The 137579-nt window shown below is 53.2% G+C and overlaps 5 protein-coding genes and 2 long non-coding RNA genes across 38 annotated transcripts in view; 4 read left to right on the top strand and 3 right to left on the bottom strand.

The window, feature by feature from the left end:
• Positions 1 to 18084: 18084 nt before the first annotated feature.
• Positions 18085 to 31077, bottom strand: C2H3orf18 (chromosome 2 C3orf18 homolog). 7 transcript variants are annotated; one of them, XR_010139203.1, is made up of 6 exons: positions 30953 to 31075; positions 25511 to 25906; positions 21761 to 21786; positions 20972 to 21119; positions 19453 to 19792; positions 18085 to 18824 (listed from the first exon to the last, which is right to left on the bottom strand). XR_010139203.1 is itself a non-coding variant. In XM_054550687.2 (5 exons), exons 2-5 carry the CDS (start codon positions 25742 to 25744, stop codon positions 19712 to 19714), a joined length of 489 nt encoding a protein of 162 aa, XP_054406662.1. In that variant the 5' UTR covers positions 25745 to 25906; positions 30953 to 31077; the 3' UTR covers positions 18085 to 19711. The 7 variants fall into 7 exon arrangements, 4 of the variants coding, with proteins under 4 accessions (XP_054406662.1, XP_024100720.1, XP_054406663.1 ...); XR_010139204.1 differs by lacking the exon at positions 30953 to 31075 and adding an exon at positions 27307 to 27948; XR_010139202.1 differs by lacking the exon at positions 30953 to 31075 and adding an exon at positions 27498 to 27796.
• Positions 31054 to 66772, top strand: HEMK1 (HemK methyltransferase family member 1). Of its 12 annotated transcripts, XR_008523288.2 has the most exons (13): positions 31054 to 31382; positions 31757 to 31848; positions 32162 to 32255; positions 37105 to 37239; positions 37562 to 37626; positions 37879 to 37928; positions 38879 to 38984; positions 39903 to 39998; positions 40175 to 40288; positions 40440 to 40553; positions 42134 to 44779; positions 46884 to 46987; positions 66654 to 66772. XR_008523288.2 is itself a non-coding variant. In XM_054550680.2 (10 exons), exons 1-10 carry the CDS (start codon positions 31155 to 31157, stop codon positions 40474 to 40476), a joined length of 1017 nt encoding a protein of 338 aa, XP_054406655.1. In that variant the 5' UTR covers positions 31054 to 31154; the 3' UTR covers positions 40477 to 44871. The 12 variants fall into 12 exon arrangements, 5 of the variants coding, with proteins under 5 accessions (XP_054406655.1, XP_063578157.1, XP_054406657.1 ...); XR_010139200.1 differs by lacking the exons at positions 46884 to 46987; positions 66654 to 66772 and adding an exon at positions 41713 to 41774 and having other exon boundaries at positions 44094 to 44871; XR_010139198.1 differs by lacking the exons at positions 46884 to 46987; positions 66654 to 66772 and adding an exon at positions 41713 to 41774 and having other exon boundaries at positions 42134 to 44871.
• On the bottom strand, positions 66483 to 71878 carry CISH (cytokine inducible SH2 containing protein). Of its 2 annotated transcripts, none has more exons than XM_002813706.4 (3): positions 71632 to 71878; positions 68358 to 68578; positions 66483 to 68127 (listed from the first exon to the last, which is right to left on the bottom strand). In XM_002813706.4, exons 1-3 carry the CDS (start codon positions 71649 to 71651, stop codon positions 67592 to 67594), a joined length of 777 nt encoding a protein of 258 aa, XP_002813752.3. In that variant the 5' UTR covers positions 71652 to 71878; the 3' UTR covers positions 66483 to 67591. The 2 variants fall into 2 exon arrangements, with proteins under 2 accessions (XP_002813752.3, XP_054406660.2); XM_054550685.2 differs by having other exon boundaries at positions 70372 to 71841.
• A 4-nt stretch (positions 71879 to 71882) lies between these two features.
• LOC129058250 (uncharacterized) lies at positions 71883 to 74950 on the top strand. Its single transcript, XR_008523289.2, has 3 exons — positions 71883 to 72059; positions 72854 to 72948; positions 73756 to 74950. It is a non-coding gene; the product is annotated as an uncharacterized LOC129058250 (long non-coding RNA).
• A 2061-nt stretch (positions 74951 to 77011) lies between these two features.
• On the top strand, positions 77012 to 109259 carry MAPKAPK3 (MAPK activated protein kinase 3). 5 transcript variants are annotated; one of them, XM_002813704.6, is made up of 11 exons: positions 77012 to 77179; positions 77467 to 77737; positions 100271 to 100410; positions 101663 to 101727; positions 102216 to 102295; positions 104364 to 104487; positions 105665 to 105740; positions 106095 to 106219; positions 106695 to 106780; positions 107078 to 107158; positions 107846 to 109259. In XM_002813704.6, the coding sequence occupies exons 2-11, from the start codon at positions 77519 to 77521 to the stop codon at positions 107996 to 107998; spliced, it is 1149 nt and encodes a 382-aa protein (XP_002813750.1). In that variant the 5' UTR covers positions 77012 to 77179; positions 77467 to 77518; the 3' UTR covers positions 107999 to 109259. The 5 variants fall into 5 exon arrangements, with proteins under 5 accessions (XP_002813750.1, XP_009237243.1, XP_054406651.1 ...); XM_009238968.3 differs by having other exon boundaries at positions 77039 to 77194; XM_054550677.2 differs by lacking the exons at positions 77012 to 77179; positions 77467 to 77737 and adding exons at positions 90367 to 91003; positions 91553 to 91676.
• On the bottom strand, positions 80029 to 90400 carry LOC129058249 (uncharacterized). Its single transcript, XR_008523285.2, has 3 exons — positions 89356 to 90400; positions 83196 to 83286; positions 80029 to 82136 (listed from the first exon to the last, which is right to left on the bottom strand). It is a non-coding gene; the product is annotated as an uncharacterized LOC129058249 (long non-coding RNA).
• A 25163-nt stretch (positions 109260 to 134422) lies between the features above and the next one.
• Positions 134423 to 137579, top strand: part of DOCK3 (dedicator of cytokinesis 3) — a 735525-nt gene continuing 732368 nt past the window's right edge. For 9 of the 10 annotated variants that reach the window (XR_008523281.1, XR_008523280.2, XM_054550669.1 and 6 more), the window contains exon 1: positions 134431 to 134796. Coding sequence is in view for 8 of the 10 variants with exons in the window: in XM_054550669.1 (XP_054406644.1) it covers positions 134760 to 134796 (37 nt within the window). In the remaining 2 variants the exon portion in view is untranslated. Of the gene's footprint in view, positions 134797 to 137579 lie in introns of all 10 variants that reach the window. The other variant, XM_024244830.2, reaches the window with a different exon arrangement.

Genomic DNA, 137579 nt, shown 5'->3' with positions numbered 1-137579 from the left:
TCCGATGCACAGTGAGCTGTTTAAGCAGACCCAGGCCTCTGGACCTGGGCAGGGCCAGGAGGGACAAGACAGATTCCCTGAGCTCAGGGCTCTCCTCCAATCAAAGAAGACAAGTCACAACCCATCCTCCACGAGCCTGGAATGATCACACCTCGACAGGCATGCATGTCAGCTTACGGAGGCAACAGGGACTATCCCTGCCCTGCTGGAGCCTGGCCCATTGCGCACGTGTGTCCTTTGCAGCCGTGTCTTCACACGCACTTGGCCACACGTGGTCTCTCAGATTCCCACACTCGGCTTGGTGCCTGTAGCCTCTCACCTGGGGCAGGTAAAGACAGGCCCATACCAGCCTGTGTGGCATGCTGTCATTCTCAGAGGCAGATTTTGAGGACACCCCCATTCTCCCCCTCCAGGGCAGGACAGTGGCCTCTCACGGAGGCCCATGGCCCTTGGGCCTTGGGCTTGAGACAGGCCTGAGGCTCCCTGAGCCTGCACTGGTCATGTGGCTGGGCCTGGGGAACCAAGTCTGTCCTGGCCAGGAGAATATAGCTCTGTGTGGGTGGGGGTGGAACCCTGGCCTTGTTCACCATGCTGAGCCCAGTGCCCAACACATGGTGGGCCTGCAGTGGGCACTCGCAGATGTCTGGGGTGGATTAACCCTGAGGTGTTAGAAGTTGGGTCTTCTGGGGGCTTGGAGGGAAGGGGTCGCTCCTCTAAGCCCCTGCAGACTGTGCAGGGGCTGCCTGATTTTGCCTCCTCCTGGGGAGTCCAGCTGATGAGACTGAGAGTGGAGGAAAGGCTGCCCGGTGTCAGCCTCATGGAATGGAGATAGGACCTGCTGGCCAAGGGCCTGGCTGCTGGGAGCAGTTGATGGAGATAGATGGTTCCTGTCTGGGTTGGAGGTCAGGGCCTGGCAAGGCAGCCTTGGGCCTGAGGGATGGCTCTGGGCTGGGCCAGGAAGTCAAGGAGACCTCTTGCAGTGGATCTTCCTGGGCAGCTGGGACCCAACTCTCTGTAGCCTATGGGGGCCATTCCCGCCCCCCACCCTCCCCGACGCAGGGGCTGAGAGTATCAGCAGAGGTCGGCTGGCTCCGCCCTGTCTCAGGTTGGAAAGCTGAGCCCTGCCAGGCCCTCAATTGCACTGTGGGTCAAGCCTCCGCCAGAGCAAGGAGTGGTGGGTTTTCCCCATTTGCCAAGTGGACCAAGGAAGACCTCAGGGCAAGGACTAGGCTGCTGGAAAGGCCTGGTCCCAGACCTTGTTCATTTCTTCATTCATTCATTCCCACATCTGCCCCTGCTGTCCTTTCTGGCCTCTCCACCAAGTAAGGCCAGGCCCTCCCCTCTGCCCTGGCATTTCCTTGCCCATGCCACTCCCCTCCTGCCACGTTGACTTCCTGCTGTTTCCCCAAGAAGCTTCTGGACCTTTGCTTTTGCTGTTTTTTTCCCCCTCATCTGGAACCCTTCTGTCCCAGATCCCTGCATGGCCAGCAACTCTTGACATTCGGGTCTCAGTCAGTGCTGAAGGTGCCCTCCCTCCTTGATCGCCAAGAGAAGCTGCCCCCCTCCATTTTTATTCCCATGCAGTCCTGGTTTGTTTCCTCCAGAGCCTGAAAATGCCTTGTTTATTGACACACCTGTTTATTATCTATCTCCCCTTAGCACTGGGGAGCCCCAAAGAGGAGGCACCTCACCAAGCCTTGCATGGGAACCAAGGTCCCAGCCACTTTCCCCACCCGTCCATGAGTGCCTGAGTCCCCAGGGTCATTCAGGTCAGCATAAGGCAGGCCCTAGTCATGGACAGGAAGCAAGAGGAGTGTTTTCAGGGCAACAGGCTGCCCATCTCTGAGGGACTCCGTGTAAAGGCTTATGGGTTTGGATCTAGGCTCTCAGAGGGGGTTCAGATGGCCAGGACCCAACGACCTTGCACACCCAGAAAGCAGGTTCCTTGAGCCCTGCCTGGGCTGGCCCCTGTGGCTGGAACCCAGAGTGGGGTGCATGTGGATATTAGCAAGTCAGGGCACCTCCACCCCCAATGATGGAGACAAATGAGAGGGGTGTGGAGCTGTAGTGGACTATGAGGAGGTTGGTGCAGCCTTATTGATGCAGGGGTTGTGGAGGGGGACAAGATGGGGCAGAGGAGGGCACAATATGTTGAGAGAATCCATAAACCCTCCTGGACACCGCCCTCTATGGGGAGGAGGGGAGGTGTGCTCCACAGGTGTGTGTGGGGTGGGGGGTAGCTCTGGGGCCCAGCTCAGCTCAACCCATGGGAGGCCAGTGCCAGAGCCTTCAACACCACCCTGGTGCTGAGCCCTGGGTGGGTAACCAGGCAGGGGCAGTGGAGGAGCCAGCCAGGTCCTGGCTCCTCTTCTCTCCCTCTACACTCCCTGCCTCTTTGGGCTCCAGGAAGGGTCCTCTCTGGTTGACATCTGAGAATTAGTGGGCCTGGTCAGTGTGGGCATCTCAGGGGGCCTAGACCCTGAGGCTCACCCTAGTAGCATCCAGTCTGTTCCTCCAGCCCAGCTACTGCCCCAGCAGCTTCTACAGGGGTGGGGCTACGAAGGGAGCCAGGGCCTCAGGCCCCTTATTCCTCTGAGATGGAAGGGGTTCCTGTGCTTGGGGGAGTGGGGGGCATGACCCCATCTTTCCTCAATTCTTGCAGGTTCAGGGCCACTAGATAACCTCAGAGTCTCTTTGGAGGTTAAATCCACAGCTCCAAGGAGGGGATGGAGTGAGGCAGAGTAGGGCTTGCACTGCTGCCACCTGGTGGCTAAAAGACATAAAGCACCTAAAACACCTGCTATTGCAATTCCCAGAAGGAATTGGAGAAGGCGGTGGAGGGAAGGATGCTCCTGAGGGAGCAGAGGCACAGGGAGGTAGAATATGCACTCCTTGCTCCAGTCAGCATCCTGGCCTGCAACCTTTGCCCTCACTTAGCTTGGTTCAGAGCTTCCTCAGGTGCCATCAGACATTTGCCCACCAGAGCCTTCCAGAATGCTAGCAAGGCCAATCTAGCATCAGGGATGCCTGTCTGGCCTCTACTATACTGAGGGGAACAGAGGGCCCAAATGACATCCAGGGGCACACACAATGGGTCTTGGTGTACAGAAGAGAGGGAAGAGTGGGATCTGGGAGGCAGGAAGGGAGAAGGTGGAGCTGGGAGGTGGGTGCAGCCTAGCTGGGCCCTGCCTGCCCTGTCCTCGCCTTATTCACAAATGCTGCTGGTCCTCTTCTTGCAGGACCTGGAGTGAGTCCCATGAGGCTCTCCTCCACACCCCATTGTCACCTACTTGTGTCATAATACACCGCCCCCAGTTCCAGGGCAGGGGCAGGGGTGGGGGGGAAGAGGGGAGGCTTGCTCAGGAACCCCCAGCAGAGGCCCCTCAGGAAGGAACATAGTTCCTTTCTCACCTCAAGCTCAAGATTATGTCAAGGGGCCAGGCACGGTGGCTCACACCTGTAATCCCAACACTTAGGGAGACCAAGGCAGGTGGGTTGCTTAAGCCTACGAGTTGGAGACTAGCCTGGGAAACATGACAAGACCCCATCTCTCCAAATGAATTTTTTAAATATTAGCCAGGCATGGTGTTGCATGCCTGTAGCTCCAGCTGCTCAGGAGGCTGAGATGGGAGGATCGCTTGAGCAGGGGAGGTCAAAACTGTAGTAAGCCAAGACTGCGCCACTGCACTCCAACCTGGGGTGATAAAGTGAAACCCTGTCTAAAAAAAAAAGAAAAGAAAAGAAAAAAAGGATTATGTCAAAGTCACAAAGTCTACTGAAGGAATTGTGATGTGGCAGGCAAAGTTAAAATTGGGTACAAAAATGGACTGTTCCTGGAATCCAAGGAAAAAGTCAAATGCAATTCCTCCCATGGACCTTTACCTCTTTTTCCTCAACCTCCAGGAGGTAAATCCCACCCAGCTTACCCTGTCCTACTGGGGATGGTGTCCTGACAAGGTTTGCCCCTTTCCACCCACCAGGCGACAGGATGTGCTATTTCCCCTGTCATACACTTCCTAAAGTCTCAACAACTCAGTCAAGCATAACCTCTGGGAAAATATGGTGTTGAAATCACTGTATGACAATCTGGGGGCAGAAATCCACTTGGAACCCTACCTCACACCTTAAAACAAAAACCAGTTCCAGCTGGATCAAAGGTAGGGGGACTAAAGAATGAAGAAAAAATCCCTAGGCAAAAACAAAGGTTTGATTTGGTCTAGCCTTTTCTAAATATAACAAAAAACACAAAAGCCATAAGAGAAAACATGGATACACCTGACTCCACAAAAACCAAACATTTCTACACGGAAAAAAATAATAGCCAGGCGCGGTGGCTCACACTTGTAATCCCAGCACTTTAGGAGGCCGAGGTGGGTGGATCACGAGGTCAGGAGTTCGAGACCAGCCTGGCCAACACAGTGAAACCCCGTCTCTACTAAAAATACAAAAATTAGCTGGGCGTGGTGGTGAGCGCCTGTAATCCCAGCTACTCAGGAGGCTGAAGCAAGAGAATTGCTTGAACCCGGGAGGCAGAGGTTGCAGTGAGCTGCGATCGTGCCATTGCACTCCAGCATGGGCGACAGAGCCAGATTCCATCTCAAAAAAAAAATCAAAGTTTAAAGACAAACAACAAGTTAAGGAAAAGAATGCAAATTTCATAATATATAAAGGGTCCTTATAAATTGATAAGGAGAGGACCAAGAATCCCATTGAGAAATGGGGCAAACAAGATGAACATACAGTTCACACAAAAGGAAATCCAAAAGTCTCAACCACTGAACCTAAGCTTACCCTCATTTCTTTAAGAGAAATGCAAATTATATAGGCAAAGCCATGAAAGATTGATGCACTTGCTGGTGACCATGGGGAAAATCAGAAACTTAGAGTTGGTTGCTCATTGGAATGTAATCTGTGCAGCCTTCATGAAAGCAATTTGGCAATATCTGTCAAAATTAAAAATGCATAGACCCTTTGACCTAGCATTGCTCACTTCTAGGAATTTATTTTACAAACTGACACGCATGTGAAATTATGCCCAAGGTGTTCACTGCATGATGTTTCTAAGAGTAATCGATTGGAAACAGCCTACTCCAGGAAGGCTGGCTGAGTGGATAGGGAGCTTCCTCACCATATATACTCTGCAATTACTGGAACCAATAAGGGGGAGGCAGAGCCACATGTAGGGCCATAAGGACAAGGCAAAGTATATGTATAGGATGGTGACCTCATGTTTTTTAAAAGGAAGAAGGGTAAGTGTTCCCAAACACTGCCGATGTCCCCAAGACCTCTCGGCCCCATCTCCCAGGAAGCTGAGCTGCACAGGTGGCATTCGTCTGGCTCTGCCCTCTGGCATCCAGTTGGATCTGGACAATGGAGTCCCCCAGAAGTTTAGCAGGCAGGATGGGGAGGTTGTGTTTATTCCCTTGGCCCTTTCCAGTCCACCCTCCACTTGATTTTTCTGACCCAGAGATCTGGTCACATCTCTCCCTGTTCAAAACATTCTGTGACTCCCCATTGCCCTCTGGATGGAGGTCAGGAGGTCAGATCCCCACCAGTGCTTTTTTTTTTTTTGAGGCACAGTCTCGCGCTTTCACCCAGGCTGGAGTGCAGTGGCGTGATCTTGGCTTACTGCAACCTCTGCCTCCCAGGTTCAAGCTATACTTATGCCTCAGCCTCTCAAGTAGCTGTGACCACAGGCATGTGCCATCACGCCCTGCTAACTTTTTTGTATTTTTAGTAGAGATAGGGTTTCGCCATGTTGGCGAGGTTGGTCTCGAACTCCTGACCTTAAGTGATCCGCCCACCTCGGCCTCCCAAAGTGCTGGGATTACAGGCGTGAGCTGCTGCACCTGATCCCCACCGCTGCTTTTGAGGGTCTGCTTCTGTTGGCCACCCATCCTGTAGACTCCCTAACCTGTCCCAGGTTCCTGGTCTCAGCCCAGTTCCCGCCATCTGCAACCCTCCTCCTGCCCCCTTTGAGGGGACAGTCTCAAAGGACCTCCTTGTCCTTCCCTGGCTGCTGTGCTCCTGCCCTCAGTGTCAGCCCCTAGTGTGGTGCCTGTCCTGAGACTGGGCTCTACCAGGGTGCTGAAAGCAGGAAGCCAGTCCCCCACCCCACCCAGGTGCTCCTGGAATGCAGAGGTTGGCTAAATGCACAGAGGTTCCCCAGGGCTCTTGGCCCTGAAGCCTTCTGGGTTTGTGCTGTTTTGCACAGCCCAGCTCTGGCCCTTCCAGACTTTGGGAAGAAGGTGCCCTGCTTGACTCACCTCTGGGAGCCTGGACCCAAAGAATCAGGGAGGACCCAGGACACTGGCTCCTGGCCCATCAGAAAGCAAGGCTCAGGGCGCTGGCAGGAACAGCTGTTGGTCGAGGCAGGGTAGGAAGGGGACTGTATGTAATCAGTAAGAAACCATGTTTTTAAAAAATAACTCTGCTGTCAGTAGTGGTGAAACAATATAATAAATATGAGAAATAAATCTCATTACCATGTAATGAGCTGCCTTATTAATGTGTTAAACTTGTAAGAAATGCTTAAGTGTTTAATTGGCAACTAATGAGGGTGCCAATTAGGGATCATTATACATTTCTTTAAAACTCCTAATTGGCAGGGGGGCATTTCAATCAATGCCATAGGGCTGACTCCACAGGGACCCTGTCCTGGCAGTGCATCTGGTGGTTGTACCTGTAGGGCTACATATCTGGTGGCTAGCCCCATTGGAGCCCACAACAAGGCCAGGGCCACCTGGGTTGGACCCGGCCCCAAACCCCACTGGGTACCAGGACTCAGTTTCTCCTCTGCCACTAAATCCTGCTGTCGATCAAAGCCCTCCTGAAATGGTGCCTGTCAGGAGGCTGCACAGTCCCTCTCACCAGGTGGAAGGACTTGACCTGTTCCAAGGCATCAGGAGGCTGTGAACTCACTTAGGACCAGGACGGTGGTTCTCCACCAGTGCCCAGCTCCCCCAGGAGCCTGGAGGAAAAGTCACCAGGAGGCTGAGCAGAGGCTGAGCTGGGGCTGGGGCCACAGTGTGGGTAGTGAGTTCCTGCAGCTAGAGACACGCTGAGAAACAATGCTAAGGTGCATCCTGGGGCACCCTTGGGGCCTCCCCAGAGGTGGGACTTGGGTCTCTATCTCAGCTAAATCCTGGGCTCCTTTGCATGTGGCCCCTGGCCCAAGGCTGCTGCAGGGCCAGGCAATGGGACTCAGAGTGGACTGCCTCTCCTGCCTCCAGGGCTCAACCTCCTTCCCAGGGAAAGTCAAGCCAAGTAGATCTCTATTCCAGGCCTGGCTGGCAGAAAGGGAGCATCATAAGCAGCAGAAGCATGATTAATTACCAAATTAATTGCCAAATTAATCACCTGGGTAATTGCCAGAGAGCTGGAAAGATGGCAGGGAGGCGAGGCCCAGCCAGGGGCAGGGTGGGAAGTAACCCTGGCACAGGCATGGGCGGAGAGTGCAGAGGCAGGAGACTGGCTGCTGTCTGAGCAGATGGCCTGGGCACGATGGGAGGCAGCAGGTTGAGGGCCTTGGAGGCCAGACTGGGGCGTTCCATAGTTCAGAAGAAGCCTTGCAGGCCCGAGTAGGAGGATAGAAGGGCATTGGCAAATAGGGTGTGTCTGGGAGCTCGGTAGGGGTGGGTGGGAGGCCCAGGAAAATCTGGCCGGGTGGTACTTATATCATGCATATGAGTCTTGTGGGGAGGAGAGCGACTAACCTTGGGGGCTGGGGGCTGGGAGAAGACCCTGGTTTGTGGCCTGGGGACTGGGAAGGCAGTGAGCATTGCTGAGCCAGACAGAGAACTGGTTGGGGAAAGGAGCCAGCCTCTTCCCTGCAGCCTGTGGACCCCCAGCCCTTCTAGGCCCTGAGCCCTTCTGTGGCTCTTGTATTAGGAGTGATTGGGGAAGCGGCCAAGTAGCCTCAGCCACCCACCAGTTTTCAGGAATTTTCAGGACCCAGAGGGCTCACCCCATCCTCCCTGGTGGAAAAATACTCCATGACCTTGTGGCCCAAGGCTGCTGCTTAGAGCCAGGTCAGAGGGTTCTCTGGCCCCAGAGCTCAGGCCCTGTCCCATCCTTCTCACCTGCCCCAGCTGCCCCTACTCACCTCTCCCAGGCTGGATCTGAGTCTGGGCTGTGTCTTCAGGAGGCTCCAGGTCAAGCCAGGTGTAGAGCAGGGGATTGCCCCATGACCCTGGCCCACCTGGCAGTGGGGGACTTGGTGAGGGTATATGCACTGCTAGGTAGAGGCAACTTTAGCACTTGGGGCCACTCTAAGGTTTAGACCTTCCAGACTATGGAGCCAGGAAGTGTAATCTAGAACTGGGTGGCCCTGCAGACCCTGTGGACCTCAGGGCTGCCCGAGGGCTGAGCCTGTGTGCGGCTCAGAGGCCCTACCCCTGCAAAAGCTCTGTTCCCCGTGGGCCACCTTTCAGACCTTTAGCGTGTCATTTACTAAGCAAATATTTACCTAGTGTTCCTACATGTCAGGCACTGTTCTAGACCCTCTACAAATATGAACTATTTTATTTTATTTTATTTTTATTTTTAGAGACAGGGTCTTTAAAGTGGAGAATGTGACCCAGGCTGGCCTTGACCTCCCATGCTCAAGCAATCCTCCCACCTCAGCCTCCTTAACAGCTGAGACTACAGGCACATGCCACCATGCCTGGCTAATTAAAAAAAGGTTTTTTTGTTTGTTTGTTTGTTTGTTTGTACGTAGAGATGGGGGTCTTGCCGTGTTGCCAGGCTGGTCTCAAACCTAGGGCTTGAACTCTTTTTATACTTTTTTTTTCATATCTTGGTACTCACTGGCATTGAACTCTTGATTGTATCAAGTAGGAGGACCTGCCCCATTTTACAGATGGAGAAACTGAGGCAAGAGGTTCAGGGACTTGCCTGGAGTTGCATGGTGGCTGAGCTGGGATTCAGATAAGCTCATTCATGTAGCAAGGGGCACTCAGAAGAATGCAGTTACCCCAGGGCCCTTGGACAGGGGTGTCTGGGACACCTGGCACCAGGACCCATGGTATTCTAGAAGGCAGAGCTGACTCGCCATGAGGCATGCCTCCTCTGGAAGCCCAAAGAGGTGTGGGGCCAGTCGCAGCTCCTCCCTGGAGTCCAGCTGCCTGCTGCACTGGATCACCGGGAGTCCTGGTGCAGGAGCGGCTTGTTTCCTGCTGTCTGCCTTGCTGGAAATGATATATGGGGAAGAGGTGGTACAGTTCCTACCCTCTCTGCCAGTCACAGCCAGGTTGCTGGAGGTGGTAAATGTCCCCATCTCACTTGTTCATGTTGGGGGATGCAGGAGACAAAAGGAGGGGGACCTTGGTGACACACTCAGGAACCCACCATGAGGGATGCAGAGGTAACCCAGGCCTGTTCAAGCCTGCTGTAGGAGTTCAACAGAGCTGGGTGCAAATCCTGTGTGACCTAGGACAAGTCACTCAACCTTACTGAGACTCTGAGTCAGATGGGGTGGCAGATGGAGCTCATGAGAGCTCTGTGGGGAGGAGCTGGGGGAGAGAGGTTGGCATCTGGGAGCGGCTTTCTGCACAATGCCTTGGGTGGGCAGGGAAGGTAGCCGGGATTTGAAGTAAGAATGAGACAGGCATTTACAGTGGAGGTCTCAGGGAAGGCAAAGGTGTGCAGTGAGAAAAGTCTGGGAGGGAATGATCAGACGATTCTGAGAGCCTGGGCCCTGACCACTGAGGGGCATGCCCCAACCTCATCCTCCCTAACCTCTGGCTACCTAACCCTGCCAGTGGCCCAGTCCTGACAGCACTTATGGGACAGTAGCAGGTTGGCTCTCCCTCTGCTATGGAAGCTGTGTGGTGAGGCCTAGGGGCCTGACCCCTGTGTCATCCTCAGTGCTTACGACAGGCCCCTTCTGTCCCCCAACTGCCCACAGGGCTGCTGCATCAAGTGGTAAGGCCTTGGGGTTCAGTCTTTATCCCGTGCTGGTGGAGGCTGTCCAAATCCCAGGGCAGGGCCCACAGTTTAGATGCACTGAGCCCAGATAGGTGGGCCCTGATGAGAAGAACCACCCTCCGTAATACAAGTACAAATAGCTGCACACTTTCATTGATGGCTCTCCATGTGCTTTTAATATATTAACTCATTTAATTCCCATGAGGCAAGAACCACTTATTCAATTCTCCATTTGATAAATAGCCCTGAGCACCCACTATGTGGCAGGCTCAGGATACAGTGGTGACAGACAGTGTCCTAACCCCAGTCCAGACCTGCTTCTGGCAGCGAGGAAGCAAACAGCTCCAATGCAGCAGCCTCCCAGACCCCAGGCCCCTAAAAAAAGCCTCAAGGCCAAATTTCAGGCAAGCCCCCGCCTACTCCCACCTAATAATCTGGGTCTGCACCGCCACCTGGTGTTCACACTCAGAATGGCTCCAAACAGTGTGCCCTTGCCTCCTCCACCAAGGAAACTTGCACCCACCCCAACCACTCAGGTTTGGGATGGTCACCATCTGGGCGATGGGAACGGGCCTCCTGGGCCCCTTTGGAGGGTGTGGAGGCAGGTGCGGTTTCTCTGGGGCAGTCATTCAGCAGCACCTGTTGTCCCAGTGGCTCTTACAGAGCAGCGTCCAACAGATCCACTCCCCACCCAACACCATCGTCGGCGACAAGGGCCTCAGCAGAGCAGGCACGATGAGTATCGCACGTCGTGCCGGCTCAGCACCATGCGGGCGCTCCATGTCCGCAGGACTCACCTGGTGAGGTCACCATCTTAGTGTCCTGGCTGTGGGGAAGTTCATGTCCTTCACCCCTTGCCCCCTGCCCAGCCTGAAACATCCACTGCTACCTTTTATCAAACCCAGCACGAGGCCCAGCAGATGAAAGCCTTGCCTGGCCCCCAGGCAGAGGTGTCAGCTCCTCTGGAGTCCCCTGTCCTCAGCTGCCTCTCTGGTCACTTCCTCCTGAGGGAGCTGTCGTTGCTGTCAATGCTGCCATCCTGGCTCTCCTGCTGGTGGGTCTCTTCCAACTCCAGAACCGACTGGGTGCCCCTCAGCACCAGAGCCCAGCAGAGGGCCTGCTGTAGAAGAGCTAGGAATGTGTGAAAAGAATAAATGAGTGGTGTCAGGAGAAGCCAGCTCTGTCTTCAGAGAATATTCTTTCCTTCTTCGGGGGTGTGAACTCAGGTTCACCCACCTGGGACCAAATTCAGGCCCTGTCTTGTGCTCAGCAACCCTACTGCCCTGTGCCTCAGTTTCCCCATCTGTAATGTGGGGGCACGAGGGGTGCCCACTCTGTGGGTTGCTGGGGAGTTAAATGGGCTCGGATTCTGTCCGTGAGTGCCCCAGGAGGTCCACACGCACACAGACTCTGGGCCTGATTCATCTGCGGGGATTTATAGCAGGAATCTTCCTGCCTCCTTCACCTGGAGTTTCAGAGTGTCATTTTTATTGACCCATTATCGAGCCTCTGAGAAATCCCTTAAATCTCTCATAATCTGGTGTTCTCAGGCTCCTCTGGGTAAAGAGCTTCCTGATGAGCTTCAGCTGGGGCAGGGTTTGGCCCACACTCTCATTGCTTGGACCTCTGGGGCCTCCAGCCTGCTAGCAGGATGTGGGAGGAGGGTAGGGGTTTAATATTAGCCTGCTGGGCCTCAGCTGGGGAGGGGCCTGAGATTCCGGTGAGTGAGGTATCCAGGGCATGAGATTTAAGGAAGCACACACATTAATGTTGGTGAAAGTGCAGTGTCAGTACCCGAAAGTGAGTGGCTCCTTAAATTTTGAAGCCTAGGCCCTTCATTCACTTGACCTAGTCCTGGCCCTGCCAGTTGATCCCCACATCAGGGCCTGCAGTCTGGGGGCTGCTCTCCATGCCACATGTGGGAGAGGCCAAGTGCAGAGAAGAGATCTGAGGGTGGGACCACAGAACCCCTGGGCCACCAGACAGGTGAACTGCCTGAGGGTGGCAGTGCCTGGAACTGCAAGCAGGTGGCAGAACAGGTTGGCATGGAAGGCTGTCGGGCAGACTGGGGAGTGAATTGGATAGTGCCTGCTGGGTGCCCTGTCAGGCCCCTGCACCTCCAGTCTCTGAGGCTTATCTGAGGCTCCTTTCTAGAATGGTGTGGGAGAAGGGCCAGGTCCCTGGCTCTGAGTCTGATGCCCTCAGTCTCTGGGTGCTGGGTCTCCTCCCCTGCAATAGGGGTGACCGTATACCCTCCCAGGGGCTACTGAGAATAAAATGAGATGGTGCCAGATGGCGCCAATCAAGGGTAACTTATTAGGACCAGATTCTGGCCCTCGAGGTAGCCCAAGGCCCACTACCAAGGCCCTTCTGGCAGCTCTCCGGAGTTGTTGGCTGGAGCCCCTGGAAGTGCATGTATGGAATTGTTATACATGCCTGGCAGCGCTCCTGGCTGGGGATACAGGGGCCTGTGTGCAAAACCACCTTACAGGGCTCTCAGTCCAGCACACAAGAGATGTCCTGGGCGAGGTAGATAGAATTGGACTGAACTCTCAAACCAGCCCCCATCCCACTAGCGTCCAGAAAGGTGCCATGGCCAGGAAGAAACCTCAAGGTGGGCAGTAAACCAAGAGGGAGCTCTAGGGTCCCAGGATCAGCCAAGAGGTGATCAGGATGAGGCTTCCTGGGGTGAGGGGCTCTGCTGCTCTTTGAGGAGCCCAGGTTTGGGGAGTCCCATTTGCCAAGTGCCTCGCCCTCCCCACCTGGACCAAAGTTAGGGGTCCTGTCTCTTTGACAGGGATCTCCATGAGCAAGACCACTTAGTTAGAAAATGGCCTGGAGGATTGTGAAATTGGCAACATTCCTGGGTGCCAGCTATGTGCAGGGAGCTGGCCCTGTGCTCAGGTTCTCCCCGAGCTCTGCCCTTGTGACCTGCCATCCCTGCCTCGTGGCTGCACGGCCCTGGACCAGTCTCACTGCTTCTCTGAGCCCCCCTGTGCTTTCTCTGTAAGAGGGGGCTAGTGTTTGTCACAGGGATTAAATGAGATGACGGGAGCGGGTACACAGCAGGCAGTAGGTACCGTGTGGTGGGGTAGGAGTAGAGATCCCCGTGGACAACCCCTCTCAGGGTACCAGGCTCAAGACAGGCATGGGCTCAAGTCCAAGTGGGGACTAGGGACTCAGACAGGGCTTAGACCAGCCCAGGCACTTGCCTTCTTTTAGAGTAAAGAGAGAACATTGGCCAGGACAAAATTCAAAGAAGAGGTGAAGATGAAGGGGCCAAGGCTGAGGACCCTGAGGGATCAGGGAGAGCCACAGGTGAGGGACGTCCCAGGGAAAGTCCCCATGAAGGTAGCCTGAAGCCAGGGGCTTTGTGTGTTCTCCGTGCCTTCCCTGCCGATGGCTCTGGCACAAGGGAGAGCCCCCCACCTGCCTTGGCCTCCAGCAAGGGTGTACCCCTGGTAGGAGGGCGTACCAGGCCCCTGCCCTGCCAGCCCCTCCAGCTGGACTGCAGGCTTTACCCAAGCTCCAGCCACTGGCTGAACTGTGTCTTCTTCTGTCACTAGGACAGACAGGCAGAGGTGGTGCCCAGGAGCATCAGGCAGGCCTCCTTCTCATACCCACCACCCTCTGCCCTCTCCAAAATCAAAGATGTGAGGTCCCCAAGGAGACTTCATCCAAATCCCCCTCCAAAGACCCCTCCTGAGAGACAATCCTTGCCCTCTACTTTAGACCTGAGAGACTTCAGGGCCTGGGAAGCAGTTATATTTGGTGTGGCTGGAGAAGCTCTGAATTGTTGTCTTTTTCCCAGGTTGTCTCTCCAAGACTCCCAGTGAAGGGGAAGCACCTAGTGACTCTGAGCCTTGTTGGAGCTTGGCCAGGCTGAAGGTGGGCCCAGATGACAGCCCCTAACCCCTTCCCCTCTCCACCTAGGCCTTCCCTTTTCAAACCCTATCCGAGCAATTCCTGCCTCCCACCTCCCCGTGCCTGAGCAGAAAAAGGGGCAGGATTGCTTTGCCCACTTTACAAATGAGTCAGCGGAGGGCCAGGGGAAGGAACAGATCCTCCCTCCTGGTTTGGTCAGTTCATGCCAAATTCAGGACTGGGACCTGAACCTTGAGACTCCCGAAGAACAACCCCCTCACCCCCATTTCTTGCTCCCTCTATGGCCCAGGACCTGCTCTTTCTCAAGCTTCCACCCCAGCTCCCCTCCCCATCACTCTGCCCGCTCACCCAGGCTGGAACCATGGAGCCATCTTCTTCTGCAGCCCTCAAAGTCCTCAGGCAGGGCAAGCCTGAAGTTGGTACCAAGAACTGTGGGAAGGGGCCAAGTGGCTGCCAACTTCACTTTCTCCCTTGGTGTTGTAGGAAGAGCAGATAGCACGGGGCTCCAAAGCCCCACACAGTGGGGCAATCATGGACACTTCATTCAGCCCCTCGGACCACCCAGTTCCTCATGGGTAAATGGGGCTGGGCAGCTCTTGCAGGTCTGGCCCACTGGGGCCATCCAGCAGCCCAGGCCTGGTGGCTTCTAACTGGTGACCTGCCCTCTTAACACCCCTTGGTGGGACTGGCTTTTATGTTATTGCGTTCCCCAGGCTGGGAATGAGGGGCTGCTCCGCTGGGCCACGAGCTGAACCCAGAGAAGGGAAGCTGGTGTTGCTGCCACAGGAGGATCAGCCAGGAGTGTGGCACCTCCTGGATGCCACTGTGCCTGCTGGGAGAGAGAGCAGCACTCCACTGGGTTTCTTGGGAAATGCCACGGGTAGAGAATGTTTCTCACTGGGTTCTGTTGTTCTGTTCCACTGCTAGACAGCCTGTGCCACATCTGTCACAGCCACGGCTACACCCACAGAATGGGCAGCAGAGGCTGCCACATCCTGGCCTGCAACCCAAGTCCCCGTGAGTCAGGCAGAAAGTGAAGGCGGCTGGTGCCTGCTCCTCTGCCTCCTCCAGACAGGCTTCCCTGAATGCAACTCTTGGAGACTGGGAGCAACTCAGTCAGCAGACTTTCTCTGACCCAGCAGACTTGGCTCTCAAGGGCAGCAAGCCCTCACTCACTTCCAAGCACACGGTTGAGCATACAGAAACTGCTTGATTCCTCCTGTGGACTCGGCATGAGGGAGACACCAGGGAGGCCCCTGTGTGATTTTTCACTTTGCTTGCGAGTTAAATGGTGTGATGGGCTACCTGAGATTTTGCTCAAAATGTGAACATCTGGCTCAGGCTGTGATCGACTGATCAGAGCTGACCTGGCTTACTGAAGGCCTTGGTATCCCCTGGGTGAGGCCAGGGAGGGGGCCCCCTGGCCTCAGAGTAAAGACTGTCTAGACCTCCCTCCCCTGTCTGCAGATTTGAGTTCAGGGTAACATCTCCAGACAGAAAACTTGGCCCCAGGCTCCCAGAGGATCACCTTCCCAGCAGAACCCTGAGGGAGAGGGGGATCCTTCAAAGCTGAGGGCAGACCTGAGAAGCAGGTCCTCCTCCTCCACCCAGCAGAAGGTCTCTTTGACACAGACTGCTTCCCCCAGGCCAGGGGCTGGGAAAAGGAAACCCCCTTCCCAGATGGGTCTCAGCTCCACCTCCCTCTCTGCTTTCCCGACAGACCCTCTCCTGGGCTGAAGGCTGTAGCCCTAGAGTTTTCTCTGGGATGGGGGAGGGGACACCCACTTCTTGTTCCTCCCTATATGCCTGCTGCCATTCCCTTAGCTCCCTTGGGTTGGGGGAGAGGGGCAGGGAGTTTTTCCTGGGGAGCACTGACACCTGCCCTGATCTTCCACTTGCAGGACCAAAGCACCTAGGGTGAGGGGGGAAGGGACTGCTGCCAAGGAGCTCTGATGGCTGAGGGGAGGTGAGAGAAGGTGCCACGGGCAGACTCAGGCCCAGGTGGGATGGTATCCTAGTCCCACCCCACCTAAGGGGTCTCCATGCTCTCCCCCTCCCTTCCTCCTTTCCCTGCAGCTGATGTCTACACACTTCTTGTTCTTTTCTTAGCAACTCTGGCCTTTTAGAGTGTCCCCTGGTTGACTAAGGCCCCCTGTCCTGAGCCCTCAGAGGACAAGGTGTGTGGGGATGTCAAAACAGCATCTCCTAGGGTTCCCCCAGATATCATTGACCACGGCTCTCCACACTGAGGCCTGCTGAGGGGTGCAGCTGGGCAGGATGGGGTGGGGGTGTCTGCCCTCAGCCTATAAAATCCCTAGGCACACCCTGCCCCCACCCCACCTTCTTTTTCCTACATATGTAGATATAGAGATATATAGACCTACACAATGTGTGTTATGTGTGTACACACACACACACACATGCACCTTTTTTCCTATTTGATATCTGTCTCCTCCATCTAGAATGGAAATGCAGAGTCTAGTTTGGTTCCCCTCAGGACCGTGGTGCCAGGCTCATGATAGACGCTTAGCAATGTTTCTGGAAGGAATCCACAGCAAGGTCAAGCTGCTCTACTGGAGTTTCTGGGCCCTCCCCCACAAGAACTTTCCTTTACATTCTGTAAGCGTCCCCAGTGTCTGCCTGCAGCCAGGCAATGGGATTATTTCATTCACTTTGGCTTGAAGGTGACGTTTCACTTTATTAAACAAGAAGATGGCCTCTGAAGGCGCCAAGCCGCGTCCACCCAGATACCACCTACCACGAACTGCCCAGCTTCTGAGCCCAAGCCCTGGTTGCTACTCCCAAGGAAGGGTTTTACTTATGGAAGAGTGTGTGTGTGTGTGTGTGTGTGTGTGTGTGTGTGTGTGTTGTCGGGCAGGGGGCATTTCTCAAAGAGCCCCATTTAATAGTCAATTTCAGGAGCAGTGAGGCAGGCAGGCGACTCCATCTCATTCCACTGCCTGGCTGAGGGTGGTGACCACACCAGCCTCAAGGCCTCAAGGAGGACACACCAACTAGAACCTTTCACCCCGATATTTATTGACCCCACACTCTGAAAGACCTGGGAACTTGCTGGGAACTTGGTTTTCCCACAGGACTGGGAATAAGAGCTAGAGAGCAGAAGGTGGGTGGAAGGGGGAGAAAGTGCCTGTGAGGGCACAAGAGGTGTGAACATGTGCCCTGGCACCCACAGAGACAGCTGCCCTGTGCACATCATCTAGCCAAGCCCACCCCACAGGAAAGGGGCATAGGGCAGGCAGCAGGAGCGGGTGGGCACTGGGGTCCTCCTGGAGCCACTGTCCAGGTCCTGGTCCCTGGGAGCCAGCCTTACTCCACAGGCCCTTTTCTTCAGGATCCCCCAGACGCTGGATCTTCTGCAGCTCCCACATCCCTGGGCTGAAGGCCCACCCAACAGGGTGGGAGGACACAGCCCACCACTGCCTTTCCTCTCACTCCATGTCCCTCCAGAATCCTGCCAATCTGCTGAGGGAAGGAGACCTCTTCCAAAGATCAAGGCCATCACCGACAGGCTGAGCTGTGACCCCAGTGTGGTTGGCTCATGGGCACGTGGCCCTCCCCTCACCTAAGGCCCTGTCCCCCAGCCCCTTCCTCTAGCTCAGCCCTCCATCGTGGAACTGGGGGAGCGGGGGCTCGCGTGCCCCTTATTTCCATGACTCTGGCCTGAAGGCTCAGCTCTCTGGAGAGAGCCTGGATGTCACTTAGAGTCCTGGTTTGTGGGACTTCCAGGGCTAAAACTGGAATAGGCCTGGGAAAACCAGGATGGCTGGTCACCCTAGTGTCATTCTCCCCCAAACCCTTCTGAACCCTGCAGGTGGGTTCCACACAGATGACCCTAATGGTTTCCCACCCCCCACCCTTCCCCTGCACCCTTGTGCTCCAGAAAAAGCCACACTATTTTGCTTCCTTTCGTGTTTCAGACCCAGCTCCTATGGGTCCTGAGGTGCCATACCTCCCCCGGTGCCCTTGGGGCCCAAGCCTCCTTCCTCCCCCGGTCCCACAAGGTCCTGTCCAGTTGACCTTTCCACCCTAGTGGGTGGCAGGCCTTGGGACCCCAATCCACAGTTGAGAAATGAAACCCCAGGGCAACCTCAAAGTCAGGGCCAGAGGCATTTCCTCAGACGGCTCAAGAGAAACCTGGGCTGCCACCTCATAGCTGTGATTCAAGCAACTATCCCCAGGCCCCCCACAGCCCCTCACCCATCCTGCCCCTCCTAGGGTTCCACACCCCAAGTGTCACAGGCTCACATGCTCTCCATGTAAACATCTTCATTACATCTTTAATGCTCTCACATGGAGCTGCTCTGGGTTAAATTACAGCTGTATGCATCCTGAATTCCTGGCAGCCTCCAGTCGACTCAAGTGCTAACGTATTTATAGCATTTAGAGGAGGGAATAAATCCAGAACCTTCCCCATGGGGGCTTCCTAGGCCCTTCCCTCCTGACACATGGCATTTGCTCAATGGAAGGTCTGCATACACTACCCCTGCATCCCCTCCAGCCAGCGGCGGACAGTGACGGTGAAGAGGCTGGGCACAGGACGTGCCTCTGTGGATGCTTGTGTGCATATGTATGCCCAGCGTAAAAAATGCCCCGCTCTTGGGGTCTGTCTCTGCCCAATGCCTTGCCAGGACCCCTGGTATCAGCCCTGACCCTCCAAGGCTTATGGAGAGGCCAAGTGCAGGGACCCATCTCCCCACTCTCTAAACACTGAATGGCTCTTCCCATAGATGGGATGGAGGTGGGGAATTCAAACATAGACTAAGTTTTTTAGATGTTTTTCTGAGGTGCAATCCCTCACCTGCTTTCAGGCAGTCATAACTGCCCCCTCTAGCCCGTAGCCTGTGATTACTGCCCTCAGACCAACAGCCTCTTCCAACCCCAGATCCTCAGTAGAGCCCAAGACAGGGAGCCGTTTTCAGCAGGTGAGCCCAGTGAAGCAATGCAGTGGAGAGAGGAACCGTGCTGTGTGTGCTTCCCTCTTCCCTGCAGTCCTGAAGATTGAAGGCAGAGAAGATAGCCTACCCTGATGCTCCACTACATACCATGGGGTAGAGGTCGACTTGGATGGTGGGGCCAGTGTGGACAATCTCATCCTGCCCGCTGTGCTGGGACAGACACATGTCTGTCCATGGGCACACTCATGCACATGCATGAGGCCTCTTGGCAGGTCTGGGGGGGCTGCATCCTTCCACTTCCATTCCCCTACTTCCTTCCCCCTCAGCTCCCATCCTAGCTTGGCCCCAGTAACATCTGGTTGCCAAGGATGGGTGGCTGGGAGACCTCCTGGACCCTCTGTAGTACGGATGGACCCTGGGTGTGAATTGCCCTTCTCCTGGCATCCTTGCATACTGGACAGTTTCAGCTCCATCTCTGGGCTTCTCAGGGCCCATAACAGATGCTACCCTACCCTGTCCCTATAACTTGGGTGGTTTCCTCTCCCCACCCCGGAGGAGGCTCCAAATTCCAAAAAACAGGTCTCTCCCTAACAGAGGGAAACCTCCCCTTTCCTCCCCCAATCCCTCCCACTCCGTATCTCCCCCATTTCCTCCACATTAGCGGGGCAGACCCTGATGTGAGGGATCTGGACAGGGGATGAGGAAGCCAGCAGAGGCTCTTGACCTTCTCAGCATGAGGGATGCCCTCTGTGCCAGGGCCCTCAGGTCAGGAGAAGTCAGTGGTCAGAAGTCCAGCCTGGCTAGGGCCCTCTCTTAGAGTCTAGAGTCAGCAGGTGGATCTGGAGAACAGCTGGGGCCTGGCTCAGCCCTCTCGTGTCTTGGCAGGGCAGATCTTCAGAGTAGGTCTTGACAATCAGGGAGTGGGGAGCTCCGTGGGCACCGTGGCGGGTCTCTATCAGAAGTCCAGGCTTGTCCCAGGCCACTCACGCATGGATGGCATTGGCCACATCGGTAAACACCAGCCGGCTGGGCCTCTGCAGTGGGCCCTGGGAGGGCAGAGTAGTCTGCAGGAAGACAGGCAGGGGCATCAGAGAACATGGGCAAGGCCATGCACTCACTGGCCCGGTCAACTCCACCCTCACTTCCTGGTGCCTGCTTACGCTTGGCACTAGCAATGGCTTCTGCCTGGAATGCCCTCCCTGCAAGCTCAGCCTAGAAATACGACTTGGCTCAGATGACTCCTCCCCAGCTTGCCCTGTCACCTTGGAGGCGCTTACTGTGTTGATTTAATTATGCATGCATTGCCTTTTCCCAGCGGGGGATCAGAGGGCTGGACTCTGTACCCCTAGGCCCTAGCACAGGGGCTGGTACAAGGAGGAACATGGGAAACAAGTATCAAGTGGCCAGCAGTCCCAGCGGCTGGGTGGACCAAGGTTCTCAGTTCGAGTTTCTGAATATCCCAAGGGGGCAATATATCCTGACCCAGGTGATGCAGAACTGGTGGCAAAACCAAAGGGTCTTCAGACTCCCAGCCTGGATTCTTTCTGAGCCCAAGAAGACGCAAAGAGGCTGGATGAGTCAGGGGCAGGCCAGGGCTGCTCATGGTGCTCTGGCCCTTGGGGATTTGGGGAAATGGTGGCAAGTGGTCAGGCAGCCCAGTGGCTACAACAGGATGGCCACACAGGTACCCATCCCTTTGGACACAGGAGGCAAGTTTGGCTGGGATCTTCACACGCCTGGGTCTGTCAGCCACTGGGAATCCACCAGCCTACTCAGAGGTACTGCTGCCCAAGAGTCTGACCCCATCCACAACCCACTCAGGACCACGGACCCTCAGGAAGCAGAGGAACCTGGGGTCCTAACCGCCAACAATCTCCCCCATTAGTCCTTTCCTACTTTCCTAACCAGTACGTGGGGGCACATGGGGCAAGAATTAGGATTTTCAATTGTAGATGAGAACACTGAGGCTCAGAGATGCCAGTGGGGCTCCCAAGATCAGCAGGCTATGGGGCAGAGCCAGGCTGTATCCCAGGACTGCCTCGGCCTGGCCTTGCGCTGTGAGTTTGTGGGTGGCCCCAGAGCAATATGACCACTTTCTGAACAAATCTGGAAAAAGCCATGTACCCAATACCTGCCATCTGACCACAAGGCAGGTGCTAGAAAGCTGCATGAGAAAGGAGGGAGGGTGAGGGTGGAGGACAGAGGATGCTGCAGGCGGGGTGGGGAGCCTGGTCAGTGCCCACCTTGCCCTGCATGGCCTGCACAGAAGTAGCAGCCTGTACGGAGGCGGCGTCCCGCCCATGCTCCAGCAGCTCCTGCTCCAACTCATCTTGTTCCTCCGTGGGGTCGAAGTTGTACATGGGCATGAGCTGGTGGCGTAGCTTCTCCAGCCTGGGGATGGGGGCAAAGGCTGCTGGGGACAGGGCAGGCCCTTCCCCTCCCAGCAGCCCTCCAGGCCCTGCCTCCTGACTAGCTGAGCCACAGCACACAACCATGCTTAGGGCCTTAAGATTTCCCTTGAAATGGGAACAAATGACAGACATTTTTGCACCTATAGTACCAGCTTAATCCCTTAAATGGGTAGCCAGGGAGGCAGCAGTTACCCACTCCAGGGTAAGGCCATATGCCAAGTAGCTGTCATCCATGGGCCCCACAGGGATCACCTAGGCTAGGGCCTTGCTGTAATCCACAGCGTCTGAGTCTCAGGTGGAACTGGGGAGCCAGTAGCCGTTAGCTCAGAGCAACAGGGCAAGGGTGGCTGGGCAGTTGGATGGGAGTAATCCCAGCCTTCCCCCTCCCTGCCTATCCCCAGTCCCAGGGTTATACCCAGTTATCTAGAATCCTCACACCTGCCTGCCCTGTGTGTGAGATCCTTGTGCAAGGGGGGCCCTCAACCCTCCCCAAAGGGAAGTGGTCACCCCCAACCATGAATGGGCAGGACAGGCCTTGACTCCCACTTCCTTCGGAGCCCAGCCCAGCACTGCCCATGGCCTCAAGTTTTGGGTGGGATTTGGGTTTGGGTGGGGAATTACCTCTTCTTCTTCCTGATGTACAAAACCTGCAAGAGAAGGAGCAGCATCAAATGGCAAGGAGAGGAGGCCCTGAGGAACCCAGCAGCCCTTCTGGATGGGGACATGCTGAGGCTGACGAACAAGAGACCCATGGGTCCCCATCCTAACGACACATATACCACCCCCGCTTCACCTTCATGCCTCCTCTTTTTTTTTTTTTGAGACAGAGTCTTGCTCTGTCACCCAGGCTGGAGTGCAGTGGCACAATCTCGGCTCACTGCAACCTCCGCCTCCAAGGTTCAAGTGATTCTCCTGCCTAAGCCTCCCGAGTAGCTGGGATTACAGGTGTGCACCACCACACCTGGCTAATTTTTGTATTTTTAGTAGAGATGGGGTTTTACCATGTTGGCCAGGCTGGTCTTGAACTCCTGGCCTTGTGATCCACCCACCTCGGCCTCCCAAAGTGCTGGGATTACAGGCGTGAGCCACCACACCGGCCCCATGACTCCTTTTGACATTGTTAGCTGCAGACCGTGCCTAGACTGAGTTTGGGGACTCAGAGGCTCCCTCCAGCCTGGGAGCCCACGCAGTTAGGCCCAGCCTGGGGACTGGTGGGCCCCACCTATTGGCTGGGCTGCCAATACTAACTGTAGCTCCAGCCACTCAGCACCTGCCTGTGGCTCCCCAGGGCTGAAGAAGAAAGGGAAAACTTCAGCACATCCCCCCACCTCAACTCTTCCCAGGCCCAAAGCCACATGCAGGCAAAAAGTAAAGGGAACAAGTGAGGCAGCACATGCCTGTAGTCCCAGTTACTCAAGACGCTGAGGCAGGAGGATCTCTTGAGCCCAGGAGTTCGAGTCCAGCCTGGGCAACATACTGACATCCCATCTCTATAACATGTAAAAAGAACCAGGGACAGGCAGTGGCCAGACTCTGCAGCGTGTAGAGCACTGGCTCTAGGCAAGGCCCTGAGCTGGTGGTCTCCAGAGTTCCTATGGGAGGCTGACGGCCCCCAGTGGACTAAGGTAGGGGTTGGGGACTGGAGCTCCTAGGCATCAGCCCAGGTCAACCCCCAAAAACTCTGATGTAAGAGGAACCTAACAAGGCCCCTAGGTCTGGTCCCCCATTGTACAACCTTGAAGATGAGGGCCTAGGCAGCCTGAGAAAACATCTAGGACCTCTAGGCCAGAGTAAGAAACCCTGTACAATGCGCTGAGGAGAGGGAGGAAGTGGGTAAGACTTGGGGGACCACCTTGGGTGGGGAATCCGGGGACCTCTGCCATTATCCTGCTCTTCCCTAAACTGGCAGTTTCTGACTACCAGGAGCATGACTACCTCTGCCTGGGGGAAAGCACAGCCCTGTGGTTTACCCCAAATCCTCCCACATTCTTTGTGCCCCATTCACAGCTTGAATCTGGTTTGATTTCCAGCCTGGCCCAGAGCTCCTCCTGCAGGACCCCCAAAACCTGCAAAGAAACTAGGGTATCGATCCTCACTCTCCCCTCCTGTCCAGGGTCTCATGTAGGGGTGCTCCCTTGCTCTCCTGTGGGTAGGCTGTGACAGGAACTCTGGGGTCTTCTGGCCCAGCCCCTGCCACCCTTAGCAAGTGGATCCAGCCCCAGCCCCAGCCCCTGTGGTCCCTACCTCTCAGCCCCTGCCCCAAGCCCTCCTCCCTCCCCTGAGACCCTGGGATTCAGAAGGATCTACAGAAAAGGCCAGAACCTTTACCCAATTTCCATGCCTTTTCCCCTCTTCTTCAGCTAACAGCCACCCACACACCCTCCTTTCCAAATCTTCCCTACCCCTCACTGTCCAGGAGGTGCAGCCCCGCCTCCTCCAGGAACCTCCCCCACCACTGATCCTGGTCTGCCCATACCAAGCACTTTTCCTTCCTGGGTAAGGCAGAAAGCCTGGTGCAGATTTGCTCCTCCTTGTACCCACAGCCCTGCTTGAGGCTGGCATCGGGGAGAGGAAGCAGCACTCAGTCAGCACCTCTGGGCCTGTCTCCGGTCCCCAGGAGCTATCTTCTGCCCTCCGCTGCCTTTGTCCTATGAGCTTCCTACCTCTGATTTTGGCAAGAGGGGCATCCACCCAGGCCTTCTGAATGTTCCTCTAGAACAAAGAGTAAGAGAGCATTCTCAAGTTCCAAGGACAAAACCTTTCACTGAAAGTAACGAGGGCAGTTTCTAGGCCCCATTCTGCCCTTAAGGGTGCCTCCATCTGCTTACCCACTGCATGGGTGCCAAGGGAAAACATTGGCATCCTGCCTTACCTCCACCCAGGAGACCTCTCAGGCCTTGGCCTCATTCTGCCTGTGCTGCACCCTGGGCCTGCTTGCTGGCTGGCAGTTGCTCCCTGGCAGCAATCTGGAGCCTGCGGGGCCCATATGGCAACCCTGGTTTAACAGCAGCTCCAACCAGGCCATGATGGGCCATCCACAGCCCTACTTGTCAGAGCAACATGCTCCTGAGCCCAAGGCCAGCCATCAGAGCCTGCGAGGAGCAGTGGGCAGAATCCTACCATTGCCAGGCATACTGGGGAACCTCAGGGGCACCCCATCCTCCCTAGTCTTAGCCTGCATGATCTCCAGTGGTCCCTCAGTGACATTCTGAGTGTCCATGTATCATCTTAGGGGGACAGCCCATATCCTTAGGGACTGATACCAGATCAAGAGGCATCACACTCACTACTGAAGGATACCTGCAGCCCTCTCCCCAGCCCCCTTCCTTCCTGATGGCTGCCACCTCCACCCCTTCTCATGACATGGAGGCCAGGCTTCCACTTTGAGGTCTCAGCTCTAATTTTGCTTCTCAGCTGTCCCTAACCACCTAGCCTGGAAAGCACTCCTGCTTTCCTGCTTGAGTCCCCAAGTCAGTCCCTGCAGGCTTCCCTTCGAACCCTTGGTTTTTATCTGTTTCCCACTCCCTGTAAGAACCACAGGGCAGGACCTTGTCTTCCCAGCCTCTATTGGGTCCCAAAGTCCTGGTCCAGGGCAGGTACTCAGTAAATAATTGCCAAGTGAATAAATGAATGTTCACTGCCAACAGCCTCCCATGCACAGATCGTCTTACCCAGACTCTGCAGCCCACGGTCCACGTCAACCACCTTTAAGCCTTTTCTTCTATTGCAACCCCACATCCACTGCCCTAACTGTCCTGCTGGCTGCTCACAGAACCCTCTGTCTGCCTCCAAACTTTTGCCCATCAGGACCCTCCACTTGGAACTCCCTGACTACTATGTGGCCTTCCCGACCCAGCTCAAGACACCATGTATTCCCGAGAACCTTTTCTGTTGTTTCCAGTTGGAAGCATAGCCTCTCTGGTCTCTGGGCCCCAGTGGACAAATCTCTGTGGGAGAGGAGGACCGCACTCTCATTAATAGATTGTTGGCCAGGCACAGAGGCTCATGCCTGTAATCCCAGCACTTTGGGAGGCCAACGGGGACAGATCACTTGAGGCCAGGAGTTCAAGACCAGCCTGGCTAACACAGCGAAACCCCATCTCTACTAAAAATACAAAAATTAGCCGGGCGTGGCAGCTTATGCCTGTAATCCCAGCTACTTGGGAGTCTGAGGCAGGAGACTCGCTTAAGCCCCGGAGGTGGAGGTTGCAGTGAGCTGAGGTCGAGCCATTGCACTCCAGCCTGCACGACGGAGCAAGACTCTGTCTCAAAAATAACAACAACAACAACAACCAGATTGTCTTCTGATTGATTAGGCTCTCTATAAATCTAAACACTGATTATCCTCCCCCAGCCTACCCCAGCTCTCACCATGGCCACAGCCAGGCCTATCACCGTGATGATCCCAAAGGACAGAAGCATGGTACCCACGCCGGCCGTGCCACCAGCCGCATCAGGGATTCTGGTGTCATTAAAGGTGGTGGCCTCTGGGCTGAGGGTAGTGGTCTCGGAGGCTGGCCCATCTGTGGCAGGTTCCAGGTCAGACTCAGAGGTGGGTGGGCGGCTGCTGAACCAGCCCCTAGCAGATGCAGTCCTGGAGTTCATGCTGACGCGGAGAGGGCCCTGGCTGAGAGGCTGCCTGATGCCAGTCAACCTGCCCACTCACTCCTGACTCCGGAGTGCCCCAGCCTGTGGTTCCTGCCACCTGTGGTGGCCACCTGCACAGCCACCTCCTTGGATAAAGGGAGCCCCCTGCCTTCCTGGGTGCTAGAAAGGAAAGAATAAGAAACATGAGGCTAAGGACAGGGGCTCAGTAGTGAGATGAAGTCTCTCTAGGTTCTGAAAGCACTGGGGAGGTAAAGGTTTGAGGGCAAGGATGAGGGCAAGTTCAGGAGACATTAGGACACATACTTTACGTATCTACGGTGCCCCTGTTTTTAGGAACAAAAATGAAGCCCTGCATCCTCTGTCTGTGGGTAAGATGATCCTAGTGATCAAACCTGGAAGATATGAAAGGCAGCAGGGATGTTTGAAAGAAAAAGTCTCCCTCCCCTGATCAAAAACTCCCCACAACCTGCGTCCCCATATCCCCCACCTCCCCATATCCACCTCCTCATTCCCTGCCTCCCACATCCCTCATCCTGCTTGAGGAAAAAAATACCACAGCTTTTTCCTTTCCTGGAAGGAAACACTTGCCCAAGAGTCAGACAGGCCTGTCTTTGAAACCTAGCTCAGCCGCTTAACTAGTGATCCCTAGAAAGTCACTCCACCTCTCTGTGTCTCCGTTTTCCTGAGTCTAAGGTGGGGATATTGAGAACATCCCCACAGGGTCATGGGGTTACAGAAATGGCAGAACAAACAGGTCTCGAAGAAAGACTTAGCTCAGCACAACCCCCATCCACAGTAAGCATCCACTACATGTTAGATTTTCTCCCCATGGCCAACCCAGTCACAAAGGGGAGCCATGGCAGCCCCTGGACCCAGTCCACTGTGTGGTCCAGACTATGCTTGGAGTGTGGGTCGAGGCTGATGTGGAAAGACCGGAAGACAAGAAGGAGAGAGAGGCTCTGGTTCTCTGGCGGGGCTTCTCCTTAGGCTCTCGGGGACATTGGACTGCCCTCCCCACCCACCAACAATAGAGGGGCTGCTAGGGTCAAGGAGAAAGGTGAGGCAGGAATGGAGCTCCCAGTTTGGGTGCCTTCTCTTCCTTTACCCTCCTCCCCTGGAAGCAGAGGGTGAGAGATTTGCCCAGTGCAGAGGGCCCTGGTTAAGGTGGGGTGGGAAGAGGTCCCAGCCAAGCTGCAGATGGGGCGGCCTAGGGAGAGGAGGGATACCTAGCTCGTGGGTGCACACATCCCCCTTTGCTGGTTCATGGGCATTAGTGGGGTTGCCTCCCTGTGCAGATGCATGGGCGTGTGTGAGGTGTGTACACACCTCTGATGGTCCCTGAGGAAGGGGCAAGGCTGGCAGAGGGTTATGGGGTAGAAAGGCTCATCCCTCTTTGCCTTCTCCCTCCAGCTAGGCTGGGCACATAGAAAGTCCCGGGTTCTTTTCTTGGCTTTGCAACTGATCCCGGGCGTGACCTTGGGCCAAACCCTTAACTCGTGCCCTGGGGCTCTGTTTACATCGCCTCCCAAAGGAGAGAAGGGGCCCTACTGACCACTTACCAGGCCTGCCTCAGGGTCCAAAGGGGAAGGGAAGGAAACCGGGGTAAAAGGGGTCGGCACCGCGATCTTCGAGAACCCGCATGCAGTTCTCCACCAGGTCTCTCAGTCCTCCCTGCCTCAATCCCCATGCCCGCCTCCGCGACCCTGTGATGCCTGCCTTTTTGCACAGGAGCAGCGACCTCAGCACTTACTTAATCCTCTCCCGGCGCCGAGCTCAGTTGGAGAGGCTAGGGGTGGTAGTGACTGGCAGGAGGCCGGGGCGGGGGGAACCCCAAGGCCCGGCGTCAGGGGCTGCGGGTCCGACCCGAGATCCGCCCTCCCTGCAAGCTCCGAGCCGCTGGCCAGGCCCGCTACTGCGCACCAGCCGCATCCGCGAGCGCTGGCTCTGCCGGCCTGAGCTAGGGTGGGTAGGGCCGGGACCCACGGCGGAGGTGGGGCCGGGCCGAGCAGCCTCGGGGAATCCCCGAAGCTACAGCGCCTTGCCTCCCTGCACGCTCCGCTCCCCCGGCCCCCGATTGGCTGTCGGGCCTAGAGCCCGCCCACAATTGGACCGTTCGCTTGTCGCTCGGGTCTGGCTCCACCCCCAGAGGGAGCCTGGAGCCTGGTCGCAGTTTTTAGAGACTACCCCTCACCCCGTGGCCTGCGCTGAAGTTGGGCGGGGGACCGTGGGTGGCCAGGCCCTTCCGGGCCAGAACTCGGGACCCCTGCCAGCTACCCGTGCCAGGACAGACTCACGCCCCCAAAACGCGGATGGATGTACAGAGGAGACTTGGGGAGAGCACTGGACTGGGAGTCCTTGGGCCTGCACTGAACTCTGGCAGACTTTGTGACCTTGAAGAAACTGCTTTTCCCTTCCTGAACCTTGGCTTTCTACTCAGACGGGTCCTCTGGTGTGAGGGTTCTTGGCAAATGACTCCAACCCCGGGCTAGAAATGGGGAATCTTCGTCTAGAGAAGTTGAGAGTGGGGTGGATTTATTATTGGGCACCCCGACCCAGGCAAGTCTACATATACCCTCACAATAGCTTCCATCCACGGCATGATCAGCTCAGGGAAGGACCCCTCAGATACTCCTGATCCGCCGGTTTTCAAAGGAGTTTTTGGGAGTCACAGCGTAGCCTGGTACAAATGCAAACGCCCCTGTGTCTCCCGGTCTGGGAAGGAGGTAGGGAAACAGCATGTTTAATAGTAGTTTAAGGCCGGGCATGGTGGCTTACTCCTGTAATCCCAGCACTTTGAGAGGCCAAGGCGATGGATCACCTGAAGTCAGGAGTTCGAGACCAGCCTGATCAACATGGTGAAACCCCGTCTCTATTAAAAATACAGAATTAGCGGGTCGTGTTGGCTCACGCCTGTAATCCCAGCTACTTGGGAGGCTGAGGCAGGAGAATAGCTTGAACCCGGAGGCCGAGGTTGCAGTGAGCAGAGATCGCGCCATTGTACTTCAGCCTGGACAACAAAAGCAAAACTCCGTCTCAAAAAAAAAAAAAAAAAAAACTAGTTAACAGTGTTCTAGTTAACAGTACTTTCTGGTGGGGGGATGTTGACAAGATACACTTTGCGAGACGCTGCTGTGTATTTTATAGAAGGTGCAACTGAGGTCCAGAGGGGTCCCAACACCTGGAGAAGTTGCCAATAGAGTCAAGATTCGAATCAGTAAAAGAGCGGCCCCTGGGGTCTGGCCGCCAGTCGGCCGGCCCCCTGGTGGGCTTGGGCCGCTGACCTCGGTAGGGTCACGACACTGGGACTGGACCCCAAAGTTGGACCAGCCTTCAACACTGGAACCCGCCCACGCACATCTCCACCCCGCCCACAGGCTAAGATAGACCACGCCCCCGGACATCTGGTCCCCGCCCGAACACCCGGGCCCTCTGGTGACACGCCCCCGTTCCGGCAGGCTACTGGGCTCCGCCCACACACCTCCCCGGCCTGGTTGCTAAACGCCAGCTCGGAGCAATCCCCTTAGGCTGGAGCCAAATCCCTGCTGTGATTTTAAGGAAGACCGGCAGGTCCGGGCCCCCAGGGGTCAACCCCACACACATCCCTGCACTTTCCTGCATGCAGGCCTGCGGGCGTAGAGGGAGTGGAATTCACAGCCTCCCCACCCTTCCGCAGGGGTCTCCTGGGAGGAACCCACCAGCGATGGGAACCCTGAAGCTGGGCTACGGCGTCCGCCCGAGCCTTTTCTTAAACGCGCCGACCCCGGAAGCGGGGCGTCCGAGGGAGCGCGCGACGGGCCACGCACGTCCGGGCGTCCAGTTCGGGGCAGCTTCTCCGGCTGGTGGGCGGGTGGGGCAGCCTTTCAGGCAGGTATGCATGGGAGGTGGGGATCGGAACGGGGTGTTTCTACTGCAACCGCCTGGAGACCTGGCCGGTACCATTCTCCATAGTGCAGATGGGGAAACAGGGTTGGAGAGAGGGGACCTCGTCTGGGTCGTTAACAATGCGGTGCGTAGCTGTGAGGGAGTTTACACCTCTGACTTCGGGCCTTGGCTCCTGGGACGGCGCACTGGTGCACAGAGCCGCTTCTGGAGTCTGGTGGACTCGGGTTCGTGTCTTGCCTGGGACAGTTTCTTTTCTTTTCTTTTTTTTTTTTTTTTTTTGAGACGGAGTCTCTCTCTGGCACCCAGGCTGGAGTGCAGTGGCGTGACCTCGGCTCGCTGCAACCTCCGTCTGCTGGGTTCAAGCAGTTCTCCTGCCTCAGCCTCCCGAGTAGCTGGGACTACAGGTGCGCGTCACTATGCCCGGCTAATTTTTTGTATTTTTAGTAGAGACAGGGTTTCACCATGCTGGCCAGGCTGGTCTCGAACTCCTGACCTCGTGATCCGCGCACCTCGGCCTCCCAAAGTGCTGGGATTACAGGCGTGAGCCACCGTGCCCAGCTTGCCTGGGACAGTTTCTACCTGAGTGACGTTGGGCAAGTCGCTTCCCTTCTCTGACCCTACTTGTATCTGAAGATGTGGCACTTAGCAGGTGCTCAATAAATGCTAGTTTGGACTTTTATCTGGAAGCAAAGGGGACCGCTGATTTAAACCTTCAGTTAAACTTGCTTGTGACCTCTTTAAATATAAAATTGTAAATTTTTTAGTTGGTGGTTTACGCTGATGTCCTGGATTATAGGTTAAATTAGGAGGAAATTTTCAGCATGTAAATCCATGACAGTACACACACAATGTCAGATTCAAAGCTCCCAATCAAAGGCAATCATCTGCTCCTTGTAACATCAGTTAAGATCATGTAACATCTGGTCCTTGCTGTGTGTTGAGCTGCCTCCCAGGCCTTGGATATTCGTAGACTAATGCACTGCTTGCCATGGGTTTGGTGTGATTTTCCCCCATCTTATGGATTAAGAAAGTGAAATTCAGAAATAATGACTTGCTCAAGATCACACACGCTAGGTTAGACACAGATCTGTCCTGTCCCCACATATGTGCCCTAACCTACCACCAACCCATTTATTAGCAGAGACTGAGCTATGGGCTCAGCCCACTCCAGCTAAAAATGTGAGGAAAACGTTAAGTGGCCAAGACAAGAATGATCAAATAGGTGGGTAAGGCTCTAAATGGAGTCAAGGGGGTGTCAGAGCAAGAGCAAAACTATTCTCAGGCAATGTATTGGTAGAAGCGGGGGTGTCATACAAGGCTCACCTGCTTTCCTGGTTCCTCTCACTCCCAGGGTGGCAACCAACTATATCTGAGGACCAGAGCCATTTTGAGGCACCAGAGCTTGTGACCTCTCCATCTCCACCCAGCTGGGTCCAGGGGCCACTCTCAGCACCCACCCCAGCAGCTGACATCATAAAGCAGACTTGGGAACCTGGAAGCACTCTGGAGAACCTTTTCCTGAGACATGCAGCTTTGGGGTCGAATGCTGTGGGCCCTCCTGTCCGGCCCAGGGAGGAGGGGAAGTACCCGGGGCTGGGCCTTCAGCTCATGGCAACCCCAACCACCTCTGGCTGGGTTATCCAGTGCCACAGAACTGGTCAGCCACTGGACTCGGGTCTTTGAGAAGAGGGGTATCCCTGAGGCCCGGGAATCCAGTGAGTACATCGTGGCTCATGTCCTTGGAGCCAAAACAGTTAAGTTTAGTGTTGTCAAGAGGACAGGAAGAGGGAGGAGGGAGGACTTGGGGAGGGGATATCCAGGTTTTCTGTTCACTAAGAGTGCTTAGCTGAGACTGATGGGATTTTTCTGAAGGAATGTCTTAGCGCCTGGCACACACTGTAACAGTTTGTTGAATGAATGAATATATCTCTGCCTAAGTGTTCTGGGATAGACACCTGGAAGCCTGGTGTTAGCTGTGTAACCTTAGGCAGGCTGCCCCCTCTGGGCTCAGATGATGAGAGGGTTGGGCCTCCAGACCAGTGCTGGGCAGGCATTATCCACATAAGACACCTGGGTTGGAGCCCTTGGGCCCAGTGAGCCAGCCACTTACATTCTCTGTGGGGACAGTTTCAGAGCCTGAGGCCGGCACTTTGGACCCAGCCCTTGACCTCTCAGCAACTACAATGTATCCAGGAGCTGAGTAGCCGTCGATTGCAGAGGTGAGCACCCATGGATCAGACCTGAAGGATGTGTTTGGGGAGCAGCAGTCCAGCCTCCCCCATCCCCACCAAGTTCAGGGAGGAGGAGAATGTCCAAGGACTAGGGAGGTGTTGGGGTGCAGGAGTGGCAAGAATGGGGCTGGGGTAGTGAATAGGAAGAAGTGAGGGAGGGAAGGTTTTGCCTCAGGAGTCCCAAGGCCCTGGAGACATGGTCTTGCCTGATACCTTTGGCCACAAGTGGTATCTCAATCCAGGCATGGTCCTGTTGGTCCTAGCTCTGTCACTGATGACCACCCAGCTGCCCCCTCTGCAGGATGCCGGTGCAGTACATCCTTGGAGAGTGGGACTTTCAGGGGCTCAGCCTGAGGATGGTGCCCCCAGTGTTTATTCCTCGGCCAGAAACAGAGGTAGGTGTGCCACCAGGGCAAGGCAGGATCAGGATGATGGTGGAGTTCAGGGCACCAGTCTTACCGCAGGCTTCCTCCAGGGGGCACCGGGGCCCCATGACTTCAGGGACAGTGCCTTTCTAGACATGTATCTCCTCTCTGACTGTGTTGGCAGAGCCCAGAGGACAGAGGATTCCTGTTGGTCCCCTTGACTGTTATGTTCCAAGCTATCACCCCAGCCTCTAGGTCTGGCAATGGCCCAGAGTGCCTCAAATAGTGCTGCCCAAGTACTTAGCCTGTTATGCCATTTCTCTGGGAGCCATCCCATGGCTCACCCAACCCATAGGGAACAAATGTCCTCCAGCAGCTTCTCAGGAGGCATGGAGGAAGTGGAGAGGGCTCCAGCCGGACACCTGGAGACCTGGTATCAGCTGTGCAACCTCGGGCAGGTCACTGCCCTCCTGCCATCTCTGGGCCCAGATGATGACAGGGTTAGGCCTCCAGACCAGAGAATCTGGTGGCCCTCTTAGGTCTACTGACTGGTCTGGTAATCACCTGTGTTGTCCCTCAAATTACTAGGACTAGGGATGTGCAGCGCAAGTGTGTTATCCCTTGGTAAGGCACCCTGGTCCTGGAAGAGACATTTTCTATGGCCCTTCTTGGACTCCCCTCTGACCTTGTAGATGACAGAGCTGGGAGCCAGAGGGCGCAGATCAGGGAGTAGAGCTGGGTGAGAGCTGATGGGCAAGCCAGAGGGCGCCAGGTTCTGAGAAGGAGTGTTTCTAGAAAGACCTAGGCACACAAACATTTCTGGGAAAGGTTAGTTCTCATTCCCCTGCTGTGGCCAGGGGGCCCCAAACCCTTCTTTCACTTTCTCAGCTTCTGTCCCCTAGCCAAGAAACTCTCTGACCCCTCTCCCCTCCATATCATGTGGTTGGGAGGCCGGGTCCTTGCTTCACTGCCCAGTGTCAGGGCAGGGACAGTAGGGAATCTGAGGCCTTGCTTAAGTCACAGGGCTGTCAAAGAAGGGAGCATGGGGGCAGCACTTGGAATTCCTGATTCCCAGGTCAGAGCCCCATCCCTCACATGGGGCTGCCCCATCTGGGACTGGCATGACCTAGGACACAGTATGGAGACCCAGAGCAGGGTGTGGCCTGCCACCTGCAGGCTTTGGGAGGCTTACCTGTGGCTCCTGAAAACACGTGATCTCTGGCGAAGAGATCATTTGCTGTCTCCGGCTGCCCAGGGTCAGGGCATGGTGACCTTTGAGTTCCTTCAGAGCTGACCTGGCACCAGCCATATGTGCCAGGGTTCTGAGTATCAAGTGTGGACTTCGGCTCCCATGTGGCCCCCTGATTCTTGGATGGGTCTGGGCTAAGAGAGCAGCTCTACTGCAAGGGGTGGGGTGAGGGGAGATGCTGCAATTGGGAGGCCAGGTGCTCACCTTGCTGTGCAGACATTTCTGAGAACTCACCAGGTTCACCCCAATGTAAAGCCACATCGGGGGATGCCTTACCAAGAACTCAAGAGGACGTGGCCTGTGGCAGGGAGTAGTGAGAATGGGTGCACGGGATGGTTTCTGATGAAGGGGGAGTCTGAAGTGCAAACTTGCAGGAGGCATGTGACCCAGTGAGTTGCATTTTCCCTAAGGGTGAGAAGGTGGTTCAGCCCCTGGCCTGGCAGTGAATACAGTAGGAAACTCAGGGCTGGGGGTGTGAACCATTCTCACCCAGCCTGCTGTGAGGCTGTACAGGTTGTGGAAGGTTCAGTGTTTTGTCTGTGATTGGCTTGAAGGAGGCAATGCCACCTCCCTGGGTCTGTCCCACCAGGCATGCCATCCTAATAGAGGGTACTCGTGTGAACTCAGGTTCTGCCCAGGCCTTGGGCCAACCTCTTGGTGGGGTATGGAGTCCATGTTGGGGCAGCAGTTCTAGGCAGAGCCAACAACTGCCTGCCCCTCACCTCCTTCCCGCATGCGTCTGTGCCCCACCCTGTTCTTGGATTCTTCCCATATTCACCTGGAGGGGGTGCCGTGAGCCTGTGACCAGCATGGCTTTTAGTCTCCCCGAAAGAGCCACCAGCGTTAGGCTGAGGGAGGCTCTTCACTAGGCGGAGAAGAGAAAGTTTCTGGACTCCTTGGGCTGTTGTCTGCCCCTGCCCCAGGTGGCTCTACAACCAAGATGAGTTTCCTGTGCTCTGGAGTGTTATGGCAAGCAAGAGGCCACTAGCGGTGGCAGGGGCTCAGTTTCTTAGCTTCTCACCCTCCCCAAGGTGGCCATCCACATACGTGGTGTGTGTCTTTGAGGTCTTTGAGTATCTCTGTGAGGTGGCTGGCCAGTGTGGCTGGCTGAGGGGTCATTCTCCAGCCAGAGTAGGTCTGTCTATGGCCAGGAAACCAAGAGAGGCTTACACACCTGACAACTCCTGGTCACCCTGCCAACCTCTCAGCGTGTGGCCTCACCACTGAGACCACAGCCTCTCAGCCACAGCCCTATACTGCTCACTCTGTACCTGTCCCAACCTTGCAGGCTCAGCTTGCCACAAGTACCTTAGTGGTCTCCAATAGTGCCTGGCACAGGGCTGGTGAGAGCTAGTGAATACACACCCTCTCCTGCTGGAGCTGGGCCCCATCACCCACAGGCAATCATTTGTTTGGTGCAGAAGAGGCTTGGAACAGGGAGGGTTGGACCTGCTGGCCAAGTTCTGCCTGCTTTGGACTTGCCACCCTCAGGGTGGGTGAACATTGTTGCTGGGGTTGGGGGCCTGGAAGGGTGAGATGCTTTTTGGAACCCAGCACTGGGGAACTTATGTGGAAAATGGATGTGAGTGATCTGGAGCCCTCTGCTCCATTGGGCCTGGCTGATGGCATTGGGGTGTGGGGGAGACCTGGGGGTGTGAGACTCAGAGGGTGGTGCCACAGAGAGCTTGCTCAGCACTTAGAAAGTAGCCAAGAGGGCCGGGTGCTGTGGCTTACACCTGTAATCCCAGCACTTTGGGAGGCTGAGGCGGGTGGATCACCTGAGGTCGGGAGTTCAAGACCAGCCTGACCAACATGGAGAAACCCTGTCTCTACTAAAAATACAAAATTAGCCAGGCACAGTGGTGCATGCCTGTAATCCCAGCTACTCGGGAAGGCTGAGACAGGAGAATCGCTTGAACCTGGGAGGCGGAGGTTGCGGTGAGCCAAGATCGCGCCATTGTACTCCAGCCTGGGCAACAAGAGCGAAACTCTGTCTCAAAAAAAAAAAAAAAAAAAAGAAAGAAAGTAGCCAAGAGGTTTGTCTGTGGGCCAAGCCCTGCCAGTGTGGGACACACTGCGATGAGTCAGACCTCAGGTCTTCCTATTATGGCATCTGGTGGGAGAGGCACACCCCATCCTTAGGCTAGACCTTAGGCTCAGGGTGGGGAAAGCCGTGGTAGAGCCTGGCCCAGGCTTGAGGAAGGCTTTCTGGAAAAGGTGGTCCTCTTTTCAGATCAGGGAAGCACCTACTTGCTGCCTACCATCCCCAGCTCCCTGAGCCAGTCTTTCCTGAGACCTGGGGTCCCAGGAGTCCTGACCCTCTGGGGGGCTTCTCTGCCCACATCCAAAGGGATGCCTTTGAGAAGGGGCTACACTGCCCTTTCCTTGTCCCATGCCTGGCTACTCAGGTGTCCCACTCCACTGCTGGTTAGAAAAATTTTGGCCATTGGACGGCAGGAGCCTTCCACCCTTTACCCCTATCGTATGTTGGTTTACAGGCATAGTCCTTGCAGGCAGTGGCTGGGTAGGCAAGGCTTGAAACCCTCTTGTTTCCAAAGTGACAGTGTCTGAAAATGTCCTCCTGCTGCCAGGGCAGGTACAGTGCAGTCAGGCACCTCCCTCTGCACCCATGCCTGTTGACCTATGCCTGTGTATGCCACAGCCCTCAGGTCCTTAGTCAGGACCATGTCCCCCCATGGCCCATCTCCTCCAAAGGAGGGAATTCCCTGTCCCTTTGGCCTAGGAGCCTCCCTGGGGGCCTCTCAAGCCCAGCTCTGTGAGGAGGCTGGGGATACACCAGCTCCTGATTCTTGGCCACCATGAACCACAGGCCAGGCTCAGGTGGGGCCTTGACCCCAGGCCTCAGTTTCCTCATGGGACACTTGTGAGGATTTAACAGATTAATACAGGAAAGGTTCTGGGAGCAGGGTCAGGCCAGAGGGAGTGGCCAGGAACTATCAGATATGGTTCTTAGCTTTTTTTTTTTTTTTTTTTTTGAGATGGAGTGTTGCTCTGTCTCCCAGGCTGGAGTGCAGTGGCGCGATCCTGATCCACTGCAACCTCTACCTGCCAGGCTCAAGCAATTCTCCCTCCCACCTCAGCCTCCTGAGTAGCTGGGACTAGAGACATCTGCCACCATGCCCATGCCTGGCAAATTTTCACACTTTTAGCAGAGACGGGGTTTCACCATGTTGGCCAGGCTGGTCTCAAACTCTGAACTCAAGTGATCTGCCCACCTCAGCCTCACAAAGTGTTGGGATTACAGGCGTGAACCACCGTGCCCGGCCAGTTCTTAGCATTTCTGTAAGCACAGAAGGGGAGGATGTCTGCAAAGGGCTTAGCTGGGGTTGATTGAACACTTAACATCAAACAGGTGTGGATTAGTGCATTTAATCCCCACCACATCCCCACGAGGTAGGCTAACCTCAACTGGGCTCAGGTGTACAGATGGGGAAGCTAAGGCCTGGAGGGGCAGGGTGACTTGGCCATGGCCCAGCTGACATGAAGGTCAGTCTGGCTTTGGCTACCTCCCCTTCCTACGTTCACAAGGATAACTGCTTAGGCCTCTATACCAAGACCCCCAGGAGCCATGTTGGCATCAACTCTGATCCAGATCCCTCTGCTTCACAGGAACTGGTTGAGTGGGTGCTGGAAGAGGTGGCCCAGAGGTCCCATGCTGTGGGATCCCCAGGCAGCCCCCTCATTCTGGAGGTGGGCTGCGGATCAGGAGCCATCTCCCTCAGCCTGCTGAGCCAGCTCCCCCAGGTGAGCCCCTCCACCCACTCTGGATAGACTGTGACTGACGCTCACTGTCCCTCCCATTAGTGCTTCCCCCACATCCCTCTGCTAAGAGCGCTTGAGGGGAAGCAGCTAGATGAGGGAGGACAGGGCTGCCCCTAGCCCACTGTGGTTCACAGACTCTAACGCCTACCACATCTATCTGGCTAGACTTTGGCCAAGAAGAAAAGGCTGTTGGGTATTTCCCTTCTCTTCTGGTGGGGGGTTAGAGGAGGGTCCCCCAGGCCCAGTATACCCCAGCATCTCTCAGCATTGCCTTCCACATATCCTCTGTTTGTTCTTGGGACAGAGCCGAGTCATTGCTGTGGATAAGGGGGAAGCTGCTATCTCTCTGACCCATGAGAATGCTCAGAGGTAGGTGGGGGAGTTGCACTTTGGGGCCTGATCTTGACTCCTTTTCAGGTTTCAAACTCACCAATGTCTGATTTCTACTCCCAAGAAGGAGGAAGCAGTAGGGTAGCCTGGCATGGGTCCTATGGGGTTTTGAATGGGTAGTGGGCAGTGAGTATCTTGCCAGTCCAAGAAGGGTTGACTACAAGACCTCATTCTTGTAGCGAAGGGTAGGGGTCTGCCCCCGTGCCTACCCCTTTCTCCCTGTCTGTCTAGGCTTCGGTTGCAGGACAGGATTTGGATCATCCACCTCGATATGACCTCAGGTACCCTCCCCTGCATGTTCCTTGAGATAGGGAGACGAGATACAGGTGCTGCTGGGTGGGTGAGGCACTCCGCGGAGATGGAGGGAGAGCTTCCCCCAAAAGCCACATAGCCACACACAACACACACACATACACGTGTGTGTGTGCACGTTTGTGGCGGCTCAAACGAAGCCTTGGCTGAGGACAGACAAGTTGCTTTTGCCTCCTAGGCTGACCTGACCCATAAGGGACCAGCCACAGAGAACTTCTGAATTCCTCATAACCAATGAGTTAAGGGCTTGCTTGTTGGCAACAGATAAGCAAAAGCTTAAAATAATGCCTTCAGGACCAAAATACTTGAGTGCCCCTTTCCCCCTGCCTGGCAGGGGAAGAAGTGGTCCAGGCACTGCACAGCTCAGCCATAGCCTTTACAGTGTCTCCAGGCCTCCAACTCCAGTTCTGGCTCCATTGCCTTACCCGTGGGATCCTTGAGCCTTGTGTGCCCCCTCCATGGAGTGTGATATACTTGGTGTAGCACCTGGCACAGGGTGAAACCAGTAGTCAGAGCCATCAGGAATTGGCTGATGAGGCCAGGCCTACCCTCCACGTACTCTCAGTCCATGTTGGCTATAAGGCTAGTGGAGCTACAGAAGAGAAAGGCTCTTTTCTGCCTAGGCAATCAGGGAGGACGCCCTGGAAGTGGCACTTGAACAGAGTCTTGCATAATGAGGAGGATTTTTGGCAAGGACACTCTATGTCTTGAAATGAAGGGCTGCCATGTTAAAGCATGCACATTCCCCACCAGGCTGCCAGCTGGGGACCCTGGGCACTAATTTGCAAGTCTGGCTTATCAGATCCAGAGGCAGGCCCAAGGTGTGGCATGATGAGAGGGACATGGTGGCAGGTGGAGCTACCATCCTTTACCTCCCAATGGGTTAGTCCCTACTGTGTGTCCTCTTCTTTGACGACAGAAAGGAGCTGGACACACCTGCCCTGGGGCCCTGTGGACCTGGTCGTCAGCAACCCTCCCTACGTCTTCCACCAGGACATGGAGCAGCTGGCCCCTGAGATCCGCAGGTGCTAAGCAGGGTGGGCCAGGGAGGCCAGGCCTGAAAAGGCCTAATGGGATTAGTCTGCCCTCGAGGACCACACCATCTGGAGGGACAGGGGGGTTGATGCTGAAATGGCCAGTGGTGTTAAGTGGACGCACTCGAGAGCCCACAGTCCTACCTAGATTCAGCTTCTACCTTCCTACTTCCTTACTTCCTACTAAAACTGCTGGACAGCCACCGAACCTCTCTGGGCCTGTTTCCTGCCTCTGGAAAAAGAGAGGTAGTGCTCTACAGGACCATGGGAGGACTCAGTGACGACTTGAAAGCATCAAACACAGTGGAGGGCTCATACGGGGTGCTCAGTAGATGGGCGCATCATTTTATAGAATACTGAGGCCCAGAGAGGGTAGGTGTCTTTTCTGTGGTCGCATGGGGGCTCAGTGGGAAAGCCGGGACTAAAAGCTGGCCCCAGGCTAGCTTTGTGCCAGGCCATCCTGCTCTTACACAGGGGCTGAGAACCAGGGGCAGCCCAGGAGTCCTGGATGGGGCAGCAGTCATGTTGGATGGGGTTGGGGTGTTGGCTCTCCCTTTCTGGGCTCTCAGGAGTGGTTAGGGCTAGCCCCAGATCTCCCAGACCAAGAAGAGAAGCAGCCTTGTGGGGAGACACTCATGCCCTGATATGAGTCAGTGCATCAAGAGAGGCCATCAGCCAGTGGGATTCAGCAAGCATGCCTGGTGCTGCCTAGTAGGGTGCTGCCCATGGGAGGAAGGGAAGAGGAGCTGCCACCCATTTGGGACCCTCCTTCTCTGGGTCCTCAGATTTGCCCTTCAGCCCAGAGTGTAAGTTCCACAGGGCCCCATTCATAGAGGCCCTGCCCATGCCCTCCATGCATTTCAGATACCCCTTCCTCAGGCTGTCACCTCCCACTGCTTTGCCTTTCAGCTATGAAGACCCCGCGGCCCTGGATGGTGGGGAGGAGGGCATGGACATCATTACCCACATTCTGGCCCTGGCACCCCGGCTCCTGAAGGACTCTGGGTATGAATGGGATGGGTCTCCTAGGTCTGTCCCCAGCAGGCTCCTCTGCTCCTAATGTGTACTGGGCAGGCCCTGGCAGAGGTGCGCACAGGACCGTCACCTTGCCAGCCCAAGCAGCCCAGAAGGGCAGGCCCCAGACCTGTCCTGCTGAGCCCACCCATTTCTCCCCCATGTAGTAGTATCTTCTTAGAAGTGGACCCAAGGCACCCGGAGCTTATCAGCAGCTGGCTTCAGAGCCGGCCTGACCTGTACCTTAATCTTGTGGCTGTGCGCAGGGACTTCTGTGGGAGGTAAGATCCTAGCCCCCTTTAGCCCTGTAGCATGCTGGTCTTTCCACTGGGGCCATCCTCAGCCCTGGCTGTCAGGAGAGTGTGCTGTTCCCACTCCCTGTTCATTCCCCGAGGCCCAGGCGGTAACCAGCCCCTGTCTCTGTCTCCTCAGGCCCCGGTTCCTGCATATCCGGAGGTCTGGGCCATAGCGTGGCTGCCCTGTGGATGCCTTGTCAGTGCCGCCAGCCTGACCAGAGGGAGGTGGATGGCACTTTCCAGAGCCCAGGTGCTTATGGCATTTCCCAAGGTTCTGTGATTTCCCCATGCTCTGCATTTCTAGGATATTCTAGGACACCTGGATTGGCTCCATCACATCAGAGTGGCTGAGGGCAGTTGCTCTGTGTTGGTGAAATTGCTATGGGGGTATCGGGGGATATGGCCAGTAAAGTATTGAGAGACTAACAAATGGTGACCTAATGTTTTGTCCATGACTTGCAGGTCCCCTGACCCCCTTACTCCCAGGTAGCACTGGGGCAAGAGTTTCCTTCTGCCCCAGCAGGGCTGGCCGTCAGTCCCCTGCTTGGTAGTGGTGTGGGGGTGCAGTGTGGAGGAAGGCACGTGAGTCCTCACTCCTGGCCTTGGATACTATGGGGCCTGGCGTAGAGCAGCTCACTCCCAGGGATTGATTAGTCCTCCACTGCCCTGGGTGCATGCATACACAATTCCCTGGCCAAGCCTGGCTCGAGCACAGGAAGCTCATCTGCGTTTTGGCTCAAGGATGACTGCCTGCTTTCTGGAGGGGAGGGCCTGGAGGTCCTTGCTGCACATTTCCTGGGTCGCACATCCACATTCATTTAACTGAAGGCTTGAGCCAGTGAGGGGTGTTTCCTTTTTATCCCCATAGCTTTTAGCTAAAACATCCCTCCCGAGTTGACCCCCTGGGGTTTCAAATAACCCATGTGTCCCTGGTTGGGGCTGGGGAAAGTGAGAAGCTGAGATACTGGGCACAGGGTTGTGGCCTCCACCCCAGCTCTGGTCTGTGCAGACTCATGGCCACCAGGAGGCCTGCAGATCCAGCCTTCCTGTCAACAGCGACAGGAAATCTCTAGGTTATTGAGTGCTGGTGGTGTGAGCCTGCCTCAGGGTGTGTTCTAAGGAACATGGCAAACCAGGCTGGCTCATTCCACTAGACTGCCCCCTGCCACCCTGGCACTTCCCAGGGCCTGGCAGTATGGTCTGATGGGCAGTATGGTCCAATAGGCAGCATCCTCTGCTGCAGCTGGGAGAGCTGAGTTCCAGGGCTGTGTCCTGCAGTGGGACCTTGGGCCGCTCCTTTCCCTATGAGAAGCTGGCTCTTCTGAGTCCAAGGCCAACGCCAAGTGGCAGCCTCTTTACTCTTAGCCAAGTGGAATGTGCATCCTAGCATCTGAATGTCCATTCTCCAGGCAGGGAGAACAAGAGAAGGTATGGACTGCCTGAGGCCCGTGACAGTGGCCAGATGGAGACAGTAAGTTAGATTCCTCCCTCTGGGGAGCCTATATTGCTGGAGTCATACCCAGCCTAAGTGTTGCCCTGCAGTATGGCTGGAGGACACATTTGGTAGAGGTCACACTGCAGCTCCCAGCGCCCCAGTGTCCTGCCCCGTGCCCAGCCCCAGCTGCATGGACCCTGAGCTGCCCCTGGCTTCCTTTGAGGAGGCTGCTCCAGAAGGAACCTGGGTGGGGAGGGCAAAGGGGGTGCACAACCAGGGCAAGGCTCCCCACTTCCTTAGTCCCCCGTGCTCACAGACCTTTGCTTGCTAAGGTCCTCACCAGTATTGCCCTTTCTGTCTTTCTCCTTGTGCCCTTTGGCTCTTGCTGTCTTCAGCAGCATCTCAGGGCAGCTGCCCTGACCTCGGAGCAGTCTGTCGCCCCCCACACCTCAGCCAGTCCTGGCTTCCCTGATGGTCTGACCCTCCTGGCCTCAGGCCCATTCCTGAGGAAGGGCCTTGGCGAGCTTGTGGATGTTGCACCAGAAGAGAGTGCGGTGTTGGAGAGTGACAGTGTCGGGGCAGCTGGGGCCACAAGCAGGAGCCGGCCTTGGGCACAACTTTCTGCCCAAAAAAACGTGCAGCTTGCCTCTGCTGAGGAAAAGGTCCAAGCCAAGAGGACTGGCAGGCGGGGGCCTCAAGCCTGCAGCCACCGGCTTGATTGGGCCCTGGACGTTGAGCCCAGATGTTGGAGCCACACCAGCCTGGATTTCAATCCCAGAATCTGCCCCTCACCAGGATGTGACCTTGGACAGATGACTTCACCTCACTCAGCCTTGGCTTCTAAGGCTGAGAAATGGGACTAAATGCTTTATTTTATAGGATGCATGTGAGGAGCCCATGGAATGTGCCTGGCTTGGCACATTGTGGCATTTTTCCTTGCCTTCCTCGGAGGGCAGACACAGGGAGGAAGGACCCAGTGCCCTCAGGCGTCCATCTGATGCTTGGGACCAACATAAGGCAGGCAGGGATACAAGGCAGTCTGGAAAGAAGGGAAGGCAGGAGTTTCAGTCTTGGGCTCTTGACTCCTCACTGTTGTCTAGAGATGGAGCCAGCAGGCTGGTAGCCTGGCAGCCCACATCTCCCCTCAGCCTCTCCTCACTATGGCCCCAGTGTCTTGAGGCCCAGGCCAGGGCAGCCAGTGGCTCCAGCTCAGGGAAAGCCAGGCTCACCTGCCCTATTCCCTCCCTTGCTCCTGAGGCCAAAGCCAGAGACTCGAACTGCCTCCCCACCACCGCCAGCATATGTCAAGGAGCACTTGCAGGCAGAATGGGAGGAGGACATGGAGCTGATGGAGTCCAGGCTGTGCAAGCCCCTGAAGTCTTGAGAGATGTGCCCACTGCCCATGCAGCCTCCTTCAGCCAGAGCCCAGAGCATAGACAGGAGTGTAGGAGTCCCTGTTTGATGTACTCTGGGAGAGTAATTCTATCTCCTCTTCTGATAGTTGGGGAAACTGAGGCCTTGTCTCACAGTTGGATGCTTTTCCCATTTGTTAGTGGGTTTCTCCCACTGTGGGTCTCATACAGCTGCCTTATTGAAATATTCCCCCAACCCCCTAAATGCAAGAAATATACTCTTTTTTGCTCCTTTACCCCTACCTGGACCCTGGGCCATTGGCTGCTCCCAATCCCTGCCCCAAACACTTAGCTGGCTCCCCATGACTTAAGTGTGTTCTCTTGTGTCCTATGGAATCCAATTCTGAAGAGGTGGGGGAGGACAACTGTGGGAAAAGCCCTGGGGGGCCCCTCCCAAGGCCCCATCAGTGCTCTGAGTAGGCTGCCATCAGAACAAAGGGCTCCACTGCTGACAAGGTTTGAGAACTGCTGGCTTGAGGTGAGAACCCCTTTAACCTCTGCAGGACAGCATGTCTTTCCCTATCCGCCTTTCTTTTCTCTCTTTTTTTTCTTCATTGTCTCCTTCTTAGTGGATTCTCTTCTCTACTGCCCTGGGCTTCAGCCTTTGTGCAGCACTCTCGATGCCCTGAACACACACCTTCTCTTTGCCCAGGCAGTGCAAACAATCCACTTCTTCAAGCTCCAACACAAATGCTGCCTCCTTTAGGATGCCTGCTCTGTGTTCTCCCTGCCTCCCCTAGCCCATACCTCTGCTAGCACCTTCTGTACCATGCCTTCAGAAACCTTATCCCCCCTCATCTCTGGGGCCCCCTGTGGATCTGGCATACCCAAGTTCAGTAAATGTCTACCAGTAAGCTGATGGTACATGCATTTTCTAGAATAGAGCTGGGGCTTCCCATGTGGCCCACATCTGACCTGGCGGCCCATGTATTCTGGTCATTAGGGATGGGAAGCCATGAGGACCTGGCCTTCTGCCTGACCCAGGCAGCCATTCAAGTTGAGCGATGGCCACTTCGAAGACTCAAGTGCACCTGATCCCTGCGCAGCAGCCATGCCAGGAGAACAGGCTGTCCTTGGCGGCAGTAGGAGCAGGCGCCAGGTTTCCTGGAGCTCTTGGCTTCAGCCAGCCCCCAGCCAGAGTCCTGGCTAGGACAGCGACCTGATCTCCTCCTCATGACCTTCTGCCCTGGACAAGCCCCCTGAACTGGATTTGGGACTGTCAAAGCAACTCTACCCCTGCTCTGGTAGGCTGAACAGTGATCCCCCAAAATGGCAGTGTCTTAATCACCTAAACCTTAACATGTGACTATATTACCTTCACATAGCAAAATGGACTTTGCAGATGTGATTAAGGATCTTGAGATGGAAGGAGTATCCTGGATTTTTCAGGTAAACTGAGTATAATCACAAGGGCCTCTGTAAAGGAGGCAGGAGTGTCAGAGTGACGGAAGAAAATGTATGTAACAATGGAAGCAGAGGTCAGAGTGATGCAATTGCTAGAGGAAGAGCCATGAGCCAAGGAATGCAGACAGCCTCTTCTCCTCTGGGGCCTCAAGAAGAATGCAGTCCTGCCAATACCTTGATTTTAAGCCCTGTGAAACTGATTTCAGATTGCTGACCTCCAGAATAGTAAGATCATAAATTTGTGTTGTTTTCAGCCTCTATTGTGTGATAATTTGTTACAGCAGCCACAGGAAATGAATATAGATTGTGGTGCCCAAATTAGAGTGCTGCTGTAACACACGCCTACTGATTGAAGTGGCTTTGGAATTGAAGTGTCTTGGAAATGGGCAGAGGCTGGAAGAATTTTGAGAGTCACGATAAATTGCCTTAACCACCTCTCTTCTGATAGGTGATGTGGCCAGGGGAACTCTTCCTCAACCTTCAGACCTAAACTGCCCATGCCCCACTTTTTTTACTTATATTTGGAGAGAGGTGGCCCTTTCCCACAGTGAGAAGACTGGGAGACTGACAGCATGGGTCCCAGAAGGGAGTGGGTGAGGAATGGGACTGGGATGTGGGGAGAGAGTGCAAGGCTGGCCTCCATGGCCCATCTCCAGAGACTGGGTCCAGAGAGGACCTCAGAGACTGGGACCAAGCCTGTTCCTGCTCTCCTGTGGAGTTATGTGACTGGCCCAGGACCCCTTGGGTGTGTGAGGATGAGCAGGGGCCCTGTACTCTCTGGGTTGCAGGTACTGCATCTGTGAAATGAGCACAGCAGCCCCTGACTTTGAGCTAATGGGCCGGCCCCTCCATGTAAGCCATAGGCCTGAGCAGAGCTATGTCACCATTCTGTTCCTATGGTGGAGTGGGGCTATCCCTGGGGTTCTCAACCTCCTGGTCCCTAAAACTGAATTGTTCAACTGGTGCCCTCAGCCCTGTCCCTGTCCAAGCTGGGACTAGGACCTCCCTCTCCAGGGGTACTAAAGGACTCTGGAGACACCATCCCACCTAGCCAAGGCTTGGGGCTCCTGAAGCCAGTCCTAACCCAGGAGCCACATGGAGAGCTACTGGGAGGCCAGACATGGGCCTCATGCTGGGTTTCAGAGCTGAGAAGCTGGGGGACAGAGAGCATGGACACCTGGGTTCAAGGGTCAGCTTGGCCCCAAATCACCTGGATACGCTTTGGATGAAGCCAGGAGGGCCTGTTTATGCTGGAAGGGGTGGATCATGGCAAGACTTATACTCAATCCCTGATCTTTTTTCCCAGAGAGGGATGGGGCTTACTTGAAGTAACACAGCACTTGACTCCTGACTCCCAGTATGATGCTTTTATCTCCCATTGCTTCTAAAGGCCCATTGCTTCTAAAGGCCCGGGGTTAGTTAATTAAGTTAATTAGGTGGTGCTCATATGGCTGTCCATGTAGCTACTAAACCCAGGGATTCTGGCCCATAAAGCCCTCTGGGCCAGGTTTACGGACAGGTAAGAGCCACATTAGGCCAACTGTAGCCCCTGGGTATGAGGACAGATCTGGGTCCCATCTGAAGCTCTGGTAGCTGTGGGAGGAGAGCAGGATTTCCCCCACTTGCGGAATGAGTGGGTGCCTTCCCCTCTGAGGTAACTGGCCGTACAGCCCCCAGCCTCTGCCCCCCAGGGCCCTCCTGAGGTGTCTGGAAGGAACTTTGGGATCTTTGGCCTCATAACCAGGAATCAGAAGCTTCAAATTCTAGGGGCTCCTTTTCTTCCAAAGACTACCTCTCACACATACAGCAGTCCTGCAGGAAAATGGTCAGGAAAGGTCAATTTTACAGCTCATAAAGTGGGAAAGGCAGGGAAGCCTACCTCAGCCTCACTGAAAGCCCTGAACTGGGCTGACCTCCACCTGCCCCAGCTATGCCTAAAGGGGGAGGGTGAGACAGCTTAGAGTAGCCATGCCCCATGGTAGGCAGACCTGGCTAGTGGCCCCCTTCCCAGGGGCTGGGGTCTTCCCCAAACACTCTACCTCTCAGAGCAGAGGATGTCACCTTATTGCTCCCTCTTGTACTAGGTCTGCGGCCCTCTTCTGGGGCATGTGGCTGGGGAAATGGTGGGATCAGATATCCCCTACTGAGTCCAGGGAGCAGATTGTTGGTGCCTGAAGTGCTCACAGAGATCCCTGTGCTACAGATGAGGAAACTGAGGCTTAGCAGGACAGGAGCAGGGCTGGGGCATGAGCCAGGACTCTTCTCTGGTTCCCAGCTGCCAGTCCTTTCTTTGCCACCTGAAGACCACCCACCCCACCTTGCTTTCCAGGAACAGGCCTGCCTGCCTGGAGAGGCAGCGAAGTCCCTCTGCTGTTCCTGGAAGTCAGTGTGAGGCTGAGCTACATGACCAAGCAAAGCAAACTAGGACTACAGGTGCGAACAACCCTGCCTGGCTAATTTTTAACTTTTTTTTTTTTTTTTTTTTTTTTTTTAGAAACGGGGTCTCGCTATGTTGCCAGGCCTGGCACATGGGGTTTTTAGTTGTCCCCACATTACAAAGTTGAGGACACCAAGGCTCAGCAGGGTGCAGTTACAGGTCAGGTTGCATAGCTGGACTGGAAGGGAGGATGAGGCTGCCATTGGTGCCCATTTGACTATCAGAGATGCTGAGGCCAGCATAACTAGGTCCTGGGCTGTCCCCTGCAGAGCTTAGCACAGAAGTTACCTGGGCTTGTGGACCCTTGGAGCAGGAGCAAGGGTTTCCAGGGCTGTCCCTAGAGGGCTTTCTAGAAGACCTGCAGCTGCCCCTGGGTGCATGTCCTGAGGTATAGGGCCAGGGCCTCAGTCTCTCAAGACCTACTTTGTGCCAGGCACCAGGGAGATGATACCAAGTGGAGGGTCCTATAGAATATGGTGCATCCTGCACCAAGTACTTCCAGGATTATCTTACTCAACCTTCATGACATCCTCAGAGATGGAGGCTGTGAACCCTCTCGTTATACTGACGAAGAAATAAACAGGGGCTAAGAAACTTGCTCATATGCTGGCTGAGCTGTGATTCTGGCACAGGCTGAGTGACCTGGAGCTGGAGGCCTTAGTCGTCACACTAGGCTTGAGGAGGGGCGGATAGGACAGGAATATACCAGGCAGTAGGGACAGTCTGGACAAAAGCCTGGAGATCTGCAGACATGCGGGTAGGGATGTGTAGGGGTGAGGTGGTGCTGGGGGTTGCCCTTGGCTGAGCTCTGAATGCATTTCTGGGGACCAGGGTCCTAAAGAGCTTTTTGAGCTGAGTTACAGGGTTAGAAAGGCATTGAGGCTCTTTCTGGCTGCCAGGAAAAAGGGGCTGGGGCAGGAGGCTGCAACTGTCCAGGGTCTGGAGGTGGCTGGGGTCTGTAGCAGTGGCATCAGATATTCTGGAACAGAACTGACTCACAACCATTGCTGAGGGTTTGGATGTGGGATGGCTAGGACCACAATGGGCCCAGGGCTCTGATTGGGACCTGGGGGAAATGGGGCCACCCTGAGTTGGAGACTGGGGTGCTGGGGGGGACAGTCGGGGAGCTTGACTGTGTAGGATGCCTTCAGAATATCCGAGAGGCAGCATCGGGCGTCTGGAGATGCAAATGTGACCATGTGGGGACACAGTCCAAAGGCAACCCTTGAGATAGAGTTGGGAAGACCACTCTCCTAGACCTGAGTGCTGGCAACAACAGTACCGGGTATCTGCAGTGTGTAAACTAGTGCCAGGTGCTGCACACACTTTGTCATAAATCCATCTGTTGTCACATCAGGGATCCCTTCCCTGGCCCACTGTATGAATGAAGGGACTGAGGTTTAACCTGCCCAAGGTCACACAGCCAGCAACTCGCCATGCTGGAGTTTGAACCTAGTCCTCTGACATCCCAGTCAGGAGAGGCGTGAGCAGGCTGCAGAGGCCAAATGCAGCCCAGGGCCTCAACCCCCAGAGGGGCCTCAGGAGCCAGTGAGGTGCCCCACAGCCAACGTGGGCTCCAGGGTGAAGGGGAAAGTGATGAATCAAACAGAAAGCAGCAGATGCAGACTGAGCTCTCTCCCTGTCGGCCTGGGTGCCAGATTTTCATGCCCACAGCAAAGGGGCCAGGCAGAGTGCTAGGTGTGGGGCAGGAGAGGGCAGCGAAAGTGGCTGCCTCCGAACCCAGACTCTGATGTACTCCGGATATGGGTGGCGCGGACTGACAGGCACCCAGCCCATTTCCAACTGAAAGTTGAGTCCATCTCAGCATGTGCGGATATGAAGTTTGCCTTGTCATGGGGAGCATTTCAGGTCCCTAGGCCTGTGAGGTTCTGGGATGAGGCACCAGATGGATGTGTCTAAAAACCCTTGTTGAAGGCACTCCACAGCTCAAGAACTGACTATTGCTCACTACTCTCTTGGCCCACACTGAAAGCCACTGTTTCTTCATCATTTCGCTCAGCCCGCCTGTCTCAGCACCCCCAGAACTTTGGAGCTCATTCTTTCAAAGTACATTTCATGTGCAACTGAGATACATATTTTTAAAAAGATAAAATGAGCATCTTGTTAGCATAAATGTGTTTTGCAAGTGCAAATTCTTTCTTAGCATACAGTCCATCAGGGTGAAGAGCAGTGAACACAAATGTCTGAACTGGGGGCTGGGATGGTAGTTGTAGTCTTATGTTGGTCTCAATGTCCATTTTCTTTCAGTGTTTGATTTTCGTAACACAGGACAAAGTGACCGCTGATTCTCACAGATAATTGTTTACAAACGCTAGCACTGTGTCTGAGCCCACCTTGCAGTCTCTTTGATTGACAGGGACAGCAAGAGAAGCCTTATTTCAAGCTCAGCACAAACCCTGTTCTCTGAGCACATGGGAAGGATTCTAATGTGTCATAATTTGGTGCTGTGCCCATTTGAGTCTGTGTGTGGTTTTTAAAATTGGGTTTTTTTTTTCAATAATTAAAAATATGAGCTGGGCATGGTGGCACATGCCTGTGGTCCCACCTACTTGGGAGGCTGAGGCAGGAGGATTACTTGAGCCCAAGAGTTTAAGACAGCAGTGAGCTATAATTGCACCACTGCACTCCAGCCTGGACATCAGAGTCAGACCCTGTCTCTAAAAAAATAATTTTAGGCCGGGTGCAGTGGCTCATGCCTGTAATCCCAGCACTTTGGGAGGCTGAGGCAGGCAGATCACCTGAGGTCAGGAGTTCGAGGCCAGCTTGGCCAACATGGTGAAAACCCGTCTATACTATAAATACAAAAATTAGCCGGGTGTGGTGGCTCACGCCTGTAATCCCAGCTACTCGAGAGGCTGAGACAGGAGAATCGCTTGAAACCGAGAGGCAGAGGTTGCAGTGAGCCAAGATCATGCCATTGCACTCCCACCCAGACAACAAGAGCGAAACTCTGTCTCTAATAATAATAGGCCGGGCGCAGTAGCTCACGTTTGTAATCCCAGCACTTTGGGAGGTCAAGGATCACAAGGTTGGGAGGTCAAGGATCACAAGGTCAGGAGTTCAAGACCAGCCTGGCCAACACAGTGAAACCCCGTCTACTAAAAATACAAAAATTAGCTGGGTGTGGTGGTGGACACCTGTAATCCCAGCTACTTGGGAGGCTGAAGCAGGAGAATCGCTTGAACCCGGGAGGCAGAGATTGCAGTGAGCCAAGATCACGCCGCTGCACTCCAGCCTGGACGAGAGCTAGATTCCATCTCAAAAAAAAAAATTAAAAATAATAATAATTAAAAAAAAAGTTTTAAAAATGAAAGGAAAGAAAAGGAAGAAGGGAGGAGGAAGCAAGAAAGAGAGAAAGGGGCCGTGCAGGGTGGCTCACGCTTGTAATCCCAGCACTTTGGGAGGCTGAAGCGGGCAGATCACCCAAGGTCAGGAGTTCAAGACCAGCCTGGCCAACATGGTGAAACCCTGTCTCTACTAAAAATACAAAAATTAGCCGGGTGTGGTGGCTCATGCCTGTAATTCCAGCTACTCGGGAGGCTGAGGCAGGAGATTCGCTTGAACCCAGAAGGCGGAGGTTTCAGTGAGCTGAGATCACGTCACTACCCTCTAGCGTGGGTGACAGCAAGACTCTGTTTCAAAAAAAAGGAAGAGTGAAAGAAAGGAAGAAGAGAAGAAAGAAAAGGAACTCCTGTCGGGTGGGGCATCTGGGGTACTTGATGCCCCACGTGACCATTCCCTTCCAGGAGGTCTGCCCCAACTGCTCCAGCCCCCATAGCCTGAGGCTCCTGGCACCTCCCACCCAGCATCTGTCACAGCAAACAAATCTAGGCCACATGCTCCTGAAAGGTCCTTGGGAGCCCCACCTGGCTCCAGTGTGGATGCCCCAAGTACTCCATGAGTAGACATGGGCTAGGGACTTACCCAGGCCCTTGGTGGTGCCTCCAAGGGTGGAAAGACTGGGGAACCCTGTGCCCCTGAAAGCCCGGAGTTTCACTGTTTCTGGGTACCTTCATTTCTGGGAACTGACTGTGCTTTGGAAAGAGAAATGAGAAGCAAAACCCTAGGGCCCCAGTATCACCCCTCCTTTCTGTCTTCCTTCCGCTTAGTCACAGCCAAGAGCTCAGTACCTCAGCCTCCCTTAGGGCCACTGGGTGGGGCAGAATACAAGGTCAGGCGAGGACACAGCATCTGGGACGAGTCCTTTCCTGCCAACAGCCTCCATGAGGGGTCCTAGGATTGCTGAGGGCTGAGACCACCTTCCCAAAGTTGGGAAAGGGGTAACTGAGGCTGTCATCTGGCCTGTCTCACCTGTCTTACCTGCAGGCCCATCATTCCTGCATAGTCATTTATTAGGCACCAACTGTAAGCCAGGCCCAGGAGGTTGGATGGTTCAGGTGGGGCCCTGCCCTTGCAGAACTCATGGACTTGCACATAGACTCCTCCTGATAGGCCCCTCATGAGTAGCTGGGTCCTTACGATTTTTCTGGTCAGCATGGGGAGCCGTGGGAGGCATTAGGGTCTGGGGAAGCCAAGCCACATCACATGTACACAGCATAGAGACTCACACACCCCTGCACAGGCACCCACATGTACGTGTATGTTCATGGGCATGGGCCTTGAGCACTGGGTCCTGTGAGCCACTGCACCTGGCCAACTGGGTCCATGTCCATAATCATAGGTGTCCACGCACGGCCTCCCTTGGATGGGGGAGCTCCAGGCTCTGGAAACCAAGTCAGGGTTGCATGCACGCACGTGTGTGTGTGTGTGTGTGTGTGTGTGTGGTGTTACTCTGCCTCAGAGGCCCAACCACTGCCTCCAAGTCATGGGAGCGCAGAGCCCATGTAAGCTCAAACACTGCCCCGTGTCATAGAAAAGAGGGCCAAAGATGGGGCTGGGCGTGGTGACTCACGCCTGTAATCCCAGCACTTTGGGAGGCTGAGTCGGGTGGATCACGAGGTCAGGAGATCGAGACCATCCTGACTAACACGGTGAAACCCTGTCTCTACTAAAAATACAAAAAATTAGCTGGGCGTAGTGGCGGGCGCCTGTAATCCCAGCTACTCAGGAGGCTGAGGCAGGAGAATGGCATGAACCAGGGAGGCGGAGCTTGCAGTGAGCGGAGATTGCACCATTGCACTCCAGCCTGGACGACAGAGCAAGACTCCGTCTGAAAAAAAAAAAAGAAAAGAAAAGAGGGCCAAAGCTCAGAGAGAGGGCCCATGACTTGCCCAGTGTCACACAGCAAGGTGAGGCAGGTCTGGGAGGGAAATGAACCAGAACTTATCCACTTCCCTGACCTTTTTGGCTTCATGCTTGGAGCTTGGCACCCCCTGAGAACCACACTCCGTTGACCTCTGGGAAATGGAGACTGGTGATTCTCCCAGCAAACCTGCCTGGGAACTAACCACAGGCTCCTCCCAGCTTTCACTAACCAACCCCAGGATTTCAAATACCGGTGCTTTGCTTAGCTGTGCTGGGCACCTGGAACTCATTCTCTCTGCCACCCTCCCTCCCTGATTCCTTGAATAAAATTCAGCCTTCCAAATTTTACTCAAATGCTTCTACTTTCTCTGACCCTCTGGAACTTTCCCCTGTTGCCAGCCTCCCTCCGGCATCTGTCCCCTCATTCCCACCTCCTGTTTACTTCCCTACAAAAGCCAAAAATTGACCCCTAGAGCCTGAGACTCTGGATGGAGAATCTTCGTAGCTGGGGCCACACCCAGGCCAGCCCAGCCCTTCAGACTCTGCCAGTCACAGTGGGGTGGGCCCTGGAGCTGGAAGAGGAAACAGAGCCTCTGCCAGAGTCACCACCTGCCCCCAACCCTACTTCTCCTCCAAAGGCCCAATAAGGTCCTGTGTGCCCTCCAAGGGCAGAGGAGGCTGCTGGCTGTGGCTGTGGGAGGAGACCTGGAGCACTGTGCCTGAGGCAAAGCTGGCCCCGTGGAGTTTGCTATTCCAGCTTTTATTTACTCCTTTGTACCCTGAGCACCATCAACTGGGTGCCAGGTCTGTGCCTGTATTTGGCAGGGTGAGGGGTGGGGGTCAGACAAATTGTAGAGGAGCCTCAGGTCTTTGGGGTGTTGCCCCTCCACTACATGGCCCCAGACCAAGTTCTCTGCCAGTTTGCAGAGCTCTTCCCTTCCACTTGGTCTTGAGGAGGGGCCAGAGAGGCTGCCTTTACCCCATGAGCTCTGAACCCTCTCACTATCTGGCTGTCCCCTCATTCTCTCACCACCCACTCCCACTCCCGATGGGAGCCTCAGGCCTGGCTTAGGAACCCTGCCCATAGCTGTACTAATGCCCTTGGCTTTGCTATAGGGAAAGAACACAGCCACTCCACACTCTGGGACAGCCAGCTTGCATCCAGCCTTTAGTGCAGGGGGCTAGTTTAGGGAAGGACATTAGGACCCTGCCTATGCACCTGACTCAGGGGCGGCGGAGAAGATTTGGTGGGCTAAGGGTAGGCAGGAGAATACAACTCACAGCCAAGCGGAAGGTGGCTTTCAGCTCCCCGCTTCTCATTTCCTCTTACTGTGGCTGCACCAGGGCCATGCCCCTCATGGAAGGTTCACTTTCCTGCTTATCTAGTCTCAGATGTTACAGTTTTTCTTTTTATGTATTATACAGAGAGATGGCCTAACTGGTTCTTGCTGCTGCATGGGCAAGCCATTAATTTACAGGGGTTTATCTTATAACTGGACACCTTTTTGGTTTCTCTTACAAGATGTGCTTGTTGTTGCTTCTCTTGGCTTTTCTATATTGACATTTTACCACTGAAAATAATGACAATGACAAATTTGTCTTTTCCTTTCTTTCTTTCTTTTTTTTTTTTTTGAGACAGAGTGCCACTCTGTTGCCTGGACTGGAGTGCAGTGGTGTGATCTCCCAGGTTCAAGCGATTCTCTTGGCTCAGCCTCCCGAGTAGCTGGGATTACAGGCGTCCACCACCATGCCAGGCTAATTTTTTTTTTGTATTTTCAGTAGAGACGGGGTTTTGCCATGTTGGCCAGGCTGGTCTCGAACTCCTGACCTCAAGTGATCTGCCCACCTCGGCCTCCCAAAGTGCTGGGATTACAGGCATGAGCCACCACACCTGGCCTGTCTTTTCCTTTCTAATACTTATGGCTCTTATTTATTTTCCTTGTTTAATAGCTTGGCTGAGACCTTCAATACAATATTGAAAAACTGTGATGACTAGAGCATTTGTATATTGTTTCTCACTTGGGGTGCCTCTGGTCCCTCCCTGTCGAGTGCACTTGCTATTGATTTTGGATAGATGGCCCTTTTCTACTTAAAAATGGTTCAGTCTAGTTCTGGCTGACTCTGATTTTTTGTTTATTTTAGAGGCTTTTTTTTTTCATCTTTCATTCATGCAACAGACCTTCAGTGAGCTGATTGCCAGGACTACACTGTCATACTGTGGTACCAAAGAAAAATTGACATGGTCCCTACTCATAAGGAGTTCATGGCCTGGTGGAGGATACAGGCAGGCAAATAGATCCTTATCCTTAGGCCATGGGGCATGCATTCAGTCACCATCTGCTGGCACTGTGTCAGGCACCAGGAATGGGCACTATTCAGGCAGGCCCCCATCACAGTCTGGTGGGGTCCAAGCAGCTCACATTCCCTCTCACTCAAGTTCCCACAGAGTAGTTGCAATGGTGAGCTGAGGTTTTCTCTGCTGCAGAGGCCAGGTGGGTAAGTAACCAAAAGTGCCTGAGAGCTAATCCCCTGGAGAAGCCTGAAACCAAGGAAGACAGAGAGTTGGTAGACACATGCCCAGCTCCCTCACCCCTTGGGTGGGGCAACCGTTGCTTGTGTTTTCTGCCAGCTCTCAACTGAAGACTGAGCCTCAGTTGCCTACAGAAGGAACCCACTCATTAACCCACCTACCTCCTTTGGCTTCCTTTCCTTCCCTGTCTCACCCCCTCTCCCATTTTATATCAATAAGTGTGAAGGCTGAGATTTTATCCGACTTTCTTTTTTTTTTTTTGAGACTGAGTCTTGCTCTGTTGCCAGGCTGAAGTGCAGCGGCACGATCTCTGCTCACTGCAACCTCTGCCTCCCAGGTTCAAGCGATTCTCCTGCCTCAGGCTCCCAAGTACTGGGACTTCAGGCGCGCACCACCACGCCCAGCTATTTTGTATTTTTAGTAGAAACGGGGTTTCACCATGTTGGCCAGGATGGTCTCAATCTCTTGACCTCATGATCTGCCCAAAGTGCTGGCCTCCCAAAGTGCTGGGATTACAGGAGTGAGCCACCACGCCCGGCTTATCTGACTTTCAAGCAAACAAGTTAGTCTATCATATTCTCAAGGATCACGGCAGAAGGCACAGAACTCTGGGTTCAGAAACAGACAACAGATTATTGTTTACAGTAACGGCAGTAGACAGAGTAAAAGCATTTTCTTGCACCACTTCCCTGAACCGCAGTTCCCACAGAGTGATGTGATGATGGCCTGGTGATGCCTGCATATGCATTGGGTTGCACTACAGTGGAGAAACTGCATGCTGAATTTAGGGGACCCACATCTCTTATAATAAGCTGCAAGCAAACCTGCCCAGGTGGGAGATGTTATATTTAGTATATGGGACAACAAACAAATCTGCCTTTTGCCCTGGAGGGAGATACTACCTCTATCTTCTAAGGCTACTCACTGTAATAATCACCCTTGTAAAAATTGTTTAGAACAAGGGCAACCAGTGCCTCTACTGGCAAGTGTGCAGAAATAGGAGAGAACCATGGGGAATTGTCTCTCAATACCTTACTGGTGCTTCTTGGCATTACTTCCCAAATAATCTATTTGCATTTGTATGCTTGTCTCAGAGTCATTTCTGCAGGGAAAAACCCAAGATGGAGAGACAGCACTATATAGGCATCGATGTATTTCTGGGGTGACTCTCTTTCCTCCAGACCTGTCCTGCAAACAATGCAGGGGAACCACGCAAAGGAAGAGGTTTCCATACCTAGGATTGATACTGCTGGGACTCCAGGGCAGGTGCTCTAAAGGACTGTTAGAATTTCATTTTTAATGTTTAATATTTGGTCCATCTAGAATTTATGGTGGAAGGTGTGAGGTAGACATTGCACTTTTTTTCCCTCCAAATTGCTCCAATATCACTTATTGGAAATTGTGCTTTGTCTGTTACCACTCTCTTCTAATCTGCCTGTGGCCTGTTCCTTAGAGTGTATCACAAACAGACAAGTGATCAATTTCCAATAAATTGATTAAAGAATTCATGTGCATTCCCATCACTGGGATTTGACACTCAGTGCTGATGCAGTGTGAGACAAACCCAAACACCCGCTCTCATGATAGCACCATTCAGTTTCTAGGGCAACGCATCGAGGTTGTGCTTTCGCTAACTGCAGAGCAAACACTACTTCAGCCTTCACAGAGAATTTGACTGTGAATAGTGAAGATTTCTTTTCTTCTCTCTCTTTGTTTTTGAGAAGAGTTTTGCTCTGTCACCCAGGCTGGAGTGTAGTGGCACAATCGTGGCTCACTGCAGCCTCGAAATCCTGGGCTCAAGTGATCCTTTGGCCTCAGCCTCCCAAGTAGCTGAACTACAGACATGTACCGCCATGTGTGGCTAATTTTTAAGATATTTTTTGTAGAGAAAAGGTCTCACTATGTTGCCCAGGTTGGTCTCGAACTCATGGACTCAAGCGATCCTCCCACTTTGGCCTCCCAAAGTGCTGAGATTACAAGTGTGAGCCACCACACTCTGCTAAGATTTCTTTTTACAAAAACATTTAGCAATATTTAATAACAATTTCAAAAAGTTAAGTAAAATTTTAGTTTTAAATCTTAATTTAAATCTTAATACGATTATAACTTATAGTTTGTTTTGCCTCAATTTTACTAAGTGATTTTGATTATTTTAAAAATAACTTTTTAGGCTGGGTGTGGTGGCTAACGCCTGTAATCTCAGCACTTTGGGAGGCTGAAATGGGTGGATCGCTTGAGCTCGGGAGTTCAAGACCAGCCTGAGCTATGTGGCAAAACCTTATCTCTATAAAAAATACAAAAATTAGCCAGGTGTGGTGGCGGGTGCCTGTAGTCCCAGCTACTTGGGGAGGCCGAGGTGGGAGGATCCCTTGAGCCCAGGAGTTTGAGGTGTCAGTGAGCTATGATCACCCTCCGTGCTCCAGCCTGAGTGACACAGCAAGACCCCCCACCAAAAAAAAAATTAAAATTAAGGCCAGGCACAGTGGCTTACGTCTGAAGTCCCAGCGCTTTGGGAGGCTGAGGCGGGAGAATCCCTTGAGCCCAGGAGTTTGAGAGTAGCCTGGGAAACATGGCAAAACTGCATCTGTACAAAAAATACAAAAAAATTAGTGGGGTGTGGTGGCACACACCTATAGTACCAGCTACTTGGGAGGCTAAGGTGGGAGGATAACTTGAGCCCAGGAGGTCAAGGCTGCAGTGAGCCAAGATTACACCACTGCACTCCAGCCTGGGCAAAAGAGTGAGACTCTGTCTCGAAAAATAATAATAATAATTTAATTAATTTTAAAATAACAATAACTTTTTGGACTATATCATATTTTGAAATTTTGACATATCTCATTTAATTTAACATATTTTTGTGTTCTTTGAATGTAATATTTTATTTCATTATTTTATTTATTTATTTATTTATTTGAGACAGAGTTTCACTCTTATCACCCAGGCTGGAGTACAGTGGTGTGGATCTCAGCTCACTGCAACCTCTGCCTCCTGGGTTCAAGAAATTCTCCTGCCTCAGCCTCCCAAGTAGCTGGGATTACAGGTGTGTGCCACCATGCCTGGCTAATTTTTGTATTTTTAGTAGAGATGAGGTTTTACCATGTTGGCCAGGTTGGTCTTGAACTCCTGACCTCAGGTGATCCACCCGCCTTGGCCTCCCAAAGTGCTGGGATTACAGGTGTGAGCCACCACACCTGGCCAATATTTTATTTTAGTCTTTTTAAAAATTATTATTTTTTTTTATAGACAGAGTCTTGCTCTGTTGCCCAGTCTGGAGTACAGTAGTATAGTCATAGCTTACTATAAACTTGAACTCCTGCCTCAAGCAATCCTGTCACTTTCGTTTCTCAAAGCTCTGGGATTAAATGTGTGAGCCACCATGCCCAGCCTTATTTTAATCTTTTAAATCATTACTATGAAAAGAACAGTAATAGTGTAGAAGTCTTGACTATAACAACATAATCAATCATTTTACTAGACTAAAGACAAGGAGAATCAATGTTACAGAATAAATACAGAATATCTTAGGCATCAGGCAAGTCTTCATTCTCTCACTTAAACCTCAGGTCACTGAACACCTGGACATGAGTGATAATTACTAAGTTCCATCATTTTGGATATCTGCTGACTTTCAGACATATAAAAACTGTAGATTTACAGATGTTTTTACTCCTATGAAAGCTTATTTGTTCAGTAGAAGAATAGAACACATTTTATTAGCAGCTTGATTTATGGTTGTTTAATATTTAGATTCTGGTATGTGGGCCTCCACTTGTCCTTTTGCTTGGAGCACTGCAAACATCAAGGCCTATGCTGCAGTGTGCCCACAGGTACTTCTTGCTGCAATAGAGACCAGAGAAAGGGCTCTCCTGGGGCTTATGTCTCCATGGGCTCATGGTGAAGCAGGAGCTGGAGGGGTGAGGTGGGATCCAGGGGAAGACTCCAAGGAGAAACAAAAATCACCAAGTCTATACATTTCCTCCTTACAATGATTCCATAAGGCAAGTGATAACATTGTCCCCAAAACAGAGGTGGAGGCCCGGTGCAGTGGCTCACGCCTGTAATCCCAGTGCTTTGGGAGGCCGAGGCAGCAGAATTGCTTGAGCCCAGGAGTTCAGACCAGCCTGGGCAACATGGTGAAACTAGATCTGTACAAAAAATTAGTGGGGTGTGGTGGCACACACCTCTAGTCTCAGCTACTTGGGAGACTGAGGTGGGAGGATCGCTTGAGCTCAGGAGGTAGAGGCTGCAGTGAGCCGAGATTGTGCCACTGGACTCCAGCCTGGGCAACGGAGTGAGACCCTGTCTCAAAACCAAACCAAACCAAACAAAACAAAACACCAAAAACAGAGTGGGAAACTGAGGCTCAGAGTGGGTTCATGACTTGCTCAAGTCACGATGCAGGATACCTAGCTCTAGAACCACCTGCAGCGGGGCACCAGTGTCCCCTGCAAACCTATAGCTCTTTTCACTCAGGTCAGGTGGGCCCCAGGTCAACTTCATCCACAGCAGGTTCTTTCCAGCCACAGCCAGCCTGACCTGGATGCAGGCATCCAGGCCTCTAAGTGACAGAGTATGCAGCACTCCCACCCACTGCCAGCTGCCCCAGGTAGCCTCTGAGAACTGGCCACTGCAAAGTACAAGCACAGCAATGACCTGTGTCCTTGGGCTGCCCCACTGCCCTCCTACAGGGGTGGGAGGACCTCTCTGCCATAGCCCCACCTCACAGCTGCCAGCCACCCACTGGGTCCTAGCCCTTCTTAACCCCAGCATTGTCCCCACCTTCTCTGTGACATTGGGGTGGGTGGGTAGCAGGCTTGGCGCTGTGCTCAGTGAGGGCCAAGGAGTGACCTGAGGGTGGGAGGAGAGAGGCAAGTTCTTGCCGACACCCCTGTCCAGCCTTGGCCAGGGGAGGTTCTCCATTCTGAAGGTAAAGGGGTCATGAGTGGTTAAAACGTTGTCCTAGTGCCTCCCAGCTATGTGACCCTGACCTGCTCACTCAGCACCCTCAGCCATACTTCCAGGCTCCTGCTCTAACAATGCTGCTCCTGGGATCCTGTGATGGGAACACTCATGGCCATTCCCTTGAAATGTGGCCAGACTTCAACCCAGTCCCAGACAGGTGTCAGTGCCCACTCACTGCAGCCTCTCCTCCGCATTCTCCAGGCCATTCTCCAAAAGGCCAGATGCATGTTCTGGGTGGCTTGATGCTGAAGCTGGGGCCTGGGCCCCCTGCTGTGGGACAGGGAACTGTGGGTGAGACAAGGCTGTCCTGAAGGAGTGACTAGAGCCAGAGGCTGCCCACCAGCAAAGGGGGCTCAGTGAGCAGGGCCTGGCACTGCTGACCCCACCTTGTTTTCCCTCCTACTCTCCCTTGGTGCTTCACACCCCCGGCTGCTCACTGGCCTAGGCAGGACACTCCTGTCTAACCTCCTGCTTTCACTGTGGACCCACACCCACACGCTGCCTGTACAGGTACACATGCCCTTTTTTTTCTCTACTAACACCTGTTTCTCATCATCCACTCTGCCAGGCTGGACACTGGGCACTTCAGAGGTCATGCCAGATCCAGCACCGGGATGGAGGAGTCTAAGGAGACACCTGCAGTCAGGGAGAGCTTCCTGGAGGCAGAGACCCAAGCTAAGGGCTCAGTACCCTCTCCCCCCACTTACCCCAGGTCACTGGCTGTCCTCTGAGCCTCACTCCCTGGAAGGGCCAGCAGGTTCCAGGAAGTATCCCCTTGCCCTGCAGTGCTGGTTCCAAGAACTGCAGCTCTTGGCAGCATTTGCTTAGGATCCTTTCCTAGAACTCAAGGCCTGCTCTGCCCAGACTGCTGGGGTCTCAGAGGGCAGCCAGTGGGGGTAGTGGGGGAAGGGGGTGCCCTGGGAGGTAACTCTGCAGGGAGAACATCCCATGGACCAGACACTGGGAGGTGGGCCTAGGCTGTCAGCCAGGAGTGGTTGGCCACACTAGGGTGGTCAACACCTCCAACAGGAGGTCGGTGAAATGCAGGTGCTTTGACTGCAGTCAACCATGGTGTGCGGGCCCATGAGTTCTCCCTGCACAAGAAGGAGGCTCATTCCCTAGGTCCAGAATTTCCACCAGCTTGCCACATGCCACCCTCCACCCCCCCACTCTACTCCCCCCACTAGCCTGGCACCAGAGTCCCATCCCATAGAGAATCAGCACAGGCCTTACCCTCAGAATAGGCCCTCATCAGATAACCTCCAGAGGACAGGCCAGGGTGCAGGACAGGCACGTTCTGAGCAGGGAAGGGGGATGGGATCGTCTTGGGGCCCTTGGAAGGCCATGACACTTGTGTTATTAATCCTGTTATAATTTTACCTTGCCTGGTTAGAACTGAATAAATTACCCCACCTCACACCCCCCAGCAAGTTGGGTCAGGTGAATGGGGGACAGGCCCTGATAAGTGGTCAAGGACAGGGCCCAACTTCCCTCAAGGTCACCAGGCCTCCCCCCTGGGGCGCCACCTCTGAGCTGGCACCAGGCCTGCCCAGCCGCCTGGGACCTGCCAGATCACGTTGAGCAACCAGTTCCTGAGAAGCGTTGAAGGCAGTGTGGTTTAAAATTAACTCCCCCGCTCCCCCTCCCGCCTGCGGCCTCCTCTGAGTTCTTGGAAGAGGCGCTCTGCTCTTCCTGGGAAGAGGCCTCCAGCCGCAGCTGCTGCAATTCTGGTGAAAACACCTCACCCAGGCTGGGGGTGGGGGGTGCCCACGCCAGGCCTTCTGCCCTCCACAAGGCCCAGGGATCCTCTGGAAGCTAGCACCCACCCTAGTTACTCACTAAGACCCAGAAGAGAAAGGGGGTATTGTCAAGGTGCTGGGAGGAGGTGCTCCTGCCCCCAAAGCCCACAGCTCCCAACCAGGCGCCTCTGGGTAGGAGAGAAAGTGAATTGATCCCACAACAGCAAACCCAGGACCCTGGCCTACTCTGAGACATATATGTCCCGGCGAGATGCAGCAACTTTCTAGGGCCACCCAGCTTCGCCTGCCCTTATAAGCTCAGCTTGCCCACTAGGTGCCAGGCTGATGGTGCTGATCTGGCAAGGATGCCCGGGAGCACACCCCCGCAGGCACGCACACACCAGGGTTAACAGTGATCTCTGCCAGGGATCTCTCCTTGTCTCTCACCCACACCCCTCGAACTGCCCTTGGAACACCTCTCCTTCTGGTTAAGCCTCATTTTCTCATGTCTCGTGGGCTCTGTCTCCCTGGGGCTTTGGGGGAAATGTTTCCTGAGAACCTACTCTCCCAGCAGCTCCTCCTCCCACAGCCATCCACTGGAAGGAGTTGAGAAAAACAAAGGAATGTTGGCCAAGTGGAAAGGTCAGCACACGCACGCGTGCGCGCGTGCACACACACACACACACACCCAAGTGATGTCGCTGACGTGGGGCTGGTGGGGGTAGGAGCAGTGAAGTGCTTCCTGGGAGGAGGCTGAGGGCTGAGAGGCACTTTGAAGAACAGAGCTTTGGCCCAGTCTGGACTATGGGTGCAACCCCCACCTCTGGTGGAGGAGCCCAGCTCCGGTGACAGGAAGGGCCCCATCTGGCTCATGGGTGTTGCGTGTGGGGAGAGTCCCTGGAGCAGGATTCTACCCTGAGGAGCATTTGCTGGATACCACCCTCCCCACCAGGCATGTCATCAGGGCATCATCGGTGCCAGCACAAACATTTCACTAGTAGGGCCTGTGTGGGTGAGACAGTCCTGGAGGGCTGCCTGGAGGAGTCATGGCAATCCTAGGTTCCTGTAGCCCTCAGAGACCCTGCCTGCTTTAATGAGGCCCGGGCCATGGAAGCAACTGTCTTTCCACTGAGCAGGAAGCTTTGACTACATCACAAAAGCTCCCCTTCCCTGGGCCTGCTGTGTCTCCTCCTGCTGAGATGAGCATCGGTTTCCATTCATTCCCCATTCCCCAGCATCCAGGCCCAGCTACTCTCCAACCACTCTGAGGTCTGTGTTCTGACCAAAATCAAACCTCCAGGGACCTCCTCTAGCTTGAGTCTCAGATGTGGGAACTCCAGCCTGCTGCCCCAGAGTGACTCTTGGAGTGACCCCTTGGGTGGTCTACGGGAGCCAGGGAGGGATAGGGAGGATGCATCCACCACGAGAGGCTGTTGAATTTCCGGCAAAGCTCAAGCCTACTTTATCTTAAAACTGGTCTAGCAGGTTGGTGTCAAAGGCTGCCCGGGCTTGCACGGGGCCTACTTCTCCTGGAGGAAGAGGGCCTTTATGAGAGCCAGAGAAGTCTGGGATGTCCTGTGCACAGACCCTGAGTCTTCCTGCCTTCGTAGTCAGTCCTCTAGGCCTTTAGGCCCCCCGGCCCCTCACCTTCCACTTCACTGTGGGCAACCGTGCAGGATGGGAGGGTCCCCATCTGAGAGTGAGGTGGGCCTAGTCATGGACCCCAGCCCCACTCAGATGTGTGTCCAGCCTTGGACAGGAGAGATTTGCTTAGTCAGTAGATTAAAAGTCCAGCCTAGGTGCAGGGACCTAGTGAGATGTACACACTGGCACCAATGATACCCCAGTGGTGTGGCTGGGGGCAGCAAGAAATACCTAGATGGCTTAGCAGTATTTCTGTCTGAAGGTCATTCCAGAGGGAAGCTTGTGAATCCAGGGAGGGACACCACACAGGATCAATCTCCAAACCCATTTCCCACCTGGAGGCAGAATCCTCTAGGGCCAAGCCCCCAGACCCCCTCCTCCAGAAAGCCCTCCTGAATCTCCCCACTCTTCTGCATGCCTTCTGAACCTGTGGGTGCCTAGGCTTTAGCAAGCCAGCCCCTTGGAGGCAGAATAGAGCAGTGGTTACACAAACAAGGTCTGGAATCATGATGTGAACTCTGGCTCTGCCTCTCACCACCCCTCTCTGAGGCCTTCCCTCTTCAGCTGTAGATGAGGACAACCTCTGCTAGTGGGGGAGGAACCCAACCCAGAGTCACAGAGTTGCTGCCCTCACCTCTTCCTGCCCCCGCTCCCACACTCTACCCTCCAGATCCTTCTTTCTGGCCTCTTGCCTCCAGGCCCTCATGAGTACAGACACCTCCCTTAGAAATGAGGGTCAGATCATGGCACTCCCCTGCTAGGCTCTGAAGAGGTGCTTCGCCATCCTCAAATAAAATCCACCTGCTTCCTTTGCCCTTCCCACCCCTCCTGGGCAGCCATTCTGGGCTCTAGGTCTCTGCCTCAGGGCCACTGCACTTGTAGTTCCTTTCACCTGGGACATCCCTTCTGCAAGTTGTCTGCATGGCCAGCTCCTGCTCTTTGCCTGGGTCTCCAGGCTCAGTGCCACCCAAAGCTGCAGAGCTATCTCCAACACCCTCCCAGCTGCAGGGTGTCCCCGTACCCAAAGTTACTCTCCCCACCCCCACTGCTTTTCTTTCTTTACACTCTCAAAGCTTGTCCTACGCACCCATTTGTTCACTAGTTCACTCTCTGTCTCTCCCACTAGTCCACAAGCCCAATGAGTATGGGGACCGTGTCTGTCTTGTTCCCTGCTGTCCCCAGGACCTAGATGGAGTCTGGCCCAGTTGGTACCTTTGGAGCACATGTGCTGGTGGAGCACTTAATGATAAAGTGTGACCTTCGTTACTGTTTGTATGTTGTGCAGGGTCCTTGCACCCACCAGAAGGCTCATCCCTTTGTTCCTGGCTAGTGTCAACATGCGTGCCCCTTTTACTAGGCCAGGACCACACAGTGGTGATCACGTTGGCCAGAGGATCTTCAGCATCTGTTAGGCTGAGTCTCTGATTGGGGTCTGGGCAGGCATCATTCACTACCCTGGCAGGGAAACAAGAAAAGAAGATGGAACCTGGAACCTGTTGGGGGTCAGAAGTAGCTGGCAGCCCCTCCCCAGACAGGAGCTGGGCCCTGGCTTGAGCTGAGGCCAGGGTGAAAAGAACAGGACCTTGGTGGCCAGGCCAGTGGCCAAGAGCTCTCAGCAGGCAGGGAGACCAGGAGATAGAAAACAGCGTCCAAGAGCAACTTGCCTGGAAGCCGCCATCCCTGTCCTCCCCATCTCATGTAGCAATCCAGGGGACAAAAGGTCAGTCAGGACCCCCCAGGGTTAGCTCTGCCCTGAGCCCCACTTGTTGAGTGGCTGCGGTCAGCCCCTTCCCTGCTCTGAGCCTCAGTTTCCTCATCTGTGGAGCGTGGGTAATATTTGGACTTCACTCCCAAAGTTGTGGTGAGTGCTATATGAGGTGCAAGCCCTTGCCCCATGCCCAGCACTTGGCAGGCACCTTGAGACATTTCTCTCTGTGGACAAAGCAGTTTTCTGTGCTTCCTCTCGCCACAGCAGCTTTCTGTCCAGGCTGCAGCACCAGGTGAGGAACAGCTTGACACTGGCCCTTCTGTATCCACTACCCATCCACTAGGTGACTCAAATCTAGGGGTGAAGCAGACAGAGGGGTTACCTCAGGCATTCTGGAAGCAATGAAGCAGCTGAAATTCAGACTGAAGGAATGAGGAACTGCAAATACCCCTGGCTGGGTCATGGTGACCTGGAGGAAGCGTGCCATCTGGCCCTACAGACAGCCAAGCGCTCAGGCCGCCGCCAGTAACAGGGAAGGCACGTGGCTGGCCACCTGGGTCTGGGCGCCACATCCAGGAAAGACAGCCCTCCCTCCATCACCCACCTCTTGCTCACTCTCACCTAACGTCAGACCTATTCTTTGCCATGACTGCCTCCATGTCCCCAGGGTCCTGTGTGAACTCCATGGTTCTTGCTGTCTATCCTCGTCCTCACCCCTCCCTGTAATCAGCGTATCACTCCTCACCCCTCCTTGCTCTCAACCCGCCAACAAATGTCTCTTCTACTCTAAGACTTCTAATTGCTTGAGGGCTAAGACAACAGGAAGGTTAGGATTGTTTCCAGAATAAAGGTTAGAAAGCTTTAGAGAAGCTTTCCTGTGGGGCCCTCAAGCAAAGGTGCGGAAAACTTCGGGACACAGGAAGATCTCAACAGATAGTGTTCCAAAGTCAGACTGTCCGGTAATGGAGGGTGTTTTCATTGTAATTGCTCTTCCACACACTTTTGGTGTGCTGACCCTGAGAGAGAAGAAAGGATCCCCCAATCCCAACCAGTCTGGACCAGAACCCGGACACCTCCACCCCAGGCCAGACTCCGCCAGCTCACTGGCCCCTACCCCGATTCAATTGCCCTGCCCCACTGCACAGAGCAAGCCCTCTTCAGTTCTGTGTGTCAGGAACACGCGCCTCCCAGTCATGCCTTGATGCCTTTGCACTCACTGTACCTTCTTCCTGGGAGAACCAGCCCTGACTTCTCTGACTACTAGTTTCCTCATCTCAAAACACTGACCCCAGGAGTGGTCCACAGCTCTCTCTCCCTGGGTATTCTCCACTTGCGATTTGGAGTTGGCATTTCTTGTTTACACATCTCTCAGGGCTGGCGCACCTCTGCCACCCTCCCCCCAGCCCTCGCCTGGCAGTGGCCGGGACAGTCACCCTGCAGGCAGTCTAACTGGCCTTCGTCTCCTAGCTCCCATTTCCCAAGGGGACCCAGGGGAGATGAGAGGAGAGGCTGCTCCCTGTCTCCTCCACTCCTTCATGAGTCCCCAGCAGGGACTGCTCAGCCATATAGAATTTCTGGGCCTCTCTGCTAGCCCAAATATCGAATGGGGGCTAATGATAACAAGATCAAAGGGGACACATTGTGTACACAACTCAAAAGCGGCCCCATTGAGGGCTCTGTACATGAAAGGTATTATTTTATTATAGAGGTAATAAAATAAAGAGGTTATAAAGGTATAATGTCATTACAGAAAAATCAGTGGAAGAGAAAAGACCACCAAACTGTTCTTCGTTATAATTATTATTTCATGAAGTCTTATCAGATGTGTATTTCTTTCCTCTCATGTGCAGGCACCTTCCTGGGCAGGAAGCAGACCTAGCAGAACTGCATCGGCGGCCCTCAAACCAGCACCCCCTCTTTCTGACAGCACAGGCACTCCCTCCGGGCCTGCGCCACAGTGAGACCAGCTCTATGCAGATACAGCTCTGTCTTGTGAGGGGGTGAGACACAGGCTCTGCTGGGGACTGAGGCTCCAGCTGCATTTTCTTATCTATTGTAGTTGTCCATTCTCCCCAAATATGGCTGGGGGCAGAAGAGAGTGGACACATTCACAGACAGGTGGGTCAGTACCAGGACATCCAGGATTGCCTTGGTTCCAGCAACAGGATGGGCTCTCCACAGGGAAGAACCAGAGAAGCCAGGGCAGAGTTGGGGTCTCTGGACTACCAGGGCTCAGGGCATAGAGGTGGGGTTGGCTCACCCCGACACCAACCCCAAGGAGAATAAATAAATAAATAGTGTATAATTGTGCAGTCCCCTAGCCTGGCTTACCCCTCAACAAGGGGTCACTAGTCACTGTCGATCTCAGTTCCTCTGCCTGTCATCCTCCCAGAAACAGAGGCTGGCTGCCAGTAGGGGTCCTACCCGACCCTGGGGATTGAAAAACCAGGGCTGAGAGTGCCCATACAGTTCAGGTGGCCAGGGCAGGCAAGCGAGTGGAGGTCTGGGCCCAGCCCACAGGTGAGACAAGGTCCTGCCTGTCTCCCCATCCTCTGACACATGGCTCAGTATAATGAAGCCACATGCGGCCTGGGGGCATTTACCTCCAAGTTGTGTGACACCTCCCCTCTCCCATGCCTTGCTCTTGCTGGCTCTTCCTGGGCCAGCTGCCAGAGGTATGCAGGCATCAGGATGCCTGGAGGAGGGACAGTGGGGGCCCAAGTCCAGCTGGGGCTGATGTCCCCTCCAGGGTGCGACTGGGTGAGGCTGGGCAGATTGCCCCGCACAGTCAGAGCTGGAAGGGGTACTGCCGGAGGTAGTCGGCCATGCGCCGGGGCAGTGGCAGGCAGTCCACGTCGGCCACCAGACGGTTGATGACAAGGCGGCACAGGTGTTGCAGGCTGCGGGCACTGCTTCTGCGTACAAAGGGCTGCACCAGTTTTAGGTGTACAGCAGTGGCTAGTGGAGGAGCAGGCAGTGCTGGGTCACTAGGCGCATCCTCCTTAGGCATAGGCAGGGCCGGAGTGGGAGCAGGATCAGGGCTGTCGCTTCGGGTATCAGCAGTGCAGGAGGCCACATAGTGCTGCACAAGGCTGACCACATCCGGAAAGGCCAGGATGCGTGGCCTGGACAAGCAGTTGGAGTCCAGACGGAAGCTGGAGTCGGCATACTCAATGCGCACATTGGTGGGGCCACGAGTGGTTTTCACTGACAGCGTGAACAGGTAGCTGGGGTGGGTGCTGTCACGTACTAAGAATGTGCCTTCTGGCATCTTCTGCAGGTGTTGCCGGGCCTCGCTGGCCGTAATGGAACCCCAATACCAGCCTAGGCAAGTGCAGAGGGGGCCAAGGGACATAGTGGAAATTAGCTGGGGTAACCAATCCAGGGCAAGTCAAGGCAGTGCCTCCCGCTTCACACTTCCCTAGAGAGGGCTGTGCCTCTCCCATCAGACTCTCCTGGGCAGGGCTATGCCTCCCAAATCAGACTCAAAGGCAGAACTAAGCTTCTCCCACCAGACTACTCAGGAAAAGGCCTGCCTTCCCCCTCAGACTCACCAGATTCCCGAAGGTAGGAGAAGGTCTTGGCTATGCACAGCAGATCCTCCTCTGGGTCCAGCACCTTTGGCTCACTCTCTGTCTGGGCTGGGGTACCCTCTGCCACCTCCTCGAGGAAGGCCCCAGCAGGCAAGGGCTGCATGACTGGCTCGGGCAGTTCCAGGGACGGGGCCCACAGGGGCCGCTGCCCACTCCGCTCCACAGCCAGCAAAGGACGAGGTCTAGAAGGCAGTGGATGAGCAGTGAGTGGAGGACCCATGCTTCCCCCATCTCCAGAGACCCCCCTATGCCCCAGACTAGTTTTATGACCTCTGGCTGGCCCATCTCACTATGAGCCTCAGCTTCCCCTCTACCCAGCCATGGGCTCAGTTAGTCCAGTATCTCGTTCCCCACTTGTCATCACAAAAGCCACCTTGATTGTTTCCATGTGGGGATCCTCTTTTGAAAGATTCTTTTCCACTGCCCTGCATTTACTAAACAGTAATTAATCACTATTTTATATCAACCAAAAACACAGATCATTCCCTATAGGCATTTCTAATGTTCTCACCACACTGGATTGGATTCAGTGCAAAGGATTCAGTGCAAAGTAGCTTCATGTTTGTGCCCTCCTGGCTGAGGTGGGCTGATTAAATGGCCCACTGATGAACGGTCCTAGTTGAGAGATAGGTCTACAATAGACAGGTAGATTTATCCTACGATAGATCTGTGTGGGGTCCTCCAGAGAAGCCCCAGGATTATGGTAGGCTGCCTGAGGTCACATGCTACCTCCCCATGGATAGGAATGTCTCTCAGAGGGACCTAGGTCCACACTGGCCAGGACTTAGAGACTGAAATAATCCCCTACCCATACAAGTCAGCCTATCCTGGCCTCTGCTTCTCCCAGTGGAGGGTCTGGGGTGGACAGTGGCCTCTAAAGGCACTGGCAAGTCTCACCTCCTGTCAGTATGAGCTCCCACCAAAGGGCAGGGACCTAACCCACACTCCAGATCCCACCCTGGCAAGCCAGCCCTACCAGGCTCTATGATCTTATACAAAGCTTGCTCTTCACTGGGCTTCAGTTTCTCTTTTCCGCAATAAAGGGTCCCACCAACCCATACACTGAGAGGTTCAGTAACACCATATTCTTGGATGGCTGGGGTTGGGGGAACTGAGCCGACCAAAATCTGAGTAGCAGCTTTCTCCTAGGGGAAGCCCACCCAGCAGGGTGATACTAGGGCTTCCTCCTTGGGAGGGCAGCAGGGACTGACTCTACTTCCCCAGGAAGACTGCTGCTCCTCCCTCACTCCTTGCAAAATACATCTCCAAGCCTTAGTTCTGGGTCTAGTCCCTGGCTGGGCCTCAGGACACTGCGATAATGAAACCATGGCCTTGCCCTCAAGGAGAACCAGACTGGCTGGGGAAGATGACACTAAGAGTAATTATAATGCAAAGTCATAAAACTGCAGGTGTCATGGGGGAGTCAGGGTCTGCTTGCTCCTGAGCTGAGTCTTCCAGGCCAAAGGAAGGAGCTGGGGGAAGGGACCCCAGGTAGAGAGGACAGCATGGGCAAACAGCACCAGTATTGCTTGTGAGGCAGGAAGGGGTAGGCAGGAGCTGGTGGCAGGAGCCAGACCTGACTCCTGTGTAGGTTATAGGTGGCCCTCTAGGTTCTAACAAATCATGGCCCTATGACCACTCACAGTGAGAAAGGGCCACACAACTCTGGCACACCACAGCCTGCCAAAAACTTTTCCACACCTACCCTGGCTGTACTGTGGGAGCTCAGAAATCCCTCTTGGAGAGCTGGAGGCCAAATTTTGAGATGACCTGCCTGCTGGGGCCCAGAGCTACCTTCCCAGGAGCAAGGTTGGTGGCTAGCCAGTCAGGCTGGAACCTCTGTGGGTGGCCACGTCCAGATAGCTTAGCCGGTCCTCAGATCCCACATGTAGGTGTGGGCACCTCTGGGGCTGATGTGGTAGCTGGGTGTATGAATAGCTGTGTTGATCGCCACAAGCTCCTGGTGAGTGTGTACCTGGGCAGGGGTGTGTCCATGGCTGTGTCATCATCATGGTAGGGACAGTGGCTGGTGTGTTCTAGGTACATGTGTGTGCCTGCTTTGGAGCACAGCAGTGTGTTAAAAACTTTGTTCCCCAACACCCAACAGTGGCCCTGAGCTTACAAGGAGGTGCTCACCTAGGGTAAAAAGTGAAAGAGGCTATGGGACCCCAGAATGCAGGGGGAGGCTCCTGGGGTGGAAGGCAGTAGAGGGGCAGGTATTCAGGAGTCCCAGAATGCAGACAGGAGGAAGGAATTTGCTGGAGACAGCAAGGGAGAAGTAGTTTTCCCAGCACCTCCATGTCCTCTTTCTTGGCCTCACCTTCCACCCTCCCTGACTTGGCACCAGGCCAGTTGTGATAAGCACAGCCACCCAGTCCTCCCTGAGTGCAGAACACCCATTTATACCTTCTTCCTCTCTCCTTGGAGCTTCCTGAGCTCCTGTCAGATCACCAGGCCAGCATCAGACCCTTTGGTTGAAGGGGTTGCTGAGGTTCAGGACAGAGTGGATGGCCAGGAATGCTCAGCTCAGGTCAAGACTCTGTCTTATCAGCATCCCCTCTCCACTGTCCCCTACCTCAAGTCTGGGAAATTTGAAGATGAGAGGCAGGAGCCAAGGTCCTTCTCACATTGGGATCCCAGACTGGGCTGAGACAGGGTTGTGAGACGATTGTGGGGGTACCCCAAGCAGGACCAGGCCAAACCCAGGGCCTCCCGAGAGTTGCTGACCATCAGGTGCCAGCCTGAGGAAAGGCAAGGATCTCCGGCTGGCTTCCCAAGAAGAGCCTACTTGCTAGCCTGGGGCAGGAGAGGGGACACCAGGACAGAGGGGGCCAGGGGCTGGTCCAAGGTTACTAGCAGGCAGAGCAGCAGGCAGGCTAACGTAGAGTGCTCTGGGCCCAGAAGAATATCTGGGATTGTTGGCCACATCTTGGGGGACGCCCTGCCGTTAGCATCCATCTGCTCCAGTGAGAACCCAGGCTGAGCCCACCCTGTGAGTTCCTCCTTTAGCCGGCCAGCCCCCGGTTTCCCAATCCACAGTGGGAATTGAGGTGAGTGTGTGGGGGCGGGGCGTGGGAGTGTCACAGCCCCACACAGAGCCTCGCTCCTGAGGTCCGTCTGCGCTCAGTCACCTCTGGCCCGTCAAGCCCTCCCAATGCCCGGCAGCTAGCACGAAGCCCCTGTTCTCCCGTGCGCCCCTCATGGTGGCTGGGAGGGGGCAGAGAGCCGCGCTTACCCCTGAACGCAGAGGACCATGTCCCCGCGGCAGCGGCGACTCCGGAGTGGGGACTCGGCTGGACGGCGGCGGCGGGAGGGAAGCAGTGGGCGCGGAGCGCGTGCTGGGTAGGCTCCTGGGGCGCGCGGGCGCAGGGCAGGGACTGAGAGGCAGTGGCGCGGACTGCCTGCGAGGGCTAGGGGGGCGGGCCAGACAAGCGGGGCGGGGCGAGCTGCTGCCTAATCCTTTGTCTGCCGCGTTCCAGCCCTTCCCGGAAGCGGCGTCTTCCTAGAACCGCGGGCTGAGCGGTGGGGCCCGGGCGGGGTGCGCGGGCGCCGTCGCCGGGTCTGGAGCCCTGGGCAGTGAAAGGAAATACCTTGACAGATTTCCAAGAACTTTCCAGGAAAACGGGGCGGGGCCCCGCGAGCCGACCAATCGCGACGCTGAAGGTGGAGCCGAGCGGTCGGGGAGGGCCAATAGCAGCGCGTGGACTCGGGGCTGAAGCTACCCAGCGGGGCAGGACGGAGAGATCAGCGGGGAAAGACCGGGTCGGGGAAGTTAAGGAGGGGCCCGGGCTCAGCAACCCGCGCCCAGATTGCCTTCTGGCATTCTGCGTCGTTGGGGAAGGGCCCTCTTATCTCGCGGTGGAACTCGTGGCAGGGCGGGGGGCGGAGTCCCGGGCTTGTCCTCCCTGCAAGCCGCTCCTCGATGGAGGTCTGTCGGCGTGTGAAAGTGCCCCGTGTTGGGACGGCCGCTCCTGGACCCTAGGACTCTGTGTGTCGGGTGTCGGATTGGGTGGCATGGGGTGAGGTCTGGAGCGGGACTTAGGGCAGGGCGGGGTGCAGAGGACGGTTCCAGAAATGAGTGGGTCCACTGGGGTCAAGCCGGCGGTCACCACAGCCAGAAAGATCCAGACAAGAACGTTTTCTTTAAAAGAGTTGAAAGAGAAAGCACATCCCAACTTTTCGAATCAGGCAGACCATCCAGTCTTGGCTGGCACTGGTTTCTGGCCGGCCCTGCCAGTCAGGGTAGAAGAGACTACAGATTTGAGAAGGAAGCAGAGACAGCCCCAGATGGCCCGGACTCTGGGTTGGTGCCCACCACCCCCACCCCACGCCAGAAAAAAAATGCTGAGAGAGAGAGTCCTGCAGCTCAAAACATAGGGAGATAATCTGGGAGTAGGGTGATAGAGGTTGGGGCAGGATGGCGGGGGCAGAGTAGTAACACTCGCTCTTATCTACAGGGAGTACTTGCTGCATTTGATCCTCTACAACTGGTGTTGCTCCCGTTATGCAGACAGAAGACAGCCCCAGGGAACAAATGCTAGGAAATGGCAGGGTAAGAGCTTGATCCCAGCTCTGAATCAGAAGCCCACACCCCTACCAGGACCCTCTCCACCTTTTTTCAGTTCACTGGATTCACTATGGAGCATCTTGAAGGACTATAGGGTCTATGTGAATATCCTCCAAACCCTTGGGCCAGAAGAACTGTGGCATTTGGAGAGGCTGCAGGGTCCACTCCCCACCCCCAACCCCCTCCCAGTGTGTGCCCCCAGGGTCCCCAGAAAGGAGTCTAGCTTTGAGATCCTGGGCAGGGATGATAGACCCCTGGCCATGTTGAAGGGCCTGAACGATAGCGTCCAGGGAAGACAGGGCTCAGCTTGCTCTGCCCAGAATGGCAGAGGGCAAAAGAAACCTGAAAGCAAAACCCTGTGAAACTGGGGGAAAAATGGTTAAGTTTCAGATTTCGGGGCAGTCACTTCTCTGTAGCTTTCCTGAAGGGAAGCCGGGCTTCATGAGTGCAACTCTGCCAGCCCCCTCCTGAGTTGGTCAGAAGCCACTTTCTTGGAAAGGGGGTAGGGGGGATGGATACCTTATAACCCACTTTGAGGGCTGGGATACCTGGATAGCCTGGTATGCGGCCCCTGTGTGGACAACTGACTTACCAGTAGGAACTGTCTACCGTCTCATTACTATGAAGACAAAAGGACTTTGCGGCTGCCAGGCAATGGAGTTACAATTTTGAACTTGGGTCTCTTATGGGGCCAAATCCCAAGCTCTCTACCAAAACTATACTTCTTCCCCCTCACCATGACTATTCAACTGAACACTTACTATGTGTCAAGCACTTATCTCCTCTTTACAGGTGAGGAAACTGAGGCATGGAGAGGTTACAATATACCTTAGATCTCCCAGCTGGCAAGTAATGGTTTAAGCCAGGAGCCTACACACTTTCTCCTACTTCCTCTATGGGTGCTGGTGATCTGCCGACTCCTAGACATCCAGCTTTAAGGTCCTCAGTGAAGCTTCTCTGCCCCCAGGCCTGTCAATGTCAGAGCACCATGGGTGTCCCTTTGAAAGTATCTCCTACAGAGGTCAGTGATTATGCGATCTATGTGTAAACCAAAGGGTCCCAAGGGTTTTGGCCTTGCAACTATTTGTGTGTGTGTGTGAATATGACAGCACTGTGCACCTCACCTGCATGCTGGGAACAGTGATGTGCCCCTGTTCTGCCCCAAGTACTAAGTTGGGTCCCTCTGGCCAACTTAGTACTTAATTCTCCTGCCCTGGCTGCTTCCTAGAAGCCCTGGCTCTGATTGCTGGGCCCACACTGCCACCTAGCGGTGCCCCCTCTCATGCCCTCACTAGCCAAATCTCCATAGATTCCTCCCTTCTAGGATAATCCCTCACCTGCACTCCAGGGATTGACCTTACTGCAAGATTCCCCTGCCACTCCCTACCCAGAACAATCACACGATGAATCACAAGAATACACAGCAGTGCCTTCCCCGAAGTCTCGCTCATTTGGCCTCCATCCTCTCACCATGTGCAGCCTCCCCTCTCCAGGAAGGACAGAATGTGTGTGTGTGTGTCTGTGTGTGTGTGTGTGTGTGTGTGTGTGTGTGTAGGACTTAGCCCCCCTCACTTTAAGCTATTCCAAAGTCTCTGTCCCCTTGGACACACAGCTATATGAAGGGCTGTGTGGCAGAGTCTGCCACCACGAACCCACTCCTGACCAGGCCTAGCCATCCTGCATGCCAAATCCTCCCATCATTGTGGAGGGGATGTGGCAGGTGGTTGCTGGAACATGAGCACTAAGGGAAACCACGTATTCTGACTTTCCTGGGCTAAGTGAGTAGTTTCAAGGCATCTCTCCGATGGACCCATGTGGGGAATGCGTGTGCCTGTGGAAGCATGGACACTGGTTATAGGGACTGGGAGGGGAGAAGCAGCACCTTTGCTTTACTTTTCATACTTCTGTATAATTTGAATTAATTACAATGAGGAAGTTTTACTTATGCAACTTAAAATTTTAATAAAAAGAGACCAGCTTAAAAAATACAATTATAAAATTTGTAGAGCAGTTATAATCTAACTCCATTTTAAAGAAAGAAGACATCTTCACAGAACATTCAGTGAGATGCCTTTGGCTGGGGCAAGGAGCCAGCCTTCACCCTCAGCTGCCTAGCCTTCTGCTCACCAGAATGACATCTTGCTCAGCCTCAGGTTCACCAGGCTCAAACTAGTTGCCTTCAGAGAGCAGAGCCTTCTTTGGCTCCCCCCAGCAGTAGAAGATTCCAGATCATAGGGCTTTCAAAGAGGCTCTGAGATCTTGAATCAGATTCTCAGGTTGGGCTCAGGGACATCAATCCTGGGTCCAGCTGGGCATAAATGCATGTGTGTGTGCACATGTGCATGTGTATCTGTGTGCATGTGTGTTATGTGCATGTGTGTTTACACGTGTTATATGCATGTGTGTGCACATGTGTAAAGGTGTGACTGCATGTGTATATGTGTGAGAGTATGTTTGCACATGTGGCTGTGTGAGGAGCCAGAAAGGACTAGGAGAGGCCATGATTTGAGGATAAGAGCCCAGCCCTGAGGTTGTGCTTTGGAGTTGGAATGGGGGCTCTGTCATGACAGCTGCTGACCTCAGACAGGTCACTTAACCTCTCTGGGCTTTTCCGTCCTGTGTGTCTGTAGTGTGGGGCAGAAGGGATAGTGTGACCTCCTCTAGTCTCTGTAAGGTCAGGGGGTTGCAGGGAGAGCACATTCCCAGCATCTGGTCTGCAAGAAGTGTTCACTATGGCCAGCTGAGGCTATTGTCTGGAGCCTCCTGCTTCACTGAACACTGCTAGCTTGAAGGTTGCCTGAAAGAAATAGGGGCAGAGCCCCATCCCCATCTCCACTCAACATCTGCACACAGTGGGTACCCACTAATAAGTTGTAGCACCCTTTCAGTCACTCATTCACTCATTCATTGACAGAAGATCATCTTTCCAAGAGCTACTTCTCTGATGAGCCTGGACATGCAGCCCAGGGGTCTGTGAGTGTGCGTGTGTTAACCAGTGGGGCTGAGGGGAAGTCGCTCACTGGGCCTAAATTCCGGAGCCAGGAATAGGATGGCTGGAAGACGCCTCTGAGGGGGACCGAGGTCCTGGTACCTGCAGTCCTATAGATGGCCTGTAGATGACAGCAGAGGCCGATGCAGAGCCCCTGCCCTGAGCCGCACCTTCCCAGTTCCAAGTGAGCCAGCTTGCTCAGGTCCCTCCGCTTCCGGATTGGGGGAGTGATGTGATGTGCGCGAGTAGTTCAGATCTGTCCCAGAAGACAGCCACAGCCACCCTCCCTATGGCTCTAGACAAGTTGTTTTCTGCCCAGGGGTCCCACTTTCCTCATCTGTGAAATGAGAGTTGTTTGACAGCCGGTGTTGGGAAAACTGGCTCAAAATACGTAAGGTAGTCTAAGATGGGCTTAACAGAGACTTAAATGTGCAAGGCAAAACTAGAAAGCTAATGGAGAATATCTGTCACTCGGATGGGAGGCAGAGAGTTTTTAAACACGACGCCAAAAGCCCAAACCATAAGGTGAAAAGTTGGCGGATCTGATCAAATGGCAGCTCGAGATTTCTGGTCCCCAGGACGCTGTATATACCAACGGGAAGCAGCGAGTCAAGGGCATGAGCGGGAGCTGCACAAAAGGGGGCAGTCGCCAGTGCTGGAGACGCCCAGAGCCACCAGAGGCTAAAGAGTGGCGAATTCAACAACGACGAGATGCCACTTCCCTCGGCATGTTGGCAAAAGTTAAAAAGTTGAGTACGCTGAGGGTTGGCCACCACTAGGCAAGTCGGAAGCCTAGCAAGCCATACTGGAGGGCCACCTGGCAGCGTGCAGAGCAAACACCCGACTCAAGGAGAGCTTTCAAGAGAAATAAGACGTCCTGCGCTGTCACGTTCCAGGTTGCGAGTAAAACCCGGGACCCGCATAGTAGCGGACTGCCAGTGCAGGGGCCTCCCTGGGTGTCCCTGGAAACCGAGGAAGTAACCGCCCCCTCGGGAAGCCACGCCTCCTATTTTGTTGCGGCTCGGGGGCGGGACCCAGCCGGGGCCCGCCTGGCCCTTTAAGGCTGACCTAGCGGGGCCCCAAGTTGGGATGACGCGCAGGGAGCGGGGGGTGGAGTTGGGGGGGGAGGTCACGTGGGCGCCGGCAGCGGGACTCTCGGCCCTGGGCGCTCTGCGGCCGCCAGCTCCCGCGACAGCCTCTCCTGCCCCTCGCCGATACCTCAGCAAGGTGCGTTGCCGCCAGGTACGCCCTCGCTGGGCCCCCTCTGCGGCCTCCCCCGGGGACCTCGCGGCCATTAGGCGCCCGGCCCCTTCCCTTCTTGACACGTGCCCGGGCGGTGCTCGCTTGTACCCGGCCGCGCGACCACCGCCCCCTGCTGCACGTCTGTACTCTCAGGCCGTTCGTCCAGCACTCCCAGCTTGCCCCGGACTCGCAGCCCAGCCCAGTTCAGAGGCTCCAAGGCTGGCGTGTGTTGGAAAAGTCTGGGCGGGACTCACTCTTCCCCTTTCCCCCAGGTGCCACTAGAAGCGCCAGACTGGGGCCGCCTCTGAGCGCCCCGCGGGGGCCATGGATGGTGAAACAGCAGAGGAGCAGGGAGGCCCTGTGCCTCCGCCAGTTGCACCCGGCGGACCCGGCTTGGGCGGTGCTCCGGGGGGGCGGCGGGAGCCCAAGAAGTACGCAGTGACCGACGACTACCAGTTGTCCAAGCAGGTGCTGGGCCTGGGTGTGAACGGCAAAGTGCTGGAGTGCTTCCATCGGCGCACTGGGCAGAAGTGTGCCCTGAAGGTCAGTGAGCCCTCACTGAAGCCTGGGGTATCCTGGAGGGTCCACAGCGGAAGCCTGTGGGTGAAGCTATGTCTAGCGCCCCTGCTAAGCTTCCTATGCTCAACAACATGTTTCATCGTCATACTGTCCTGTAAGGTCAGGCTTGTGGTCCTCCCTACTTTACAGATGGGGAAACTGAGGCGTAGTCTAGCTAAGCTTTGAGTGTCCCAGTGAGCAAGGGGTGGAGTCACTATGGCTAGAGATGCTGTATCTGGAAGCAGGGAAGGGGTGACTCCTGACTCTGGGATTCTGGCTGGATCCATGTGTTCAGGCCCAAAGGGGATCTCTTGTTCAGCTTGGCTGCCTCTTCCATGTGAAGCTCCTCTGACTGGAATGGATCTGTTTCCCTTTGCTGGAAGCTGAGCCCCCACCAAGGCTTGGGTGGGACTGCTTCTTCCCTGTGGCCGCTGCCTGTCTGGGCTGGAGTGGTGTGAGCTTCCCGGGGCTGGCCAGAGGACAAGGCTGATGCCCACTGCACCTGTGGAGCCTCAGGAGGCTGCTGATATACTCCTGATGAGTCGCTGGTCCTGTGTTGAAAGGGACAGGCCCTGGTCCAACCCACCCCTGGTTCCTGGGCAGAGGGCGGGCCAGCCATCTAACCAACTCAGACTGTAGGCTCCCTGGAGACCTGGCATGCTGATATAGGTGGCATGGTGGGGGTCAGGGGGATGCTGGGGGCGGGTACCTGGTTCCGGCTTAAGGTATACAGTTCTGGGCCTAGGGCCACACCCCATACCCAGAATCCCTTAAATCTGTCATCTCTGGGGTCTTTACTCATTTGTAGCTTGTGCCAATGGATGGGTAGAACATGGCAGGGATAGTGGCTCCTGGAGGCTAGAAGTACAGCAAAGGCCCTTCTCATTTTACAAAAGATTTTTTTTTTTTTTTGAGACAGAGTCTCGCTCTGTCGCCAGGCTGGAGTGCAGTGGCACAATCTTGGCTCACTGCAACCTCCACCTCCCAGGTTCAAGCGATTTTTCTGCCTCAGCCTCCTGAGTAGCTGGGACTACAGGCCTGTGCCACCACGCCCAGCTTATTTTTTGTATTTTTAGTAAAGACAGGTCACGACGTTGGCCAGGATGGTCTCATTCTCTTGACCTCGTGATCCACCTGCCTCGGCCTCCCAAAGTGCTGGGATTACAGGCGTGAGCCACCGCGCCCGGCCTTTACACAAGTTTTAATTATGAGTCCAAGTGCAGAGTCCTCTAGATATGGCTAATAGGTATCCTGTGTTTGCCAGTTTCATGACCTTGGATGATATCCTAGACTCTGGAAGCCAGGTTTCTGCATCTATTCATGGGGAAAGATAAGGAGTTGTTGTGAACATGAAGTGAGATTATACGTTTAAAGCACTTGGTACAGGACCTGATACAGGTCTGGAGAGGTTACAGGATCTCTAGATTTAAGGTACAAGATCTTAAAGCATCTGAGCAGGGAGCTGGACCCAGCTCTCTGTGTCCTTCCCAGGACCACTAGGTCCAACAGAGGAGGTTGTCTCCCCAGAGTGCCTTGGAAGGGAACATGCGGGTGGGTCTAGGAGAGGATCAGGGTTGGGCTGGTGAGGCTGGGCCCCAGGTATAGCTTCTTTGCCCACTAACCCAGCAGTCGAATGGGGTGGGGGAGCTTTTCAGAGTATCAGGAATGGGATTCTCTGAGTCTTTTAGGGAAAAAGTGGCTCTTCTGAGGGCAGACGGGGGTAAGGGGATGAGGAATGAGAGTTTTCATCCCCCTCTGGGCACCATTTAACCTTCCGCCTGTGCTAGGATTGAGGGCAGTCTGGGTGGGTGAGGGATTGAGGCCAGAGACCCACTTCTTACTACCAAGGCTTTGGCCCTGTGGGCCAAGACTGAGCTCTGACCAGCCCCTGTGGTGTCCAGATGCTGTGGGTGAGTCAGGGATGGGGTGGGAGACCAGAATTTGTAGGCCCACACAGTGCCGGCTTTAAGTAAGGCTGGACTTAACCCCTTCCCCATAGATGTTATGTCTGATGAGTGACTTGGGGTAACTTCTGACTGCAAGAACTTCCACAGCACCTCATCAGTGCTCTCCTTGTTCTGGACTGGGAATTGGGTCAGGCCTGGAGTGGGTTTCCCTCTGTACCCCTTTATGGGTGAGCATGGCTGGGGCTACTAGCTTGGGACCTTCAGGATCTGGCCCTAAATTGGCCCTCAAAGGGGACATGGTTTAGATGTGGCTCCCACTCCAGGACCTTCCTATTGTTAGTATCACTAGTGACCAAGCCTAGAAGTCCTTACCCAGCTAAGTAGGCATTTACTATCTCCCAATATTGGGCTAAGCACAACCTCTGGTACAGTCATTTTACCTGTCTTGTGAGTGGTAGCTGTGGCCATGAGGAGGAAGTTGACATCTCCCCACTTATAGCTTCTGCCCATTGTCCAGGAGGACCAGGACCTGGGGACCTCAGTACATGGGCAGGCCTGGGCCCAGGGAGCTTAGCCAGCTCATGATGGATCACAGTCCTCTCCTTGCATCTGCCTAGCTCTCTCCCCCCAGTTGCCCCAGCTCAGCCTAGGCAACAGTCGTGGGCTCTGTGTCTTTCTGCCTCCCTGGTGATGTGCCCCGGGTTAACCAGGGTGGCCTGTCCTCGTCTTATAACTTGACCTTGTTCAGGCCATCTCTGCCCATTTGTCTCATGCTCATCCTCTTGGCTCTGTTGCCCAAGATGGAAGATAGTGCTTAACAGGAAGCCTGAAACTCAGCAAACACTCATAAAACAGGAAGAGCTATGGCCACTGTCCCTGTAACTGTTGCTATTCTTTGGAGGCCCTAGAGGAGCAGGTCCCTCCCTCCCAGGGAGCTGGGCCTCTTCTGCTTTCCCTTAGCCCCTGACCGCCTGCTTGGTTCATCTTGGCCTCAGTCATACTCAGTGGCTCCCTCCCAAGGCTACCTTCTGCTGCCAGTGCAGCCATTCTACTCCATTGTACCCCAAGCACTCATTGCTGTCCTCTTGGCAGGAACTGGAGGACTGCCTTTCTTGAAGAGGGTGTATGGGCCAGGTGGTCCTCCAGTGTCTGCTTCTCCTGCTGACCTCTTACTTGTGCCCTCTCCTAGGCTTAATTAGTTAATTAGTACCCTTCAGCTTTTCCTCTAACTGGGCACAGCCCTGCAGATTTGTCACACATCAGTTACCCCACCACATCCAAGATCCAGTCCCTCAAACTTTATCGCATACGTGAAAATTGGGACCCAAAGTGAGTCACATGGCTTGAAGTGGGGGGTGTAGCAGAGGCCCGAATTTTCTCCCCTCCTGACATCCTGCCCCGCCCTCTTGTGGTTTTTGGCCTCTTGGCAGGCAGAAGTGACCGTGGCACTTAGTATCTCTAAATAAAAGCGATAGGCAGGGTGCGGTGGCTTGTGCCTGTAATCCCAGCACTTTGGGAGGCTGAAGCAGGAGGATCATTTGAGTCCAGGAGTTTAAGACCAATCTTGGCAACATGGTAAGACCCCTATCTCTACACAAAATTTAAAAATTAGGGCTGGGTATGATGGCTTATGCCTGTAATCCCAGCACTTTGGCTGAGGTGGGAGGATCACTTAAAGTCCGGAGCTGGAGACCAACCTGGCCAACCTGGTGAAACCTTGTCTCTACTAAAAATACAAAAATTTGCTGGACACAGTGGCGGGCACCTGTAATCCCAGCTACTGGGGAGGCTGAGGCAGGAGAATCGCTTGAACCTAGGAGGCGGAGTTTGCAGTTAGCCGAGATCTCGCCACTGCACTCCAGCCTGGGTGACAGAGTGAGACTCTGTCTCAAAAAAAAAAAAAAAAAAAAATTAGCCAGGTGTGGTGGCACACACCTGTAGTCCCAGCTACTCAAGAGGCTGAGGTGGAAAGATTGCTTGAGCCTAGGGGTTTGAGGCTGCAGTGAGCTGTGGTCGTGCCACTGTACTCCAGCCCGGGTGACAGAGTGAGACCCGTCTTAAAAATTGAAAGAAAGAAAAGCAATAAAAGGCCTTACAGAGACATAATGGTGGGGTCTTCTTTCCTGCCCCTGTGTTATGGACTGTGGGGCTGGGGGCTCTTCCCCTCTGACCCCTAAAGCATGTTGGAAGCTCTTCTAGGCTCCCAGTGCCCTCTTCTTCCCTTCTTTGTTAAGGAGAGTAGGGTGGTGGGGTGGTGGATCCACATGTCCAGGAGACCTCTACAGAGTCCTCTGGGTCAAGTCTTTGTAGCAGGCATCTTCCTTCTGGTTCCCAGGATCTGGGGAGGTTGCTGGGGCTGCCGTCTCTGGGACAGTTTCCTTCCCCTTGATGCCAGTTGGCTTCCGTGAGCCAGGCTGCTCTGCATGTGGGATCTCAGTGATGCCTCAAAGCACAACACAGAAGAGGGCATATTTCTCCTGACAGATGGGAAACTGAGCTGTGGAGACCAGGAGGAGGTCTCACAGGGATTTGAGATTACACAGGGATGTTGGGACTTGGCTGTGTACGTTCTGAGCCTCTAATTGTGGCATTCAAAGCCTCTGCAGTCCAGCCCACCTCCCTTTTCTACCTTAGGTGACATCTTTCCTTCTCCAGCACTGAAGAATTTCTTCCCGTCTGTCAAGACTCAGCCCCAGTGCCACCTCTTCCAGGAAGCTGCCCAGAGTTCCTGGCTTTGGGGCAATGGAACCTTCTTTGACCCCTAAAGCCATAATACTCCCCTTTGATTCCAAGCTCCTTTATAGCACCTAGGCCCAAGGCCTGGCATATATCAGGGATTCATGAATGCTTATGAAAATAACCAGGCTCTGGCCCCTCTGAGCTTTGGAAGGAGCATCAGGAGCTGGACTTTTTCCAGGTTGCACCTTCTCCACAGGAGAGGGGTTCTTTGATTGCAGCTCAGAGATAAACTACAGAGAAATGCTATTTTTCCTCTCCTAAGGTCTGGGAATTCACAATGGAATCTAACAGTTCCACTGCCTCAACAGACCTCATGGGGAATTCCTGGTAGAAAGGAAATGCCCATTCATGAGACCATTTCTGCCCCCTGCCTGCTGTCCAGGCTGCACCTCTGAGTAGACAGAGGGGCTCTGTATAACCAGAATGCCAAAAGGAAGATAGAACATGATGGATGCAGAGACTGGGAAGCAGTGGATCCAGAGCCCAGTACCCTGGATGCCTCACTCTCCCTGGGGGGATGGTGCCCACTGCTCCATGGGTGAGGCTGGCCTGTTGGGGCTGGTGCTGTTGAGCTGGATTTGAAGCCAGGTGAAGCTGCCAGGCAGGCCAGGCCCTTTTTCATTTGGCAGCCACCAACCCCTCACCTACCATCTCCAGACCGGTCAGATCAGCCTCTGCAGGGCCACTTGTTAGAGTCAACAAATCAGGAGGCACATGGAGGGACTATGCAGCCGGTACAATAGAGTCCCTGGAAATAGTTTCACTGCCCCCTGGGTTCTCCCAACGCTGCTCCTTACCTGGAAGGAAAGAATCTGAGGAGCCAGAGTGTTAACTGCCAGGGATAGGCAATTTGCTTTTTCATGAAGATCCTGGGGAGGGCATCAAACCCTACAAAATGCAAATAGTGGAATTTTAGGCAGAGGTTCATTGTTCTGAGATGGTTCATACCGTGCCTGGCTGGCCTTGCTTACTGTTTTCGAAGCTGTGCTCCCAGCCTACTCTCAGGATCACCTCTGCTGGGGCTTCTAGGATCTTTTCCCATCCCATCTAGGAGCTGATGCCAGCTCTCCAGGATTCAGGCCTTGGTGCTGTGGATTCTGATACCCCCATAAATGGCTAACAGTTTTTCAGAGCATTCTGCCCAGCAGGCCCTGTCCACAGTGTACAACAAGGCACAGCATGAGTTATCTTACCTAACTCTTATCACTCCCATTATATGGATGAGGTTCAGAGGTCAGCAACTTGCCCAAAGTGCTCAACTAGTGGGTAGCAGGGCTGAGCTGTGAGCCTAGGCAGTTTGATGCCAGAGTCCTAGCATCTAAGTCATCTCACTCCTCATGCAAGTCTGTGGGGACACGGGAGGGTCTCTGAGACTTGGCCCTTGGAAAGATGCTGGCACTGTCCTCTCTGGCTCCACTGGGAGCCCTGGCAGCCCCAGCTGGGCCCTGAGTGATGCTGCCAGTGTCTACATACATCTGCCCAGTCCTCCTCACTGTATGGAACTCTATGCCAGTGATTGGACAGGTGGCAGTCCCATGAGGCCAGCACACAAGGACCATGATGACTGTGAAGACCACCTCAGAAAGGTCGTGTGCCTTTTCCCAGGCCTTGTGAGTCTCAGACAAGTGCAGCTGGGCAGAGCCCAGAGCACCATGGGCAGGAAGTCAGACTGGTGAGTGGGCGAGTGGAAACTGTATCTGGGCTGGGCCAGCTAGGAGAGGCTTCCTGGAAGAGGTTACCAGTTTAATTCAGACCTCTGGTTTGAGAAGGATGTGGATGACAGAGGAAGGCACAGGGTGTATGTGTGTGCCTGTGTGTGTGTGTGCGCTCACGTGTGTGTGGGTGTGTGTGTATGTGTATGTGTGTGTGCATGTGTGTGACAATATGCCTGGTTTAGGCATTCAGCACCTGCTGTGGAGTACCAGTTTCCCACTCGCAGACCTGTGTTCTGGCAGGATGTGGTTGACCTCAGCAGGGCTGGTGTCAAAGTCCTGACAAAGCCTGGGAAGCTGAGGGAGGACCAGAGGAATCTGTGGAGGAAGAGGCATTTGTGTAGGACCTTGAAGGGTAGAGCACCATTGCTGAGGGTGCTGCAGGGACTCCTGGGTCACTTGGGCTGTTGTTCAGACTATGTGGGAAGGACTCAGTTTTCATTACAACAGAGGTCTGTTATATCTCTTCTGAGCTTCACACCTGGGGAAGTGGAGTTAGATCCCTCATTTTCCTCTACTGGGGACATCATCATGGAAGACCTCTGGGTGGAGGCAGTAGTTGGAACATCTGGCTCTGTAAGCCCACAACCTCCCTTGGCTCCAGGCTGCCATGTCTAATGGTGAAGGCCCACAGGCAAGAGCTGAGGACATCCCTAGGTGAGAGGCATTCCAAGCATACCTGTGCCGTGAGAGTGTGCACCAAGCACTTCCTGGAGAGCTGGCTCTGCTGCTCTCAGGGCAGTGAGACCATGGCTCCTGTGAGCACTGGTGTTTTCCTTGGAGAACATTAGTTCTACTGCTCTCCCTCCATCTATTGGACATCTTGTGTGGTCCCAGATGAAAGGCCTCACCTTGGGGTTGAGAGAGGAACGGTGCTCTCGGCTTAAAATGCTTTCTGTGACATTCTCCCTAAGTGACTTTGGACTAAATGCAGTTTCATAATCTTTTGCAAAACCATCATCTTTGTGGTGCAGTTGAACCCTGGGTTTGAATATGTGGTGGGGAGTAGGATCCGGTCTCGGTGACTGTTACTATCCCTGCATTCATGCTATGAGACAACATAGGCCAGCAGACACTCTCAGAAGGCAGGGCTCTCATTTGGGGTGGCCTGGGTGCATTTGCTGGTGAAACATTATTGGTTTTTATGAGGACTCACTTGGGTGCGCCCTGCACCTGGGGAAGCCAGCCCCTTGAGGGACAGGAAAGAATGGCGTGAAGGGAGCTCTGGGTCCTGGGCTCCTCCCCACCCTCCTGCCCGTTTGGAACTAAGTGGATTAGGCCCTGTGCAATTGTGATTAAAATCCTGCTGTGTGGGAACCGTGGAGGTTTTGCTTAGAGCAGGAACACGAGGCTCCTGTTTGGGGAACAAGGAGCCTCAGGAGGCCCTTTCAGCACTAGACAGGCCAGAGATGCTGAAAAGATTGCTTTTGTTTTTGAGGCGGGTTTGGGATTAGGGTTGCCTTTTTCTTTAGACTAGGGCTTTGTCTTTGCTGCCTTCTCCTCATGGCACTAGCGATCTTTCTGTCCTCTGCCTCCTCGTCCCTCTCATTTCTCCTTTTCCACCTGTTTCTCCTGCTATCGCTCTGTCCCCGCTCTCCCGGGCCTTGCCAGTTTGCCTGTCTCATGTGTTTCAGGCCTGATGGCCTCTTTTCTGCAGCCTGGCAGGCTGAGGGCAGGCAGAGGACAGAGCAGGGCCAGGTCAGGTGCTGAGGACTCATCCTGGTCAGCGGACAGCTTACTCCCCCACCCCCACCCCAGGGGAGGGTGGGGGTGGGGAAGGAAGGAGGAGTGAGTGCTATACCCATGCCACTCACAGTGTCCCCTCCTGCTGGCCGCCTTGACCAGGTGTCAGCAGCCTTGGCAGTCAGAACAGTGGACTCAGGAGTTCTTGGGCTGAGCTGTAACCTGAGGAGGTCCCCCGCCACCCCCCCATGGCTTGTGTGAAGTCAACTTCAGCTGCAGTCTCTGCTATTGGGTCTCCTTTAACGGCCCAATGGTCTGAGACTTCTGCTTGGGACAATTGTGTGGGACTAGGCACAGTATGACCCCCAAGGGTTCCCTAGCCACAGTGAGGTATAGACAGGGCTGAGGTCTGACCTGAGTCAGAGCCTTAGAGCAAGCCAGAGGAGGTGGTGGGAGTCTGGGAGGGCTCAAGGTGTGAGGTGCAACCTGCCTCCATTTTTAGAGGGCAGAACTGTGAGCTGCACTTGCGCTAGCTGGTGTGAACACTCAAGACTCTCTAGCTGGCACCCTGCACCTGACCGCCCTTGCCCTGCTGAGGCTCAGAGGCTACCTTCAGGGGCCTGAGGGACCAGGACCTTGAGCTGCCACACTCGTTGCCCCATTCTTAAGGGTTCAGCCTCCACAAGAGACCCATAGCTCATCCATAGATGCTCACCCAACATTAACAGCCCCCTTCTCAGGATGTGGTAGAAGGACTGGCAGGTGTTCTCCGTGCTTTCTGGCAGGCAGTGGCATAGGGGGCAGGAGGATGGCAGTAAGGGCACCCACTTGCTGAGTGCCAGGCACAAACACCGCAGAATCAGAATGGATTATCACGCCCATGCCATGGATGCAGAGACAGGTTCAGAAAGGCAGAGTAACTCACCCAGGGTCACTGTGCTGGAACACAGGCCTGGCTCTCAGCCATTCCTCCCTACATGTGTGCTCCTCTGGGGATCAGGAGCCACAGTCTGCTCATCTGCAAAATGAGAGCCTGGGCCGGGCGCGGTGGCTCATGCCTGTAATCCCAGCACTTTGGGAGGCTGACGCGGGTGGATCACCCGAAGTCAGGAGTTCGAGATCCGCGTGGTGAAACCCTGTCTCTACTAAAAATAGAAAAATTAGCTGGGTGAGGTGGCACACGCTTGTAATACCAGCTACTTGAGAGGCTGAGGCAGGAGAATCACTTGAACCCGGGAAATGGAGGTTGCAGTGAGCTGAGATTGCGCCATTGCACTCTAGCCTGGGAGTCAAGAGTGAAACTCCATCTCAAAAAAAAAAAAAAAAAAAAAAAAAAATGAGGACCTGGGTGCTCTGCTTGGCAAAGGCCTCCCTTTTGGCTGTGGAGACATGTTAGGTGGGCAATGATCATCGGCAGTGCCAGGGAAGCAGGCAGGTCGCAGGGGCCTGCCTTGCCCACTGCTGGGGCTGATCTTGCAAGCAGATAGACAGCATAGAGACTGGTCAGAGGGTGCCCCAGGATGCCTCTCCCACACCAGTCAGCAAACGATGTTGTCAGGGGGAACATTTGGCTATGGTGATGCCACCAGCAAAGGCTATATTCTGCCAGGGTCAGGAGCTCTGAGGGTTATGACTCAGGTTTGGAGACCCCTTCCACTGTACTTCATGGCCTAATTAAGTGCTTGAGTCAGGCTGAGCCAGTACCAGGGTGTGTCCTTACCCTAGGCAGGCCCAGGAGAAGGGGGGTGAGTCACTGCCGCCTAGTCTCATGGCAGGAACAGGCAGTGTCCCTCAGAGCTGCCAGGCCACCACCCTGGTCCTCTAGAGGGCAGGGCCTCCCCTTCTTCCTCGTAGCTATGGCTCCATGGTGTGATCAGAGATTAGGAAAGCCTTCCGGGAGTAGGCTGGGTGTCGGTGCCTTGGGAGTCCTCTGGCTGAACATGAGCAGGAGGGGAGAGGGGCCAGGGGTCAAGGGAGACTGGAAGCCTGGATGGCCAGTGCCCCTGCTACCCCTGGGAGGAGCCTGAGGAGAACGATGGCTGCCTGTGCTCACCCAGGCCTGTGTGGGGAGCTGCAGAGACGTGAATGAAGCCAAAGGATGAGGGAGAGATGCTGAGCAGATATGAGATAGAAGGTCAGTGTCAGGGGTGGGGATGGAAGGTTCCCTAGGGCCTCTGTGCCATGCCTCTGCGGGTGAGCCAGTACATCTCCCCACGCCCACTTCTGATTCCTTTGTCATGTCTGTGACACCTCCTCCAGGCGAGAGAGACCAGCTGTCATTCTTCTGAAAGCTGGAGGGTTTTGGGTCCCCTCTCTCCAGAGCTGGCCAGAGGCCTGGCCTGTTGAGTGCTTCAGCAGGGGTCACCTAGGCATGACCTCACTTGCCCTGGCCACCCCTGCTAGGGAGGGTGGTATGGCCCTTTGTTACCCTGTGCCAGCTATGTGGGCATCACTGCCACACAACTGGCCAGTTGAGGGCACATATTTCATTGCTGCTGTGGGGTCTCTTCATGAAGAGAGACCACTGATGGGACATTATTTCTGAGATTACAATAAAACACTTGTGTTTGCTAAAATGTTCCAGTCTTATGATGAAAATGTCCTATTTTTGCACTGTCATAGAAGAAATAAAACCAGGGTAAAGTTTCACAGATTATGTAGCTGATTTTGATAGAAAAATCCCCTTCTTTGAAGTTAAAGGAAGATACCAGAACCTGGATCTTCTGAGTATGTACTCGGGGGCTCACAAGTGGTCTCTGCGGCCTCCCCCGGCCCTCTGTGGGAAGGCTGTGGGCAGAATGCTGGGATCCCACACCTGTCAGGGGCAGAGGGAGTTCTGATCCTGCCACTTTCTCACTGTAGAACCTCTGGGGGAGGGGAGGAGGCCATAGCTGTCTCTGGGCCTCTTTCCCCACCTGGAACACAGGAGCCTTGTGGCAGGAGAGTGGGTGCCCAGTTCACAGATGCAAGCTGGGGCTTAGGAAGGTGAAAGGACTGGCCATGGTCACACATTTTGCAGGAGGGACATTGTTCAAAAGGATGTGTGGAGTTGTTGAGGGGTGTAAAGGTGTCTGCCACCTGGGAGAGTAGGGGGCTGCCACAAAGAAGTGAAGATGGGCCCCCTCCTGTAGTTGACCAAGCTTGAGAGCTGGGTGAGTTCCCTGTTGTGGGTCTCTGTTCTTTCAGTCTTGGTTCCCATTCCCCAGGGTCCCTCCCCTAAGATCAGCCACCTCTCTCCACCCTGGAGGGTCTTCCCCTTCCTTATTGAGCCTTTCACAGCAAAACAGGATTCGTGGACTCAAGGTTCTTGGTCCACCTTTGAAGAGCCCAGTCTGGCTGTGCCCCTCTGAGGATATAAGACCATTTCCTGTGACCTGCTGGATTGGAGAGGTTCTGCCTCCCCCAGGTCCCCAAGGCTGCACCTAGCTTTCCCTGAATTCTGGGAAACAAGGAGGGGAGGAGTGTAAGGCCATTTCAGGAAGACCCAGGGGAATCCTGAAGCCAGGAGTCCCCAAGCAAACCCAGAAACTGTTTTCACCCATACCATCATGGCCCCCAATACCTTCAGTGTGCACCGGACACCAAGTTCATCTGAGCTCTTTGTGTGTGCTCTCATTCCCTCCTCGTGGCTCCCTGGGAACAAGAGTATTAGCACCATCCCCACTTTCCAGATTGGGCCCGTGAGGCTCAGAGAGGCTGAATGGCCTGCCCAAGGCCACAGGGGAGTTGGGGATAGACCTGGACCCCTGTGGCTGCAGCTAGTCCTGCTATGCATGGTCCCTGGTCTGGGGCACTGGGACCCTCTAGCACTCACGTTCCCACTGTTCTTCCCTCTTCCTTCCTGGCAGCCTCGCTCAGGTCCCTCTTTCTAGAAGCATTTCCCTCCACTCTTCCCATCCCCCAGACTTAGCATTTCAGCTTTTGTTTCCAGGTTGTCTGGGGCTGGTGGGAAGCAGACCAACTGAGGCCATCAAAATTTAGTAAATTGGAGGAATCTTGTCTTCCTAAGACTTGATGATTTCAAAATTTGTGTTGGCTGTCCTGTCCCAGAGCTTCCTGGGAAGACACTAGGCTTGGAACTTCAGCTACCCCCTCCCCTCCCAAGAACTCTGGTGAGAAGTGGTCAGGTGGAGGTTCTCAGCCTGTCAAGCTGCCACCCTGTTCCCCATCAGGTGTCCTGGCCTTGGCCTAGAAGGGGAGTGGTTGTTTAGGGGTCGTCCTTTCTTATGAGTTCCCGCAGAAGGGGCTGGCCTTCCCCATCTCGCCTGTTCTGCCAGGTTCTGGTTCTGGAAAGAAAGGAGAAGGGAAGGGAAGGTGCCAGGACCAGTTTCCCAGGTGTACATGTCATCATCAAGCATCCCAGTTGGCAGTGACTCATCCATAGACCCCTAAATCCTTGAGGACAGAGTGCCCATGGCAGCATTCCCAGTCCCACTCCAGGCCTAGCCCCCAGACAGGGCCAGTACATGTTTGCAGGAGTTGGGAGGGGATCTGTACATGGGCAGGCCTGTACAGTTGAATCCTGGTTCCCAAAGAACTCTGACTCAGTGGTGGCCATGTGCAAACCATGTGACCCAGAGAATCCACAAAGCCTCCCTGACCCTCAGTTTCCTCATCTGAAAATGGTGGCTAACAATGCAGTTGAAGGGCAAGAGCTAATGGGTATGACATGCCTGGTACAGGGCGGGGCTCCGTGAACATCTGCCATTGTTGTAACAGCCACCGAGCAGCAGGGCCTGGTCCAGACCAGGGGCGTGGGCCAAGCTCTCGGAAGGAGTGGCAGGGCCTTCTCTGTTTGTTTTCCCCAGGCTGGTGTTGTGGGGATGAGTGCCTGCTCCAAGCCTTGAAGCTGCATGGAAAAGGGGTGAAGCAGCTGTACATGGTCCCCAGTGCAGGGGACAGGTCCAGGTTCAAGTCTTGACTCTCACTGCCCAGCTGTGTGACTTTGGGCAAGTCACTTAACCTCCCAGAAGGACATTTCCCCACAGGTAGAAGGGCGCTGCTGATGCTTGTTGGGTAATGGTGACCTCTGTGTGAGGTGGCCTCCGCACAGTACTGGCCCAGCACCAGGGACAGACTGTTGTCATGTAGGGAGTGCTAATCCCACCTGACTCCATCATTCCCTCAGCACCTACCTGGGGCCTGGACATTTGGCGTCAGTGGTATCACGTGAGCCGCCCTCCTTGGAACCGAGCCTCTGAGGAGGAGAGGTAAATGGACAGGGTGAGACAGAGGACAGGATGTGGTCAGAACTTAATGAAGCGAGGTCTCATCTGGCAGGAGGCCAACTCATCCATAGCTGCAAAATTAGTTCCATTAGCTCCTTTAATGAGCTACGAAAGCTCGGAAAATGAGTTTGTGAGAGAATAATGGCACATGTCTGCAGCTCTGATTTGAAACTGTGGCTAAAAAGTTAGATATGACACTACCTTCCAGCTCTCCAAATAGCACCGGTGCCCTTGTGGGGAGGGAGAGGGAGGACATGGGGGGCGGGAGTGGGGTTCTGGCATTATAAGGAAGGTGCTGAAGCTTTAAGAAGGAAAAGCCTGCTTCTGAACTCTGAATTCAGGGTCAGTCCCATCCTGACGTCTTCCCTGCAGAGCAGAGGCTGAGGCTGTGACCCATTCTCTGAGTGGGCAAAGCAGCTCACAAGGGTCACACTGGCTGGCAGGTCCGAGTGTGTTAATAGCCCACACAGGTGCCAGCAGCACTGGCAGGGGTTTCAACAACTGACTGTAAAATAAATTCTGCTATTCCAGTGGTGTCTCTTATATCATTTGAGATGTGATCCTCATGGGAAACAATCCCAAATAATCATACAACCAGGAGCTGGGAGAGATCTTAGAGATGGCTGAGTCGAAGACTTGTCAAGGAGGGAGTATGGTAGGTTCAAAGTGTTTTGTCTTATTCACGGCCTGCCTCTGTAAGAATAGGGGTTCCCAACAATGAAACCTGAATTTCCCTACAACATTCTCTACAGTTTTGCTGCCTGAGATTTGGTGTTGAGCACATGCACTGAGATTTAATCTTCAGCATTCTGGCCTGCCTTTGCCTGAGGCTGGGATGAGAGCCTTAGGTGGGACAGAAGGTGTTGGAGGCCATGCTGGTCCCTGCTGCTCCTCTCCTCTCTGTCCTCCGGCACAAAACAAAGCTGGAATCCCAAGAAAATAAAGGTCTGGTGATGTTACCTCAGCACTCCTGGCCCACATGCCAGGCGATAGCTGAGGTATATCTGCTGGCCTCAGTCTTCATGGGGGAATCCATATTAGATATGTTCATTTGAGTCTGTATCTTTTGCAGAATTGCTGTTGAAGGTGTTGCCAGAAGGTTTTCTCCTATATAAGGTTTGATGTGAAATCCCTTTTAGAATTTCGTCCTAGAAAATGTTCAGTGAATATCTGTGCTCCTCTTCATGGGGTAATAAAAGCAGCAAAGCCTAACTGGTTTCCTTCTTTGCAAGACTTCCAGGAAGCTCAGAATTAAAATTTGTCCTCATTTATAGTTATGAACTTACATGGGTTTCTGGCGCATTTTATCTTTTTCTTCATTCTAAAGAGAATCTGCTGTTTTTGTTTGGTTTGGCTTCTGTCTTGTTTTAGAATTATAAAATGTCTGAAATACTGTTGTTAATAAGCAGGGCTTGCAGAAATAATGGCGCTTGGAGGGCCTCAAGGGGTGGTGAGAGGAACTAGATCCTTGGCCTCCAGGAGGAAGTTCCCTTTGCTGTAGGGCTGATGTCTCTCATATTGTGAGTTGTCACAAAATCCAGAGCTTCAGCTTCTTAATTTATTACTGTCTCGTTGATGGGAGAGATAAGTCAGCTCTCTTCCCCCAGAAACAGTGGGTGTTCTGGCAGAGGCCATACAGCAGCCTGGCCGGGGCTGCAGGTTAATTGGCCAGGGGTATGGAGGTTGGGGTATGGCTGCAAGGGGTGTTGGGGAAACTGCTTGTCCAAGCTGGTAGCCTTGGCACTTCCTGTATGTGAGAGATGGAGATACTGTGGGCACTTTAACTTGAGAAGAGCCCAGCACTGGGGTGAGCTAGATGGGGACACCCATGTGTGGGTGGGTAGACCTGGATAGGGGGCCCTTCCTGGGCGAGGAAGTGGCTGGAGGAGGGTGTTGGGGACTGGTTCCCAAGAGTCACTGCAGACATCCCAACTTTGTTCGATCTCTAAGAAGACAGACAGAGTGCTTTTCTAGTTCTGGGCAACAAGAAATGTTAGGCCCTGCCATGGTGATGGGGTCCCAGTGGGAGAGGAGGTCTGAATGGAGGCATCTGGGCTTAGTCACCTTCTTGCACAGGCTGTCTTAGGTTGAGTTGTAGCAATAAGACCCCCCAATGTTTCTTGGGCACCTCACTATGGCCAGTTCTCTGCTAGGTACTTTGGAGAAGTAGAAAATATTAGATGAACAAATGGACAGATGGATAAATCCTGTTCTCTGCAAGTTCAAAGTCAATATTGCAGAGACTGGAGACACACATATGCCCATGGGCCCACACACCCACCCCCATACTCCCCACACACCCATGCACACACCCCTACACATGGATGTATGAATGATACACACACTCATGTTCCCACGCACACACACACCCCCACATACCTTCCTCATACCCCTACATATGCACACACCCACGCACTGATGTACACATTTATTTCAGAACAAGCTTCCTGAGTCTTGTGCAAGCTGTGGATTTGGCCAGTGCCTCTCCAATTTGGGGCCACCCCCTCCTCTCATCTCCCCTCAGGGAGGGGTTGTCTGGGTGCTCTCTCAAAAGTCCTGTTCTTCCTCCTCCAGCCTTGCCATCCTGCAGCCAGGTGGCCACAGGGCAATGACTTCATCCTCCTGAGCCTGTGTTTCCTCAATCTGTAAATTTGGGCTAATGGTTCCCACCCTGCTTGCCTCACAGGGTGGCACCAAGCATTCCCATGAGATAAGGGACAGCAGAGTGTTTTGTAAACTGCAAATTGTTTTCCAAACAGGCAAATGGTGCTGTTGTTTTCCCAGCTATGGAACTCAAGAATTCCTCCACCCACAAGTAAACCCTGTCCTTGGGTGGAAAGGGATATAGTGTGGTGACAGTGAGGGGCCTGGCCTGTTTTGAGGCCCCGACATTCCACCTGGTGATGCTAGAGGGGCACGGGCCCTTCTGCTCTCAAATTTTGCTGGTGCTCACTAGCTGGTGAAGTCAGTAGGGGTCTTGGCTTTCTGGCTGCTGGCTCTCGGGGCAAGAGAGAGAATTTGGCAAAGGAGGATGAGGGGAGAAGGGGTAAGTGAAAACCAGTGTATCAAAGCCTGAGGCCTGTGGTCACTCGTTAAAGGAAACGTCATCTCAAATTCAATGCTTGTTGAGCTTCAGTGGGGACCCACACCTCAGGTGCATGGCCAGGAATCCCCTTCCTCAGGAAGAAGCCCAGTTTCCACCTCACAGGGGTGTGTGTATGTGTATGTCTGTGTATGTGTGTGTGAGTGTGTGTCTGTGTGTACCTATTGGGCACTAGCTGGAGCCGTGGAGCTGCCCAAGCGCCATCACAGACCCTCCAGTTCTGGTGGACCCCTGGGGAGCTCAGGGAACATAGGAGAGGAATGATGCAAGGGTGGGGGCCTGTTGGGTTGTCGGAAATCCCCTCCTATCTTCTTCTTTTTTTTTTTTTTCTGAGACAAAGTCTCATTCTCTTGCCCAGGCTGGAGTGCAATGATGCGATCTCGGCTCACTGCAACCTCCACCTCCTGGGTTCAAGCCATTCTCCTGCCTCAGCCTTCCAAGTAGCTGGGATTACAGGTGCGTGTCACCACACCCGGCTAATTTTTTTGTATTTTTAGTAGAGATGAGGTTTCACCATGTTGGCCAGGTTGGTCTCAAACTCCTGACCTCAGGTGATCCTCCCGCCTTGGTCTCCCAAAATGTTAGGATTATAGGCGTGAGCCACCGTGCTTAGCCCCTTCCTATCTTCTTGTCTTCCCAGCTGTGACTGGGAACCATGACATCATTGCCCATTTCAGTAGCCCCCAGTGGGCTCAGGCATGTGGATATGGAGGCCATGGGGACCCAGAGGCTGCTCCATGGGGGCAATGATGTGGGAGTGGTACTATGCTAGGTACTTTGCAAGGAATGCCTGTCTAGAAGTCCGCCTTGTTACCCACTTATCTCCCCCACCCTATATAGCCCAAGCCCTACAGCTTAACTTTGGGGAAACAGAGGCCCAGAGAGGAAAAGGGACTGGCCTAAGGTCATACTGAGAATAGGCATAGAACCTGGGCCTCTTGTGTTCTGGCCCTGTGCTCATTCTCATGCCTGGGAAGATGGAGCTCTTACTTTGGGACATCTTTTGTGAAGAATAGTGTGGAGTCATGTACCTGTGTGAAGGAGGCCAACTTACAGAAATGCCTTGTGGAATGGAGCAGTCATGATGGGCTCCCTGGAAGAGGAGGTAAAGCCTGGTTCAACAGAGAGGGTAGGTGAGGTACAGGCTGCCCTTGGGCAGCAGGAAGAAAGTTTGGCCAGGTTGTCATGTCTCCTATTTGTTGAGCCTCACTGGGGCTTCCTCAATTTAATCTTTTTTTTTTTTTTGAGATGGAGTTCATTCTGTCATCTAGGCTGGAGTGCAGTGGCACAATCTCAGCTCACTGCAACCTCTGCCTCCTGGGTTCAAGTGATTCTTCTGCCTCAGCCTCCTGAGTAGCTGGGGTTACAGACGCACACGACCACACTGGCTAATTTTTGTATTTTTAGTAGAGATGGAGTTTCACCATGTTTGTCAGGCTGGTCTCGAACTCCTGACCTCGTGATACACCTGCCTCGGCCTCCCAAAATGCTGGGATTATAGGCGTCAGCCACCACGCCCGGCCAATTTAATCTTATCTTGTCCTCATGATAGGTTGTGAGAGGTTTTCCCCCTCATCCTTACTCTATAGATTTATTAAATCTACAAATATTGATAGGCGCAGTGGCTCATGCCTATAATCTCAGTGCTTCGGAAGCCAAGGCAGGAGGATCACTTGAGCCTAGGAGTTCGAGACCAGCCTGGGCAACATGATAAAACCCCATCTCTACCAAAAAAAAAAAAAAAAACCCCAAAAAAAACAAAAATTAGCCAGGTGTGGTGGCATGCACCTGTGGTCCCAGCTACTTGGGAGGCTGAGGTGGGAGAATCATTGAGCCCAGGAGATCAAGGCTGCAGTGAGCTGTGATTGTGTCACTGCACTCCAGCCTGGGTGACAGAGCAAGATTCTGTCTCAAAAAAAAAAATCTACAACTATTACCTGAGTTAGTGCTCTGTGTCAGGCCCTGTATCCGAGTACTGGGACCTAGAGGTGGCCGGTGGCCAGGGAGACTGGCCCTGCCCTATGGGTCCACAGTCTGATGAGGGAGGCTGCTGGTGTCGGCCTGGCTGGGGGATCAGCCATGTGATTTGGGGCCAGTTACTTCCCCTCTCTGTGCCTCAATTTCTCATCCAAAAAGTGGTGATAATGAAGTCCCTTCCTCCTAATGTTTATAAAGTACTCCAAACAGAGCCAGGCACATTGAAAGTACAATATCTGTATGTGTGTGTTTGCTTAAAGAGTTATCAAAGGAACAAGCTAATTGTATGTTGTGAGCAAGTGCTGCACAGGAAGTGAAAAGGGCGATGATGTGAGAGCTTTCTGGGGAGCTAGGGATGTTTTCTGTCTTGATGGAAGTTTGGGTCCCAAGGGTGTGTGCAATCATCAAAACTCATTGAATTGGACCCTTGAGACCTGCACATTCTACTATATGTCAATTACACCTCAATAAACAAAGCATATATTGAAAGAAAGAAAAACAAAGGATGAAGAGGGAGGGCTTCTGAGAGGAGATGACATTGAGGTGGACCGCATTGAGGGGAGGCCTGGAGGAGAAGGCTCTGGCTATGGGGAAGGAAGATGAGAAAACTGAGGCTCTAGGTTTTGGGCTCAGGGTCAACTCAAGGGGTCAGGAGAGACAGCTCAGGGGATTTCTTGGCAGCTGGACCTGGGCCCAGGCTGAGGGCTCTGGCTCCTGTGATGTGCTCTGCAGAGAGGCCAGTGGGGCATTTATTATATTTTCCGGGGACGGCCCTCTCCCCTGTTCCTGTGCCTATTTTCAGGGCTTTGGCATTTGTAGAAGGACTATTTTAATCCATGTGGGAAATGGGTTCCTAAATATGGACTCAGTGGGGCAGGAAGCCTCAAGAGGCTCCAGCTCAGGGCAACTCCACCTGCTCCTCTACCTCAGCGAAGCACAGGATGCAGGCCCAGGCTGGAAGGCTCTCCAGCCCCTCCTTGGCCATCTACCGCCCTCCTTCTTTCCCTCTCGCTCCTCCCATCTCCCTCCAGTCCTGGGTCCATACTCCCATCCTTTGTTTGCTCGGGAGCCCAGTGTTTCCTGCCAGGCCCCAGCCAGGGACCCCCAAGTGAACTTGACCTGCCTCTGCCCTCAAGCTGCTCCCAGGCTGGTAGGAGGAACAGAAGCAAAACCAGTAAGAAAGGTGCAGGGAGGGGCCGGGCATGGTGGCTCAAGCCTGTAATCCCAGCACTTTGGGCGGGTGGATCACAAGGTCAGGAGATCGAGACCATCTTGGCTAACACGGTGAAACCCCATTTGCACTAAAAATACAAAAAATAGCTGGGCGTGGTCATCTGTAGTCCCAGCTACTCGGGAGGCTGAGGCAGAAAGACGTGAACCCGGGAGGCAGAGCTTGCAGTGAGCCGAGATCGCGCCACTGCACTCCAGCCTGGATGACAGAGCAAGACTCTGTCTCAAAAAAAAAAAAAAAAAAAAGAAAGGTGCTGGGGGGACTTTCCAGAGAGAAAAAGAGAGAGAGAGAGACAGAGATGGAGACAGAGAGAGGAGAGATTGATCGATCTGAATTGAGCCCTGAAGGTTCCTCAAAAAGAGGGAGTTGACCCAACAGAGAAGATGAGGCAAGAATGCACATGACAGGGACCAGCACAGGCCTAGACACAGAGGCCTGGGGTAGTAAGGCCTGTTTGGGAACAGCACATATATTTTTCTGGCCAGAACAAAGTGGTTTTGGCCCAGAGGTGGCAGGAAGTGAGGTGGGAAAGGAAGGCAAGCCCTGCATGCTGGGGGAGGACATTTATCTGGAAGATGTGAGGAAGTGTCTGTGGCACAGGTGGATTAGAGTCATAAGGGGAGAGGCAGGGCTGAGGACCCTCCTGAAAGCATTCCAACTGTGAGCTTGGACTTTTAAGAGAGAAGAGGAGGACTCTGATGTGGGAGCGAGATGCGACAAGGTGGGCAGTGAGGAGGGAGTGTGGGAGCCAGCCTGGGAGGCCTGACAGGAGATGGTCAGGTCAGGCTGGGAAGGAGAAGACCAGGCAGGGGGAGGGGGAGGAGGCAAAGAAGGAACCGGGTGCAAGGAGGGAGGATGGTACCTCTTGGCTCCTGTGGCTGAGGATTGGGGTACCCCTAGCTAGAGCCGCCACAGGACATGGTAGAGGCAAGTGGGGGGCACTGAGCTTTCTGGTCCCAGCGCTGAGAAAGAAGCTGGTGATTGGGAATTGTGCAGGCACTAACCTGAGGGGTGTTCTGGAAGGCAAGGGCAGCATGAGCAAGGATCCACAGTGTCCAGGCAGGAGCGTCTACCCACAGCAGCCTTGACGCACACCCCCAGCCTGCTCTGGGTAATGGAGCAGGGGCACAGAGCTGCTGGAGGGCTTATCCAGCCCCTGGCTCTCTGTATTGCTTGTACTGCCTGTATTCCCAGGCTAGGGTTGAGGGGAGCAGCTCCAGAAAAGGAGGGACAGCCAAGGGGCAGCAGGCTCGAGAAACCACTGCCTGCCTCTCCCCTCTCTGAGACACTGCCCTGCCCCAGTTTGTCTTTACCTAGAGAGCGTGCGTGGTCCCAGAGCCTGCCCCTAACAGTGCCCTGTGTAAAGCGGCCTGGCTCTCCCCATCCTGCAGAGGCGGAAATTAAGGCTGGGGCAGCCCAGGGTCCTATGGCTGCTGAGCAGTGCTGATCCGAGCCCCGGTCTTGAGCATCAGCCCTGGTCCCCAGCCCTCCTCCTTAAGGAAACACAGTGTCACAGCTGGTCCTTGAGTGAGAAACCCTTTTGGGGGGTGGCTTGTCCCTGCTGTCCCCATTCTGGGCCATCTCCTCATGCATGCTGACTTCTCCTTCTCCCCCTACAGCAGGGCCACTGTGAGGCCTTGTTCATTTCTGGTGCTGTTTGGCAGCCACAGTCCGGGGCTGAGTTAACCCAAGCAAGTATCCTGATTCCCGCCCACTGGATGCTTGCCTTGGCTGGGATGCACCCTGTGGGGATGACTCTGCTATTATTCCATTTTACAGAGTTGTGGGCTGCAGCTTGGAGCTGTGAATGTTTGCCTGAGGTCACACCAAGTCATTGGAGGAATTCAATCCCAAACCCACATCTCACTCTACTCAGCTGTCATCTCCCTCAACTAGAGTCCTCCCTTCCCCCAGTCTCTACCTCTGGGTCCTTACCAGTGATCTGTAAGCATGGGATGAGGGTGGAGGCTGGGCAGCTAGGTCATCTTGAGATGGCCCCACCTCTCTCTCAGTGCGATGACATTGTCGCCCTGGTACTTCATAGCAGCTCCCAGGCAGGCTATAAAGTTACCTTGGGAGCTGGGTACTGACTGGGTGGTCATGACCAAGCAACTCATTTTAGAAGCACTTTTCTTGGTAGTGACAGTTTTGTTCTCATGCCCACTCCTGGAGAATTTGAAGTCTTAATTACTTTTACCCCTACAGGAGCGTGGCCTTGTCTCCCTCCACTCTGGGCCAGTTTCTTTGTGGGAGATAGATTGACAGACACAGGCCTCAACCTCTCCTGCAGGAAGTCTTCCTTCCCACTCCAGCACTCTCCTGATCATGCTGAGGCCTGTAGGGCAGATTTGCATGTTAGTGCACCCTCTCCCCTCCCCAGCCTTTCCCCAGCACCTTCTGCTTCTACACTTACATTTCTCATAGATACGCTGGGTGAGAATCACAAGGGAGGCACCAAGGGACTACTATGTACCAGGTGCTAACCTGTACAATTTACATGTACAATTTCCAACCCTAGCCTAGGAAATGGAACAACTGTGTCATCCTCATGGTAAAAATGAGGCTCAAGGGATGTGTGGCCCCTGGCTTGGGGTCCCATGGCTGCTGTGTGATTAGAGTGGAGTTATAAAACCCACTCAATTTCCATCTGAGAAGGGAGGCAAGGGCTTCTTTGGCCTCTGAGCCCCTCGAAGCAGTCAGCCACCTCCTAGGGACTCCTTGAACTACCTGCCAAGCTGCTTGAGCCCAGGACTGACCCTCAAGTCCAGAGGCTCACTGGACCACAAGTCAGAGAAACCTAGATTCAAATTCTCATTCTGCTCCTTATAAGCTGTGTGACCTGGGGCAGGTCACAGGCCTCAGAGCTTATATGTTTTTGTCTGCAAAGTGATGGTAGAGGGCTCCGAGCCTGACGCTTTCTATGCCCACCCACCCACAGCTCCTGTATGACAGCCCCAAGGCCCGGCAGGAGGTAGACCATCACTGGCAGGCTTCTGGCGGCCCCCATATTGTCCGCATCCTGGATGTGTATGAGAACATGCACCATGGCAAGCGCTGTCTCCTCATCATCATGGAATGGTATGCTGGCCTGCCCTGTCTCCATACCCCCTCAGCATCCCTGTGGACCCCAGGCTCCCTGCCATGCTTCTAGGGGCTTTCTTTGTTTTTCAGGTAGCAGATCTGGGTGCCACTGTAGCCCCTGAGGGGCAATGGAGCAGGCAGCCGCAGGCCCTGCCTGTGGATCTATGGAGTTGGCCATAAGGACATTCCCTCAAGGGTGGGCAAAAAACCATAGGGGTTAATATGGCCTCCCTGAGTGTGATTTCTACCCTGTGAGGAGGACTGGAAGAGCTGTCAGAGAAGGCTCCCAATCCCTGAATATGGATGGATGGGGGATTTGGGGAAGAACAGGACCCACGCAGTTCCCTCAGCTTTCTCTCCTTTTGACCTGGGTATGTGCTCCCATGGTCCCACCAGTAATTGGGTGCTTGGGGCCTAGAACCAGGAGCCAGTGGCCTTCTCCACCCTGGGCTTCTTCCTGTAACACTGTGGCTCAGCACCAGTCGTCCTTAGACTCTGGGTCTCCAGGTCCTCCCTGTCTGCCTTTCAAGTCCCCCCTTCCTGCACCGGTTAGCCAGTTCTTCAGATATGGGGTTCAGATCTTGCCTCTGCTACCCACTAGCTTTGTGACCGTGGGCAGCTCTTAACCTCTCTGAATCTCTGTAACTCAGATGTAAGATGTGGGGAAGATCTTAATGTAGCATTTACCCTGTGCTTGACTCCATTCTATGTGGCCCATGTGTATTGCATATGCAAGCTGCATGACTATGGGGTTGGTGCTGTCATCCCTAACATACAAAAGAGATAGCTGAGGCACAGAGAGGTGAAAGAACCAGCCCAGGATCACACAACAGTGCTTATGAAATGTGGATCCCAGGGCATGGCACACAGTAGGTGCCCAGAGAACAGTGGTCATATGATGATAATTAACATCTCATCCCACATTTGGGGAAACAGAGACTTGAATGGGGTTGGGAGTACCCAAGCCCTTACAGTCAGGTAGGGGCTGTGCCACTGGGAATACACAGGCTTCTTGGCAGGGATCAGAGCCACCACCCTCTTCTAGTTCCAAGAGTTCAGTTCAACCCACCCAAGCTGACAACCCACCATGCACCAGGTTCTACAAGGGACAGGGAGGCTGACAGTGGCTGTTCAGTAGGGGAGGAGCGGAGCAGTAGGGCCTGAAGCCTGGGCCTATGATTTGGGGCAGGGGCAAGGGTAGGATGATGTGCAGTTTCCCCCTCTCTGCTTATAGTCACCTCTTTTACAGCATGGAAGGTGGTGAGTTGTTCAGCAGGATTCAGGAGCGTGGCGACCAGGCTTTCACTGAGAGAGGTATGTGCATGTAGCTGGACCAGCAGGAGGATTCAGGGTGAGAGGTATGGACAGAGCGTTGTGTGTGATGCTAGGCAAGACCCTGTTCCTCTCTGTGCCTCAGTCTTCCCATCTGAATAAGAAAGGGTGAGACTCAGTGTCCATCCCCACAAGGGACCCTCTGAGTCTGAGACACTTTGTCGAACTTGGACTCTCCATGGCTTTGGGATGGAGGCCTCAAAGCCTCTTGATGCTGTCTCGCAGTTGAGCTGGGAAGAGGTAGCTCAGGACTGAGGAAAGAAGTTTAGATGGGTTGGGGGTATCCTCGGAGGAAACTGGGGTGTCTGGGGTGGCATAGACATCCTGGGATAGAGAACCTGGATAGCAGGAGTGCTGTCACTGTCTTCTTGTCTTGTGCTGGCCTGTTAGACTGTGTCCAGGAGGGATGATAGGGTGGGGGCTTGACCTTTGACTGGCGTCACTGACCCCCTCCTCCTCTTTTTTTGCAGAAGCTGCAGAGATAATGAGGGATATCGGCACTGCCATCCAGTTTCTGCACAGCCATAACATCGCCCACCGAGATGTCAAGGTGAGGCTCCAGGATTCAGGCTGGGGGCCCAGGGAAGAGGATATTGTTCCACTCCACAATCCCTGATGGCATCCAGGACCCACTGGATGGAGGCCATGTTCCCTAGTCACATTCAAAGCCTCTGCTCTGTGTCCCAGACTGCTTTTCTCAGCCTCTTCTCTAGTTTCAGCATACTCATTCTGTTCTCACCAGGTGGGTCCCCTTGTTTCTTTCAAACACTGAGTAATCCCAATAGTAATAAGAATAACTGACTGCCTGCCTAAAGCCAGCAGGCCCTGACAAGCGATCTCATTTCATTCTCACCCAGCCTTGTGAGATAAGTGCCATTACCCATTTTACAGATGAGGACAACAAGGCTCAGAAAAAGATTAAGTGACTTGCCCAGGGGCTGTGTAGTTGCTGCACTGGGATTCATTCATTCATTTGTTCACTTGTTCAGCAAGAAATTTTGTGTGGATGCAATGTGCCAGGCCTCAGGCAGGGGCTGCCTGATGCTGTTGGTTTTTGTTTTGTTTTGTTTTGTTTTGTTTTTTTGAGACAGAGTCTCACTCTGTCACCTAGGCTGGAGTGCAGTGGCACAATCTCGGCTTACTGCAGCTTCCGCCTCCCAGGTTTAAGCGATTCTCCTGCCTCAGCCTCCCAAGTAGCTGGGACTACAGGCGCACACCACCACACCTGGCTAATTTTTGTATTTTTCGTAGAGATGGGGTTTCACCATGTTAGCCAGGCTGGTCTTGAACTCCTGACCTCAGGTAATCCGCCTGCCTCGGCCTCGAAAAGTGCTGGGATTACAGGTGTGAGCCATTCCACCCAGCCCTGTTGCGGCTTTTGTGAAGTCACAGCCATAGCTTTGCCAGATCAGGCCCTCTGATACCAGCATTTTAAGGGAAAGAAGCCATTTGCTGAGCACTGGAGGAAGGAACAGAGGTAGTGCCAGTTGTTGGGCCACCTTCCAGTCTTGAGGCTGGAAGCTCAGCTCTCCAAATTTCCTATCCTGGGAGGACTGGGTCTTAGAGGTCATCTGGATCAGATGGATGAAATGCAAACCAAGGCAGCACACACACGCACGTGCACACATAAGCATGTGTGGGCACTATCAGAGCAGAGTCTGCTCCTCCTGGGCCCTCTGCCCCAAGCCTAGAACGTTACCTTCCTTGGCTTATTTCCTCCTCAGACTGGGCAGAGGCGAGCTGAGGTTACAGCTGCTGCATCAGGTCCTCCCTCTGGCTGAGCACCCCAACCTGTAAATCCTTGCTTTATTTGGACCCTGGCTTTTTTTCCCCAAAGAGAGAAAAGCCTTCTGCAGAGGAGATTCCCTTGAATAGACTAAAACTGCTTCTCTGTTTTTATCACAATTGAGAAGGTCAGATCTTCTCAAATGGAACCTGAGAAATAGCATCCATTGGTTCTAAACCACCACCCCATCCTTCTACCAACACCCCATCCTTCTACCCCAGCTCTGCTTGGGGGTCTCTTCTGCCCCTCTCCATGGGCCTACATCTTACCTACCATTCATTAAAAACCAGTTTCAGGGACAGACCTCCCCACTGCCCTCATCTGCCAGGCCCCTGGCTACTCCTGGGACACAGGAAGATTGCCCCTGTGCAGCTCCTGGGGTCTGAGCAACCAGGGCCTTCTCCCCTGAGCAAACTCAGATGGGGCTGTCCTTCTAGCCCTGTAGGATTCACTCTGGGCTGGGTATGGGACATGTGCTTGGCAATACTGACTTATGAGCAGCCTGCCTTCCCCCAGCACCCTTGCTCTAGCATTTCATGGCAATGTCACCAACTCAGGATCAGAAGTTCCTGCCCCGAGGCTTTCTATGGCACTTGGTCATTCACAGCCTTGGCTGAACACCTGCCTTGCTTCCCCTTTTGTGAATGAAGGTAGCACCTTGGGTTTCTCTATATTTGGCCCATGTTGGTGGGCAAGGCCCAGGTCTTTTTATAAATGGACCTGGCTCCTTCTGCACTGGGATGGAGTCGGGGAGTCTGGCTGAAGATCACCTTGGGGCTCTGCTCCTGCCTGGTTCCTAACTCCAAATCAATGTTTTCTCTTTCTGGCCCAGCCTGAAAACCTGCTCTACACATCTAAGGAGAAAGACGCAGTGCTTAAGCTCACCGATTTTGGCTTTGCTAAGGAGACCACCCAAAATGCCCTGCAGACACCCTGCTATACTCCCTATTATGTGGGTGAGTCCTTGGGACTTGAGTTGTAACTCCTCACCCCAACTTATACACCTGTATTGTGGGGTAGCCAGTGGGTTGCAGAAACCAAAGGGTTAAAGCCCAGCAAGGAGGGAGGGGGAGAATTCTGTCTGCATGGAGGCGGGTGACGTGGGGGGCCGGAGGCTGCAAAAATATTCTCCCAAACTTCAGCTTCTGCTTTTGAAAATAGATCCAGGAAAATTCTGGCTGTGGCCTGTGAGCTGAATGACATCACAGCAGCTCTAAATATATATGTGATAAAAGGCTGCCATCAGCTCGGGACAGAGCCCAACCGCGGTTGTTTTTCTCTAGTTTTTGTCTTCCTGGGATTCATATTCAGAAAGTGGGCATGCATTTCCTCCTAACTTGGAGGGACAAAGGGTACCAGTCACCTGCCTTGTGGGAGATGGTCACTAAAGCCAGGGCTTGGAGGTGTGCACATACTCATGCTTCCTGGAAAAGTTCACCGCCCTTCTGCAAGTGGGCAACTCCAGATCTGAAAATGCTCCTTGCCAAAACTGCCCTCTAACCTGAGAGTGGGGTGATGACAGAGGGCTTTTCTCCCTCAGAAGAGGTCTTCCTGGAGGGCTGCTGAAAGGATGGGAAGTTCCCTGAGACAGTTGAAATGGCACTCTGTTAACTAGGATGTGTTTTGCACTAAGTATTTTAACTTAGAAATCTTCTAGCCTACCCACCTCATTGCACAGGGAAGACAAAGGCCCCATGGATTGGTAGCCAAGCTGATGATGGAATGCAGAGCCCTGTCCCTGGTTCTTCCTTGCCTATGACCTAGGCTGTGCATTCAGGGAGGCAAGGGACACAGGACAGCTGGCAGGCCAAGACCCTCTCACCTATGGCAGTTTCCCACCAAGCCCCAGACTGGCCTTCTCTTCTCTTCTTTCACCAAGGTTGAGACTGGCAGAGGGGCTCAGGCCCAAGAGAGCTAGGGGTAATGTCTGAAAATGGTTGATTTTTTTCCGGGAGCTTTCTCCTCCCCCAACTTCACACACATGCTGCCTTTCCAAAAGGTGCCAGACGCCAGTCTGCTCTGCCCTACCTCCCAGCCCAGGTACCTGCTCCCCACCTTGCCCAGGCTTCAGGCTCCTGCCTGGGCTCCAAGACCCTTGGGTCTGAGAGCCCTACTGTCCCTCTGCCCTGGCAGCCCCTGAGGTCCTGGGTCCAGAGAAGTATGACAAGTCATGCGACATGTGGTCCCTGGGTGTCATCATGTACATCCTGTGAGTACCTTCCCCACCCCCTGCCTCCATCTCCTGCCCTTACCCCCACTGTGAGCCCTCAGGACCACTTCTGTCCCCTCACCCCCATGTCCTTGGTGAGGAGCTTGTGTGTGTCACTCCTCATGCAGGCCGCCCTTCCCTTTTGGTCATGGGACACCACTCCTTCAGGTGCCTGAGGGTCTCCCCATGCCAAGGGCTGATGACATTCCTGGGATGTGCCTGGGAGTCCGGAGGGCTGGTATTATTGCCATGGTGTCTGGTTGCCTGTCTCCCCAGTCAGGGGCTTTTGAGGGGAAATGGGTTCACCCTGGCACTGCTCCCACCCTATGCCAAATGACTTACCCTTTCCCCCAGCCTTTGTGGCTTCCCACCCTTCTACTCCAACACCGGCCAGGCCATCTCCCCAGGGATGAAGAGGAGGATCCGCCTGGGCCAGTACGGCTTCCCCAATCCTGAGTGGTCAGAAGTCTCTGAGGATGGTGAGTGAATCTCTCTGTCCCAGCCTGCCTCACCTGGCCCCTGCGGCTTTCATTCTGGGAAACATCACTTTGGTGTCAAACTGACCTGTGTTAAAATCTTGGCTCCCCCTCTTCCCAGCTATGGGACCCTAGGCAAGTCCCCTAACCTTCTTGAGCCTCAGTTTCTACATCTGCCAAACAGGCTCAAAACTTGCCTCCTCAAAACTCCCTCTAACTCCTATTCCTCATTCATATTTTCCCCTCTGAGGACCACAAACAAGGCTGCCCTGTATGAGTTATCTACTGCTGCTTAACCAATTATCCTGAACACTTAGTGCTTCAAAACAAGAAATAGTTGTTAGCTCACTCTTTCTGTGGGTTGGGAATTTGGGAGCACATGCAGCCCCTGCCCCAGCAGAGCTTGTGGTCTGTGGGGAAGGGTGGAGGGGCTGGCTCTGTAATCTCACCTCTCCCCTCTCTTCCCTGGCCCCCCTAGCCAAGCAGCTGATCCGCCTCCTGTTGAAGACAGACCCCACAGAGAGGCTGACCATCACTCAGTTCATGAACCATCCCTGGATCAATGTGAGCCCCTCCTCCTCCCACGGCAGGCAGGGTGTCCAGCAGGAGTGGGGCTGCCAGGCAGGAGGGTGGTGGCTCTGCTTTGAGGCCCCAGTGCAGGGCTGGAATGGGCCCATGCGCACAGGTAGATAGTAGGGCCTCACCTACAACCTGGCTTTGTCACTGCCCCAGTGAGGCTCCTTCCCCGCCCTGAGCCTTAGTTTTTCCATCTGAGACTGGGAGAAGGAGATGGAGTGGGGGGAACCAGTGCTGTCCCAGGTGCCTCCAGTTTCTAATCCGTGGGCATGGGGCTCCTTCCAGCAATCGATGGTGGTGCCACAGACCCCACTCCACACGGCCCGAGTGCTGCAGGAGGACAAAGACCACTGGGATGAAGTCAAGGTGGGTGGGCTCTGCCTCAGTCTCAATACAGGTGCCAGGATTTGGGCAAAAGGGACTTCAGGGGGGTGGCTACCCAGGGTCTGGGGTCTTTGGCCCCTTTCTATACCTGGAGCACAGGGTGTCAGTGACTGTCACAGTGGTCCAACCATGGCACCCCAAAGATTGGGCCTCACTACGCCATTCAGTGTGGTGCTCCTGGCTCACTTCCTCAGTGAAACGGGGCTTTGGTACCAAGCTTGGATGATGACCTCTCTTATAACCAACAACATTTGGGAGGGTGGTCAGCCTGGTTTAGACCCAGCAGAGGCCACATTTGGACATATGGAGTAGCAGCTCTAGTGGCACAATCTCCAGGCCCCAGTGCGCTGGTTGCCCAGTGAGATGGCATTCTCTGCAGGTCTTATGATTCTGTGGTGGAACTGGTTTAGTTCACTATCCCACTTACCCTTGGTGTGGTCCCAGGGAGTAACTCTCCTTTTGTGCCTTAGTGAATAAGCTCAGTGTCTACCAGAGGCCTGTAGTGAGGATCATGTGATGCAAAGGGCTTGGCCCAGTGCTGGGCACACAGTGGGCATAGAGGCAGCACAGGCTGTCACTGACATTAAGGGGCTGCCCAGGCAGGGGGTGATAGTTCCTAAGTTCAGTACATCCTGACCTCTTGGTGCCCACCATCCTATCTGTCCCCAGGAGGAGATGACCAGTGCCTTGGCCACTATGCGGGTAGACTACGACCAGGTGAAGATCAAGGACCTGAAGACCTCTAACAACCGGCTCCTCAACAAGAGGAGAAAAAAGCAGGCAGGCAGCTCCTCTGCCTCACAGGGCTGCAACAACCAATAGCTCATGGTGCCTTGGAGGAGCTCATGGTGCCTCTCAGCCTGCATGACAGACTGAAATGTGCTGAGGCCCTGGCCAGGAGGGCCCAGGGTCATTCTTTTAACAAAAGGATTATTTTGTTGTGTTTTAATTTGTCACTCGGAACTTCAGGATGGAGGACCCTGACCCTAAACCTCCTTCAGATCTCTGGCCCAGGCTCAAGCCCTAGAGACGGGCAGGGCCTAGGGGCTGGGAGCTGCCTGCTGCCATAGCAGCACCTTTAGCCAGGTTGGCCTGAGTGAGGCCTCTGTGCTGTCCTGCCCTGGTGCATGGCCTTAGCTTTCTAGGCCACTGGGAGTTGTGGCTGGGCTTCCCATCTTCCATGTCTTCCACAGAGACATCCCCCTGCGGGATGGGCAGATGGGCCTGGCCTTGAGAAAGGCATTGGCCATTGGTTGCCATGGTGACCAGGGACCACGTTGCTGCCTGTGAATGCTGAGTGAGCGAGTAAGGGAGGAGGGGCAATCGAGGGTTCACCTCTGCCTTCTTGGGGAGGCTGATTTCTCACACACTGGCTGGCCCTCTCATTCTCACTCCTTCTTGGGCCCTGAGGCTGCTGGATCCGGTCTGCCTGCCTCCCTGTGCAGTCCAGCCCTGCCTTGCTGCAGCCCTAGCCCAGACGGCACTCAGCGCTCTCCCCTGAGGGAGTCCCTGGGCCTAGCCATCCCCTCACTACCCCCGACCCAAAGGGTGACTTTTCATCTGAACTTAAGGTGGGGGATATTTTTAACTTTTTTCCACTCTGGAAAATGTCACTGTGACAAAAGCCAGTATACTTTCCCTGCACCCATCTGCTCACCAGATCTCAGGCAGGAAAGCCCTTTTCTGTTGATGTCAGGGGCTATCTTTTGGTATACTTGTGTGAAAGTGGCTGGTTGGGAGCAGAGCTAAGTGGCTTCCCATTAACCTGAGGTCTCTTTCTTTACTCTGGGTCAGACCTGAGGTTGGGGAAGGCAACTGAGCCATGCTCAGAACGTCTGGTCCTGGCTTGGGCCTGGGTGGGGCAGAGAGGGCCTTTCCTGGCTGATCAGAGCTTACCAGCCCCACCCCACCATGGTAGCCTCAGGGTGCCGAGTGCCTGATACTGTCTGACAAGTGCCTGACACCCAGCCTAGTTCCTTCCTGGCCCCTCTCTCACTGGCTGGGAAACCCTAGACCATGTCAGATAGGACAACACTGCTGGATTTTACATCCAGATAGTAATAAACACCATTTCATCATTTTCTCTTGGCTCCTGGGTTTACTCTTTGTCTATAGGGGTGAACAAAAGTGGCCCAAGGGCAGCTTCTCAGACCCACTAGTGATTTCACCCCAGCTGGAGGGGGTGCCTCAGGCCTGATAAGTATGCCATGCTAACTCCAAGGCCACTGAGTCCTCGCTAGGCGTAGAAAGGTCAGAAGAGCTGAGGGATGGCAGCTGCCACATGTCCCCAGCTCTGTGCCGCCCCTGTGCAGTGTGTGTGACACCTACCCCCAGTCCTGTGTGTGCCAGTGTCTGCCCACAGTGGCCACCCCCAGCTGCGTGCCAGCCTGCTGAAGGGCGGGCAGAGTGCCTGCTGCAGTGCTGAGCTATTTTCAGAAACTGCCAGATTTCATTTGGCAGTGAGAATATCGAGGAGGGGAGGGGGCGGCATGCTGCAAGACTGTCTTTTGACTACTCCAGTAACAGAGCACTCTCACCCCTCAGGAGCCCTTGCGGGTAGCTTCAAGGAGGGCCCTAACTGTGGCATTTCTCTCCCAGCTCCTATCTTGAGAAACCTCCCAGTTTTCCAAGAGCTCATCTGCTGCCTGCAGCACTCTCTCCTCCACCCCCCCTTCCTTCAGGGCGTGGGGGAGGGTGCAGAGATGCTGGAAGGCAGGGGACAGGCAAACACGCCTGAGATGTTCTGCTGCTTCCCAGCCTGGTGACCTTGGGAGCTTTCTTGGCCTCAGTTTCCTCAGCTGTGTCCTGGCGATGATAATGCCCATCTCATGGAGTCGTGTGGGGGATTTGAGCAGATGATGTGTGTGAAGTACTTAGTGAGGTGCCAGGTGCGTGGCTTATGCCCCACATGCATTAGCTACTCAAACATCCTTAGTCATCAGGAAGGAGAGAAGTATCTAGAGTTATATCTAGAGTATCTAGAAGTTTCTAGAAGAAAAAGCAGCCCCAAATCTGCCTCAGGGAGAGAATATCTAGAGTTATATCTAGAGTATCTAGAAGTCTCTAGAAAAAAAAGCAGCCCCAAATCTACCTCAGGAACTTTCTATCCAGACAATCAGGCCTTCCTCACCCATGGGGTTTCATTTCCAAGGGCCTGCTCCCCAGAGCAGCATCATGTGGGCCTCCTGGGCTTTGGTTCCAGTACTGGGCTTCCAGGAGGGTGGCCTGATAAATTCAAGAGACTTCATGGAGCCTGTGGTTCAGCCCAGCCTTCCTAGTATACCCTACATCTGGAAGAATGCTGGCCAGATGCAAAGGTAGATGTAGTCCATCTAGTTGCAAAGCTGCGGAGGCACAGATGGCCTCCCTTGCTTGGCTGCCAAGCATCCAGTGTACCTGAGATGCTGTGCTGGGTGCAAGGAAGGCTGCAGTGAGAACTTCAGACAGGGGGCTCACCTCAAGGTGTTTACATTCATACGGGAGGTGAAAACATCACACGTTGAAAAATGTTAAATTGGCTGGGCGTGGTGACTCACGCCTGTAATCCCAGCACTTTGGGAGGCCGAGGTGGGCAGATCACGGAGTCAGGAGATCAAGACCATCCTGGCCAACATGGTGAAACCCCATCTCTACTAAAATAAAAAAAGTTAGCTGGGCGTTGTGGCAGGTGCCTGTAATCCCAGCTACTTGCAAGGCTGAGGCATGGGAATCACTTGAACCTGGGAGGCGGAGGTTGCAGTGAGCCGAGATCACGCCACTGCACTCCAGCCTGGCGACAGAGCAAAAGTCCATCTCAAAAAAAAAAAAAAAAAAGTTTAATCAAGGTCTTGATATGGTCTGTGATGGAAGAACATGGTTCCAGGAGAAGGAGGTGTCATGGGACAGTTTGAGCCAAAGAGAGAATGTATGCATCCCAGTGCTGGGAAAGGTGCCTGATAGGATACAGGGTTGCAGGCAGAAGTGCAGGGACCAGGGCCTCAGGGACAGAGGGACTCCCTGCTCTAGGACTCCCGTCTGCCACTCCGCTCTGCCAGTCTGTGCTTCTCCCTGGGGCCAGCCTTGATCCTCTGCCTGCACTGTTTTTTACTGTTTTTTTTTTTTTTTTTTTTTCCCTTCTCCATAGCTCTGGCAAAGCTAGAGCTGCAGAAGTCCTAGCTGGGGAGGTCATCTGCTCAGGTGTCCACATGTCAGTTTCAGGGGAGGGTTCTTATTGGTCACATTTGGCCCCTTGCTGTTGTTGGGGAGAGGGTAGGACCCCTCCTGTAACTAGGTGGGGAGGGGTGCCCTAGAGGCAGTTAGCAGAAGAGCAGATGGAAGGATTGCCCCATTATCTCCTACATCTGTTTGGCCACTCCCAAGAGCCCACGAGGAGTCTGGTCCAGCCGCTAGCCCAGCCCAGGGCCTGGCTCCGTGATCTCCAGCATCGGGTGTCGCTCTTATACAAGCCAGGACTGGGAGGCTGGATCCCTGGCCAAGTCACATTCCTTTTTGGGCCTCAGTGTGGCTCTCCGTGAAATGGGAGCAAATCTGACAATCAGCTAGTATTAGGTGAGCTAAGAAGCCAAGTGGCCACTTGTTCTCATCAGCGAGTCCAGACGCACAGGCATTTGCATGGGCTCTATGATAACTTCCCTGGCAGCTTTTGGTAAGGAATTCCGTAAGAAGCTACTTGGGAGGCTGAGGCAGGTTGAGCCCAGGAGCTTGAAGTTACAGTGGGCCATGATTGTGCCACTGCATTCCAGCCTGGGCAACAGGGCGAGACTCTGTCTCTTAAAAAAAAAAAATTCCATAAAAGTTATATACACACGTGTGCACATGCGTGCGTGCGTGTGTGTGTGTGACATCTCTTCCCAGTGATGTTCCCCCTGACCTGGCCAACAGCCCTGATTCTCTCCTCCAAACCTGATGCTGGCTGGCTTCCAATAGCCTGGCTCATTGCTATTCTACACCAGCCCCTCTCTGCCCTCAATTCAGCCCCTCCACTGCAGTGTCAGAATTGAGCCTCAAAATGCAGCCTGCTACAGCCTCTGCAGGGGTCTCCGTGCTTCCAAGCCTGCTTGAAACTTTCTTTCTGGCAGGCATGGGGAGGGGGGAGGGCAGGCCATGTGTGGCTGTCACCAGACCTGGCTGCCTTGGGCCTGGCTGCTTTGGGCCGAGCCTTTGCATCCCTAGTGGGTCCTCACCGCTGCCCACAAACCCAGCAGGGTAAAATTCTTCGTTTTGTCATACTGAGCAGCCAGCATGCTTAACCAGCAGGCAGGGAAGGGTCTGGCAAGCCCACCTCCCCTGCTGTGTGTGGGATGGAGTGGGGTTGTCTAGAGCCAGGAGACCTGAGCTTTGGTTTACATGAGGCCTTGAGCAAGGCAGTCCTTATTTTTGAGGTTGCCTGTCAGTAAAATGAGAGGCTGAATTAGCAGGACCAGATTATTCCAGCACCCTTGACAGACATATCACCACCAGTTGATGGATTGTGAGGAATGCTCTATGTTCAGGCAGATCATGCATTTTTCCAAGCCTCAGTTTTCTTATCTGTTAGCGTGATCCTCACAAGGATGGGGCAGGGCTGCAAGGAAGACAGGGAGAGGGATGGCCGAGCCCAAAGGCCTTGGTCACCAGCATAGCCCAGGCGTCTGCTAGGTGATGCACTAAGCTGCCCAGCACTCTGCCAGTTCTACTCTCTCTGTGTCCACTGACCAGGAGAAGGCAGCTGTTGACTCAAGGGAACAAGTTCCCTGGGGCTCAGAGGAGCTGGCAGAGAGGTTAATTGGGGTGTGGGGCCACCTGCTGGTCACCTGGGTAAGCATTCAGTGGGCACCTACTGTGTGCCATAGCCTGAAGGAGCTGTGGGGCAGGGGAGAGACCACAGCACCATAATGAATAGCTGACATTTATTGAGTGCCTACTGTGTGCCAGGACTGTACTAAAGCTTTACATGGATCATCTCACTTAGTCCTCACGTTCTCATCTTACAGATAGAGAAACTGAATCCTAAGCTCTTAGCCGCTGTTCTCTGTGCTAGAGGAGGTCAAAGGAAGGAAATGCTGTTTTTGGCTAGGGGCAATCACAGAAGACTTCCAAAAGGTGGTGACAATATGAACTCAAAGGGAAAGCCAGATTTGGACAGACAAACATTTAGGGACTTAGCTGGCAGGTACACAGGGAGGCAAGGCATTTTGTGTGAAGAATGGAAAACAAGTCTATTTACTGCGTGAGAGGCAGCCATGGCACAGGGGTCTCTCATTTCTTTGTCCCATCTCCTGTAGGAAGTCAGAATGGGGTGCTCAGGGATGAGACAATGGGCCCCTGGTAACAGCTCCTCTCTCTTAGAGCTCCCAGGGTTCTCCCATGGGTGGTGCATTCCCCCTCCACATGTGCACTTCTGGCTCCTCTGGAGATACACCCAGCCAATGTGTCAGACAATCTATCCATCCCCTCTTACTGCTCTAGCTTTTCTGGTTGATTTCAGAGTTGGCTGTTAGAGTTGGGGCCAGATCTTTTCACATTGGACTCCCTGAACCCCCCAGGATTTGGTGAAGGAGTCCTAGGGCCCTCCACTTTTGCTTCCAACACAGCCATTTTATGGATTGGTGTCCTGAGATTTAATTTGAACAAGTTTACATGCATTAAAAAAGTTTATGGAGCACTGAGCTAGACATTAACAAAACTGATCTCAAATTTTGCAAGGTAGGCATTAAGATCTCCATTTTACAGATGGGAAACCAAGACTTGGAGTAACTAAGTGGCTTGCCAAGGTTCATGGCTGGTGAGGACAGGAGGCAGGGCTCTGACATGGCAAAATGGCTACAAGATTGTCCTTTCTCCTACAGTTCCTGCCCTCAGAGAGTCCATACTTCATGGGCACAGGCACCTGCCGGCATTGTCTGGTGGGGCGTCACTGGTGCTGACAAAGGGAGCAGAGATGACTGGGTGGTCATGGCTGTCTTAGGCAGGCTTGCTTTCCCCTTTCTGGAGAGTTCACTCTGGACAGACACAGTTGGGGCAAAGAGTGGGTGGTGGCAGCAGGGGAGGCACTGGGAAGCCTGCCTTAGCCTATAAACCCTGCCCCGGTGTAGAGGCTGTGTAGATAAAGCAGATGACACCCCCATTCCCATTCCTGACCTTGATCTGTGTTCACAGCAAGCCAGGGAGTAATCAACCCTCAGACCTGGCAGAGATGCTCTGTGTGGGAATGAGGCAGGCCCTTCAGCCACCTCTTGAAGCAGCACCCCCAGTGCAGGGACTCTCCCCCAACCAGTCTCCCTTCCAGGTGATGGGACCTTAACTCATGGGTCATATTTCCTCCACATGAGCTACTAGGGCTGGATGGAGGGTCTCAGGGCCCACTGAAAAGGCCCACGGGCTGAGGGGCTGGGCTCTTAGCTCTGGGCCTGGCCTGTTTGAGTCATGCCTTGGAGCTCATGTTTTAGCACCTAGTGTGTGCCAGACATATCTCGTACTTGACTTTGTTTACTTTTCTGTTCTTCCAGTAGCCCTCCCAGGCAGAGATTATGCCCACTTTGCAGATGAAGTCACTGAAACTTGAATAGTAGCAGAAGAAACTTCCCAGGTTCCTGTGAGTGGTGTGTGGCAGGACCAGGGTCTGAAGCTAGGGGCATGGAGCTTCACAATCCCCTTCCTAATGGGAAGGCTATCCCTGCCCAAAGAGTTCCAGTGTCATCTGACCCCTTCCCTGATCTGGTCTAGCTGGAGGAGATGTCATAAACCCGTTCCTCCTCTGCCCTGATCTTCTACGCCCCTGGATGCCAGAGGAAGGATTATTGGGGGTGACCTTCTATGGCCTCTGGTACCTGAACTTGGGCAAGGAGTGCCTGGCACCTCTCAGGATGCTTTAAAGTCAGAGTGCTTCCCTACAGAGGAGACAGATGTTGGGTCTGAGTCACACAGCTTGGGATCCCCTTCTGACTCCACTCTGTGACCTTGGACAACTCCCTTAATCTCTCTGAGCCCATTTCCTCATTAGAACATATGGATAGCAATGCCTGTCCCCCAGACTGTGAGACTGGGAGAGGTAAGGCACGACAGTTTGCTATGCTCCCAGCATGTCATAGGTCCTGAAAAAATTCACCTCACATATGAGACCATGTGGGGCGTGATGGTGTTTAAGGAAGTATTGAGTCACAGGTTAAAGCCTTTAGAAAGGAGGCTGACTTCCTGGGAGAAGCTGCAGTCAGAGCTCCTGTCTAACTGAGCCGCCCACCTGCCCTTGAGGCCTCTCTCTCTCTCTCTCTCTCTCTCTGAAGGTTCCTGCCAGGCCAGGCCCTAGTAGGCTGCGCAGTGGGACTGGCCACGGCTGCTATGAAAGACAGGTGAAGCAGGGGAGGCTCTGCTCAGTGGCATCAGGCGGGTCCAGAGAACCCCTCCTTACAGGATCAGGAAGGGAGCCAGAGACTGTGGCTCCCTTCGTACCAGCTGGTGAGGGGATGGACTGGCCCAGTGTGCCTCCTGTGGGCAGGTGTCTCTGTGCTGTTGGCTGAGCCAAGTTAAGCAGACAGGACTCCTTCTACAATGATGGAGCCTACAGCCAAACAGTGGAGTGACAGACAGGGACAGAAGGGTTGGGGGGTGGGGAGTGTCTCTGAGAAGGGGACACTCAGCCAAGGATGAATGACAAGAAGTTGATTATAAGAAAAGAGAGGCCGGGCATGGTGTCTCATGCCTGTAATCCCAGCACTTTGGGAGGCCGAGGTGGGTGGATTACCTGAGGTCAGGAGTTCAAGACCAGCCTAGCCAACATGGTGAAACCCTGTCTCTACTAAAAATACAAAATTAGCTGGGTGTGGTGGCATGCGCCTGTAATCCCAGCTACTTGGGAGGCTGAGGCAGAATTTCTTGAACCTGGGAGGCGAGGTTGCAGTGAGCCGAGATTGCACCACTGCACTCCAGCCTGGATGAAACAGCAAGACTTCGTCTCAAAAAAAAAAAAAAAAAAAGAAAAAGAAAAGAGAAGGGCATCCCAGGAAGAGACTAGCAAGCGCAAAGGCCTTATAGTGGAAATAGCCTTTGAGAATCTGAGGAGCAGAAAAGAACACAATATAGAGAGTGCTGGTCTTGTCCAGCCTCCCCTGGACAGAAGTGAGCATATGGGCACACTTATGTGACCCAAGGAAGTCAAGCTTTTTGAAGGCACCCTTCTCTAGGTTCTGCCACTGACCACCCAGGACAGAATGAGTCCAAGGCTCAGGATGGGTTGGCCAGATGTGAATCAGCCCCCACCTGGCCCTTGACTTTACAGATGGAACACCAGCTCCTAAGATGGCTTTGATATCTAATTGCTGGCAATAAATTAAACCCACAAAACCGTGGATGCAAAGCTCATTGGGGCTGTTAACATCAGCAAAGCCAGTGGCTGTGCCTGTTTTCACACCAAGATGCCGTAAGATACAACTCACCTCTGGAGACAGATTACATGGAGATAGGGCTCTGCCCTTTGGGCCTGGAAGCGAGAGGGTCGATTCCTGTTACTGAGCTCCTGTAACTAGGCTTGATCTTATCACAGTTATATGAATGCTTGGGAGGGAGATCCTGGAGTAGGGGTGAGCAGAGATTTTCAGCAATAGTCATACACTCTAATCTCAGCCAGCAAGAGACGAGCCCCTCCCTCTAGCCCGTGAGTGAGTGCAGGCTAGGGGCCTGGGCTAGGAGCACTGCCAAGGGATGAGGGGATCCCAAGGTGTTCTTCCTGGGACAGCCATCCTCCTCCTATGGCCACCTTTCCCAGCCTGCCCTGAGAAGGTTTTCTTCCTTCTGTTGCTCTGGAAGTCAGGTGGGTTTCCTGAGAGAGTTAGTTCCATGGAATAAATACTTCCCACCTGAAGCTGGGAGGGCTGCCTGGAGGAGGTTAGAATGCCGTGCATGTGTGAAAGGGGGTTTAGGGAAGGAGCAGGTGGCCAGTTTCCACGCTCTGGAGGGAAGTTGGTCAGAGGTCAGCTGAATTGTCCAAGATTGCCCAGAAGGTTAGTACCTGGACCTATGAACAAAAGAAGGCTCCCTGGAGATGGTCTGAAATGTAGGGGCAGAGGAAGATGGCATCAGGACTGGAGGGACTTAGAAGAGCTTGTGGCTCTAGCTTCAGGACTTCCGATGATTCCTCCTTAGAGTACGATTACCCTTAGAAAAAGATGGTACCTCTTGGGCCTCTGCACTTTCTTGCCTCCACGTTTGTCCTCTTGGACTGGCCAAACCCAGTCTTCCAAGGATGGAAGTGGATCCAGGAAAAATGAAAGTTGACACAGGCATGGTTCAGAAACAGCTTGAGAGCTGGAATGGACAGGCAGTTCTAAATAGACTCCAAGATGGTCAGAGCTGGAAAGTACCATTTGATTCTCATTTTATAAATGAGAAAACTGAGGCTCGGAAGCCAGCTACCCAGCTTCGACTGTCTCGCCCAACATGTGCAGCCCCCTGTCCCCTGGCTGGGCCACCTTGCCTTCCCTGGCCTTAGAGTTCCCTCTCAGGTTTTTCTGGCTCTCACCTTTTCCTGCAGAGCTGTTTTCCATTTTTGCTTATTCCTGAAGGGGACTTTATCGATGACCGGATTTGTGGCATCCATGGCTCTTAATTAGCTTCCTTAGGCCTCCTTTCAGAAGGCTTTGAGTGAAAAGACCATTAGTATTTAGCACTGGCATCAGTGTAAAGGGCTCTGCCCATAGCACAGAGAGAAGGGCAGATGTGCAGGGAGACTGGTGCTGAATTACTGGGGCCTAGAGAGCCTGGAGGCCTGAAGAGGGTTTTTCAGACCCCATCCCATGCATGTTCTGCTGGAAGCCAGAGGCCCTTCAAGCCTGACAGCCCTGGCTTCTGGGCTGGCTGCTGATGTCCCCCTCCCTACCACTCTCAGGACTACAACTGCCCAAAGGCTGGACACACACAGGGATTTCCTGGCTGCATTCTGTGGATGGAGTGGGGCTGAGGAGATGTTGGAAGCCATAGCCTGGCTGAGTTGAAGTCCCTACTCTCCGGCTGGAAATGCAGCCACTGCCTACAGGCTCTTCAGCATAACGATGTCTTTCAGAGAATCAGGGCTATGGAGATCACGAGAGGAGAGTGGTAGTTTTGCTTGGCTTTGGGACTTGAGGTGGGTTTGGAAGGAAGATGGAAGGTCAAAGCAGAGAGGGCACAGTATGGCTCTGGGAATGGTCTTGCTGATTTGGGTGTGGGGAGTGTGGCTAGGAAAGGTCGGGGCCTCTCTTAAGCTTTAAGTGCCCAGCCTGGGGTGGAAAAAGAAATGCCAGGCTGAGTATGGACACCACTCTGGAGGCAACAGGGAACCATTAGGGACCCTTGGACTGAAGAGAAGTGATGAGAGAGTGGTTTGGGGCAGCTTCGCCTGGGAATTGCAATGATGAAGCCGGAGTAGAGGAACTCTCCTCACAATTTCTCCCAGATTCAAGTAGCATGGCCTCAGGGCAGACGTTCTTCTCCAAGGGTGACTGGGACTGTGGCTGGATGCTCAGAGACAGCCCAGGATGATTCCCATGCGAATCACCATCAATCCCTGGCTCATGCCCACCCTTGGTTAGAATCTTCCTTTACAAGCTCTCCCCGGGGCATTCTTAAACCAGCACCAGGTGTGTTTTCCAGGTGAGCCGAGCAGTTCTCATGTTGCCAGACCTGAGGTTCTCCACAGCTTGGGACTTCCTGTCCAATGGAAGGAAAAAGGAAAACTTGTATTATTGACAGATGGATCCTGAACCCCTCAGCTCATGTAACCCTTGCAGCAGTCAGAGGCAGGTGCCATTCGCACCCATTTTATACCTAACACCTCCCGATGAGCCAAGTCTTCTCAGACTCCACAGTCCCTGCTGGTCCCTAGACTCTGGGGTTTCCCCAGCTCTGGGCCCCATCGGAACCTCCCTGGGGCCTCCACCTTGAAAACCTGCCTGATTGTGGATGGTGCATGCATTTACTGCAGGCTCCTTGAGTGATACTGCTCCACAACTGGGTCTGGGGAGGTTGGCCCCAGGTGGCCACCTCTAGTGGTCTCTTTCTGGCTGGTGGTTGCCAGCATCAAAAACCACCATCACTTCTCACACCACTCAAGAAGCCCTCAGGGTTTTCTCTGAATTTAGAAAAGAGCACAAAAACATAGGCTATATCCTGGAAGTGGGCAGGGGATAGGGGAAAGCCTCTCCCACTTTCCTCTTCCCCGAAGTATCTTCCACAGCTTCCAGACTTGTCACTATGGAGTGTCACAGTCTTAGGTTTGGTACTGCCCACTCCAGGTTCTGCAAAAGTTTGAAGGTCAGCCTCTTAAAGATTGTGGTTGCTGGCCGGGCGCAGTAGCTCATGCCTGTAATCCCAGCACTTTGGGAGGCCAAGGCAGGCGGATCACGAGGTCAGGAGATTGAGACCATCCTGGCTAACATGGTGAAACCCTGTCTCTATTAAAAATACAAAAAAATTAGCCAGGCATGGTGGTGGGTGCCTGTAGTCCCAGCTACTCAGGAGGCTGAGGCAGGAGAATGGCATGAACCTGGGAGGTGGAGGTTACAGGGAGCCGAGATCACACCACTGCACTCCAGCCTGGGTGACAGAGCTAGACTCCATCTAAAAAAAAAAAAAGATCGTGGCTGCTGCTTTCCCTGGATATAGAGAAGGGGTTTTGGTGTCAGGAAGTCCTCGGAACTCTGGGGCTGGCTGCTATGGCTGATCTTGGACAAGTCTCTTCTGTTTGCAATCTCAGTTCCCTGGACTGTAAAATAGCCAAAATTATGCTCACAGGATTATTGGGAGGATTTCACGTGAGATTACATGAGAAAATACCATAATTACAGAGTCTGGTGCTCCAAGAGTAGAATTACTTCAGGTTAGAGGGAGTTGGGGGGCCCCGGACCAGCTCTACAGAATGGGGAGATGAAAGGGGCTGAAGGGCGGGTAGCATCTGCTCTGACAGAGAGGGCCAGAGCAGTTATATTCATCCAGGGGCTCCTATGCCATGCGGAGGTCTCTGCTGTACTATGCCTGCCCTGCAGACATTAAGGGTAGTATGCTGTTTACCTAGAAGAGTTTGTATAGACAATAGTCAAAAGCTTGGGGTCCAGGGAGCCAGTATTGGGAGGCCAGTGGCCAGCCTGGAGGAAGAAGAGATGAGGTGGAGAGAGCTGGAGACATAGTGCTCTTTTCCAAAGGCCACACCTATGCTCACGAACTTGGGTTATGCCTCAGGCCTTGGGTGCTGGGGGACAGCCCAACAGGAACGAGAATGTTTCCTAAGCAAAAGATAAACTCTGAGGGCACTACCTGGTTCCAGGCCCAAGAAAGGCATGTTTTTAGCCCCCTGTTCCAGCCTCGTCCCCTGGCAGTCCTGGTCCATCTTACCGAGCACAGATCCACATGCCTCATGCTCCCCAGGGCCAGTTTTGTAAGCCCAGAAGACAAGGCCTAACTTGAACCTGATGAGTGAATCAGATCAAATACATGCTGTATGCTCCCAGGCCTGATTTCTCCAACTCCTCTAGGCCACATCCAAGGGGGAGCTACAGAAATGTCCATGCCTCAGTTTCCACGAGGAATAGCATTCAGCAGTTCAGGTCTGTGATGGACTCTAAGAACAGCGCCAGGGCCAGGTGCGGTGGCTCATGCCTGTAATCACAGCACTTTGGGATGCCGAGGCGGGTGGATCACGAAGTCAGGAGTTCAAGACCAGCCTGACCAACATGGTGAAACCCCGTCTCTACTAAAAATAGAAAAATTAGCTGGGCGTGGTGGTATGCGCCTGTAATCCCAGCTACTCGGGAGGCTGAGGCAGGAGAATCGCTTGAACCCAGGAGGCGGAGGTTGCAGTGAGCCAAGATTGCGACACTGCACTCCAGGCTAGGTGACAGAGTGAGACTCCATCTCAAAAAAAAAAAAAAAAAAAAAAAGAACAGCGCCATAGGTTTGTCATGCTCAAACAAGTAGCTTCCAAAAAGAGCCAGCATGTCACTTGGCAAGAGTGGAAACAAGAGAGAGAAGGGGGAGGTGTCATACACCGTTTTTTTGTTTTTTTGTTTTGTTTTGTTTTTTTTTGAGATAGAGTCTCACTCTGTTGCCTAGGCTGTAGTGCAATGGCACCATCTCGACTCACTGCAACCTCCACCTCCCAGGTTCAAGCTATTCTCGTGTCTCAGCCTCCAAGTAGCTGGGATTACAGGCATGCACCACCATACCCGGCTAATTTTTATATTTTTAGTAGAGACAGGGTTTCACCATGTTGGCCAGGGTGGTCTGGAACCCCCGACCTCAAGTGATCTGCCTGCCTCGGCCTCCTAAAGTGCTGGGATCACAGGCGTGAACCACTGTGGCTGGCCTTCATACTCTTTTAAATAACCAGATCTCAGGTAAACTCACTTATCACCAAGGGGATGGCACTAAGCCATTCATGAGGAATCGGCCCCTGTGATCCAAACACCTCCCACCAGGCCCCACCTCCAACGCTGGGGATTACATTTCAACATGAGATTTGGCAGGGACAAATGTCAAAACCATTTCATCATAGATGGACATGTAAGAGGGAGAGAGGCACCAAGGTGACTGCTAGAGTGTTGCCTTGGGCTGCTAGAGAGATGGAGGTGCTGTCTGTTAAGATGAGGAGACTGTGTGTGGAGGGGATGGTTTGCAGCATTGGCCACTCTCATTTCAAGATACTATTAGACATTCAAGGTGTCACGAAGGCAGTTGGAATGATGGAGCCTGGGGCACAGCTTTGGGAGACATCATGATTTATATGGGGTCCAAAGCCACAAGATCAGACAAGAGGAGAGAATGTGCAGAGAGATGAAAAGGGGACTCAATCCTGTGGCAGAGGTTGGGGAGATATGAAGGATCCAGAAAAGTAGACTGAGAGGGAGGAGCCAGCTAAGAGAAAAAACAAGAGGTATAGTTTATTGGAAGCTTCTAAAAGCAAGTATTATAAGAAAGGGACGGTCACGGCTGGGCGGGTGGCTCATGCCTGTAATCCCAGCACTTTGGGAGGCTGAGGTGGGTGGATCAGGAGGTCAGGAGATCGAGATCATCCTGGCTAACACGGTGAAACCCCGTCTCTACTAAAAATACAAAAAATTAGCCAGGCATGGTGGCACACGCCTGTAGTCCCAGCTAATCAGGAGTCCTGAGGCAGGAGAATTGCTTGAACCCGGGAGGCAGAGGTTGCAGTGAGCTGAGATTGTGCCACTGCACTCCAGCCCGGGAGACAGAGTGAGACTCTGTCTCAAAGGAAAAAACAAAACGGATGGTCACTGTGTTGAATGCTGTTGCACAGGAAAAGTAGGATGAAGACAGAGAAGCAATAATCAGATTTGCCACCACAGACATCCTTGGTGGCCTTGGCATGGATGTTTCAGTGGAACAACAGGGCTGGAAGCCCAAATGGGGAGAAATGGGAGCTGTAGATATGGAGGTAGAGACAGGGAGTGCAGTGAAGGGGAGTGACAGCCTTTTTCCAGGCACCCCATGAGGAGCCTTGAGCTCTGGCCTTCTCCTCTGGCTGACCAGAGCCCTCAGGGGCCATAGAGAAAAATAAAAATGGGTCCTATGTTCTGGAAGTCAAGGCCTGGGTTGGCCAGAGTGGATGAGTAGATGAGCTAGGCTGGGAAGGATGAATCAGGTACAAGAATCCATGTTCAGTGCTGTCACAGCTCTCTATCACAAGAGCCTAGCTTTGAAAACTACTCCCTGCTCATTAGCAGGAAGGATGAGCTCCAAAGAGGGTGGGCTCCAGAGCACAGGGTGGCCAGTGCTGCCCAGCTCCATGTCCCATCTGTGTGCATTATTCTCCTGAGAAAGTGGTATTGCTGTATACAGGTAAATTTGTCAGAGAAGCAACACATAATCATTGGGAAATTGCAGAAAGGAGGAAAGGGTCTCTTCTTGGTATATTTTACTCTGGTTTGTGTCTACATGTGATTGTTCTTGCATAATTATAACCACATTGTGAACAGAGTTTTGGGCCTGATTGTTTTTTGCTGAATGTGACATACTAGACATTCTCTTTGTTGATAGATAGATTTCATGGTTGTTATTGGTTGCATACAATTGCATGGGGTAATGTCCCATGTTCAATAACTTCATCCCCTGCTGGTAGTCATTTGGATTATTTCCAATATTTATAGACAATGTTACATTGGATATCTATAAAAATGAAACTTATCTCAATCCATTTTCACAGAACTAACATTTTTTGGGGGAAGTTCTTGATACCCACTTGCCATAGTGCTGGTGGGAGTGTCACCTGGACCCACCCTACTTCAAATAAGTAGCCTACTATTACACTAACTGCCTGCACACAGTCATTAATTTTTTTTTTTTTTTTTTGAGACAGAGTCTCCCTCTGTCGCCCAGGCTGGAATGCAGTGGTGCAATCTCGGCTCACTGCAAGCTCTGCCTCCTGGGTTCATGCCATTCTCCTGCCTCAGCCTCCCGAGTAGCTGGGACTACAGGCACCCGCCACCATGCCTGGCTAATTTTTTTGTATTTTTAGTAGAGACAGGGTTTCACCATGTTAGCAAGGATGGTCTTGATCTCCTGACCTCGTGATCTGCCCACCTCAGTCTCCCAAAGTGCTGGGATTACAGGCTTGAGCCACCGTGCCCGGCCCAAATAAAATAAATTTTTTTTATTTGGGCCGGGCACGGTAGCTCACGCCTACAATCCGAGCACTTTGGGAGGCTGAGGCGGGTGAATCACTTGAGGTGAGGAGTTCGAGACCAGCCTGGCCAACGTGGTGAAACCCTGTCTCTACTAAGTAAATAGAAAAATTAGCCAGGTGTGGTGGCACCTGCCTGTAATCCCAGGTGCTCAGGAGGCTGAGGCAGAGAATTGCTTGAACCTGGGAGGCAGAGGCTGCAGTGAGCTGACATTGCACCACTGCATCCATCCTGGGCAACAGAGTGAGACTCTGTCTCAAAAAAAAAAAAAAGAAAAATTTTTTATTTGATAGGCCAAAGAAGGGGTCTTCTTGGCCTGGCGTGGTGGCTCACGCCTGTAATCCCAGCACTTTGGGAGGCAGAGGCAGGTGGATCATGAGGTCAGGTTTGAGACCAGTCTGGCCAACACAGTGAAAGCCTGTCTCTACTAAAAATACAAAAAATTAGCCAGGTGTGGTGGTGTGTCCCTGTAATCCCAGCTACTCGGGAGGCTGAGGCAGGAAAATCACGTGAACCCAGGAGGCAGAGGTTGCAATGAGCCGAGATCGTGCCACTACACTCCAGCCTGGTGACAGAGCGAGACTCCAAAAAAAAAAAAAAAAAGAAAAGAGAAGGGGTCTTCTTGTGGCTTCAATTTGTCTTTCTTTGGTAGTTAAAGAAGATGTTCATTTTCCTATCTTTTCATTTACTATTCTATTTCTCCTCACGGGAGGAAGCAGTTTCCATCAGGTGACCCAAATTTGTACCTTTCCCCGTGGGCTCTCTGAATGGCTCATCAGCCCTGCTAGGGCTGTTCTCACCAGCTGGAATGATGCAAGGTCAAATCTCTGTGTCCTCCTACATTGTCTCCACGCCTTCAGCCGGTCTTCATGGTTGCACTCCTCCTCCTAAATGCCTCATAGCAGCCTCTTGGCCTGCCCCACAGACTCCTCTAAGCCAACATTGACTATCCCCAGCCACTTCCCCTGGACCCTGAAGAGCCTTCAGAAAATATACCTTGACCCACTGACTAGTTTAGTCTCTACTGACTACTCAGAACTCTTCATAGTCTGCCTCCACCCACCTGCCCCCCTGCCCCCACCCCCAAGGAAGTCTTGGGCTCTGGTCACACTGGCCTCATCATTGCATCCCACTCATCTTGCTCTTCCTGCCTCTGTGCCTTGGTTCATGATACCACCCCTGAGAGTCATATCCACTTAAACTCATCCTCTGAGACCTTGCCTCCTCAGCCGAGCCTTCCCAGATTTTTCCAATCCATTCAGCCTCCCCTGCCTCTGAACAGCTGAAGCATTTATAGTCTATTATAGGGGCTCTCTGACAGGGTCCCCAATAATTAGTCCTCTTTCCCTCATCCAAGTTCTGAACAATGGAGAGATAAAAACTCAGATGGAGGCCAAAGCATTATCTTCTTTATTGAAGAAGGCTTAAAGGAGGAAGTGGCTTTGTGTGAAGTCACATGGGTCTGTGCTGGGCTAACTTTCCCCCTTCCCCTAGTCTCACTTGTTTTGGGTAAGTGAGGCCCCACACATCCCGGCCAGTGGAGACCTACACATAGAAGAAAGCATTGGAATGGGAAATCTGCCCTCCTCCTCACAGTTCATACCCCAGGAGCAAATGCTAAATCCTGTCTTGAATTAATAGAGTTACTATGGGTTGGCTGGGCGTGGTGGCTCACGCCTCTAATCCCAGCACTTTGGGAGGCTGAGGCGGGCGGATCATGAGGTCAGGAGATCAAGACCATCCTGGCTAACACGCTGAAACCCCGTCTCCACTAAAAAATACAAAAAACAGCTGGGCATGGTGGTGGGCGCCTGTAGTCCCAGCCACTTGGGAGGCTGAGACAGGAGAATGGTGTGAACCTGGGAGGCGGGGCTTGCAGTGAGCCGAGATCGGGCCACTGCACTCCAGCCTGGGCGACAGAGCTAGACTCCATCTCAAAAAAAAAAAAAAAAAATAGAGTTACTATGGGTTTTGTTGCTTCAACTATGCTGGACCAACTATATGAGGTCCTTAAAGCCCAAGGTATGTACAGCTTCTTTTCTTCAAAGTGCCTTGGAGCAGGTGAAGAGGACTCCCTCTTAGCAAGCCCTTCCTTCTCCATGCACACTCACCCCAGTTAAGTCTAAAATTCTGTTCTGAGGACCTCATTTCCCTATGGAGGCTGGTCTGAGTGTGCAGGCAGAACCATGGGAGCAAGCAGGGATATAACCAGTATCATTCACTCAGGTCTCAGTTAGGAGGGTGGCAGGGCCTTTCCCGAGGGCAGTCTTCCATGGGGGTGCAGGGCATGAAGGCACAATTGCCTTTGGTGCCTCTGTACTAAGATCAAGGAGAGAGTCAAACAAGAGGTTGGGATGGCATAGACATGTTTTGCTTAACTCACAATTGTGTCACGAGCCTCCTTTGGGCTTTTACTGGACTGATGATAAGTGACTGGATTATCCAAGGATTAATTATTTTGGGCTGGACAGAAGAGTCCATGGACAGAGCCAGGTTACAAACTCCACTGCTCCACTGGCTGTTGCTTTCTGGAGGAATGTGAACCCTCATACAATTTGGAACCCACCTGGTAATGCCTGGATTCCAGAGCTGTGGGTGCACACACATCATTGCACCGTGTAGAATTAGAAAAAGATTTATCTAAAAATAACTACTGAGGAATATTTAATTTGATAGCAAGACTATGACTAATCCATGAAACAGTCTGTGTGACAAGACACAGTACAATAATGGGGAGAAATTCATGTTTGACCTTTAAGCAAGTGCAAAATGAAACAGATCTATGCCTTGGCAGCTGAGGACCCTGTGGCTCTAGGGAGAGTGGCTGTGAGCAGGGGGTTTGATGGTCATGGAGGAGAACTCATGCAATATGTAGTTCTCAGGGGTGCTGCATCATGGAAATAGCTTAGGGAAATCAATTCCTTTTGGTGTTAAATAGAGAGAAGAGGCTCATGCTGAGTTAAGTGCTGGCTGGTAAGAGGCAGACGTAGGAGGCCAGCCCAGCTGCACAGGGGTGACCAAACCAGCTCTCGCAGGCTAGCTTGGAGGAGAAGCAGATTCCACAAATGCAAGGAGACCCAGCATTTCTGGGAAGCAATTTGAGCTGGTAGGAGGGGAGCAAGGTTCCAAAGTTTCGTGAGCATTTACATTGTGCCGGGCTCTGTGTTGAGAACTTTGCAGGCATTATCCTCAGAAGCACCCCTGATGTAGAAGCCATTCTGATTCCCACCTGACAGGAAGAAACTCGGTTCAGAGGGATTAAGCTACTTGCCTGGGGTCACCCAGCTAGGAAGTATCTATCTGGAGCTGGGTGTGAACCCAGCTCTGACTCCAGAGCTCTCAAGTTCTATTCCCTGTTGCTAGGTCACCTGAAACTTGAAAAAGCCTGAGGCTGTCAGTGGGCTGGAGTGACAGACTGGGGCTGGGACAGGCTGGGTGCAAGTTAGGTTTTGGCAGGGGCCACCCCATGATGAGTTCTCATGAAAAATTGCCATGGCTCCTGGAATGGCAGGTTTCTGAATCAGGATCACTTCTCCGATTGTTCCATAATTCATAAATGCATATTATAAATTCTGATCCATCACCCTCAATGCTAATTGGAGAACAGAATAGTCCCCATTTCTTAGAGTTGCTCTTCTTCAGTGGTGACAGAGTGAGTACTATTCCTGCTGCTCCCTGGGTCAGGGCCCTGCATGTTCCGAGTACAAGTCCTAAGGTGTAATCTTGTGAGAGAATTCTCTAAAGATTTCTCTTTTTTGGCATCCTCTATTAAATGTTCCTCAAGGAAGAGATTAGCAGTAATCCTTGATCAGATTCAGGGCCAATTGCTTGTTGATGCCCCTGGCAACATTCTTTCCCTGGACCCTTAGCATGGGCAGGGGTATGAGGGACAAGCAAGGTGTTGAGACCACAGCTAAAGCAGTGGGTCACAGAACCTGGAGAGTGGGCTGTGTAGGGAGGTAACCTGTGCTTCCCCTCCAAACCCGGGAGATGAGCGCTGGAGCCTGGACACAGGTATGTCATCTTGAGAACAAAGGCAAGATTGGCTCAAGGAGGAGAAAGAAGCCTGGAGTGGACCTGTGTGAGCAGTGGTCCTAGATGCTTCTGCACAGACTTTGTTGGTGCTCAGAGAATTGGGGAATGGGCAGTGGTGCCTCTGAGCCCAGGACTCAAGAGGATAGGCCTTTTCCTAGGCTGTTTCCTAGGCCTTTTCCTAGGCTGTTCCTTCAACAAGCCCAGGATCTCCTTGAGGGGAGATCATGTTCTTATTCATGTCTCTTATCTCTGCTTCTGACCCAAGGTCTGTCAATGGCTGGTTCCCTAATGTCATGGGATGTGGCAAGGCCCCAACGGCTGCCCTATCTTCCACTCTAGTCCCCACATTTCTCCCCACTCCCCACTTGCTCACTCACACATCACGTCCTGGTCACACTGGCCTTTCCATTCCTTGGATATGTTAAGCTCCTTCTTCACCAGATTCACCTCCCCCAAATGCTGCTCCCTCTGTCTAGAACACTTTTCTCTTCTTTACTTGGCTAATTTGTATGTATTGTCAGCCTTCAGTTTAAATATCATTTCCTCCAGGAAGTCTTCCCTATTTGCAAACTAGGTCAGAATCCCTGGCTGAGGCTCCCTCTGTACATGTACGCTTTCTCTTTCTCTTCTTTCCTAGCACTTGTATCTCTCTGTTTTTTTTTTTTTTTTTTTTTTTTTTATGGTGTTTTGCTCTGTCACCCACGCTGGAGTGCAGTGGTGGTGCAGTCTTTGCTCACCGCAACCTCTGCCTCTGTCTCCCGGGTTCAAGTGATTCTACTGCTTCAGTCTCCCAAGTAGCTGGGACTACAGGCACCTGCCACCACACTTTGCTAATTTTTGTATTTTTAGTAGAGACAGGGTTTCGCCATGTTGGCCAGGCTGGTCTCGACCTCTTGGCCTCAAGTGCTCTGCCCGCCTCAGCCTCCCAAAATGCTGGGATTTACAGGCGTGAGCCACTGCACCTGTCCTTGTGTCTCTCATTAGATATTTGCTTGTGTGATTATTGGTTCAATGTCTCTTCTCCCAATTAGATGCTAAACTCCATGAAGAGAGGCTGGGTGCAGTGGCTCCCTGTTTTTTTTTTTTGCTCTGGACCTGGCCCATAATAGGTGCTCAATAAATTTTTGGTAAATAAATGATTCAAATTTTTTACACTTCAAGATAAAAAGTATGAAAAGCTGGTGGGGATAAGTCTCAGTTCTTTTCCTAGCCCCAGTCCCACAGCATTTCAGAGATGGGGTAGGTGGTGCTACACTACACAACAGGCTTTTGTTTTTTAACTCATTGAACTCAAGTGAGTTGGTGAAGGCATTCAATTGGTGGCTTTTTATGTGTAGAGAAATTACCTCTGTCCTGATTTGGAATATCTGTGCTATTTTGGGCTGTTTTTCTCTTTTGGGCCTATTTGTATTGTAGCAATAATTTCACCATTTGGCTATGCAGAGGCCCAATTAATATTACAAATGTGGTCCCATAAAATGTGCTTCTTGACATCAGAACGTTTTGTTGCTAATTACTCTCCAAGGTTTTTAATTTCAAGCCCTCCTTGGTGACTTAGTGCAGAAATTTAAGGACGTAATTATTTCCCTCCAAGGGAAAAGAGAACTAGGTAATGCCAAGTTTCTATCTATTTGCCCTTCCTTCCAGGGGGTATCTTGTTTTTGATTCTATCTCCGCCCTTTTTCCTGGACAGAAAATAAACAAGCAAACAAAAACCCTATTGGAACAAAAATATAAATTTCTGGAAAACATTAAAAGCACTCATTTACTAATGTATTAATTAAAACAATATTTACTGAGCACCTACTATGTGTCAGATGCTGTGTGCCAGGCACTAAAAATAAAAAAGAATACAGCATGGTGCTGTCTCCAGGTAGTTCACAGTCAAGTGGGCAGCAAGCAAGTGCTGGGAATTCTCTGACACATCTGGAAACATCTGGGGGTGCTTCTCATGATGGGGCTTGCTCATTAGAGCCCATCCAGAAGTGCCACATCAGTCTCTAGGAATTACAATCAGGGGAGCTTTGGCCATTTCTCATTTGAAGACATTGGCTAACTGAAAGAAATCCACATTTTAATAATATTTTGAATGGGTTGATAAAATAGGAACAGATGGTTAAAGTTTGTCATTTTAGGGAAAATAATGAAATATTGTACTGCTTAATCTGTCTTCCTGTCACACTCTTCCCTATCCCCTCCCTACTGAAAATATATTCAGATGCACCAAAACTTGAAGCAAAATACTAACATCTTCTTAGACACTTTAGGTCTCTTCACCTGAAAGTGCTCTACTGTGTCAGCCATCTCTGTGTTAACTTTATCTTTTTTTTTCAGACATGTTCTCACTTTGTCACCCAGGCTGGAGTGCAGTGGAGCAATCTCGGTTCACTGCAACCTCTGCTTCCCGGGTTTAAGTGATTCTCCTGTCTCAGCCTCCTAAGTAGCTGGGACTCCATGTGCATGCCACCATGACTGGCTAATTTTTGTATTTTTAGTAGAGACGGAGTTTCACCATGTTGGCCAGGCTGGTCTTGAACTTCTGGCCCCAAGTCATCTGCCTGCCTCAGCCTCCCAAAGTGCTGGGATTACAAGTGTGAGCCACTGTGTCCAGCCTTTGTGTTAACTTACTTTGAATTAGCCCCTTATTCCAAAGTTGTCTCCTGAAAGGAGGCTTCCTAAAAGGTGTTGCTTTGGGGTAAATAACAGGTGGTGGTGAGGTGAGACTAGCTTGCGCATCTCTCTGCCACGAAGAAAACTAGCTCTGCAGATGTTTTACTAACCACAGCAGACCCACTCCTTGAGGAACTCAGAAGGGCAGAGGTAAGTTGGGTAACATGTTCTTAAGCCTTCCATTTACCTGACCCTGGGGTTCATACGGGCATAAGCTCCAGCTGCTGACACCTTCTGATCAAGAGAAGGCAGAATGTCACCACTATCACCTGCACTTTGTTTGGATTTGCCTCTATACCCACTGCATTTCTCTGAAGTTTTTTTCTACCATTCTGCTTGGACAGAGCATCAGATGAAATCAACTGCTGAGAGAGGGAAGTGAGTGCTGTGTTGGCACCGCTGCCAGAAACTCTTGAGAATGAGCATCGTGTGCCACTTACCCACTGCTTGCCGACTTCAGTAGCAAGAGCCTCCAGAATGCTCATGGATAAACATCATCTTTGTGGCCACACATTGTTTTATGAGCTGAGTCATCAGACTGGCTGGCTCCTTAAACGCTGCTGTGTGATTCTCTAGGCAGCAGAAAACAAGGAGAGAAGATATGAAGTGTATCTCATCGAGCTTTGTAGAGGGCCAGTATCATTCACCAAAGGTGATGGGGGATTTACCATTATGGAGTTTGCTTGTGATAAAAAATTATTGATCAACTTAAACTCTATGAAAAAAAGATGATGCTGTCTGCATTTCTTGTAAATTATTTATAAAATTTGTTTGGTTATTGGCTATTTTTAACACCAGTCTTAATGAATTTCCTGCGGAAAACTTGATTCCTTCCTTGCTCATCAAGTTGCAATTTATCATCTAAGGTAATGAGTTAAACCCAAAAGTAACAGTGACATGATAAGTCAAACTGTTTGCATACTTTGTTTTTTAAATTGCTCTATCATGTTTATCTTTTTTATAGCTACTCAATAAGACATTGCAATGAATTTGTAATTAAAACCAATATGTCTATAACAAAGAAATTTAATTAATTAGAGTTTCTGAGTTTGCAGATTTATGACTTGCTGAGGTAAATATCTCAGTTCTCTCTTCCAATCTATTTCATTATGGTCTCAGAAAACATACAGGGAGATTATTCACCCAAGAGTGTATGTTAAATTCATGTTAGGTGGTAGGCGCTATGTTAGTCTCTGTGTAAGGTAAAAATAATTGAAGAACAATCCTTGTCACTGAAGAAAAAAACAGATGTTTGCCAATGTGAGAAGCAGACCCATTTGATCTCTTGGAGAAGGGTGGAATGAGTAAATGCTACAGGAAAGGTCATAATGGGTGCGAAAAATCCAGCTGAACTGAGGGCAGTTGGGGAAGCCTTCCTCAGGAAAGTGGCCCTGAGACAGCTCTTGCAGTGTGATGCAGATGTGTGGGTTTCAAAAGTAGAGGACACGAGCTGAGGGACACTCCATGCAAAAGCCCAGCCAGAACCAGGCAATGGTCTAAAGTTGGGATGGCCCTGGGGAATTCTGGGAAAGTAGTTTCCAGGAGGTGACAGGGTCAGAATGCAGACCTTTGGGTGCTGAGAATCAAATGAATTACATTGAAATAAAAGGATTTGGAATGGATGATTCTCCTTTGTAGCCAGATGGAGAGAGGAGGAAGAGAGAGGGAATTGGGGGATGAGGGTACCAACAGGGCAGGTCTTCCTGGGACTGCAGGAGTCTGTGGAGCAGGTCAGGGTGAAAATGGGAGACGGGGCAATGATAGTTGGGGATCCTGAGAAGTAGCAGGCAGTGAGCCTGGTGGTGGCGGGAACACAAAGAAGAGCGGTTGGAGAGGAGGGGAGGTTACTGTGCTGAGGATCTTGATTTTCAGAGGCAAGCTGGAAGGCAGCTCATATGCTGGGAGAGTGTGTGTGTGTGGTGTGTTGAGTGGACTGGGAGCCTGAGGAAGGAAAGGATCAGAGCAGATGCTAGGGGGATAAGAGAGCAGGTGCATGGTTCTGCTGAAGGCCAATGTGTGCTATGCCCTTTTGCTTCAACTCACAAAAACAATCTAAATTTATACAAACAGCAAGAGTTTAGGAGTCCAGGCTTACTAAGTCCCTTCCGTCTCACTTTGGTCCCTTCTTTTCCCTTCCCTGGTTGGGTTTAAAGCCCTTCCACTCTGGAGCTGAGGTGTGCAATCATGGAGAATTTTCTTCATCTGGGAAAGCCATAATCTCAGATGGATTCAGACTGGGAACAAGAGTATAAACTTTGGAAAAACTGGCCCTTAGGCTCTGTGACTGTCATCACATACAGCAGACAAGGGAGTGAACTTAGAGGATGAAATAAGAGCTTTAAGGTTGTTCCCCGAAGGCCTGCGTAGCTCAGCCCCACTTGCTGAATAGCTCCCTGGAGAGTTTTGTAAGAATGTGGCTTCATTCCATAGTATACTTCCATGGTGGCCACTGGGGAGGGGTCTATCTTCTCGGAACAGTTAGCTCTTTCGTTATGTTCTTGGACACCCCTGCTACCTCTAAAAAGAAGTGTTATCTGGCTATTGAGAAATTCTATCATTCACAGAACAGACATTTTCTGGGCGGGAGTGGGCAGCTATGATTAGTGAGGGGAGAAGCCTAAAGATCGGAAGGTGGGAAGGGGTGGCCATAACCCAGGGGAGCACAGTCAGGCCTGGGAGGAGTTACCAATCATGACACTTTGAAGGAAGAATCAACAAGATCTGTCGATTACAAGGTATTCTTATATTAGTCTGGCTTCCCATGCAACAACTATACACCAGGTGGTGGGTTGGTGGTGAGGGGTTAGAAAGATGATTTTAGCCTGGAGCTTGCCTTCTGGGAGCTGACAGTCTTATAAGTGAAATAAGACAAACCGAACACAGCTCCAATTCCAGACAAAGAAAGAAAGGAGACTATGGGTCAGGGCAGGCTTCCAGGAGGTGAGGGGCTGAGCTGGGCTTTGAAGAGTGGGAGTGTCTGAGAGTGCTAGTGAAGGATGACACCAGGGTTTTGACTTAGTAGTGCTAGTGACAGAGATGGGCAAATCTGCTGGGATTAGAGCATGTGGTCCAAATGTAGGTGGAAAGGAGAAGTCCTGTAGTTCCTGGTCTTTGGTAAGTGGTTGACTTGGGGGTCACAAGGTGACATTTACAGGCATCAGAATGAATGGATTCTTAGGGAGGAGAGAGAGCAGGAAAGTTTCCGGTAGGAGCCAGTTCTTAGGGCTCCAAGGGAGGCAGACACCCAGGAGCAGCAGATGCCGTGTCCTCGGTAGGAACACGAAGGGCCCAATGAAGTGCTTCCTTACTAGCAAGCCGGGTATTGATTGTTCTGGCCCCAAACATTCACCACTCAGGCCATCTCAGAGAAGCAAGAACCCAGGAGGTGTCAGCGGCCTTAGCCCAGAGGGGATCCAGGAGAGAGGGGCACGAGTGCACCCCACCTGGTTCTCTCGTGGCGATTCCATCCTGCGGGCCCTGGGAATGCACAGGGTGGCTCCGGGGACCTTTCCGACAGCACTGTGGGTGACACTGGGATGGGTCTGAAAATGGTGTCGTCTCCTCCTTTTCTGGATCTCCCCTCTCCGACCAGGAGGCCTGTGGCCATCTCGGGGCGCAGGCAGGAGGCACTGGAAGCGGAAGCGAGTGGGGAGTCCGGATAGAGGGAGTCGCCCACCTGACCGGCTTCGCCCCCTCCGGAGTTTGCTACAGCTGAGGGCCCCAGACCAGCGATTCTAGAAGCCGGTCCGTAGCCGGGCAGTCCAATCGCTTCTCGCGGATTTTCCTCCGCTGGCGCGCAGCAGCAGCGCGTGGATTCGCGCGCGGGATCGGGACGGCGCGAGCCCGGGCAGCGCGAGCCCCTGCGCGGCAGGGAGTGGCGCATGCGCGGGCGTCCTGCGAGCCCGCCGGGGCGAGCCGAGCCGCGGCGGCGCCGGGAGCCGGGCGGCGGAGCTGTGAGGAAGCAAGCGGCGGCACGGGAGCAGCGGCGACGGACAGGTGGCGAGCCTTCGCCCGCGCCGCCAGGGGCTGCTGGGCCACCCGCGGAGCCTCGCGGTCCAGACGTGGCGGGGGTGGCGGCGGCATCCCGGACGGCCTGTGAGGGATGCGCCGCCCACTGCCCCGCGCCGCCTGACCGTCCCCGCCTCGACTCGCGGTGCGCCACAGCCGGGCCCGCGGCCGTCCCCGCCGCGTTGTCGCCCGGTCGCCGCGCCCGCGGGGCCGCGCCCGGCACGGCCATGTGGACCCCCACGGAGGAGGAGAAATACGGCGTAGGTAGGTTAGGCTCAGTCCTGGCCGTGGCGGGGGTTCTGGGGGACGCGCCCAGCTCCCGGCCCCGCCTGGATTCGCATCTTCGTGCCCCCGCCCCTGCCCGCAGGCTGCGCGGCCTCGGCGCGGGGCGAGCGCGGGGTGGGGGCAGGTGCGGGTGCGGGTGCGGGTGCGGGTGCGGGTGCGGGTGCGGGTGCGGGTGCGGGGGTGGGCGCGGGTCTCTGTGCAGAGAGGGCGGCAGGGGGCGCTGGCGGTGCGGCCTTGGCAGGTGCGGCCCGCGCGGGAGGGGTGGGCAAGGCCCGGGCAGTTGCCCGAGGTTTCTGGTGTGGGCCACGGGGCAATTTTACCCGAGAAACCAAATTCTGGGAATATGTTTTCTCCCCTCCAGAAGCTCGATTTTAATGAGTTTCCGCACCTTAATTGATGAGCCCGATGGCTGTTTATTTTTGGTCTGGAACCTTACAAGAAAACGGATGAAAAACGTTGACATCATTTTCCCAGTTCAAAAATTTGGACATTTGACTGCAAATGCTTGCTCTGTTTTAATTTGTTTTGCCTTTAGTATTAGAAATAATACCTTACAATGGGAAATGTTTTTGGACATGTATCAATGTTGACACGGTTTTTTTTTTTTAAAACCCTGTTTTCAGATAAGACCTTATTCCTCTTAGAAACCTTTTTTTTAATGTTGTGTTTAACTCCAGAAGCTAAATAATTCTTACAATATTCAACTTCTTTAAAAAGAATATTCAGTAATTTAAAATATTGAATGTTCTACAACGTTAGTGTTTTGTGGCAATTACATGATAGAGTTAAGCCTCATTGCATCACCTATCGTCTTGTTCAGTTAGAAACAGATTTAAAATGTTGAGTGTACAGGTTTTGTTTTTCCTAAGCTCGTAATGGAAAATTTTAGATAGGAAACCTGTCTAAACATAGATTTTTGTTTCCCATCTTTACTGCAATTTAATCAAGATTTAGTTCACAATTCACTACAAAATAATTTGAAACTGCAGTGGTAACGAATGTTTTGGAATGCTATCAGGCAGGTTATCGTGTGAAAATTGAATTTATTTAAATTCGAGGACCAGCAGAGAGGTCTTCTATTCTGGTAGAAAATCTTGTTTTAAAAGGTAACTTTCTGAAACAATTAGCTATGTTAGGATGGAGGTGATAAAGGGAGCTCTGGTCCTAGAGTCTCTATTGAGAAGGAATTGAGAAATGATGCGAAGAGCTGGGATTCACCTCTAGGGACGTTTTACCCCTTCTCTTAGAATATTCCCTGAATACTGAGTTGATTCTGTGAAATGAGGAGTTGGTGGTTTATCTTCTCTATAACTCGCTCCCAGAACTGCTGAACTAGAATAACAAATAATTGATGTGAGTGGTCAACTCTCCAGTGGCACCCCATGACTGATTTTTTTGGAGGGGAGAGGAGCCCTTTTTTGGCGGGGGTGGGGGGGTGGAGGGGAGGAGCCGTTGAATAATGGACAAAGTGGAATTCAGAGTCCTAGCTTCTCTTTACTGGTGGTGTGGGCAAGTAATTTAACATCATTTAGCGTCATTTTCTTAATGTATAAATTGGGGATAATGTTTACCTATCTTACAGGATTATGAAAGTGAAATGAGAACATGCTGAATGCTTAATAGTTTCTTCTTTTCCCTTAGTATTTAGACTAATAACACTAAGTGTGTTAGTTCTGAGACAGAGCCAGTGCAAGGTAATCAAGATAGGTACATGTGAATCTCAAAGCACTAGGATTTGGTGTGTGATTTACCCAGCAAGATGCAACGAAATTCTTGCATTCTTAGGATTGTGTGTTTAGCTTTAGAAAAATTGTTATTCCCTTTGGAGGGCCACAGCATTGGGCTCAGGGCAGAGCTTAAATGCTTGCTAAATGAGAGAGACAGTTACACTGAAGACATTTTCATAGCAGCTGTGGTTTAGCATAACTTAGATGCCTTTTCTACCAAACCAAGCAACTCTGTTTATCTCACAGTCTTCTACTGTCCCTTCCTTAGTTATGATCTAAAAGTTTTTGTGTAAATTGTTTAAAACTCAGGACACATTTTTTTTCGTAAGGATGTTAGGGCTACACTTCCAGAGCTTTTCATAAAATCCACTTTATAAAGTAGCTTATACATTATACTTATGAGAAAAATAGTCAATTAAAATGGCATTTTTGCTGCATCATTTGATTGCTATGAGGGCTAGCTTGAAAATATAACTGTTATCATTTTCCTGTGAGAAAATGTTTGAGTTTCAGCTTTGATTTTTATGACTAACTTGGAGCACAGATTTCTGTCTTTGTTTGTCAACCTATAATCACATAGCAAGGAGGGAAACCCCTTACACTTACTTCTTACCAATTTGGAGAAATTCGTGGAGGAGGGCCTTGAGGGCCTCCTTTTGCCCTGATGTTAGTGAAGGAAGGAGTCCCCTGTTGCAGCAGTACCAAAGGGTTTTTTCCACTGCAGCTGTTCATTTGTATTTGACATTGGTAAGGCTTTGAGATCCTGTAGTAATATCTTATTAAATTTTTTATAATATAGGAATTCTGTACAGGTTATAACATGACTGAATTGTTTGGTTTATTCATTTAGGATGAGGTGATGACTGAGCTCCCCTTCCCATTGTCACATTCTGTGAGTGACTTTAGGCAGTGGGGAGGACATTATCCTTTTCTGAGGGTCAGTGATAGGCCTGTCAGTGTGCCCGGGACTCTCACTTAGGTAACCCCATGTCGATTTCCAGAGTAGTCTTAATGTTATCATTATTACACAGATAA

The sequence above is a fragment of the Pongo abelii genome, chromosome 2 (assembly GCF_028885655.2).
Source record: "Pongo abelii isolate AG06213 chromosome 2, NHGRI_mPonAbe1-v2.0_pri, whole genome shotgun sequence".
Lineage (NCBI taxonomy): Eukaryota > Metazoa > Chordata > Mammalia > Primates > Hominidae > Pongo > Pongo abelii.
Note: the sequence above shows the minus strand (reverse complement) of the source record. Positions and strands in the feature narration are given on the sequence as shown.

Excerpts from the sequence above, each read along its gene's own strand:
- C2H3orf18 (XM_054550687.2), bottom strand. The coding sequence starts at position 25,744 with ATGAACTCCAGGACTGCATCTGCTAGGGGCTGGTTCAGCAGCCGCCCA. Across the intron at positions 21,787-25,510 it reads TAGGCCTGGCTGTGGCCATG|GTTTTGTACATCAGGAAGAA; the intron begins GTGAGAGCTGGG and ends CTTCTCTTGCAG. Across the intron at positions 21,120-21,760 it reads TACATCAGGAAGAAGAAGAG|GCTGGAGAAGCTACGCCACC; the intron begins GTAATTCCCCAC and ends CCCCATCCCCAG.
- HEMK1 (XM_054550680.2), top strand. The coding sequence starts at position 31,155 with ATGCAGCTTTGGGGTCGAATGCTGTGGGCCCTCCTGTCCGGCCCAGGG. Across the intron at positions 31,383-31,756 it reads ATGTCCTTGGAGCCAAAACA|TTTCAGAGCCTGAGGCCGGC; the intron begins GTTAAGTTTAGT and ends CTGTGGGGACAG. Across the intron at positions 38,985-39,902 it reads CTGGCCCCTGAGATCCGCAG|CTATGAAGACCCCGCGGCCC; the intron begins GTGCTAAGCAGG and ends TTTGCCTTTCAG.
- CISH (XM_054550685.2), bottom strand. The coding sequence starts at position 70,442 with ATGTACCTAGAACACACCAGCCACTGTCCCTACCATGATGATGACACA. Across the intron at positions 68,579-70,371 it reads ATGGACACACCCCTGCCCAG|ACCTCGTCCTTTGCTGGCTG; the intron begins GTACACACTCAC and ends ACTGCCTTCTAG. Across the intron at positions 68,128-68,357 it reads CTCCTACCTTCGGGAATCTG|GCTGGTATTGGGGTTCCATT; the intron begins GTGAGTCTGAGG and ends GCACTTGCCTAG.
- MAPKAPK3 (XM_002813704.6), top strand. The coding sequence starts at position 77,519 with ATGGATGGTGAAACAGCAGAGGAGCAGGGAGGCCCTGTGCCTCCGCCA. Across the intron at positions 106,220-106,694 it reads GTCAGAAGTCTCTGAGGATG|CCAAGCAGCTGATCCGCCTC; the intron begins GTGAGTGAATCT and ends TGGCCCCCCTAG. Across the intron at positions 106,781-107,077 it reads TGAACCATCCCTGGATCAAT|CAATCGATGGTGGTGCCACA; the intron begins GTGAGCCCCTCC and ends GGCTCCTTCCAG.